At 35.5% G+C, this 118,566-nt stretch overlaps 1 protein-coding gene across 1 annotated transcript; it reads left to right on the top strand.

Moving 5' to 3' along the window:
• Nucleotides 1–25,217: 25,217 nt before the first annotated feature.
• Nucleotides 25,218–117,079, top strand: LOC123562366 (serine/threonine-protein kinase SMG1-like). The gene is made up of 67 exons (XM_053537206.1): nucleotides 25,218–25,273; nucleotides 33,542–33,619; nucleotides 35,893–35,974; nucleotides 36,853–36,900; nucleotides 37,437–37,562; nucleotides 39,012–39,182; nucleotides 40,487–40,657; nucleotides 40,974–41,046; nucleotides 42,476–42,627; nucleotides 42,950–43,051; nucleotides 43,826–43,902; nucleotides 44,340–44,532; nucleotides 44,943–45,073; nucleotides 45,667–45,828; nucleotides 46,344–46,550; nucleotides 46,893–46,994; nucleotides 47,461–47,643; nucleotides 48,642–48,747; nucleotides 49,545–49,734; nucleotides 52,099–52,226; nucleotides 52,546–52,710; nucleotides 54,520–54,674; nucleotides 55,617–55,809; nucleotides 57,307–57,440; nucleotides 61,645–61,818; nucleotides 62,357–62,516; nucleotides 63,335–63,458; nucleotides 63,681–64,211; nucleotides 64,898–65,118; nucleotides 65,260–65,355; nucleotides 65,879–66,067; nucleotides 66,493–66,802; nucleotides 67,163–67,334; nucleotides 67,830–68,049; nucleotides 72,628–72,798; nucleotides 73,194–73,420; nucleotides 73,626–73,724; nucleotides 75,041–75,293; nucleotides 79,126–79,380; nucleotides 81,315–81,434; nucleotides 82,207–82,484; nucleotides 83,216–83,389; nucleotides 85,797–85,896; nucleotides 86,703–86,843; nucleotides 87,203–87,307; nucleotides 89,482–89,567; nucleotides 90,956–91,091; nucleotides 91,771–91,864; nucleotides 92,268–92,366; nucleotides 92,997–93,115; nucleotides 93,395–93,472; nucleotides 93,848–94,033; nucleotides 94,453–94,689; nucleotides 95,225–95,425; nucleotides 97,002–97,252; nucleotides 97,633–97,798; nucleotides 100,008–100,184; nucleotides 100,633–100,757; nucleotides 101,314–101,392; nucleotides 103,023–103,148; nucleotides 104,286–104,384; nucleotides 105,344–105,528; nucleotides 106,507–106,595; nucleotides 109,049–109,183; nucleotides 109,576–109,626; nucleotides 110,037–110,143; nucleotides 110,775–117,079. Exons 2-67 carry the CDS (start codon nucleotides 33,600–33,602, stop codon nucleotides 110,850–110,852), a joined length of 10,095 nt encoding a protein of 3,364 aa, XP_053393181.1. The 5' UTR covers nucleotides 25,218–25,273; nucleotides 33,542–33,599; the 3' UTR covers nucleotides 110,853–117,079.
• Nucleotides 117,080–118,566: the final 1,487 nt, after the last annotated feature.

Genomic DNA, 118,566 nt, shown 5'->3' with positions numbered 1-118,566 from the left:
ACAGTATCATGTAACCAATGACAAAATGAATCATTTTAGATCAGTTTTCGTCAGTTTTTTTTATTGTAATTCAGAAAAAGAACAGCTATTCTACTTTTTTTTCGTGTAAAAATCCGACCACTATGGAAATCTTGGTGACTAGGGAAAATTCGATTGGATCGTAGAACTTACTACTGCGGAGCCTGAAAATGAACATGTGCACGAGGAAATGGAACATCTGTAAGGCTGGGTTACATACAAAGTTCGTCTGCTTCGGGTAGAAAAATCTGCGCCGGGTCCATTAAGTCGTCTGGTATTGATATAACCTTTCCCACTTGAGCCATTAGTTTCAAAATCTTAGACAGTTGTTTATCTCTACAAACACGAGTTTCCATTAACATATCTTACATTCTAAAAACAAAAGGATCATCTCCTCGGCGACAGCCTTACGTGATTATCGGAGTTGTCGTCTGCTCGTCTAATTAGAGACAATTCTCTTCAGAAGTTTTTATCTTAAAGGACAGAATTATATTCTTCGTTATGTAAAGGCTAATATCGAGAGCTACTTAAGCCACTTACTTATGGAAGCCGTGGAGGGCCACTTTTGAGTTTCGACTTATATTTTTTTTTTAACTTTTGAGTTATGACTTTCGACTTTTGACTTTTGACTTATGACTTATTATTTTTGACTTATGAGTCGCGTATTTGTTCCACGTGCATGCCTCATGATGGTGGACAAGGAGATATCAGACTAAGTAAGTTCATTTTGTCTTAGTTTTTTTCCTGTATTATTAGCGAAATAATTGAAAGTGAATTTTTGAATGATAGAACAAGTTAAACGTAGAATAGAAAGGAGAAAGAGGGAAGAAATGGGAATGTCTCGGGGTTGCTAAAAGAATCTCTTACATTTGGATATGTATGTCTGTACATGAGTGAACATAACCATGTTACTCTGATCAGAAAGGGCTGGGTTTCAAAATAGAACAGTGTCCAAGTCAATTACGAAATTTCGCAAATTATTAAGAAGATCGTTTCGACAACGGTTAAAGATTCTGCATTCAAAAAAAGAAGTGGAAATTAGTTTCAGCCTGTCCACATTGGTACAATGGTGTGAGATAAATATCTTTTAGGTAAAGATGTTGATTCAGTTCACTGCATTTGGTTCGTAGTCGTGTATGGAGCACCTGGAATTTCCTGTTTCTTTGGTAGCTCCGGAGACAATGTGAGCACATTCATTTTGAATTTTGTCGAGTTGATCCATTACATACTTGGTACAATTGCCCTACACTACGTCTGCGTATTCGAGTATTGGTCTTATGAGAGAAATATATATGGTTTCAAGGGAACGACGGTCAAGTGAGAATTTCAATTTACGCATTATGTATACCCTCTTCTTTTCTACAATGAAGTTGATATGAGAATGACATCAATAGTCCTGTTCAATAAGGTTGTTACTTCCCTTGCGCGAGTTGTCGTTATTGATAAAAACGACTTCCGGGCAGCAAATAAAATCAGAAAATGGCGACGAACGAAGGAATTGATGAATCGATTGACTTTGACAAACATTCAGTGCGTGAATTGAGGGGTTATTGAAGAGATAAAGGTACACATTTGCCAGGAAATAGGCCATAATTAATAAAACATTCTAAAGGACTTGTTAAATTAGGTACGAGGCTACTTTATGAAATACATATCGGGGACGATCAACGCTACAAACAACGACAATTAGAACTTTTTAAATTTGTATTCCTCTAGGAGAGAAAATACCTGAACCCAAGACTTCTTCGTTTAGACTTTGAAAGGACATTCTGTCGAAAGGATCTAATTTGCCTTTGGAATGAAATGCTGCCAAAATTAATTTCATTCTACAAAGTAATTAAGAATCATTTAAGAGTTGTTTTCAGAGTGTGTATAACGAAGAAAATCTTTGTATTAAAATTGAAAAAGACTGAATAGTTGTCAACAACCACTGACATGGAAATGTTAAATTTCATTATGTCTTTCTGTAAACAATGTGTCAGTGACTTGCTACTAAATACTTAACTGTCTAACTTTTGAACTATTTCTATGTGAATAATTAAATGTCATAAAGTAGTGGGTATTTTTAGTTTATTTTATCAGCTTCTTCGTCCTAAAATGGAACTTGTCTACATACTAATCAAGAAGAGCTATTCCGTCCCTTAAATAGTTAGCATATTTCGCCGAACACAATATGACACATTATTTTCCTGATATTTTTTCACAACTAGCAGACTTTTTTCGTGAATTTGAGAAAATTCTTGAAATAGTTTATAACTTTTTAAAACAAAAGCAAACAATCGTCAAATGGAGTTATTTCAATATCACTGAGATAGCATAATGACTGGAGGGTTAGCTCATGATCAGTGTATTAGCTGTCAAAAAATGGCCTACATAGGACTATCTATAAATTCAGCGATTTTTTATCACTTTTGAAAAGGTCCGGTACTGACTGAATTTGGAAGAACTGCGGCATGTAAAGTGGGAAAACAATCGCTGAAATTAATATTTCACTACGAAATAAAACTTTGTTTTCCCTCCTGCTACCTACCACTTAAAATGCTACAGTCTAAAAATGTTTTGGCGAGCAGGATTAAATCCTTTTCTAAACTTACTAGATGTTCAAAGTTCAAAGGTAGTGACTGGTTTAAACTTTGAATATAATATATCTACGTTCGGATAAGTAACTTAAGGATAGTACGTCTTTCGGTCAAAGTGATAAATGTGGCTGTTCAAATGAGCTTCAAACTATCATGGAATTGAACAGTGGTAACTGACTGCTTTATCCAGGTTCACTGTAGGGAACAAAGGTCTTCCTGCATATTAACAATTCTTAATCCTGTTGAACAATTTCTTTAATGAAATGAACAGGTTGTGCGAAGGGGCATATTTTTCATTGTTCAAAAACTTTTATAACAAACATACTCTAATTCTTAAATTAAACGCCTAAAGCATTTATTCAGTGAATCAACAAAATATTTACACATATGTATATATATTAATGGATCGCGAAAATTTTATTTTAACAGTACTTGGTAAAATCCAAAAACAGGTAAAGCAGGTGTATTTTCCGATAAGTGTTGTTAATTTGTATATTCTAGTATATTCTTTACTGTAGACACGATGGGTCATAACAGATTTGTAGTCAAGTGGATAGTGTGTTGGATCTCTATATTCTTTTTATGTTTGTATGGTGTAGGTTCGAGTCCTTCTTTTTAAAAATGATTTTACTAATTCTATTTTTGCAGGTCTTTTTTATATCATCTTTTGTATTTATTTTTGCTTTCATTCTTGCAAGAGTTTTCTCTATTCATTTTGCAATGTTAATAGATTTAATATCGATTCTAATATGAGAACCTCTGAAAAATATTAATATGTACTTAGTATAAGTGCACAAGAAAATCATACATGAAAATGATACAAATAGTTTTACCTGCATTCTTCTCCAGGTAAAAACATGTTAGAAAATTTAAGAAAAGTAGCTCGTCCCGTATTCGAACCAGCACCATAAGCTTACAAATCATACGTGTTAACCACTAGACCACGCCGCTATTTACATCGGTTTTGCGATATAAGATATTTGTCATGTAAAGTTTCCACCTGATTCCCTATTTCATTGTTATGGGTTGATCCGGTATTAGTAAATAAAGGCCACAGTTATCACGTTTTGTTAATACACATGAAAGTTTTCGTACCTTTAATTATTTCTAATAACTGCATTTTGTCAAAGCGACTTATTCATACTTTTAGATGAAATTTTATTCACGTGTGGACACCAGAATTTATATGCTCTGTTGTGGCTGCACACTTGTAGAAATACTACATATGATGTTCCAATCTGTGAAATATATATTTCAATTTTAAACTGAAACAATCAAGTATCCGCTCTGTAAGTATGTAATACTTTTAAAATATTTAAGAGGAAATCCGCACTCGCTTCATTTTTTCACAATGTTAAAATGGCATTTATTTCAACTTCTTTTAAAATGGTACTTTTCTCAATATCACTTATATATGTATTTAATGAAATTTTGTTTCGAACAAAATCAGTAAGGCTTAGAATTTTGTTTCAGATCTGGTATAAAACTTGGATATCAGGACACTCATGATTTCAATTATTTAATAATGTAATCAAAGTAATAGAATTTCTCACATAATTGACAATGCAAGATAAGACCAGATGACATGCTGTTTATACTTTTATCAATTATTATATAAACATCACACAAATATTCAATTTCTGTGTCAACAGATTGTAATCAGCAATTTGTTACATATGCAAATTCGGCTAATAATCATGTTTGCTCCCCAATATTTTGAATGTATGCTGATCTTATCTTTTAGCACTGAAGAGTTCACAAGGGCAGTAATAAATCAGGGGAGATAACAACCCTTATTGAACAGGACTATAATCATTTGACAGGAATAGGCCTACGCCAAGGTGTTTATGTTCAAAGACCTCGGGAACAATCTGGTTAAACATTCAAAGAGGAGAATGAAGTTGAAAATTTTGTTTTCTTGAAATTACACGGGTTTCTGATTTGGAGGGATTGAATGTTACAAGCCATTTTTCTGCTCATGATGAAATTGTTTGGAGAAGATTTGCCGCAATGTCCGGTTGCTGAACTATGATATATAGTCTTGTATCATCAGCAAACAGGCTGATGCATGATCTAATTTGTCATTGATAAAGATAAGGAAAAGAAGAGGTCCGAGAATTGAACCCTGTGGAACTCAGCTTTGAGAAATGCCAGTTAGATTTGACTCCTGGCAGAACAACGCGTTTACGTCTATGTAAGAGAGAATCTTGAAACCACATGTGAAGAGAACCTGTGATTCCTGCCAATTTAGTTTACGTAGTAAACCTTTGTGCCAGACTTTGTCAAAGGCCTTGCTTATATCGAAAAAGACAGCACAAACTTCTAGACCGTTATCGAGCGCTTCACAGAGAGTATCGTATATGAAAACAAGTTGATTAAGCTGTACAGGAGTAAAAAGCAAGACTCATGAAGATGGTTAAAACATGCTTGAAATTGAGGTGTTCAAGAACGTTTTTAATAGTGTTTAAGAGATATGTTGGACGATATAGTTATTTAGAAAAGTGGCATCATCTTTCCTGAAGATTGCACTAACATTGGCTTCCTTTCACGTGGCTGGCACAGTAGAAAGTTGAAATGAAGCATTGAAAAGGTCACAAAGAGAAAAAGATGGTTCATGAGAAACCTCAAGTAGAATTCTGTTGCTTATACCATTATGAAGTACGGCCTTGTGAATTGTTAGGGACTTCAATACATCTTCAGTTTCTACTGGAGAAAGATTAATTTCATTTAAAATACTGGTAGTGGTAGACCGAGATTGGGTAACTCTGTATTTTCGCCATCAATGTATTCTTTCAAAAATCCCATGTTAGACGCTGTGTCTACGTGCAGGAAGACCAGGAAGACCACATTTTTTAATTCGATAGTATATCTCATTCGGTATACCGGTATATCGCATGCTACCGTGAAGGGATCCCGATTTTCGTCGCTTCGCGAATCGATTCCCTAATAATGAAACAATGGCAAATGCAAACGGAGAAGTTTCTGTAGGAAAACACATTTAAGCAATAAAATATGTAGGAACATGTAGACATCAAGTCATACAGCGCAGACTTATCTCTCTGTTACAAGATTGCGTGCCAAACTGGCTTCCCCGAATCTCTCTGCCACACTAAAAGGTTCCTATATACACGTACGTTTTTCTGTCATTTATATCTGAGCGGAATTAACTATCATGGAGTCTCAGCATCTTTTACACTTAATACATTTTTTTTTTTCAAAATACTTTATAAGAGGTTTAATCATATTAAATCACACTGTGAATGTATTTCTAGATGTCTAATGTATAAATACAGCATTCAAACCGATTTCTAAACAATAAAATAAAAACAGTCGCACCGATGCCTGATTTTATTTCTGAATTTTAAAAGTAAAAGCATTTTATATAAATGGAAATTCCCATTTGAAGGTCTGCTAACTTTTAAATGTATCCATTGAGTTGTTTTTCTTCCATTTTCAGGACAAAAATATTTGATACTTTGTGTCGTGTTTAGTGAAATGTTACAATACGGATAAAAGGAAGGCAAACTCGAAAAAGTTCGATCGGCATCCGAATTAACTTAAAAATCTAAAAATTAATTTCCATATTTACCCCTTTCGCTGCCATCGGAAGATTCAAAAGATTGCAAAGTGGCGTCTATGACGTCGAAAGCCATTACAAAATCCTGACGTCAGTAATTATGTTCATGCTTGTGGCACCATGAAATGTCTCAACACCACTAAATGTCGCAACCACTGTTTAAAGTCGCACTTCCCGTTTGACACTACGACTTATATAATAAAAACAATTCCTTGTGTATATTTTTTTTTATTTAAAACCGTCTTTCCTGGAAAGAACCAGTAAAGGCCTCTTAGTTAGGTGGGAGACACTCAAGAGCATCTCAGAAATTTCCAGTGCCTGGACCGGGATTTCAAACCCGGACCTCCGGATTGGCAGAAACTAACAGCAAAAAAAAAAAGAAGAAAAAAAAAAAGAAATGAAAATACCCTCTCGTACCTAAAATAAGGAAATCTTCGTTTTCTGCAGCTACACTGGTACAAAACAGTAACACTGTTTAGGTTAACTGGCTGTGAGTATATAATAAGTGACGCGAGCAGATTAGAGTCTCTCTTGTACATCCCTTTACATAAACTGGCTTAACAAGATCGGTGCAGTTCACATTATTCGTATGTGCATCGAATTGCGATTTAATGTCTTTCAACCTGTCGTGTTCGGTTCTTTGGTGGCAAGGCATTTTAATGTCGCATATATATCTTACATTTTCCCAATAACAAAAATATACTTTGCAGCAGCTTTTACTGAAATGAAATAGATTGGTCTGGACTGGGCTAGTTTAGTCTATATATTTGATAGAAACCACACGCTTTTTATACGCCCGAAGGAACGTATTATATTATGACAACGGTGTCCGTCTGTCCGTCCATTAGCAGTTTTGTGTCCAATCTAACTCTTGGTCCCCTTGAAGGATTTCGAAGAAACTTGACACAAAAGTTCACCACATCAAGACGACGTGCAGAGTGCATGTTTTGGATGGCTCGCTTCAATGTCAATATCACACTTAGGGGTCAAATGTCATATGACTTTGTTTCGAATCCACTCTGTAACTCTTGAACTGGATTTTAATGAAACTTGGCACAAATGTCCACCACATCAAGACGACGCGCACTGCGCATGTTTTGGATGGCTCGCTGTAATGTCAAGGTCACACTTAGGGGTAAATGGTCATATCTTTGGGCGTATATTGCCCCGCATTGCGGTGCTCTTGTAATCTATTGCTATCGTGAAGGAAAGTTCACGGTCGGCAACTGTCTAAAACAAATCTTCTATTTTAGTAAAGTACGGTGGTATGAATAGGACGCACACTTATGTTTTGTTGTTGTTTTTTTTTTCACTTATCACCAGCAACCACAATAAGATGTCTTGCGACTGAACCAGAGATTTTCAGCTTACTTCGACGCGTACTGCGGGTTTATTATAGCGGTTTTCTCAAACTATATAAGAAAGTTATGCATCATTTAACAGTGGCATATTTAACATCCGGTTCTAATGCCGTAATACTGTTTCTATTCAAAATATCCTTCTTAGAAGACAACGATGATGTCAATTTATAAAATTTATAAATATCCGTTTTATTGTACATGTATATGAATTACCAAATAATAGCGTGGGCGCATTTTTGTTAATTTTGCCCTTTTACCTTTACTTTTCATCGCTTTTTGTATCTATTCAAATCTTTTGACTACCTTATTTATGAACAAGAAGCTGGAGGTCGCAAACTTTTTCTTCTTTATTTGAAGTGCTGCAGTTTATTTATACGCTTGCTGTGAAATTCTAGCTAGTTTTCGCTAGCAGTAAAAACGGCTGTTGATTCAACGATCAAAATACCCTCTTATCCACGATTTGAACCAATAATCTCCTGGTGAGGAGACGGACACTCCGATGCAAGAAGTTCACCTATTTTACATCTGGCGATCCCTATGCGTAGGGGATCACGACAACATATCTTACAAGTTATTTCTTGATCAAAGAATGTATGTAGTTTTTATGGAAACATGGAGTCACTGTAGGTTCGTATTAATGCACTCGCGACACTAAAATGCTACTGTCCCACGCACATTTTTATATGCAACTCGCAAGATACGATACGATGCATAACATTTTTATGCACCGCGCTAAAAAATAACGCACGTGGTATTATATATTCTTAACCATTTCAAACCATACAAATTCAGTTTTATACTGTGCTGTAATTCATTCACTTTTTCCGTACAGTATGAATTTTCAAAGCAATTTAGACCTTGAGTTTTCACGAGTTATTATCTTTATCAAGTCCCCTAAAGCCGAGTATCTACACATACCATAAATGCATGTGTTCGAAAAGATATTTGACTAAAAAAGCTGGCTCAAAGAAGTATAAAATACAGCTCTTTGGCTGGATGTGACGAATGACAAAACGGAATTGCCCAAATGATATCATTGGAGATGACCAAGTCAAAAATATAATTAGTTGACATTTCTATGCATGAACTGCCCATAAAACTGGCTTATTATCGAAATTTTGACCTGGGAAACTTGGGTTTGAGATTGAAATTTTGAGAGCTAGTTTTACCAGAACTTGAAGATTAAATTAAAATTAAGACTGACCATCCATACTGATAGTCACTTAAAATAGTCATGAATTTAGAATTTAAATTTTAACATGCAATTTTGATATAAATCATGACAAATAAAGTTTCATTATCGAACTCACCTGAGACTCAAACTGTTTTTAAAACAGAAGTCTAGGTGTTCAATCTTGGCGTGACACCCATCCGAAAAACGAGCCTGTCTTGATCATTTTCAAACTCTGATAATACGAAGCGGCTAACCCTTTTTTATTTAAATACATGTAACTAACTGAGGATGATAATTTCGTAAAACTATGGTAATGTATCGGAGCTCGTTCCGACGGGGATGAAAGATACATGTATGAGAACTTATGTATGTTTAGAGAAAGTGTTGAACTAGATCATTCAAAATGTTTAATTAATAATGCATTCGACTTGACTTTTTCGAATGTCTCTCCGAATGTCTAAGGTCTCTCAGATATGAATTAGCCTTGAGCTTTTCGAATGTCTATCCGAATGTCTAATGTCTATCAGATAGGCATTCGACTTGTGTTTTTCGAATGTCTATCCGAATGTCTAATGTCTATCAGATAGGCATTAGACTTGTGTTTTTCGAATGTCTATCCGAAAGTCTAATGTCTATCAGATAGGCATTCCCCTACTTTTTTCGAATGTCTCTCCGAATGTCTAATGCCTCTCAGATAGGCATTCACCTATTACTTTCGAATGTCTGTCCGAATGTCTAATATCTCTCAGATAGGCATTCACCTTTTCTTTTCGAATGTATCTCCGAAAGTCTAATGCCTCTCAGAGAGGCACTCGACTATTTTTTTCGAATGTCTCTCCGAATGTCTAATGCCTCTCAGATAGGCATTCACCTATTCTTTTCGAATGTCTCTCCGAAAGGCTAATGCCTCTCAGATAGGCATTCGTCAATTTTTTCGAATGTCTCTCCGAATGTCTAATGACTCTCAGATAGGCACTCACCTATTCTTTTCGAATGTCTCTCCGAATGTCTAACGCCTCTCAGATAGGCATTCGTCTATTTTGTTTCGAATGTCTCTCCGAATGTCTAATGCCTCTCAGATAGGCATTCACCTATTATTTTCGAATGTCTCTCCGAATGTCTAATATCTCTCAGATAGGCATTCACCTATTCTTTTCGAATGTCTCTCCGAATGTCTAATGCCTCTCAGATAGGCATCCTCCTATGTTTTTTCGAATGTCACTTCGAATGTCTAATGCCTCTCAGATAGGCATTCGTCTATTCTTTTCGAATATCTCTCCGAATGTCTAAAGCCTCTCAGATAGGCATTCGCCTATTCTTTTCGAATGTCTCTCCGAATGTCTAATACCTGTAAGGTAGGCATTCACCTATTCTTTTCGAATGTCTATCCGTATGTCTAATGTCTATCAGATAGGCATTCCTCTACTTTTTTCGAATGTCTCTCCGAATGTCTAATGCCTCTCAGATAGGTATTCACCTATTCTTTTCAAATGTCACTCCGAATGTCTAATGTCTCTCGGGTAGGCATTCGTCTATTTTTTTCGAATGTCTCTCAGAATGTCTAATGCCTCTCAGAGAGGCATTCACCTATTATTTTCGAATGTCTCTCCGAATGTATAATATCTCTCAGATAGGCAAGCGACTATTCTTTTCGAATGTCTCTCCGAATGTCTAATGCCTCTCAGATAGGCATTTGTCTATTCTTTTCGAATGTCTCTCCGAATGTCTAATGTCTCTCAGATAGGCATTCACCTATTCTTTTCGAATGTCTCTCCGAATTTCTAATGTTTCTCCCATAGGCATTCACCTATTCTTTTCGAATGACTCTCCGAATGTCTAATGCCTCTCAGGTAGGCATTCGTCTATTTTTTTCGAATGTCTCTCAGAATGTCTAATGCCTCTCAGAGAGGCATTCACCTATTATTTTCGAATGTCTCTCCGAATGTCTAATATCTCTCAGATAGGCAAGCGTCTATTCTTTTCGAATGTCTCTTCAAATGTCTAATGCCTCTCAGATAGGCATTCACCTATTTTTTTCGAATGTCTCTCCGAATGTCTAATGCCTCTCAGATAGGCATTCGTCTGTTTTTTTCGAATGTCTCTCCGAGTGTCTAATGCCTCTCAGATAGGCATTCACCTATTCTGTTCGAATGACTCTCCGAATGTCTAATGCCTCTCAGATAGGCATTCGTCTATTCTTTTCGAATGTCTCTCCGAATTTCCAATGTCTCTCCGGTAGGCATTCACCTATTCTTTTCGAATGACTCTCTGAATGTCTAATGCCTCTCAGGTAGGCATTCGTCTATTTTTTTCGAATGTCTCTCAGAATGTCTAATTCCTCGCGGAGAGGCATTCACCTATTATTTTCGAATGTCTCTCCGAATGTCAAATATCTCTCAGATAGGCAAGCGTCTATTCTTTTCGAATGTCTCTTCAAATGTCTAATGCCTCTCAGATAGGCATTCACCTATTTTTTTCGAATGTCTCTCCGAATGTCTCATGTCTCCCAGATAGGCATTCGCCTTTTCTTTTCGAATGTCCCTCCGAATGTTTAATGCCTCTTAAATAGGCATTCGTCTATTCTTTTCGAATGTCTCTCCGAATGTCTAATGCCTATCAGATAGACTTTCGTCTGTTCTTTTTCGAATGTCTCTCCGAATGTCTAATGTCTCCCAGATAGGCATTTGCCTATTCTTTTCGAATGTCTCTCCGAATGTTTAATGCCTCTTAGACAGGCATTCGTCTATTCTTTTCGAATGTTTCTTCGAATGTCTAATGCCTCTCAGATAGGCATTTGTCTGTTCTTTTCGAATGTCTCTCCGAACGTCTAATGCCTCTCATATATGCATTCATCTATTCTTTTCGAATTTCTCTCCGAATTTCTAATGTCTCTCAGATAGGCATTCACCTATTCTTTTCGAATGACTCTCCGAATGTCTAATGTCTCTCGGGTAGGCATTCGTCTATTTTTTTCGAATGTCTCTCAGAATGTCTAATGCCTCTCAGAGAGGCATTCACCTATTATTTTCGAATGTCTCTCCGAATGTCTAATATCTCTCAGATAGGCAAGCGTCTATTCTTTTCGAATGTCTCTCCGAATGTCTAATGCCTCTCAGATAGGCATTCGTCTATTCTTTTCGAATGTGTCGCCGAATGTGTAATGCCTCTCAGATAGGCATTCACCTATTCTTATCGGATGTCTTTCCAAATGTCTAATGCCTCTCAGATAGGTATTTGCCTGGACATTTTTGAATGTCTCTCCGAATGTTTAATGCCTCTCTGGTAGGCATTCGCCTATTTTTTCGAATGTCTCTCCGAATGTCTAATGTCTCTCAGATAGGCATTCGGCTTGACTTTTTTGAATGTCTCTCCGAATGTATGATGCCTCTCAGGTAGGCATTCACCTGTTTTTCTCGAATGTCTCTCCGAATGTCTAAAGCCTCTCAGGTAGGCATTCGCATATCTTTTCGAATGTCTCTCCGAATGTCTAATGCCTCTCAGATAGGCATTCGTCTATTCTTTTTCGAATGTCTCTCCGAATGTCTAAAGTCTCTCAGATAGGCACTCACCTATTCTTTTCGAATGTCTCTCCGAATGTCTAATGCCTCTCAGATAGGCATTCGTCTATTTTTCGAATGTCTCTCCGAATGTCTAATACCTCTCAGATAGGCATTCGTCTATTCTCTCCGAATGTCTTTCCGAATGTCTAATGCCTCTTAGACAGGCATTCTCCTATTCTTTTCGAATGTCTCTCCGAATGTCTAATGCCTCTCAGATAGACATTCGTCTGTTTTTTTTTTCGAATGGCTCTCCGAAAGTCTAATGCCTGTCAGATAGGCATTCGACTATTCTTTTCGAATGTCTCTCCGAATGTCTAATGCCTCTTAGATAGGCATTCACCTTTTCTTTTCGGATGTCTCTCCAAATGTCTAATGCCTTTCAGATAGGTATTTGCCTTGACATTTTTGAATGTCTCTCCGAATGTTTAATGCCTCTCTGGTAGGCATTCGCCTATTTTTTCGAATGTCTCTCCGAATGTCTAATGTCTCTCAGATAGGCATTCGCCTTGACTTTTTTGAATGTCTCTCCGAATGTCTAATGCCTCTCAGGTAGGCATTCACCTGTTTTTCTCGAATGTCTCTCCGAATGTCTAAAGCCTCTCAGGTAGGCATTCACATATCTTTTCGAATGTCTCTCCGAATGTCTAATGCCTCTCAGATAGGCATTCGTCTATTCTTTTTCGAATGTCTCTCCAAATGTCTAATGTCTCTCAGATAGGCACTCACCTATTCTTTTCGAATGTCTCTCTGAATGTCTAATGCCTCTCAGATAGGCATTCGTCTATTTTTCGAATGTCTCTCCGAATGTCTAATACCTCTCAGATAGGCATTCGTCTATTCTCTCCGAATGTCTTTCCGAATGTCTAATGCCTCTTAGATAGGCATTCTCCTATTCTTTTCGAATGTCTCTCCGAATGTCTAATGCCTCTTAGATAGGCATTCACCTTTTCTTTTCGAATGTCTCTCCGAATGTCTAATGTCTCTCGGAGAGGCATTCGTTTCGAATGTCTATCTGAATGTCTAATGCCTAACCCACTGCCAACTTCACGGACCGTATCTTTAACGTTATTTAACAAAATTTTATAACCTCGTGAAGTAATCTTCATTTTTTGCCCTTTATTTCAGTATATTTTTTTTAGTGAAGTTGTCCGCTCGATTAAGATCGGTGCTTTATTTTCTTAAAATACTGAACTATGGTTAAAAGTTCCACGTAGTAACCTCTCATATAATTCTTCCGTAAAAGATTAAACGTGATGTGACGCGACAGAAAACCACTGTAAAAGTGTCGTTTACAGTGCGTTGAAAAAAAAAATTTTTGATTATTTTCTTTATATGTTGATGAAATATAGGGTTCAGGGATCAATCGCAGTCCCAAAGCACTGCATAATATACACCACACTGATAGGGCCCAAAACACATCACAGGAGATGTTTTTTTTATCTTATTTTTACGCCGAAAACTCGAGTGTAAGGCCAAATCTGAGTGACCTAATGTATGTCTAAAACTACGCAGCCATCAAATTTAAATCTTAAGGATAACATGGTGTAACAGGTCTCAATTTCACCAAAAGCATACATACAACTTGATAATTTAAGCTTTAAAAATGTCAAACAATAGAAATAAGGTGCATATTGACAAGTTATATAGTGACAGAAGTTCTCAGAAATTTCCTTTAGATTACCTCCCCTGATAATTTTGGTTTTTCATGAGTTATCTCCCTGAAAACTGGAAAATAATGATTTTCTCCTTTTCCCTATGGGGAATTTTAGATTTCTTTTTATTTGTATCAGAATCATATAATGCAACTTTCTACTGCAAAATTTTCTCAAAACTCAAGTTCAGATTCTCATAATCAAAGAAATTATATATATTTCCCATAGGCATCAATGTTAACGTCAATACCGATTATCTCCCCCAAAAATCATGAAATTTGAAAAATCTCTCGGTGAAAAGTTTTAAATTTTGAATGTCTTTAAAATGACCAAATTTCATTTAAATATTACCATCCAGTTACAAGATATGAAATATGGCTATTACACCATGTTATCCTTAATACGCCTACCAGGTGTTAACCTGTGACGAAATAATGCACTGAAGGTGAAACATTGAATATTATATACCTTCTCAAATGCGCTCATTTGATTGGTCAAAATGGGTGCACGCGCGGGTCCGCAAAAGTGATATTGACCCGCAGAAGTGATAATAACTTGTGATATCAATTTATCTAATGTGTATGACCTGTGGGCAAGTGAAATGCGTGTATTTGAAGACATATAATATAACAGTTATAGACTTATGTTTTGGTCAATATCATTTTTACAGGTCCTTACCAACACTTATTACATACTCGTTTCTATTCCCCGTTAAGTTACACTGGTACCGAAAACGTCAATATTTTTCCATATACTGACGCCTGAATTTCATATCGGGTGCGTGACGTAATTCAGTGTGTGTTGTTGCACTATCTTTTTTTCTATTTAGTCCAATGTTGTCAATCCTATTCAGGCTATTGAACATATTTATGATATTTACATGATATTTATACGTGTAGATGTGTATGTAATAAAAAGGTTATAATCTTTGCATCGGGAAATATGCACTTGTTCTTCAGAGGAAGAATATTGCGCTCCTAAAGTCGCGCAATATTTCCGCTGAAGAACTCGTGCATATTTCCCGAATAATATTGACCCAGTTGAAAAAAGACCAAACACGTCCTATTTCAAAGTTGAGAATTACCCCTTTCTGCACTTCAACATTACAATTTGATCAAAAGGTCCTTCTTCAACATTTGGAATTGACTCTGCCAACATTTCAACATTAAATTTTTATCAGAACAGAACAGAACAGAAGTTTATTTACAGAAAGACTTGAACATTAGATGTTCATCGTCATATATATATATATAGTAGAGAGAATTAATTAATACGAACTAAATCACCACCACAATATACCAGACCAATTACGGCAAAGCGCCTAGCAGTACAAACGAACACGCACATGCCACAGCAAGTCCACTAACCCAAATAAGATTAGTTTCGATACTGCTTTATATACGAGCCCGAATTGTACTACACATTCGTACTGGTTCAACATTTGCATATATATACTCAAATCTCTGTTTTCATGTCTCACAAATCAGTAGTGACTTTTTAGTCTTTATAACTGATTGGGACCAGAGAAGCTATATTTTCTCTCTCTAAAAGTTAACTGGATCTCGAGGATACATTGAATATATATAGATAGTTTGCGTTAAGGGATATAATTATACTCAGAACAGTTGACTTTCCCATACGTGAGATCCGCTAGGATACAAGTTCGCATTATAAATTATTATATAGTAGAGAGAATTAATTAATTCGAACTAAATCACCACCACAATATACCAGACCAATTACGGCAAAGCGCCTAGCAGTACAAACGAACACGCACATGCCACAGCAAGTCCACTATCCCAAATAAGATTAGTTTCGATACTGCTTTATATACGAGCCTGAATTGTACTACACATTCTTACTGGTTCAACATTTGCATATATATACTCAAATCTCTGTTTTCATGTCTCACAAATCAGTAGTGACTTTTTAGTCTTTATAACTGATTGGGACCAGAGAAGCTATATTTTCTCTCTCTGAAAGTTAACTGGATCTCGAGGATACATTGAATATATATAGATAGTTTGCGTTAAAGGATATAATTATATTCAGAACAGTTGACTTTCCCATACGTGAGATCCGCTAGGATACAAGTTCGCATTATAAATTATTATATAGTAGAGAGAATTAATTAATACGAACTAAATCACCACCACAATATACCAGACCAATTACGGCAAAGCGCCTAGCAGTACAAACGAACACGCACATGCCACAGCAAGTCCACTAACCCAAATAAGATTAGTTTCGATACTGCTTTATATACGAGCCCGAATTGTACTACACATTCGTACTGGTTCAACATTTGCATATATATACTCAAATCTCTGTTTTCATGTCTCACAAATCAGTAGTGACTTTTTAGTCTTTATAACTGATTGGGACCAGAGAAGCTATATTTTCTCTCTCTGAAAGTTGATACATTGAATATATATAGATAGTTTGCGTTAAGGGATATAATTATATTCAGAACAGTTGACTTTCCCATACGTGAGATCTGCTAGGATACAAGTTCGCATTATAAATTATTATATAGTAGAGAGAATTAATTAATTCGAACTAAATCACCACCACAATATACCAGACCAATTACGACAAAGCGCCTAACAGTACAAACGAACACGCACATGCCACAGCAAGTCCACTAACCCAAATAAGATTAGTTTCGATACTGCTTTATATACGAGCCCGAATTGTACTACACATTCGTACTGGTTCAACATTTGCATATATATACTCAAATCTCTGTTTTCATGTCTCACAAATCAGTAGTGACTTTTTAGTCTTATAAATATATATATATATATATATATATATATATATATATATATATATATATATATATATATATATATATATATTACAAACATGCATGATTGTAGCGGAAGGTTAAAATATATATTTTATGGAAATAATATGAACACAAATATACACATACAATAAATATGAATACTGATATGTTTTATGTAATTTATTCAAATACTACTATTTTGTTAATTAATTCTATTAATTAAGACGGTTTTTGCATAATTTCGTGTAACAGTTCATTCTTAAAAAAATACTTATAATTTAACTCGACATATAATAGGATCGGTTAATAAACCTGTCTAACGACAGCGCGCTCGACTATTCGAAGAATTGTTTGAAGAATGGTGACAAAATATTTCCATAGATTTTCAGACAAAAGAAAAAAATGGATTAAACAAAAAAATGTTCCTGTATTTGTGGATTTCGATTAGTCTTGCACTAAATGGCAATGTGTGACCATGATGGCAAATATGTTAATTTATATGTTAGGCGAAATATGGACATGTATAATTTTTTTAACTAATTTCTAAGTCCAAAAGGGCCATAATTCAGTAAAAATAGTTGACAGAGTTATGTACTCTTGCCTACAGATGGAAATCATGTTGATAAACTAGTGTTAAAAGTTTCAAAGCCACAGTTCAAATAGTTTTGACAAAACGCTGACTTGTAAGAAAAACTGAACAAATTTCAAAGTCCAAAAAGGGCCATAATTCAGTCAAAATAGTTGTCAGAGTTATGTACTCTTGCCCACAGATGGAAATCATAATGATAAATGTTTAAAGTTTAAAAGCCATAATTATGTCAAATAGTCTTGACAAAACATGGACATATACAAAACAGAACCAATTTCCAAGTTCAAAAAGGGCCATAATTCAGCCAGAGAAGATGACAGAGCTATGTACTCTTGCCTATTGATAGAGACTATTATACTGAACAAGTTATAAAAGTTCCAAAGCTATATGTCAAACACTTTACACAAAATATAAACTGGTATGAAAAACTTAACCAAGATTTCTAAGTCAAAAGGGGCCATAATTCAGTCAAAATAGTTGTCAGAGTTATGTACTCTTGCCTACAACTGGACATGGTGATGGTAAATAAGTGTTGAAAGTTTCAAAGCTTTACCTCAAAAGACTTTGTCAAAATGTAGACTGATATGAAAATCTTAACCAATATTTCTAAGTCAAAAAGGGGCCATAATTCAACCAAAATGCTTGATGGAGTTATGTACTCTTGCCTACAACTGGACATGGTGATGGTAAATAAGTGTTGAAAGTTTCAAAGCTTTATCTCAAAAGACTTTGTCAAAATATGAACTGGTACGAAAAACTTAACCAAGATTCTAAGTCAAAAGGGGCCATAATTCAGTCTATAATATTTTTTTTTGCACCAAATGAGTTTTTCTTTTTAACATGCCCAGAAAAGGTTCCATCAAAATTTTTTGGATTGTTGGGAGAATCATGTAGATGAGATGAGATATTATGATTGATATGTATTTAATGTTTTTGAGTCGGCAAATACACGAATATAATTAAAAAATTGTATCTTGTTAAAAAAAATCCCAGTTTGACTCTGTTCACTGAGCGGCTGGAAAAAGTATCCATCTTATATCATAATATCTGATTATACTGTAAGTTATATGTAGTTGTTTTTAGCTTTATTGCACCTATTGAGCTTACTCTTTTTTTTAACCGTCTGTCGCAAAACAGCGCTCCAAAATCATAATCTTAATTGATTTGATTTAATTATATTTTATTGCTCTTTGATATATTATTACAATTACAATTCAAACATACATAATCAAAGGGCAAAAGGGTCGGACAACAAGTTCTTAATTGATTCAGGATGTAGAGCTCATTTTAACAGCTATTTTTGTTTTATTTGCTAATTAGCACTGACAATGTAATTCTATAAAGTAATCCAATAAAATGGAGAGGAAACATTAAATAATACGGATCTTATAGTGCACGAAGCACTTTAAAGTTTTATAAATACATAAAATCTGTTCTTTTTGTTTATTCATGGTATTTACCATTCTTTGACCTAATAAGATGTATTGTTCAGAATTTGTACAGAAATAAATATCAATAATTAATTTGTCATAAATAATTCCCTTTCTAAGAAATGAATATATTTTGCAGATTTCTTGATTGCATCCATTCAAGCTGTCTGTTTGATAAAATCTTTCAATTATATTAAATTGTTGCTCTGTTGTATTGTAAAAACTGTTACAAACAACTATTCAGTGGAAAAAGATATTTAATTATTCCTTTGTAGGTATGCTTATGGTTTTTGTACCTGTTTTCTCCTTCTCAAAGTAGTTTAGTTTATTAGTTTATTCGAGTCTCTTCCATTTACATTTACATAAATATACATATAAAAACCAGTAAGTAATTGCAGTTGCAATTATTAGACTAATAAATTACTTAATCTATGATTGTGATTTAGTGTTAATCACACCTTGGATGTTTAAATTGTCTGTACAAGATATTTGCAGTTATACAGGTAGGTGACTTTACTCATTTGGCAAGATTTTGTAAATAATGATAAAATTCCCACCTAAATTTATCATCTTTTATGATATACATGTTCAAGCGTTACTACTGTTTAAAATCAGTCATTATGCGTAAATTATTTGATTTTATTAATAAGAATGTTATGCTGCTTAATGATGCAAAAATAATTTAATATAACAGAGTAAAACAGAATATTCTAGTATGTCCGTTGTATAAAGAATTACGAATTAAATATTAAAGTCTAAGTAAATTTAACAATCTGCTTGATAAGCAGTAAAGGATTATTGAATCTGTCACATATTTCCTTGACATGAAATTGAAATTTAGTTCATTTAATTTAAACCCATTATAGTTAACATACGATATTTCAAAATAATTTGAAACAATATGGACAAATTGAAAAGCTTCTCCCTTATTTGTATAAAATATTAATTATGAATTATTTGAACACAAAAGTTCTTCCCCACATGTCAGCTTTGATTAGGTTAGATGCATGTTTGCTACTGTATAATCAAGTATAGCACTGTCCTTTAATATCTTGTTTATCACACATTAATCAGGCTGATTAAGTGGGCACACTTTTTGATTATATAGATTTGTATGATAATGATAATCTTGTTTATCACACATTTATCAGGCTAAATAAGTGGGCATACTTTTGATGTTACATTATATAATGGTTTTACTTTTCTGTAAATATATATCTGATTTCTTGAAATGAAATATTATATATATATATATACCAATACCAAAGATTTTATACGCATAAAACATTATACAATGTTTATAGCAATATGGTATATGAATTTGTTAAAAGTACAAAATTAAGATAAGGTTGATTAAAATTTTCAATGACTTTAGTGATTAGTATGTTTGTATATAGAACTTTTGATAAGCAATGCAATTATGTGTTTAATATTCTATAAATATATATCTGATTTCTTGTTATGACATAATATATGAATTTGTTAAAGTGGCATTATGCGCATCTAATACTGCTTAATTATAGTGTGTTTTGGGTGAGTGTTTTATAAAAGCAATTTTTGGTTGAAAGATGTGTTAAATTAACGATAATGCCGCATTAGTATTTGAAGTTGATGCTTTAAAAATAAAGAAATCGGGCAGATAAAATAATAGATATTTTTTTTCAATCTTATGCGCAATGATCTCCCATACCTGAAATGGAAATTTCTGAAGTAGAAGGGAAGCAACTCCTGCTTGCAGTTTGACTTTTTTTAAAAAGACTGCCCCAGTCAAAATAAGAAAAGTCATATTGGAAACTTATTATTTTGTACTGGTAACAGGAAGAGTTTGGTATGTTGGTTAAAAGCTATAATTTCCTCCATCCTTTTTACATGCACATCTATTTAAGCTTGATAACTTGAAAAATGCAATAATTCCACTTTAAGGTACATAATATCAATAAATAAGGTTGATTAAAATTTTCAATGACTTTTTAAATTAGTGATTAGTATGTTTGTATATAGAACTTTTTATAAGTAATGCCATTGTGTGTTTTATTGTTCTGTAAAAATATATATAATGTATGTTTTATTGATATGACATATTATGATATAGTATGGATTTCTTAAGATAAATAAAATCAATAAATAAGGTTAATAAAATTTTTCGATGACTTAATTGATTAGTATGTCTGTATATAGAACTTTTGATAAGCATATAATTGTGTGCTTTATTATTAAGTAAATATTTATCTTATTTCTTGATATGACATATAGTATATGAATTTGTTAAGGTACATTATATCAATATATTATAATTATTATATCAATAAATAAGGTTAAATAAGATTTCATGATTTTAAATTGATGACAATAAAGTTACTAATGTTTGATTGTGTTGTTATGTGATACAGTCAAAATGCATATTTATTCATGAGACATTTATAAGCACTCCGTTAGCTAGCCGTGCTATCTTATAATTAAAATTTAAACTTGAAAATTAAAGTAATACAATCTATTGGCACTGCTTTTAATAATTATTATTGTAATTGCCCCTAATTTGTCCATAGTACATCTTTAAAAGTCCTTAGTGGCCTATACTGCCTCCTTAGCAGTCTTTGATAGGAAAAGTGCCTGAAATAATTTACTCATATCTTTTTTATTTTAACATTTATTTCTTAGATTTTTCTTAAGGGTCCTTAATGTACCATAAGTCACCTCTTAGTGGCCCTTAGTACTCACTTAGAGGTCCTTAGTGGTCCTTTGTGCCTTCTTAGTGGTCCTTAGCGGTCCTTAGTGGTCCTTAGTGGTATATTGCAGGACCCGTTCCGAGGTACTCCGAATGAAACTTCGGTTACTCCGAAATGGCGAAAGTGTAATCAAATGCTCAATTAAAACTTAAATTATGCATACTTGACCAAAAACTGGGAATGAATGAAGCATCCGATGGTTTAAAAGATAATTCCGCAGACAGACAAGATGGAGCTAAGGAGAAGACGGATGCGAAAATGGACGGTACTTCCGCCCAAAACTTGACTGAAAACGCAAGTAGGACAACAAAAATGGTTGAAAACTCTGGCCAGAAGTCGACTAATGCAGATTCAAAATCAGATAAAATAAAAAATGATAGATTTTCAAATGATAGAAGATATGACACACGGGAGAAACCACCTTACAGAGGTGTAAATGGGTACAGACCTAGTCCTGGTGGTGGCAGGGGTCGCAGAGAAGACTGTGATAGACGGCCAAGTCCAAACAAACAATTCCGCAGAGATGGACGGGGATCAATGAGCTCTGGTTCATATAGAAAGGAAACAGACATAAAGAAAAATTCAGGTTTGATAAGCACTGTTTTATAATGGTCCTTTTATAATACAGTATCAGAAGACTTGATTATTCAGACTAAAACAGTGTGTCCCATCTGTTTTGTAAGATCTGGTAAAAGTAGGAAGTAGATAAAATTGTGTCAATAGGGTAAAAAAATTTTTAAGTAGGGACTTAGCTGATCTTATATTGCATGTTAGTTTCATATTGGATTCTATCTATCTTTTTATACTGCTTAAACCCTTTTGGGTAAACTAGCATAATTTAATTTTAGATTGTCTTGTTAAGCTACACACATGTTGATTCTGCATTTCCTGATCATGATTTTTCTCCTGTGTTTGGGTGTGGGAAGAACGAAATGCAGTATCTTAAACACATGCATGAATGTCAGCAGTCATATACTAATAGTTCAAGTTTGTTAAAATCTTGTTTTCTTTGACAAGGCAAAATTTTCATATATAGTTGCAATTTTTGTGATATTTTTGTCGTTTTTAAACTAACATCTTCTTGTACAGTAAAAAAAGGCATTACACTGAATAATTACCATGTTATTTATCTCTTTCTATTTATAGGAACATTTCATTCTTGGTTTTCCAAGTCGTTGCTATTTTAGCGCTGATTATATGTTTTTTGGGTTTTTGGAAACCAGTTGCTAAAAGTATTTCCCAAAAAATGTTTTAACTCGTATTGCATCAAACGTTGTTGTAAATTATTTTGAGGATACTATTTTTGTCAAAGATGAAAGCAAACAGTATTTTGAAAAACCCCCTTTTATCGAAATGGAAAGGGGGTCCAGAGGGTTGATAGAGAGAGAAAAGTTTGGGGTCGCTAAACAATTGTAGATTTTTTCAAAACCCCGGGGGTTTGAAAAATAGGTGTTGCATCTTTTTCATTCTTTTTGCTTATAAATGTCTTGAAAAATAATTTTTTGGCTGTGTTTTTCACATATTAAACAAAAATATTCTAAAAAACACTCATAGCATTTAGTTTACGGGCACTCTTTTTGGGCCCATTTTGGGGGGCCCGAATATGGTACCATTCCCCTCGAAAAAAAATATGTTTTTTTCCCCTGAAAAAGGGTTGTTTGACACAAATAGATTGAACTTTTTCTTTTAATATTATATAGTCCCTCTAGGGAAGTTTAAACTGTTTTGCAATATAGTCACTCATTAGGAATATTAAAAAACAGTACAAAATATTTGTGAAAAGTGTTACTTACATGGCTTAAACTTCCCCCTTTTTGTCTTAAAATGTTTGAAAATTCCCCCTTCCTGGGGTTGGGTACCTATCCCCCAAAAGTTGTCTAGTGCCTGGAAAATAACATTTGTATGAAGTAAAAAAATTTAAAAACTCATGAGAAAAAGAGTGAAATTCATGAACTTGATTATTATTTCTTTGGGATTATATATAAGGTGGGTTTTTTCATTCATTTTCTGATCAGTCATAGAAACAGTTTGAATTTTGCTTGGGGCTCTTAGGTTAAAGTTTTGTTGGCCAACTTTTTAGCACGAGTTATATATGTTTTGTGTTTTTAGCTCACCTTCACAAGGACAAGGTGAGCTTTTTGTGATCGCGCTTTTTCCGTCCGTCCTAAACTTTTGTTGTGCCCCTTTAGAGGGCACATTTTTTGTGGGGTCTTTATGAAGTTGGTCAGAAGGTTCACTTGATGATTCAGGGCAAGTTGAAATGGGTAAATTTTCCTCAAAAACTAGGGCAGAGGTCAAAAATAGAAAAAAACCCTTTGACCTTTCTAGAGGGCCCCTAATTTTACAAGATCTTCTGAAAAAAGGGAGAACGTTTTACCCGATGATATTAGGTCAAGTTCAAAACTGGGTCTGTGTGTTAAAAACTAGGTCATAAAGGGCAAATAATAAAAAAACATTGTGACCTCTTGAAGGCCAATTTTTCATGGGATCTGTATGAAAAATTGGTTGAATGTTCATCTTGATGATATTTGGTCAATTCGAAACTGGGTCATGTCGGTCAAAAAATAGGTCAGAGGTCAAAAATGAAAACCTTGTGCCCTCTCTAGAGGCCATATATTTCAAGATCTTATAAAATTTTGGTCAAAAGTTCACCTTGTGATTCTAGGTCAATTTCGAAAGGGGGTCATCCCATAAAAAGTAGGTCAGTGGGTCAAAAATCCTTGTGACCTCCGGAGGCCATTTTTTTTATGGTTCTGTATGAAAGTTGGTCTGAAGTTCCCCTTGTTAATTACAATTCGAAAGGGGGTCACGTCCCTCAAAATAGGTCAGTAGGTAAATAATAAAAAACCTTTTTGCCCCTTCAAAAGGCCATACTTTTCAGGGGGATCTGTATAAAATTTGGGTCTGAATTTTTATCTTGATGATATCTAGGTCAAGTTAAAACAGGGTCATGTGGGCAAACTAGATCAGTAGGCAAAAAATAAAAAAACCCTTTGTGCCTCTCTAGGGGCCCCATATTTGTGAAGGACCCAAAAAAAGGGTTTTGAATGTTCATTTGATGTATCTGGGCAATTTCGAAATGGGTCAGTGCCGTAAAAAAAGTAGGTCGTAGGTAAAATAATGAAAAAAACTTTGTGACCCTCTAGAGGAATTTTTTTCATGGGATTGTTTTAAAGTTGGTTAAATTTTTATTTTTTGTTTAGTCTGGTCATTTTTCGAAACGGGGCCCGTGCGGTAAAAAACAGGCCAGTGGGTATAAAAAATAGAAAAACCTTGTGCCCTCTTTTGGGCCATATTTTTCATGAGATTTTATGACAATTTAGGAGAATTTCCCTTTATGATATCTAGATAAATTCAAAAGGGGGTCACAACCTTCGGAAACTGGGTCAAATTTCAAATAATAGAAAAACTTGTGACCCTCTTTAAGACCATTTTTTTCAATGGATCTTCATAAAATTTGGGTCAGATTTTATCTTATAATATTAAACAATTTTTAAAACTGGGTCCATGAGCTAAAAATGGGGCACTATGCAAATAATAAAAAAAAACGAAGTCATACTCAAAACGGGTCATGGGGGAAAGGGGTTGGGGAAATTCGGCCCATCGGCCTTTGTTTAAATAATGCTGCACAAAATGTAAGGGAGTTATTCAAATGCCAAATATGGGAAAGAACCTGAGTACAACAGAAGACATGTCAAACAACAATTATCAATACTTAGCACTAGCATTGAATAGTTTCAAAATTCTTTCTTTTAAGTATGCTTCGAGAAATGGTGAAGAAGTCTTGTCTCCATTGAAAGATGTTTTCTTTGAAAGGTAGGTATCTGATTACATATATTGCCATTGTTTTTAAAATTGTAAGTTTTATATTAGTACAGTGAAACGATGCTTGCTGGAGCATCAACTCAAGAATCTAGGTACACTCTATGAATTCATTATGTCCTCGGCAGTTTTCTTTGTTTATATCACTTGAGCCCCTGGATTACTCGTGCTCATACCTTGTGACCTCCAGGGATCATTGTTATACTGTAATGTATGTAAGTAGGTTTTAGTTTTTAGCTCGACTATTCGAAGAATACTCTAGCTATTCTACTCACCCTGGCGTCGGCGTCACACCTTGGTTAAGTTTTTGCATGCAAGTACATACAGCCATCAATTAAAGGCATATAGCTTTGAAACTTATTTTTTCTTTTTCTAGGTCAATTACCAACCTCTCTGGGTCATGTCCCATAACTCTGACATGTATTTTGAGCAAATTATGCCCCCTTTTGGACTTAGAAAATTCTGGTTAAAGTTTTGCGTGCAAGTACATACAGCTATTTCTAAAAGGCATATAGATTTGAAACTTACTTTTTCTTTTTCTAGATCAATTACCAACCTCACTGGGTCAAGACCCATAACTCTGACATGTATTTTGAGGAAATTATGCCCCCTTTTAGACTTAGAAAATTTTGGTTAAAGTTTTACATGCAAGTTATTATCTCCAAAACTAATGCAGATATTGATTTGAAACTTCACATGTGTCTACGGGGTTATAAAACTAGTTGATAGCAGCAAGTACCATAACTCTGACCTTCATTTTGGCCAAATTATGCCCCCTTTTGTACTTAGCAAATTCTGGTTAAAGTTTTGCGTGCAAGTACATACAGCTATTTCTAAAAGGCATATAGATTTGAAACTTATTTTTTCTTTTTCTAGATCAATTACTTACCTCACTGGATCAAGTCCCATAACTCTGGCATGTACTTTGGGCAGATTATGCCCCCTTTTGGACTTTGAAAATTCTGGTTAAAGTTTTACATGCAAGTTTCTATCACCAAAACTAATGCAGATATTGAATTGAAACTTCACATGTTTCTTCGAAGTTATAAAACTAGTTAAGAGCAGCAAGTCCCTCCCAAATGATTGGATTTTGGTAAATTATTCTCCCTTTTGAACTTAAAAAATCTTTTGATTTAACCTTTTTGATAATTTTTTTCTGCTTCGGGACGTATTTTTGATAGTCGGCTTGGGCTGTCTTTGGACAGCTTTGTTGTTGTAGAAATGGTGAGAAACTTGTTAAAATGAGGTAAATTTTTTATTTGTACATTTTTTGCTCACCTGGCATTAAAAGGGTCAGGGGGGGGGGGTATTGTGTGCTCCCCCGTCTGTCCGTCGTCCTCCACACTTTTTTTAAACAAAATCTCCCCTAAAAACCAACAGGCCAATTTTTATGAAAATTTCCCGGGATGTTCCTTGGATGGCCCCCCTTTAAAAAATTTTTTAAAAAATTGAATTCCCTGCGAACACTTTGCCATGGCAACGAAAAGGGAAAAACTTTAAAAATCTTTTTCCAAAAACAAAAAGCCCTGATTGATATTTGGTGTGAAGCATTGCCTAGTGAACCCCTACCAATTTTTTTCAAATCATAACCCCCGGGGTCAAATTGACCCCCCCCCAGGGGTCACTTGATTTTTAAAAAAGAAAATCTTAAAAAATCTTTTTCTCAAAAACCAGAGCCTTAGAGCTTTGATATTTGCATGTAGCATTGCCCTGGTGGGCCTCTACTAAAAATTTTTCAAAACATGACCCCGGGGGCAAAATTGACCCCGCCCAAAAGGGGTCCTTGATTTTACATAGGAAAATCTTTAAAAAATTTCTAAAAATAAAAACCAGAAGGCCCAGAGCTTTTGATATTTCCCCTGTAGCATTTTTAAAATGGACCTTCAAAAATTTTTAAATCATGGCCCCCGGGGTCAAAAAAACCCCGGCCCGGGGGGCACTTGATTTTACTAGGAAATATTTAGAATACTTTTCTCAAAAACCAGAAGCCCTAGAGCTTAGAATTTACATGTGCTTGCCTAGTGGACCCTTACTAAAGTTGTTCAAAATTTGACCGAGGATCAAAATTGACCCGCCGTAGGGGTACTTTACTTTACATAGGGAAAAACTTCAAAATTTTCTAAAATAAACCCGAAGGTAGAGTTAGATTTCACTGTAGCATTTCCTAGTGGGCCTCACAAAAATTTTTTCTATATGACCCCCTGGGTCAAAAAATTTGGCCCCGCCCCGGGGTCACTTGTTTCAAATAGGAAATCTTAAATTTTTTTTTAAAATAAATAGAAGGCCCAGAGAAAAATATTTGACATGTGGCTTGGGCCCAGGGACCTCTACAAAATTTGTTTTAAACCTTGTCCCCCAGGGTCAAAATTGCTCCCCCTAGGGGTCACTTGATTTTATAGGAAAATCTTAAAAAAAAATTCTAAAAATAAACCAGAAGGCCTAGAATCTTAGATATTTGACATGTAGCATTGCCTATTAGACTTTTACAAAATTTTATCTCAAATCATGACCCCTGGGGTCAAATTGACACTGCCCCATGGGTTTAGCTTGAATGTACATAGAAAAATCTTCAAAATTTTCTAAAAATAAACAGAAGAGTTAATATGGTACGAGAGCTCACGGAACTTTTATTGCAACAATTGAGGCCCAAAAGAAGTTTATACTTTTTTGATAACAATATTCTTGTCCTGCAGGAAAACCATTTTCTTATGTGTCAGAGCCGTGCCTTATTTGAGTTTGTATCATTATGTTGTGATAGGGGAGGTTATAAACTCACTTGTAATAATATTAGGTGGGTAGGGTTTAAAGTTTTCGCATAATAGTTTTTTCACTGTTTCTTTTATTACAGTAAACTATTTGATTGTTCAGTAAATGTATATATGTCCAACATGACAGCAATAAGAAATTCATCAAAAAAGGACTGAAGGGCAAACTGGATATTCAGGGTCAAAGTCAGATTTATGGTAAAAAATCACAAAAATTGGCATATTTTGAAAGTTACATTTTTATTCTTATTAAATAGTTTGTAATCATAAGTCACTCATCTTTATTTATGTAATTGAGTATATCAGCCAAAATTAGAATGCAAATTTTATTGCAAGAATTCAAGGTCAACCCTGATAATTGAAGGTTTTTCAAAGTTCATTTTAATGCAAAAATGTGAAAACTTATTTACTTAAATTTTTCTAATCTGTTTAATATGTTTTTCACTTTTGGGAGTCAGTGAAGTTAATTCGTCTTTAATGTCTGTTAGTCAGGCAAAGTCGCAGCAGTGCAAATGTAACCCTAAAAATGCCAAGAGTAAGCTAATCATCAAGGGTCCAAAGGGTCAAAATTTGTGTGGAAAAATCGCATTGAATAGCTTTACTGTTTGAACATAAACACCGATATGTATTAATCATTATAAGTAATTGCTCGTGATTTATTTTAAATGGATATATGTCTCACAATATCAGTATACAGATATCGTCTAAAATCAGACAAGTTCAACGTAATATTAAGGGTCAAAGGTCATTTTTAAGTAAAAGAATGAAAATAAATAGCTCTTTAACTTTTCTCTTTTTTAAACTATATCTTGGTCTGATTCAAGTCAATGATATCAGTTTCTTTTTAATGTCACTATAAATGTCTAGGCCATGTCTGCGTATGAACATCTTATAATTCAAAACATTCAAGTTCAATCATAATAATTAAAAGGTTCAAAGGTCAAAAAAGTGAGTAAAATGTTGGCAATAATATCGCCTATTTGTATATTATCCTTCCCCCCCCCCTTCACTCCCCCCCCCCCCCCCCCCCCCCCTTACCCCCGCCTAAAGTATTTGTTTTGTCCATTTCAGTAAACTGATCGTTGTTCATTTTACAGTATATATGTATCAGACGATGTCATAGAGGAGACAATAAGTCAAGCGTCAACTTGGTATTAAGGGCAGGGGTCATTTTTTGTGTAAAAGATCAAAATTTAGCATACTTACTCATTACTTTGTTAAAAAAATTAGCCTTGTTTTTATTATTTCACTGTTAGAAATTTATTTTAATGTCATACATGCCAAGCAGGGCAGCAATGTAGGTTTTATCCTAATAAGTCAAGCCAGCCTTTTTATCCATGGTCAAAGTTTCAAATTTGTGTGTGAAAATTCGCAAAAAAGTAGCATTTTTGCAAGGATTTTCTTTATTGTTTTCGTCAAACACTAGTAACTGATCATTATCATTTTCAAGTATATATAAAACAGGTGATATCATTCTTCCTTAATATGAAAATCAGTCATTGTCAAAACCTGACATTAAAGGTCAAAGGAGAGGGTCTTCAAGAAACTTGCCATTATGAAAAAAAATGGCTAGTAACAAGATGGAGAGCAAATGAAAAAATTCCTACGGCAAGTCTACCAAGGCACCGTTCGGCCCCATAGCAGAGTACGCATACACCTCATGGGTAACTTGCTTCCAAAACCAGTACAGATAAATGGTACGAGGTTCAAAAATTCAGGCCTGAAGTAATTCGCGAGAAATGAAAACAACTCCAATAAAGAATTGTAAATGTAAAAATCCACTTTGAGCCATTAGAGACTAGACGAGAGTACAAGCTCTTTGCAGGCAAGAGGCAAAGGCGACTTCCTTCACACCCACTCCTTTCAAAGCTCGAGAGCAGAACTGAAAAAACATACTGAAACGACAGATCCCAACGTATCGTCAAAGAACTGCAGAAATGAAAACAGAAGCATGGAACAGAGGCTGAGCCGCTCTTGTGCCGAATGATGGCGTTCCTAGCAATGTGCTCCAAAGATCAGTTTGGAGGTACCTGGAGTATGAAGAAAAGAGGAAAAACAAACATCAGGCCCACAAACAATCTTTTACGCTAGAGAAATGATCGATGACCGCTATTCAGGCCCCCATTTGGATCCAAGGCATTTATACCGATTGATCAGCGGAAAAAAAAGCAGAGTCAGAAGGTGGAAGTGGTGCATACATCAAATTTCTCCTCACTCTCTCTCCAGTCGGCAAAAGATTCTCGACTTTAGAGCCGAGGACGCAAGCCCCCACTTCGGCCACACCCCAACGTATGAGCGAGGAGAAGATGGACAAAATATTGTTTTCTGACAGACTCCAAGTGTGATCTTCAGACTCTCAGAGGTCCATCAGACATCTTAACGAGACAGCTGCTGGAAATGTAGGCATAGCCCGGAGATGAAGCTGCGGACAAACTTGCAAAGGAAGCAACCAAGGAAATACAGTTTCCAAACCTCCCACTTCAATACAGAGAAATCTTCAGATTTGCAGAGAAAAAAAGATTTTCGTTAAAGAATGGAAAGAACATAATGATGGAGGCTACCTGCCAAGCTTATCCGGCCCCCCCCGGCCCCAACAACTTTCCTCCGTCAGCGCACTTGACACTGTGGGCCTGTAGAAAACATATGAAGAAGCGGGGGGGTGATGCCCCCACGATACCCCAACCTGCACAGTGCGAATCAAAGGAACAAATACCATTCCACATCCTGCAGAGCGGATTTCTATCTGGTGATGTACGCCAGGCTGTTTAGCCATAGACATCCAAAATGAGGCCACAGCTGTGGGAGATGCCAGCGAATGCAGAAGCGGTGAAATACACTGCCGCATCTAAGTGGCCAAAGCAATGCCATATTCCATATTTGTTCTGGATAATTTGATGTAGGGCCCACTTGCAGCAATTATGAACTGCTTTATCACTGTTCCATTGGTATATGCTTGGATCCAAGAGTGTGTGGATATCGGTCATCGATATTTCTAGCGTAAAAAGATTGTTGGTGGGCCTGTTGTTGTTTTCCCTTTCTTCTACTCCTGGTACCTACAGTCTGATCTTTTGAGCGCATTGTCTAGGATCCATTCATCGGGTACAAGCCTCTGTGTTAGTGCTGCTGCTTTCCTTTCTGCAGTTTTTTGACGATATCGATTGAGACTCTGTCGTTCAGTATGTTCTTGTTCTGATCTGGAGTTTTGAGTGGAGTGGGCATGAATGGTAGTCTCTTTGCTTTCTTTTCCTGCCACAAGGGCTTTTGTTACTCTCGTTTTTCTCTAATGGCTCAAGGTTGGCTTGACTTTTCCATTTTTTCTATTGAGTTGTTTCCATTGCTTTTAGAATTATCCTCAGACCTGAATTTTGAACTTGGTCCAGTTTATCGTACTGGTTTTGGAAGAAGTGACTCATGTGGTGGATTCGTACTATGCTATGGGCCGTGCGTGTGCCTGAGTTAGACTTAAGTGGATCTATTCATTTTGCTCCCCAACTTGTTAAAACCTTTTTTTTTAATAATGGCGAGTTTCTTGAGTCCACCTCTTTTCCCTTTGACCTTTAGTGTCAGGTTTGGACCTTGACTATTGTTTTCATATCAAGGAAGAATGATATCATCTGTTATATTACTTGAAAATGAAATAGTGATCAGTTACTAGTGTTGACAAAAAATACCTAAAACGATAAGAAAAATATTGCAAAAATGCTGTTTTTTTTTGCGAAATTTCACACAAATTTGACCTTTGACCTTGGATAAAAGGGCTGGCTTTGACTTATTAGGTAAAATATACATTGCTGGACCTTGGTTTGACATGTTTATCATATAAAACAAATTGTTAAGTGAATAATAACAACAAGCTTATTTTTTAACAAAGTAATGAGTATAGTATGCTAAATTTTGATCTTTTACACAAAAATGACCCATCTGATCTTTTATACCAGAGTTTGACTTGACATATTTTCTCTTCCATGACATTGTCTGACATATATACCCAGTAAAATGAACAACGATCAGTTACTGAAATGACAAAATAAATACTTTTAACAATAAAAAATATTTACAAATAGGTGATATTATTTGGCAACATTTTACTCATTTTTGACCTATGACCTTTCATATTATGATTGAACTTGAATGTTTTGAAATTATATGTGCAAACCAGACCATGGCCTAAATTCATACATTAAAAATAAATGATACCATTGACTAATATCGAAAGATATTGTTAACAAAGAGAAAAAGTTAAAGAAGCTATTTTTTTTTATTCTTTATTGAAAATGACCTTTGACCCTTAATATACATTTGAACTTGTCTGCTTTTTAGACGATATCTTTATTACTGACATTGTGAGACTATATACATTTAAATATATCACGAGCATATTACTTATAATGATTATACATATCTGTTATTTTTCAAACAGGAAGCTATTCATGCGATTTTTCACACAAATTTGTCCTTTTGACCCTGATATTAGCTTTACTCTTGGCATTTTTAGGGTTACATTGCGCTGCTGTCTTTTGCCTGACATACAACCCCATCCCCCCACCACGACTTTAACTTTCAGTGACTAAATAATGTGAAAAACATACTAAACACAATAGCAAAAGTTAAGGTAATAATTTCACATTTTTTGCATTAAAGAACTTTGACTTCAATTATCTGGGTGGACCTTGACTTTTTGCAATAAATTTGCATTTAATTTTGGCTGTTATACACAAATTACATAAATAAAGATGAGTGACTTATGATAACAAAATGTTTTTCAAGAATAAAAAATGAATTCAAATATGCCAATTTTTGTGATTTTTACATAAATCTGACCTTTGACTTGATATCAGTTTGCCCTTCAGTCCTTTTTGAGAATTTCTATTGCTGTCATTGTTAGTGGACATTATACATTTACTGACAATCAAAGAGTTACTGAATTAATCAGTGAAAAAAATGGGTGACATAAACTTTCCCTACACCCTAATATTTTTACAAGTGAGAGTTTTACTCCCCTATCACAAACATAAGGAACCAAATATAGATAGGCAACGGCTTTGACACTATAAGAAAAGGAAAATTGGTTTTCATGTCAGGTTATGAATATTGTTTTCAAAATTGTATAAAATTCTTTTGGCCTCAATTGTTGCCAATAAAAGTCGTGAGCTCTCGGACAATATTTGACATGTACAATTGGCCTAGTGGACCTCTAACAAAAGTTTTCAAATCTTTTTTTTTAAGTACATAAAGAAATTTCAACTATATTTTCTCATAATTCTTTTGATTGATATCTGTTATAGATCTTTTGACCTTGAAGATTGTCCTTAAGTGCAGTGATAAACAGCGTGGACGCGATATAGGGCACCATCATGGCCCTCGTGTTTTATGCTACCAGAAACTAAAAGGGTCACAGGGACTGTAAATGAGAGGAGTTGCGTTCATTTGTTAAAGCTTACTAAAAGATTATATTGTTATGATGTTTGCTGGATGGGTGTGTTATTCTGTAATTCAGGGGATATAAAGATGTGAAAAGTGAAGTGGTCTACAGTATAGGCTTGATTGGAAGTCTTATGGGACAAGATTCACACAGGTAAACATTAACACTTCGTACATTTACAACACTAGAAAGTGTTTTTTACGTCACTTTCTTCGGGAAAAAATCATAGAAATTTACTTAATGTACAGTAAAACACAATTTTTTAACTGTAAATGTTTCATATCATTGTACCCCCAGACAACAAAGGGGGGGGGGGGGGGTATACTGGTTTCAGGTTGTCTGTCTGTCCGTAGACGCAATCTTGTACGGCTCCCATCTCTCTTTATCCCTTGACACAATTAATGAAAAACTTCATACAATGTGATCAGTACCAACAGTAGTGTGCATGGGGCATGTTAGGTCTTTTAGAAAAAAAAAATTTGCAGAGTTATGGGATTTGTTTTTTTTTGTTACTATTGACTACTATACATAGACACAGTTTTGTGCGCACCATTCTCTCCTCATCCCCTTGACACAATTTAATGAAACTTCACACAAATGATCAGTAACAACAGTAGTTGTCAAAAATTGCACAGTTATGGGGCTTTGTTTCTTGTTAACATACTATGTACATACAGTCTACATACAATCTTGTGCATGCCTAATCTAACCAACCCTTGCACACAATTTAATTGAAAACTTCACACAAGGTGATCAGTTACCAACCTGTTGTGCATGTGTGCATGTTACATTTTTTTAGATAAATATTCTGCATAGTTATGGGACTTTGTTTTTGTTTACTATACTGTATACATACAGTCTATATACATACAGTCCACATAATTATGCAATCTTGTGTGCGTTCAAATTGCAATGACTGATGTCAGTGCATGCAGGGGATACATTCATCACCTTTAGTGATAGCTCTAGTTTCATAAGGAAATGTTTTTTTCTTTAACCATCCAGTGTTGATTATTTGTTTCCGTTTCTTAAAGTATGTAACATAAATATAAAACAACTTATTTTGGTATGATTTTTACCTTGAAATATTTCAGTTGTTACTACACAATTTTCCTCTTGTAAATGACCTGTTCCCTCCTCCCTCAAATACCACCATCATACAGCCACCATCAAACAAAAACGCAAATAGTAACTCCTAGTCGAGTTTCATAAAAAATGTATTTCTTATTACTTTTTATTAGGGATGGGAACGAAAATCAAATTCGAATATCCGTAAATTAGTGTATATTAAGTATAGTTTATTTGGGGCAATGCTAATTTTTCAGAATAAAACCGTTTGTTCTTTCGTGTTTGTTTATCGTATATCAACTTGATCCAAAGATGTCAAATTAACAACAAAAATGCAATGCATTGGCAGGGGTTACCGTTGCGGTTTAACAGTTTGCAACAGGTGTTAGTGTGATGCATGTCAAAAATTGTCCAATTAACAAGAAAATTGCTATGCATAATTGACAGCGGTCATCGTTACGGATTTAACAGTTTGGCACAGCGGGTAAATGTGTTATTCTTTTGACCTTTGTTCATTTTTATTGGCACCTGTATTATGTAACAAATTTTAGAAATATTGTTTTTTTTTCGAAAACAATACCAAACTTGTAGATATTGGCGATCTCTTTTTGCAAAATTTTGTATGACATTCTATACCATCCGCAGAATCGGTTTTCATCGACAGCGCCCGGGCAATCAGCCATATTTGAAATAAATTTTGAAGTAGTTTATAATAAAATCAAGAAATAATATACGATAATGTTGAAGGGGTTTAAGTTGCTTTGTAGGTTGTCGGCTTTTTAAACGCCCAATTGAAAATTTTCAAATGGCGGCCGTAATACAAGAGCGCGACACATGCTTAAATGATACGGCCGGCTATTTTTAGATAAAATTGACGAACGGTCTATTAAAATTGTTTGGTGTTTTTCTACAAAATCTGAATAGTTAAGTATGTTCTAATTACACTGACCAGAATCGTGAATAAAAACACTAGGGTCGGCGGCAGGTCTAATTAGGTAGGTTGGATTACCCGAAAAACAAACCTTTTTTGGCATATTATGTACGACGATTCACGTTTTTAAAACAGCGAAATATATTGTTTATATGCCAATCATTTAATAAGAGTTTGAAAAATTCCATTAAACATGCCGAATATTCGAATATATTCGAATATGGCAAACCAAATATTCGAATATTGATTCTAGTATTCCTTCCCATCCCTACTTTTTTATGCAAAACTAAGAATGAAATACTATTTGGGTAATTTGATGAAGAAAAGTTGTCAGATGGGCTTTAGTTCTAACTCTGTAACAACACAGACTTTAAATGTTTGACATACTGATACCCATATACATTATTTGGGTTGTTTTTCAACATAGATATTTCAACTGGCTGTTTGGGCAAGTGAACAGTATGATAGAAGATGATGTTAGGGCACTGTTTCTTGAGGCCCTGTTAGAGGTAAGTTTACTGAAGGTTGCAAGGTTTTTTTGAGGCCAAGTCTGGGGTACAATAATGGAAGGACAAAGAATAATCATAATTTTGGCAAAATTATTCATTATAGGCATTTTGAAGGTCTCTGTGGGTATGTTAACAGTAGCACAGAAGCACTATTCATCTATCAATGTCTTTATATTGTGATTTAACAATTTGACCAACATTTTCTTAGGGGGTAAACTGGAAACTTAGTTTTCAACATGTGCTTTTTCTTGTCCGACTTTTTGAGGTAAGGAAAGTTTTTGTCACATAAAAATGTGTTTTGAGGCAAAGGTTTAGGTCCTCTGATTCATGAAAGTCATTGGATATGGCATTAAAGTTTTGTTGTCAGAAAGGCCATACTTTAATGGATGAAAAAGACCATTACATTTCCATTTGAAAGGTACTGCTTATGTTGAGAAGTCTGTGGCTTGTCTTGTTTTTCTTTTTATTTAAAAGTTCATAAATTTTAATTTATTAGGCTGAATATAGAGGGAAATGTCAGAAAGCTCAAACACCACGGAAAAACTCAATCTAGGAAAACAACTTTAGGGAGCTCAGTATGGGGAAAACAGTGTCAAAATAACTGAGTATACCAGTATGCAAGTGGTGTCAAAAAGGCTCAATGTGGAGAACAGTGTGAAAAAAGTTCAATACAGAAAAGCTCAGTATGAGGAACAGTGTCAAAAGGCACAGTATGGGGAGCAGTGTCAAAAAAATTAGATATATTAGGAACATTGTAAGAAAACTCTGTATAGGGAAGCATTGTAAACAAAGCTTTATAGGGAAACTTTGTCACTGTAAAAATGAATTCAAGGCAGGATATTATAAAAATCCTTACTTTGATATTATTATTATTTCAGACATTGAAATGTGATGAGAAGAAGCAGGTGACTGCAGAATTTACTCCTGTAAGTGTACACTATATAAATTAATGTTACAGTAATATAAATCTGTTGTCCTTGCTTTAGTATAGTCTTAGTGAAATAAATCTTACTTGTTAGGGAGTACAGCAGACAATTGAGAGGTGGCAGGTTCAGTGTTTGCATTTGACAGATGGTCTTTGTGACAAACAAGGCATCACCTCTGCACATGTTCCGTATGCGCAGAAGTTGTCAGTGACTTAGTGAGAACATGTTAGTATTGCTTATAACATCAGGAGTGAAACTGGAGAACAGTCTCTTAAAGAAACTTCGCCATTGGTCAGTTTCATTACATAACTCAGAAACAACCAATCTTAATAATTACGCTGGAATTTTGAGACTAGTTTCAATACTCGTTAAATGTTGGATCCATGTAGGTTAAGTGATAGTGTTACTTAGCTATGATACCAGTAGCAAAGATAATATTTTGTATCTACCAAGCAGTGTTCCCGTTACAAAAGTTGTGCTGTTTATGATAACTTTGTGACAGTTATATATATAATGACTGTGTGTTGTATCTACAGCTGGTGCTGAATCACCTACAGACGTTGCTAGAGAATGCTGATACCCCAGAGCTACTCATGTCAGTGGTCACTGTAATACTGCAGGTCACTAAAGTCTATCCACTCATCTTCCAGGACTACTTTAGGGTATGTGACTTACTTATCATGTTATTGCATTCATATATAGGCTTGGCTGAGAAGGGGTACTTTACAGCCTATTCTAATCTGACTAACAAGGCTTTAATCATCACAACGATATTATGTTGATGTCACGCCGATGTGATATTTAGCACCATGTATGCATCGTAGAAAGAATAGCGGCTTTCGAATTTGGTCCCCAAATTATTTTACTTAAAAACATGGTTTAAAATACAAAAATGGCACATAGCATAACTGTGTTAATGATTCACACACACACACACACACAGAGAATTTGTTATTTGTTGTTCAGAATAATTCGCCATCATTTGTGCTCTAATGGAACTATTCTGCAAGACTTATTTATATTACCACTTCAAGTCCTGGCGTATATACACAAAGGAGCGTGACGACCTACCATTTGGCGCCATACATGCACCAGTAAATAGTTCTATCATATCTTATCTAAATTTTACAATAAAAGGTGAATTAAAATAAAAATAATTTACAGCAAAACCACGTTTGAACACTATTATACACTCAGGCGATTATATGTCGTACGAAATTATTGCACCCAACGTATAACTGCCCATTGTGTATAAATAGTGTTAAAACACGGTTTTGCTACAAATTATTTCTTAAATATGTGTAGTATTTTACAAGCTCTGATATGTTATTAGTGTCAAAAAAAGAGTGTTAATATTGGCTACAAAGGTGTTTATTCATTGTCTGGAACATACTTTCTTTATACTGGCTTCAGTGTAAAATTATGCTCATAATACAGAATGAGTTGTGTTGTCATGACAATGAATAAATACCTTTGCAGTCAATATTAACACTCTTTTTTTTTGCTGACACCCTTAATTTGGGTAAGGCATATATGTGTTTTAAATGAACATGTTTTGAGAAAATAGATGTATAATTAATCCTGTCTTTTATATCATGCTTTGGAAAACACAGTCTAAGTACAACACCAATTTACATGCAGTAAAAATGTCTAGTTTCTCTTACAAGCTTGTGAAAGTACATTTTATTGCTTGTAAATGACTACCATGAGAATAGATGTTGTGCTGAATTATGGTAAAGATAGAGAGTTTTAAAAGTATATGTCTTAGTATTTTCTAAGTATTTGTAGTTTCATTTTTCCAAAATCACAATTTAAATTGGTTTTGAAAATTTTGTCTTAAATGCCCTTTTTTCAGCCTTCAGCACATATACAAGGTAATACTAAAGCTTAAGAAATTATCGAATCTTGTCCAGAAAAAATTGAATTGTATCCACAAATATCCAAGAGTGGACTACTGAACCTTGTAGACTGCTACCATATTCATGTCCCTTAAAGTAAGTGATGCATTCATTCAACAAAGACTGTTGGAGGTGATACAAATGTACAGAATCTTATCCACAAAAATTGAAAGTTTGGAGTCTGTAGCATGTTTTTGAACTTTTTTTCTGCAGGACACAGTTGACATTTTGGTTGGCTGGCACATTGACTCCACACAGCGTAATGGAGTGATTGATTTCACATCGAGGGCCCTCATTTCATTTAAACAGTTTTGGGTGTCAGATCAATCATTCACACAAGAACTTCTGGGACAGTTCTTAGAGGATATGGAGGCATATGCAGAGGTTAACTTAATATTTTACATGTCTAAAGACTATTTTATATTGATTTATGAAATATAGTAAGTTGACATAGTTTATAAATCAGTATATATGCAAAGATGCAATCAAGTATTTTAATTGCATTGATCAGGGCTTTCATTAGTGTTAAAAAACAACAACAACATTTCAACTTTCTACAAAACTTGTTGTTTTTGAAGGCTGATAGTTACTAATTTTGCTGATTTTAGTTGCCAGTGTTTCAGAAAATCATGACTTTTAAGAAACCCTCTCATTTTTGACAAAGTCTTACAGTTTAATAAATGTAATGTTTGATAAGCAGATGAATTATTATTGATCCATTCAGTTTAAAAATCTTGTAATGCGAGTAAATGTTGTTTTATGTAGATTTTCTTTATCATTCAGTTACTAGGAAAGTGGGTCATTACAGTATTAAAAGACAGTCATTATGATTTGATAAAATTAAATGGTTTTAGATAACAAACTGCCAGACTGGTCTATCTTGCTACAGGATAGATGTGTTTTATTACTAGGGGTGTCCAGACTCCAATTGAAATGTATGAATTATGTCTCCCCCATAGGTGGGGGAGACATATTGTTTTAGCCTCCGCTGTCTGTCTGTCCATCCACATTAAGCTTGTCTGGCTTTCACAGGTCAAACTGCTGTCCAGATTTTGACGAATCTTCTCAGCAGTGATCAGTACCAAGCCTAGTTTTGCATATCAGCGGCACGTTCCGCTTCACTGCACAAAATGGCAGCAAGAGCTAAAAATTGAAAAATCTTGTCCGGCTTTCACGGGTCAAACTGCTGGCTGGATTTCAATGAAACTTCACAGGAGTGATCAGTACCAAGCCTAGTTGTGCATATTGCCAAAACGTTCCGCTTCGCTGCACAAAATGGCTGACAGAGCTAAAGATGAAAATATCTTGTCCGGCTTTCACAGGTCAATACTGCTGGAAGGCGATTTCGACGAAACTTCACAGGAGTGATCTGTAACCAAGCCTACATTGTGCATATTATTGGCACGTTCTGCTTCATGCTCAAAGTGTGGCCACCAGAGCAAAAATAGAAAATTCTTGTCCGGCTTTTACTGTCAAACTGCTGGGACAGATTTCGATGAAAACTTCAAGGAGTGATTAGTACCAAGCCTAGTTATGTCATATCGCCAAAAACTCGTTTCCATTTACGCACAAAATGGCCAGAGCTAATAAAAGTCTATACATAGGGGGGAGACATATGTTTTTGTGACAAAACACCTTCTAGTTATTGTAATATATTTCTACTTATTCTTTACTTTGTACCTATACAGGATCTTAACATAGTGCTACAAGACAAGCATGCTAAGTTAAGAGTAGATATTCCGGATGAAGTGGTGAAGATTGGTTCCTTGTTGAAAGTTTTCTCTACTGTTATTAAAAGTCTTGGAGAAGAGTTTGATCCACACAAGTCCAGATTGATGTCCATGCACTACTTTTTGGAAGTAAGTTTCTAAAAAAGATGTAATCTTCCTTCATTTATTAGAACTTTGGTGAAATGGTACAAAATGTTGGATGTTATTGTATGTATTTCAACAAACTATTGAAGTATTAGCAAACTGTTAGAACAGTTTTTGGTAATTTTGTACTGAAAAATATCAAGTTTAACTTTATATCATGTGAATGCTATTTATTATGAAGAAATTAAACAGCATATAGGAAGAATATAAATGTCCAAAAGTTAGCTTTATTTGTTGAAATAGTGTGTATGTAATTTTTTGTATGTTTGTGTATCATAGCCAACATTTTATTTGTTAACAGGTATTTGAGAAGACAATTCAGGCAATAGATACATCCATGAAATGTTATTTTTCTGAGTATGTGGTTATCACTGGTAAGTCACAGGTTTTCCTTTGAACAGTTAACTTACATTGAAATATAACATTCAAAATCTAATTGTGTATAATTTACCATTGATAAAATTCCCACTAATTTATGCTTTTATATGCTTGAGAAATACATAAATTCATATCCCAAAAAAGGATTTAAGTCTTAACTGACTTGTGCATTGTAAACTTAGAAAGACTATTTCATTGACTATTCTGAACATTCTGCACATATTCAACATATGTAAAGGGAGGTAATCATTGCCATTTTATCATGCCATTTTAGGCTCATCTGATTTTTTGAAAAAAAAATGATGAGTTATTGTCATCACTTGAGCGTGTTGTCGGCGTCGGGTCGGCGTCTGCGATCGGCGTTGCCTGGTTAAGTTTTATGTTACCTAGGTGCTTTTTTCTCTTAAAACACCCACCAAAGCTATTGCTTTGAAACTTGGAAAATACTTGTTCACCATCATAGCTGACCCTATTATAGCATGAAAACATAACTCCCCTTCTTGTTTTTGCAAGATTTATGGCCCTCTTTTGTACTTAGAGAATATATCAGATTTTTCTTGTTAAAAGTTTTATTGTTTAGTTAACTTTTCTCCTTAAAACTAGCAAAGCTATTGCTTTGAAAACTTGGAATACTTGTTCACCATCATAAGTGACCCTGTATACATCAAGAAACCATAACTCCATCTTGATTTTTGCAAGTTTTATTGCCCCTTTTGGTCTTAGGAAAATTCAGTATATCTTGGTTAAGTTTTTTGTTTAGGTCAGCTTTAATCATAAACACTATCAAAGCTATTGCTTTAAAACTTCCTACACTTGTTCACCATCATAAGTTGACCCTGTACAGCAAGAAACATAACTCCGTCCTGCTTTTTGCAAGAATTTATGGCCCCTTTTGGACTTAGAAAATATCTGATTTCTTGGTTATGTTTTTATGTTTAGGTCAACTTTTTCTCTTAAACTATCAAAGCTATTGCTTTTTGAAACTTGCAACCACTTGTTCCCCATCATAAGCTGACCCTGTACAGCAAGCAACATAACTCCATCTGCTTTTTGCAATAATTATTGCCCCTTTTGACTTAGAAAATTCATTTATTCTTGGGTGAGTTATTATGTTTAAGTCAACTGTTCTCAGAACTATCAAAGCTATTGCTATAAAAACTGGCACAGTTTTTCACATCATAAGTGGACACTGTACATCAAGTAACATAACTCTATCCTGCTTTTTGCAAGAATGATGGCCTTTTTAAAACTTAGAAAATCATGGGTAGGGACAATATTTGCTATTACACTAAAAAAAATCAGATGAGCGTCAGCACCCGCAAAGGCGGTTGCTTTGTTTTATTGTGTTGTTAAGAAATGCAGTTCATTCCACAGTTACATGTTTTGAGAAAGATTGTTGTGTACATTTTCCTTTTTTGTTTTCAGCCAATGAGTGTTTGTTCTTGTTACTGAACTTGGTAAAGCAGGATGTTATATCATGCCAGGAGACTTTGTTCAGTTATGTTTCTACAGTTATGTTTCCTGCATATAGGGTTAGAAACAGATACATTGGCCTGGCTATGAAACTCATGAAAAAGGTATATATTCTGCAAGTGTTCTTTTGTTATGGACTTGTTTAATGTTATTAATTTGATACAGTTCGATAGTTTATTTTGATAGATTTATTGAGTGTTAGTTTAGGCTATCTACTGGGTATTATGTAGTAGCATAATGAAATGCCTTTTATTTATAATTATACCTTTAATACTTAGTTCCTTATTTTAGCTGAATATTCTGCTTTTTGTACAGCTTAAATGCAAAGTATCTGAAAATTAAATAAATAACTTTAAAAAATTGTGTCCATTACAGTACCATCCTGATGATTTTATTGACCTAACTTTCATGTTTCTGTTATTTCAGGTGATTGAGATATTTGGTACCCAGCTTCCAGTGCAGTGGTTGTCTAATATACTTAAGTCTGAGTCCCTGCTTCATACATGTAAAACTTCTATATCTCCCGAGGTAAGTTAGAATAGAAAACATTTTACAAAAACAGCAGTAGATCTGGCATCTATAGCCATCCAGTTTTATTTTCTTGAAGAAAAGATAATGTTCAAATAGTTTTGCAGTGGTAGAGTTATTTTTGGATCCTGAGGTGGCAGGTTCAAATTCTTGTGAGAGTGGAATTTGAAAGCTGACTCCACAATCCCTAACCAACGTGCTAGCTTGGTCACAAGACAAGACTCCGTCATCAGAGTATTTATCATCAGTGGTGATAACTAATCCTATAATAGATGTAATAGAAATAGATTTAAACAAAGATTCAGAATCCTTCATAAAATTACTTATGTCTGGAAATAGGTTTAAACAAAGAAATCAGAATCCTTCATAAAATTACTTATGATATGTCTGGGCAGATGTCAGAGATAACTGAATCCTGTTTACTAACTTATACATATGTATATGCAACTGTTACTTGTAATTGTGACACAGATAATAAAATATAATACAGAATAAGAAAGCTGGATTCTTTTCAATTAGTGATTTGGGCCAATCAGGTACTTCATACTGTTTAATCATTAATATTGATAAGGGACTAATTTTTGTAAATTTCTTGGTTGAGTCAATCCAGAAAATGTAATAGGAATGAACCAGTAGAATTCACAATTATTTTATAACCAAAGGTCAAAGTTCATGAATTTACATCCCAATGAAATAGCTGATTTGGCCAGAACAACGAAATTCTGTCACCACAAATTTGATAAGTTCAAAGTTCATCTTTTATGTCTTTTCCAGATATTGAAGGACCTGGCATCAGTGTACCAGAGTCTGCTTGGCTTGAAAAGCATTCCTTTGTTAGAAGAGACTTACAGGTAAGATACGGTTTCATGTGGTTTTCTGAGACACTGATGTGTTAATATAAAATCTATTATCTTTCATGCAAAAATTATTAAAATATGAAAGCTCTTTTGAAATATGTAAACACCAAAACAGAAAATTGATTTTTACCATAATTTGACAAAAAAATGGATATGTAGAAAAAAATACCAGGAAGAAATTTGTGTCAGTAAGTGCAGATAAGAGGTGACAGAGAAAATTTTACAATAATTTTAAATTCAATTGAGAAAATACTGTTCTGTATTTTGATTTAATCTGAATTTTCAAAATCATGAATGATAACTAAATAAAATTTTACTGTTGTTTGGAGTCCAATGACACAGTTAGATTTAATAAGTAATACACCCTTGAGAACTGGAATAACACACAAGAAAAAAACAGCTGTATCTTATTTTAAAATGTTTATATTTAGACATTTATTGGGAGATATACAATGTGGATTCAACACGCTACTTGAGAGCAGTGGAGATGAAAATCTGATAGACGTGATTCCGAATAACCCCTACAGCAGTGTTGTGTATACTAAACGTGAAGCTGAATCTACATGTGTATTCTGTCTGTGTGTGCTCGGAGAGATTGGCAACACAAAGAATAATCTCATTGGAGTAAGTACACTAGAATATCTTAATGGTGAAACTACACTAAAATTTATAAAAATTTGTTGCGTCTTGTAACAACAGGCCAATTTTATAAACTCTAATTGATATTTTAGCTCATCCAGTTATGAGATACTGCATAAAAATTTCAATCTTTACAATAGATTTAAATGCGAAAATTTGATTTGGATAAGTTTCCCAAACATAATATATTACTTACTAGATTACAGGGAAATGAGATCAGATTTCTCCCACTGTATGAGTATTATTGAAAAAACTATGTTACAATCACATCTTTAGTGCCACATTATTAAATTTACAAAGACAAGATATTACTGTAGATTTCTGAAGTCAGTTCAATTTGGTTGTCTCATGATAAAGTTCTTATCAGTTACATAAATGATATCTTTTCTTCCTAGATGTGGGCCTTATCACCAAGCCTGTTTGACTTGTACTGTAAGCATCTAGATGTGGTCCGAGCTTCAATAAGCATACAGTACCCAGCCTTGCAGTATGCCATCTTACAGTCTCTGTACTCCCATGCAACCAGGTATGAATGTTTAATAACTCTTTGAACAGTAAAGGTCAGATGTTGGTCTCAGCTGAAAAAAATAGTTGCTAATTGACTAAAAGCATCTAAATAAGTTGCAGCAAGCTGTTTATCCCCTTTGTAGAGCAACAAAATAATAGCTTTTAAACAAAAGACAAACCTGTGCTTAAGTCGTCTGTGAATAGAATCCACAAAGCTAAGAAGATGACTAGTTTTAATTCCAATTGAAACATTTGCATTGTACAGTCCAGCTATATTCACCTAAACTCACAAGGACCTTTGAAATTTGTTAAAACCATTGGTAGTTGAAGCCAACCTGAATTTGGCGACAATATCTTAACTAATACTGTTTTTATATACTGACAGTTTTGTCAGTGTTAACAGTTTATAAACATTGTTGAATGTGAAAATATGAATATGGCCTAACTTACTAAAATCATTGTAATGTCACCCAAATCAGCCGCTTACATAAACGAAAAGGATGTCATAAAGTTACTGCATGAAAACTGCTCATTTGTAGAGAGTTTTAGGTAATAAATGATAGACACAGATACATAACAACAGGGTGAAGTAAATGCACTTCTTGTTTTCAGACATGGAAATTTTATTTCCACAAGTGCCCTTTTTACCCAGAATACACCTCTGGAAGGAGCGCTACTAGCTAATGTTAATCCTACAACAAGCTCCAACTTTACAAGGCTTCTCAAGATGCTGGCAGACCTCTGTACACATTCTAATACTGCCTTTGACTGCAAGTAAGTCATATTGCTCATAGTAATAATCTTTCTGAATGTAAGAAGAATGTCATGCTTGTCTTGCATTGTCATTTAAAACATTAAAGACTAAGTTATAGATTTTTTTACTTCAGGCACCTGGCAAAATAGGTAATGGTTACCAATTTGAGGTAACAGACCTTTAATGCATGGTGATTTGAGCCCTGTCAGTGTCTGTTTCCTGTAAAAAATGTATTGCTAGGTAATTTCTTTGTCAGTGCTTGTAACCTGGTGCTCCCCAAACCCGTATGTCTTATGTAAAATTAGCCTGTGATACTGACCAAGTTTGAAAACTTAAAGACCAGTCTCCAAAATCCAGCATCTGATTGGCTGTATCTTAGCAAGAGTTTTGAATTGACGAATGGCATTGTTATATTCATAGAGTAGTCTTAAAACTTAGTTATATAATCTCAAACCGTATCATTATTTTACAGAAGTGCTTCCTCATAAAGAAGTGATTTATATATGATGTGATTATCATGTCTTATTTTTTTCAGACTACTTGCTTTGAAATGGATATCTGAGATAATATCTAGTCTTCACACCAGTCAGCATGTGTACACCACTCGACAGTTCCTGACCCTAGTTCAAGCCCTGTACCATCTGGGATATGACCAAGAAGAGGAAGTTGGCGCTGCTGTGCAGTCCTGTCTGGCCAGTCTTTTCAAAAATCCAAAAGCATACCCAAAGTACATTGTAAAGGGGTATGTTTATATTTTCTTCATACTGAACTGTATAGTTATTTATGTTAAGTTTAAAAGGGCAAAGTTTTAGCATTGCAAATATTTCCATGTTTATAATAAAATACAAACTCTGATTTAAATGTCTAAAGTGAACTTAGAAAATTAAATCAATTTGTTGTATAAAGGCTGTTTCCATGGAGAGTAGAGGTTCATTGTATAAGAATTTTTACTTCAAGTAAATTTTTACTTGAAACCAAGGGACTGGGAAACACAAACAAATGTGGTTTGAGCTTTCAGAATAATAGGTAGCTGCTAAATTTTTGATTTTGATTTTAAGGCAGTGTGTATTGTATTTGTTTACAGATGTGTGAAGCTGTGTATGTACAGACTGTCAGAGGGCAGCAGTAAACTAACAGAAGATTACTTCTCTTTGTTGTGTCTGTTGCCTATTAATGTATCTGCTAGGTAAGTCAAACATTTAGCCTATTCAAAACTTCCCTGTAGCACTTTTACTGACAATTTTAGCAGTCTGTAAATTTTTACATGATTTATATTCAAATAAGAAAAATGAAATGAGAGGATTCTACATGTGGTATCTTTCAGTGAACTGTGTGACATTAGAAAGTTAAGATTTCATACTTGCTGGATTTCATTCTTTATTTCAAAAAGCATCTGAGATTTTCGAGTTAAGAATATTGCTGTGTTCATAAAGTTTTGCCCTGCATATAAAATATACTTATGTATTTATTGTAATTCTTATGTACAGCAAGGATCTCATTTAAAAAAAAAAATTTCTGATGTTTATTAGTGGACGAAATTTTGTAATTATTTTGAAAACTTAACAAATTAATTAAGAAATGTGATGGGTTTTACCATGAGTTTTCTGTTAAGAGTACAAAAAAAATTAAGACTGTACGATTCTTGTTCACAGTAAAAACAATGGCCTGTACATGCTGGATGAAGATATGCAGTTAGTGTACAATGATTTGACTGTGGGATTGCCTGCTGTGTGGCAGGTGTGCCAGAACTACTCTACCAGGGTACCACTGGGCTCATTTCATTCTCACAACTTCAGACAGGTCCTAGGTTACCTCTTACATAACAATCACGTCAAGTAAGTACAAGAATGATAGATTTTGAAATACTTTTAACGTGGTGCTTGATTTGGAGGTCATATATTCCACCCCTCAACCTATTCTCTGTTCATTATGAGAAGCCGAGCCTCTCTGGTCCAGTGGTTAAGGCTGCTGGCTTCATGTCATTTTCCTCTCATTCTCTTGTGTCAGAGCCCTGTTCAAGGTATTATTTGAAGAAGCTAACTATTGGTGGTGGTGTGCTGAAAGATTATGGTTCTACCCAGGTGCGAGCTTGTTCCTGAAATATAATGTCTGCATGTGTACTTTGGGTCTTCCACTACCATTGAAAGCTGGCTACAGACTTCATTTTGAGGCACACTTGAGAACATAATCAGCTTTATACTTTACTTACATTTGATCTATGTTAAAATCAAATATGCAGAAACTAAATAGATTTAAAACCTGTACATTTATAAGAGAACTGCACTTTTTAGCTCGACTATTTGAAGAATAGGGGAGCTATCCTACTCGCCTCGGCGTGAGCGTCACACAGATGTTAAAAGTTTGCGTACCACCCCAAATATTTTCAAAGTCCATTGAGATATTGCTTTCATATTTTGCATACTTGTTTACCATCATGACCCCAGTCTGTAAAAAGGAGGAGGCAACTCTATCAAGCATTTTGATTGAATTATGGCCCCTTTTTGACTTAGAATAAATGTTAAAGTTTGCATACCACCCCAAATATTTTCAAAGTCCATTGAGATATTGCTTTCATATTTTGCATACTTGTTTACCATCATAACCCGAGTCTGTAAAAAGGAGGAGGCAACTCTGTCAAGTATTTTGACTGAATTATGGCCCCTTTTCGACTTAGAATATGCTTATTGTAATGTTAAAGTTTTACTCATTGCTTATATTATACTATCAAGCACTGAGAATAGTCGAGCGCACTGTCCACTGACAGCTCTTGTTTAACTCAGTTGTAAAGAATAATACTATTTGTTACTGTGACAGATTCTTCATTCTATTACAGACAGACTGGTTCTCTGGCATGGTTAGAATCTATGTATTATTCAGCGCAGAGGGTAAACAGTAAACCAGACTGGAAGATAGCTGATGGACTGTTCATGCAGAACTATGTAAGACTTTTTACAAATAGTTTAGATATATTAATACTATCTTCCCAGTATTTCATTGTAAGGCAGATCCTGTGACAGACCAGTAGGGTGGCACATATGTTTACCAACACTGGTATGGAGGTAGTATGTTCAAATCTGAGGCAAGGCTTGACTTTGTTAGTGTGAAACACGTGTAAACACATGCACATTCATTGCCACAACTATCAGTCAGTTGAAGTAGACCAAAGTATTTATGCGTGTGTGCCCAGGTAAAAGTGAGTCCAGAATATACATTTCCTAAGGACCTAGGGAAAAGACTCGATATATAATCAGTGATATAGTTTTCATTGGTTTTATTGTAGCATTTTACTTGGGGACAGAATGTCCCCACCTGGACTCATTTCCAGTCAAGCCCACATCAGACTTCATATACCTCCCCAACATTAAGTTAAGACCAGTACTGCCAGGAAACAGTACAGTTTATATAATCACCTAGCGCTGAACACTTGTCTTATAGGAAGTGGTCAGTAGCAAGCACTGTTAACTACAAAACTAATGACACGCTAATAATATGTCTGGCTTTGAAATAATGACTGTTGTACAATCATTTATTTTAATTGGAGACTAATTTTTCATGAATTTCATTGTTGAGCTAATCCACAAAATTTAATCCTAACAAAGCAGTAAAATTCCCATTCATTTTATGTTAAGAGGTCAAAATCCACAAATTTGTATCCACACGAAATAACCAATTTGGCCCAAACTACGAAATTTAGTGCCTGAGAAATTAAATTTTACAGTATGTGATTCCATTTTAGATATCAAGAAATACATGTGTTCAGTGGTTTTGGGCTACGTGGGAAGCCTCCCAGTTCTGTATTCTGACTAGACTGAAGACGCCCCTCGGGAAGCCACAGGAGACATTCATGTCTATAGAGGCTGTACTGAAATCACTTGCAATGGAAGTTGATAACCAACACACAGAGGAGGAGGGAGAAGCAAAGAGAAGTAAGTTTGTATTTTAGGTTGGAAGAATTTAGATTCATTTGATTAAAGGCTGTTGTTAAATTTTTGGTACATATATGTATCTGGTGGTTTTTAGCTCATCTGAGCACAAAGTGCTCATGGTGAGCTATTGTGATCATGCTGTATCCTTTGTCAGTTGTGCATGCTTCAGTCAGTCAAGTCATCTGTCCATTGTCAACAATTGAGTTTAAATGACATCTCCTCCAAAACCACCAAATGGATTTTGATGAAACTTGGCCTGGATGTTCCTTGGATGGTCCTCTACCAAAATTGTTCAAACAGTTCTGCTTGGTTGCTCATAGGAGCTGCCAGAGCTAAAAATAGAAAAATCTTCAAACAACATCTCCTCCTAAACTAATGGTCCGATTTTGAAATAATTTCACACAAATGGTCCGTATATCACCCTCTACCAAGATTGTTCAAATTAAACAGATTCATAAAAAAACATGGCCGCCAGGAGACTTGGTCACTTTTCCCTATTTGTATATAGTGGAAACTTTAAAAATCTTTGTGTGAAACTGCTGGCCCGATTTTTAAATACTTTTACACAAATTGTCCTTGTGTGACCAATCCTCAAACAATATTGTTCGAATTATTTTGATTTTCAGAAAACTTGGACGCCAGAGGGTCACTTTTCCCTATATGTATATAGTGGTTACTTTAAAAATCTTCTTTTATAAAACTGCTAGCCAGATTTGAAAATAATTTCACACCAATTGTCCTTATGTGACCTTCTACAAATATTGTTCAAATTTTTCTGATTCGCTTGTACACAGGTGAGCACTTTCAGGTCAGTGACCCTCTTGTTTTAAATAGAATTGTGAAGTTTGCTCTTGGTTGGTAGCAAGGACCAAGTATTAGAAATAGTCAAAGTGCTGCTCTACAACTTGATGATTACTACAAAGTCTGAAGTTTTAAATGTATGGTCCTTCAACCAAAAAGATTTTTTTTGTATTTTTAGCTCACCTGTCACAAAGTGTGATCGCGTGTCGTCCGTCCGTGTGACCATAAACTTTTGCTTGTGACCACTCTAGAGGTCACATTTTTCATGGGATCTTTATGAAAGTTGGTCAGAATGTTCATCTTGATGATATCTAGGTCAAATTCGAAACTGGGTCACATGAGATCCAAAACTAGGTCAGTAGGTCTAAAAATAGAGAAACCTTGTGACCTCTCTAGAGGCCATATTTTTCAATGGATCTTCATGAAAATTGGTCAGAATGTTCACCTTGATGATATCTAGGTCAAATTCAAAACTGGGTCACATGAGATCCAAAACTAGGTCAGTAGGTCTAAAAATAGAGAAACCTTGTGACCTCTCTAGAGGCCATATTTTTCAATGGATCTTCATGAAAATTGGTCAGAATGTTCACCTTGATGATATCTAGGTCAAGTTCAAAACTGGGTCAAGTGAGATCAAAAACTAGGTCAGTAGGTCTAAAAATAGAAAAACCTTGTGACCTCTCTAGAGGCCATATTTTTCATAAGACCTGTATGAAAATTGGTCTAAATGTTCATCTTGATGATATCTAGGTCAAGTTCAAAACTGGGTCAACTGCATTCAAAAACTAGGTCAGTAGGTCTAAAAATTGAAAAACCTTGTGACCTCCCTAGAGGCCATATTTTTCAATGGATCTTCATAAAAATTGGTCAGAATGTTCACCTTGATGATATCTAGTTCAAGTTCGAAAGTTTGTCACGTGCGATAAAAAACTAGGTCAGTAGGTCTAAAAATAGAAAAACCTTGTGACGTCTCTAGAGGCCATATTTTTCAATGGAACTTCATGAAAATTGGTCAGAGTGTTCACCTTGATGATATCTAGTTCAAGTTCGAAACTGGGTCACGTGCCTTCAAAAACTAGGTCAGTAGGTCAAATAATAGAAAAGCGTTGTGACCTCTCTAGAGGCCATATTTTTCATGGGATCTGTATGAAAATTGGTCTGAATTTTAATCTTGATGATATCTAGGTCAAGTTCGAAACTGGGTCATGTGCGGTCCAAAACTAGGTCAGTAGGTCTAAAAATAGAAAAACCTTGTGACTTCCCTAGAGGCCATATTTTTCAATGGATCTTCATGAAAATTGGTCAGAATTTTCACCTTGATGATATCTAGGTCAAGTTCGAAACTGGGTCAACTGCGGTTTTTTGTTATGGCATCTACTCTGAAACTACTTAGTGGTTACTTGGTGGAAACTTAGCCACAATGAACTGGGTTGCGTGTGGACAGGCGAGCGATTCAGGACCAACATGGTCCTCTTGTTAGTTGTTTGCATACGAGAATATCTAATTTTGTATCTAATGAAGGAAGATTTTTCTGAAATAGAGTAATTTCTATTGCATTTTCAGGCAAGAAATTTGAGGGTGAGGATAAAGCCCTTAGGGTGAAGTTGTTACTACAGTTCATGGAACATCTAGAGAAACAATTGTATAACGCATATGAAGGGGCTGCTGTCTCTATGCCTGTATTGCCAAAGGTAATATTGAACGTTGATATGAACATCAGTGAAGTCTTAGCATGCAGCCGCCTTTGTTAAGAAGATACAGTCTAACTTTGTTTGCTTGATCTCAGATCACTTAGATAACTTTGTTGAACTTCCGAGTAATAATTGCTCGACCTATAATGGCTTGAGCCAAGATGGTTTGAAATTTAGAACTTTAACTCTGATCCTGACAACAATATTATTGTATAAAACACCTTTTCACTAGAACAGCACAAGACCCAAAAGGTTGATTAGCCATTAAAAGTTAACGTTGCAATTTACGTAAAATTAATTTTTTTTATAAACTTTACAGGCTGTACGTACATTTTTCCGTACAAACAAGAACACTTGTCAAGAGTGGTTGACACGTATACGTATATTTCTGCTGAAGATATCACTGCACTCTGGTATGTACACATCAGTGGTGAGACATGCATCAGAAATACTACATGAGATGAAGGAGGCGGATAATACACAGGTCAGTGTTGAAAATTGACACCTTGAACTCATTTACAGTAAAATCATTTTATTTTTGTTGAGCAAATCATTCTGTTGGAATAGAAATTCTTTGTCTCTTTCTAAAGAACATTTATTCATTGATTTCAGATTTTGAAGAGAATGGGAATTTGTTTTTTTATTGGGATCTTTTTTATAGATTGATACAATTATGAAATTCATAAAACTCAGTCCCCTGTGAATATTGTAGATTTCACAGAATCATCAGATTCACTTGAAGTCTGAGTGCCATTGTAAAAGTAAGTGTGCTGTTGTTGCCAGAAGCTACACCCAAGTCATATACTGATCTTTTTATTACTGTGAAATCATTATTATTCATGGAGGATTAATTTTCGTGGATTTCACGGTTCAGCCCATTCACGAAATGAAGTCCCAACGAACAAAATTGTGCCCGAGATAATGTAAATTATACTCCATCATAGTCATTGTCGCAAAAAAAGACACCATAGCCATCCGATCTGGTCCATAGATATGTGCATGCTGCAGTACTGACCTGCAGCTTTTGTGTAGTGTTTGGAGGCTCCATCAGTGATTAATAATAAGTATGCGTAGGAACAAAACCAACTATTTTATTTAGACATTTACCTGTGGTTTGTTTACTACATGTTCGTCAGAGTAAAAGTTGATACTAAAAATAGAGGTTTGACTTAGCGTCACATGACAGACCACACTATACTGCGACTTATTTGCATTTATTCGGCCCTGCTATGAAATGTTTATACTCTAGCCTTTATTTTAACTGACATGTAGTAAACTACTAGTACTTTGGAAATTATCAAATATTATAAATTAATTGCTAGATTTGCGTCAGATGCATTATTACCCAATTCAGATTTACAAGTTTCCCGGCAAGAAATGTGCGTATTTAATTTGTTACAATTTGTTCTATGAATTGGTGAAATTGGAATGGCGAAATTGATATTTTGCAGGGCCTCCACTGGGCCTCAGAAAGTTGTAGCCACTTTTTGAGAGAAACTGCCAAATTGAAGCTGAATTGCTAAAATTTGGCCAGATTTTGATAAAATTCTTGTAGCCACTTCCAAAAATCTGTAGCCAGTTCTTTGAATTTGTAGCATTTGGCTACATTGGGGAATGGCAGAGGAGGCCCTGATTTTGTAAGAATTTTTAAAAGAAAAACAGCTAGAGAATGGCCATGTAAAACATTTTCTCATTTAATTTTATTTTATGAAAAACAAAAAAAAACAAACAACTGAACAGTCAACACATTGAAAGTGACACACACACATTGATATTAACAACTTTAACGAAAACACAATTATAAATGCTAATTGTGCAAGACTATTTCCCAGGTGCTACTGTTTTGACACTTTTTCATTGGTGCCGACTTTTCTTATAGTTGAATATCTCATAGTTTTACTAATTAAGGGTCATATAAGATAACGCAGTTGTTAATTGGCACATGATCACGCGCTAATCTCCTGCGTAGATTGCAGATTCGGTAACCGTGGTAGCACTGTTTGACACGTGTAGGTTTCACATGTAAAAACAAAATGATATACTAGACCTAGTCCTGTGGAAAAAAAAAAAATAATAGAAATCAGCGAATTTAGGTCCCCATGAAACAGATGTTTTGGCCAAAACCACAAAATTCGTACCAGCGAAATTAAATGATTTCACAGTATATATGTTGCTATATGATGTCAGCATTAGAATCCACAGACATTCTGGTTAACCTATGCATTACGGTTATTTTAGGTAAATTTTTGCAGTTTTATTAACATTATATTCACATATGGTATGTTTTATACAGGGTTCTGAGTTTGAGACTGTAATACAGTATATGGTAGAGGCACTGTGCCAGCTAGGAGAGGCTGATACAGTACAGGGACTGTATACCTGGTGTAAGGACGTCATTGGGAGAAAAATCACATGGATTAAAGCTGCTATCGAGAAGGCATATGGAAGGTAAGTTAAGTTCCAGTAAAATGTCTGTGAACAATTAACATACTCATAGTACATGGAATGTGTTCGTATGCAAGTTTATAAACTTGGAAGTCAGTAAACTGCGTAGGGACCAAAATCTTGTGTATTTGTTTTAGTGAATAAATAGCATAGAAGCAACAGAAAAAAAAGGATTTTAGTCATATTTAGCAAAATATTACAGGAACTGTGATGTAATTCATGTTCCTGACCATATACAAAATTTGCTAGTCAGTATTATATTATATTGCCATTTGACTGTTGACCATTCAGTGAGTGGTTTTATTTCATGATGTAAGAAATATATTTTTGTTCCTGGACATTTAGATTTAAACACAGCAAAATTAGTTTTAAACTATAGATTGATCAATTATTGGGTGGCAATTTGCAATAAAGTGTTTTGTATAACCTCTCAATAGATTCTAGATATTTCATTGGTTAAAAGATGGTCACATGGTGACCTATACTTCTGTCCAGGTTACATGGTTACCCGCTAAATTTTATGTGCAGATTCAGTAGATTTTCATGTCTGGTTAGGCTAAAAAAATGGGGTTGATAAACCAGCAAGTCAGTTATTTGGTTTGTTAGTGACCCTTGATGGAAACATGTTGGGTCAGTATGAGAAATATGGGCGTCTAATGTCTCAAACCCCGCACCCCCCACCCCCCACCCCACCCCACCCCCTCTCACATTTAACTATCAGTGACCCCACAATTATTTCTGTGGAGGGACACAATCATACCAATTAAAAACTATGAGACAGCTGACGACACATTGAATTAAGAGAAAAAATATGTAAATGAGGTATATTATTCAAACAACATTTTGACTTAATTTCCATTCATGAAATGTAATAGTCTTTAAATAGTATTATATTTACTTCTCAAGTCATGAAAAGTTAATATTATGACATATGATATTGTACAGGTATGAAGTAGCAGCGAAGGAGTACAGATCTGTAGTGAAGGTGTTGTTACAGTCAGAGGAAGAGGAGATGCACCATGATGGAGAGACAAAATCGGGAAAGATCACCAGCATCCTCAGTAAACCTGGAGGAAGTGACCCTACTTCAGGGCCTTCACTGGCACTATCAACCAAGATCAACATGTTTGTGAATGAGGTTAGTTTGTTTTACAGAAATTAGTTTAAAATTGTAAGAAAATTGGTTAAATTGAAAATGGGCTAAATTAGTGTTTATTGTTGAAAAATGTTGCAAAGTTCAGTAGAAGTGAAGAAGTGGTCAGATCATTTAAAGAATTTTCTTACTGTTCACTAGAATTACTTTCGTGTCTCGACTGAACCAGACTCATTCTTAAAATGAACTGACACTTTTGCAGTTTTAACTAGCATAATAAATGTCATATACTATATTTTAGGAACCTTTTTTCAGAGCTTCCTTATTGTACCCCCCGACAACAAAGTTGTAAGGGGATGTATACTTGTTTCAGGTTGTCTGTCTGTCTGTCTGTCTGTCTGTCTGTCCGTAGACACAATCTTGTGCGCACCATCTCTCCTCATCCCCTTGACACAATTTAATGAAACTTCACACAAGTGATCAGGAACAACAGTAGTTGTGCATGGGGCATGTTAGGTTCTTTCAGAAAAAGAATTTGCAGAGTTACGGGACTTTGTTTTTTGTTACTAAACTATATACATAGACACAATCTTGTGCGCACCATCTCTCCTCATCCCCTTGACACAATTTAATGAAACTTCACACAAGTGATCAGTAACAACAGTAGTTGTGCATGGGGCATGTTAGGTTCTTTCAACGACAAAAATTGCAGAGTTATGGGCCTTTGTTTCTTGTTAACACACTATGTACATACAGTCTGCATATGCAATCTTGTGCGTGCCTAATCTTCCAAACCCTTGCACACAATTTAATGAAACTTCACACAAGTGATCAGTACCAACCCTAGTTGTGCATGGTGCATATTACGTTCTTTTAGATAAATATTCTGCATAGTTATGGGACTTTGTTTTTTGTTACTAAACTGTATACATACAGTCTATATACATAGAGTCAACATAATTATGCAATCTTGTGTGCGTCAAATTGCAATGTACTGTGTCAGTGCATGCAGGGGGTACATTCATCACCTTTAGTGATAGCTCTAGTTGTTTTAGAATTGATTATTTAGACTTTTAGTCCCTACTAATACTTTGTATTAGAAAAGGTTACAGAAAAGTCTTCCTGCTTTTAGAGTTGACTAGCGTGGCAGTATGGCTTTCTGATGTCATTCAGATACATGTATTGTAATTTTGTAAAATCATTAATATTCATCATCATGGGGTACTAATAATTTATTTGTGATGGTTAGGTTGTGGACAATTCACAAGATTAAAGACAGGCAAAATTAGCAGTTCTTCCAGTTGTTTTATCTTTAGGCTTTGCAGTCTGTGGATTTATGCCAGTCGAATAGGTACTCTTTCCAAAATGATGAATCGGCAATATTTGACCTTTTTGTGTTGGTTCGCCGTAAAACCCAACACACTCACTCAAAACGATGAAATTTATGCTAATGAAACTGATTCACAATATCTTGCAAATTAAAGGTGAATTGAATTTTGTAGTAGACTGTTATCATTTACTTAAAATATGTTTGTCTTCCAGATAATGGATTGTTACATTCAGCTGAATGACTGGGAGTCAGCCCTGGAATGGCAGGAAGCATATAGTAAATTACGATCAGAGAGCACACATAATCTCTCACAGCCATCATACAGAGTGGACATGTGTTTGATCAAGTAGGTTTTTTTAGCTCACCTGTCACATAGTGACAAGGTGAGCTTTTGTGATCAGCCTTCGTCCGTCGTCAGTCCGTGCGTGCGTCTGTCCGAGCCCACGAATGAACATTTGTTGGGTATAGAGAACAATAGGTAACGGTAAATTCTATTCATTCCGTAGTGTTTATTGGATACTATTTGTAGCATATTGGGTACTTTTTAACAAAAGAAATACCCAATAAAAGTCCATCTGTAGGAACGTCCGACCGTCAACAATTTCTTGTCTGCACGATAGTGGTTTCATTTATGATTTTATTTTAACCAAACTTGCACACAACTTGCATCACCATAAGATCTCGGTTCCTTTCTTGAACTGGCCAGATCCCATTATGGGTTCCAGAGTTATGGCCCCTGAAAGGGCCAAAATTAGCTATTTTGAGCTTGTCTGCACAATAACAGCTTTATTTATAATTTGATTTTTACCAAACTTGCACACAACTTGTATCACCATAAGATCTTGGTTCCTTTCTTGAACTGGCCAGATTCCATAATGGGTTCCAGAGTTATGGCCCCTGACAGGCCCAAAATTAGCTATTTTGACCTTGTCTGCACAATAGCAGCTTTATGATTTGATTTTTACCAAACTTCCACAAAACTTGTGTCACGATAAGATCTTGGTTCCTTTCTGGAACTGGCAAGATTCCATTATGGGTTCCAGAGTTATGGCCCCTGATAGGGCCGGAATTAGCTATTTTTACCTTGTCTGCACAATAGCAGCTTAATTTATGATTTGAATTTAATCAAACTTGCACAAAACTTGTGTCACCAAAAGATCTTGGTTCCATTCTTGAACCGGCCAGATCCCAGAATAGGTTCCAGAGTTATGGCCCCTGAAAGGAAAGGGCCAAAATTGGCTATTTTGACCTTGTCTGCACAATAGCTGCTTCATTTATGATTTCATTTTAACCAAACTTGCACACAACTTATCACCATAAGATCTCGATTCTTTTTTATACGCCCGCAGGGACGTATTATGTTATTGCCTCGGTGTCCGTCCGTCTGTCTGTGTGTTGGTTAGCAATTTTCCTTCCGCTCTGTAACTCTTGAACCCCTTGATGGATTTCAGAGAAACCTGACACAAATGTTCACTCATTGAAAGGATGTGCAGAGTGCATGTTTTGGATGGCTAAATTCAATGTCAAGGTCACACTTAGGAGTCAAAGGTCATATGACCTTGTTTTATGTGAATATTGCTCTTGTTTTTATTTGGCAGATCCTTCTTTTGTTCACTTACAATATTTATGTCTCCCACCACACAGTGGTGTGGGAGACATATTGATTTACTCCAGTCTGTGCGTGTGTGTGTGTGTCTGTCTGTCTGTGTGTGTGTCTGTCTGTCACAAAGCTTGTCCGCACTCTAAGTCAAATATTTCTGATCCGATTTTTACCAAACTTAAACAAAATGTGTTTGACCATAAGACCTCGGCCAAGTTCGATAACTAGCCAAATCGGTCCAGGCGTATTGGAGTTATGACCCTTGAATTACCAAAAATCGGCCTTTTTACTCGTCTGCACCCTTAAGTCGAACATTTCTCATCCGATCTTACCAAACTTGAAAAAAATGTGTTTGGCCATAAGACCTTAGCCAAGTTCGATAACTAGCCAAATCCGCCCAGGCACTTCTGATTTATGGCCCTTGAATTACAGATTTGATCCACTCGTCCAGACCATCTAATTGGATCCACTTGTCTAAACGATAAAGAGAAACTAGACATTTTTCATAGGGGCAGTTGTGGGAGACATGCGCTTTTCTCAAAAGCAACTCTCGTTTTTTTTTAATACTTTCCTTTATGTTACTATAAATAGCTTATTTAGTAACTTTTTTATTATTGGCTGTAGGGAAAAACTGAGACCACTTTTCTGTGGTACAACATGGATGGTACCTCCAATTTTAAGGTGTATTTTGACATATCTGTACCTTGTAAGAATTTTTGCTTTTTGTTTTTGGTTAAAGCAATGGTACTCAGGTGAGCGATATAGGGCCATCATGGCCCTCATGTTTGTGTGTTTTCACTGTATGTGTTGAGAATAGAGCATTTGAACGTTCTTTAAGGTAGTACTGCATGTATGATAAACTGGAAGCAGGCATGATATATATGAATAACATAGAATAAAGCCTAGACTACACATGGACACAAAAATCATTTTGTAAATTAATGGCAATCCTTGAGTAAATTGATTAAAATGGCAATATTGCTAGCACTCTATATTAAATAGTTTACAACAAATAATTCCAAATGGCTTAAAATGAGCTTGCAATGTACAGATCACTTAATCATGGGCAAATAAAAATCAAGCTCATTGATCTATACTTTTTATTTCACCACACCCTAGACAATAAGTTTATATATGACTGTGAGGGATTTGATTAAAATCTAAATTGTAGAAACGTCCGGAGTCCCACAGGGCTCTGTCCTAGGCCCCCTTCTATTCTTACTCTACATAAATGACCTGTCTGAAAATCTTATTTCACAGGTCCGTTTATTCGCCGATGACACTGCTGTCTATCTAACTGTAAATAGTCCTGCCCAAGAAAACGTCCTCCAGCAAGACTTGAATAGGTTACAGTTATGGGAAAGTAAGTGGGACATGGAGTTTAACTCCTTAAAATGCACAGTTATGAACATAACAAGGTCAAAAAAACCTTTCAAATCAAAGTATACACTCCATGGCCAAATCTTGGAAACAGTTCCTGATGCAAAGTATCTTGGGATCACTATATCCTCAGATCTTAAGTGGAATAAACACATCAATTTAGTCACGTCCTTAGCTACCCGAACACTTAACTTCATTAAGCGAAATATCCCATGCAAAAATACAAAAGTTTGGGAAGTAGCTTATAAAGCTCTAGTCAGGCCACAGCTGGAATATGCTAGCTGCGTCTTGAGCCCTTATACCCAACTTAACATCCACCAGATCGAAATGATTCAGCGGAGGGCAGCGCGATGGGTTAATCATGACTACTCCCCTTACAGCAGTGTCAAACATGCTAAGTCAGCTGAGATGGCGTACCCTTGAAAATAAGAGATCTGATTCACGCCTCCTTATGTTCTACAAGATAGTGAATAGTTTGGTTGCTGTACCACTTCCTCCCTATGTCAGCCCCCCATCCTGTCTAACAAGATATATGCATCCCCACTCCTATACCCAGATCCTCACTCCCTGTAATCACTATAAGTACTCTTTTTTTTTCCAGCCAACATAGTGCTTTGGAATTCCCTTCCAGTACAACTTGTGCAAGCCCCCACCCTGAACCAGTTTAAGCAGGGTGTGACCAAACTTGCACACAATGCTTAACATGATAGACCTGTTTTTGAACTGCTTTTATCTTTAAATCCTTCTCGTTTTTAACACTATCAACTGTTTTCATGCTTGCAATACACATCGTGTATTACTTTTATTCTCATGTCCATTCTGCTTGTAAATTTCTTGTACAGGCGCGCAGCACGTAATACTCGTAAAGAGGAGTGATGCAGTATAAATAGATAGAAACATTTTCATTCTTGAAAATTTCATCAAAATTGTGGTGATCGCATGGACTCGTATTATGAAAACTTTTATAAGGTTCAAATTTCTCAAATCAAGTCAAAAATCAAGCACATGACCCTATCTTTTATTTGACAAAATTTCTTAGTGAAATCTAAAGTTTTGAAATCAAATTATACTTTATTGAAAAAATAAGTTATCCAGACATGCAGAACTACCTTAAAAAAACAGAATAAAAACTGTCTAAAAACATGGAGGTACTGTCATTTTGATAAAAGTTGATTTATTAATATATCAAAATGTTTTCATGTTAGATAGGTCTGATTTATTGGAATCCAAAATGAATTGTATTATAACAGAATACAGTCAAACAATGTTTGTTCGAACTTGACAGAACAAGCAAAATTAGAATTATTGGTAGTTTGAGCATTGGAACAATATTCGTTCGCCAGGACCTGACAAATAGCTTGAGCGAAGGGTGTGGTGTGAGGTATCTGAGTTTTGAGCAAACAAAGTTTGACTGTACTTGTAATTTATGACATGACATTATCAGTTTGCTATTTCCTGTTTATAGAGCAATGTTAGCATGACATGACATTATCAGTTTGACCTCTTTCCTATTTATGAGCAATGTCAGCATGACATGACATTATCTGTTTGACCTCTTTTCTATTTATAGAGCAATGTCAGCATATGACCTTGAGTCAGTGAAGGAAGTTGGTGAACACCTAGATTTGATCCCCGGTATGGCAGACCTATCTCACTGGGGACTGCAGGAACGGGAACATAGAGCACAGAGCAAACTCATGCAAGCCGCAGCAACTGTCCAAGAACACAACATCAACAATCACAAGTAAGACCACCTGTGACTTTTAGGTGGCACAAACTTACTTTTTAACCAGGATTTCCAAAATTGGAAACCTGTTTATTTGAAGCTAAACGGGGTAATGTTGTTGAGCAGGTGGGTGAGCGCATGGGCAGTGTCAAACTGATTGTGTCTGCAATGACTTTGGTTTTGGTGGAGATCTTGTGTTCTTGAAATGAAACATGGCCTATAGGTAGCATATAGTAAGACCAAGATTTGGATTGGCATATGGAGACTGCAGTCTCTCAGTCTAGGTCACCTTTACTAACAACAGAAAAACTGTTCCTGCTCAATAACTAGTTTGGATTGGTATGTTGAAATGAAACTTAGCTTATAGGTAGATGAAGGAAAACTACCGGTAATATTTAGATTGCATATAAACTTATTGAGGGCTAAAGTAAGAGAAAAAAATGCTGTTGAAACTTCATGTAAAATGTTTGAAACTTCAAGTAAAATGTTTGATAAAATGAAAGTTATTTTATATTACATATGTTCTGGTGAAATGATTGATTTTTTTTCTCTGTAGGAGTGAGATTGTGAAACATTTACAAGATACTATGGATGTATGTAAGTCTGTACTGAAGATACAGGGTATGGACTGGCCTATACTGGCATCCTCGTGTGTCATTGAGCTCCTCACAGCAGCTTCTACAGTAAAAACACACATTGATCAGGGGACTGGAAAGGTTTGTTTTAATTTAATTGTTTATTGAGTATTTTGTTATGAAGTACTTTCCTTTATGGTGAATATGACCAATACTGGCATCCATATTTCTGATGAAACTGCTGACTGCCACATCCACATTGTGTAGTGAAATCTCACATAGAACAATAACGTTGAAAAGATCCTTTTTAAAAGTTCATTACACAATTTGAGTTTTTGGAAAAAATCTTATACATTGTGGCCAAGTGATTAAGGTTGCTGATGTGGAATCACTTGCCTGTAGCAGATGTGGATTTGAAACATTGCTTTGGATGTAGAACAAAAACAAAACAATGGACTTCAAAGGGAAAGTCACACTTTGATGACATTTTCACATACAGAAAAATATTCCTCAGTATGGATTTTAATGAAACTTTTCATTGTTGTGGATTCACATATTTTCAGTCATATAACCACATAAGATGTATAGGACTTTGTGCTTAACCCTTATCATGCTGGACACGACTGATTCTGCAATTGCGACCAGTGTAGATCATGATCAGTCAGCACATCCGTGCAGTCTGATCATGATCTGCACTGTTCGATATTCAGTCGGTATATTTTTGGTAATCACCCCTTTTAACAATTACTTTCATATTGAAAGATGGACAAGTTCATTATAGAAATTTAGCAGGGTAAGGGTTAATTTTATTTGCCGAATATCAGTTTGATTCCTTACATTGCTGTATACATTGTCACTTCCAGTTAATGAAATATATAGAGTGCCTGAAAAGGGAGCACATACAGAAAATCTGACTATACTACTGGTTACTTAGAAAATTTCTGTTTTATTTGTTTTAGGTTCCTGTTTTACCATTGAGTGAGAGATTGTCATTGGATGAGTCGGATCACAGTGTCTGTATGTTCTTGCAAGCCATCCGTGCTGTAAAACTACAGAACTTTGTTGCTGATTACAGTAATACAGGTATGCTTAGAAGTGCTTGATGAATGGGTCAGTTAGTATTAACAGTAGACAAATACCTATTCTGACATTAAGTTACTAAACCATGAAAAAAATAAAATAAAATGCACGGCCATGTAAGTATCATGTAAGTAAACAGTTTGCCTTGTGGCCTGCTTGTAACAGTTGCGTTACATTTGAAACAATCTTCCTTTTTGGTAACTATTTTTCTATTTTCAATTTTAGAGTTGAGTGACCAGTTGTGCAAGCTTCAGTTAGCAACAGCATCTCTGGCCAGGAAACAGCACAACTATAATCTAGCAGAGAGACTTCTGTTAGACCAAGCGGGTACCCTGCTCCACGGCCAGTCAGACGATGACTCAGAACTAGATACACTTCAGACAGCTCTCAAACAGCTTCATGGTGTTCCTTCATTGAAGAAATTGGACATTTTGAGAATTGAACGGGAGTCAGCAAAACTTTTACACAGTGTTGGAGATCACTGGGAATCTGTGAATATTTTGTCAAAGAGCGTTGTGAGTCATGTGTGTTCGGATAAAGCTCGTACGGCTCTGTGTAGCGAGCTGTGTTCTCGCTCGCTGCTCACACTTGTCAAGTGGTTGCAGGTTGATTATAAACTCTTGTCGAGTCTTGCTTCAAAGGTTGGTCAGGGTGATGGGAAGAACTCTGTCTCACAGAATATTGAGAATTTGCTGGATTTAGAGGAGAAAACTGCACAACGTAATCATAACACCATTATAAATGGTGCCATTTCAGGTAAGCTTTACATGATGTCTCATATTTATTGAACCACTGTTACTTTCTTGTACGTACAAAACAGAAAAAGAAGTTGCACAATGATGTCTCTGTAATCCCCAAAAGCATATGCAGGGTCATCACCAGCCCCTTTCAGAATTAACTCTATTGCCTTGTTAATTTGTATCCAGTGGTTTTCTAAATACAGACCCGCAAAATATGTACAAGTTATTTCTAGATGAAATGATTTGGATTTATACAGTCTTTGGTAGTTTTCATGTAAACTAGGAGTGGAAATAAGTTTCAAATGGCAGTCATAATTGGGATATCAGTTTGAAATTGAGAATTGTTTTGTTCATTCTGTTATCTTTATTGGACTCCAGTATTGGTTATTCATATACTTTGCCATTTATCTGTTTCAGTGACTGAAAAATAATTAATAAAACTTCTTTATAATCAAGACTGATATCTAGGCTAGTAAATACATTGAATAATCTGTGTAATAGACAAATAACTTGAGTAAAATATAATCTTGAAGTTGTTGCACATCCAGATACATTGTGTTTCCTTGTGAATAAATGTTTATTTCTTCTGAGAGTTTGATACATATTATATCTGTGTTTGCAAAATGTTATCAAAATTGTATTTTGCCTGTTTGTTTTCTTGGGGAAATATTTGATATTTCACACTATGGTGTATTATTACAGATTTGAAGATAGGAGACAACCCAATTCTCACTGATACAGATCGTATAATTGGGAGATTACTACATCTGAGTACTGTACAGTGTGAGACACTCCCGAAATCCTGGTACGCTCTGGCGGGATGGTGCTACAAGTGGGGACGTAAGGCAGTAGACAATGCCAGTCATGGTACAGTCCAGCTATTTGCTGATGAACAAGCTCAGATAGTTTCACTTCTTCCACAGGTAGGTCTCTTGTAAGAGAGACTTTTTTCTCTACACACATTTTTCTGTAGCAATTTCCACTTTAGCTTGTATTATGGTATTTGTTGTTTGTACCCACCAGGCTTCTCTTAATGCTTTATTGTCACCTTTATTTTGTTTCAGACTATAAGTGTAGAAGAGAGGGAAGCAGTGCTGAATATACTTGGTCAGATACACTCTGGTATGACAAGTGAAGAGGACATCAGTGATCAAGATCAGGTAACTCCAGTAGATATGATATACTGCTATATTCCTTAGAAGGGAGAGCACAGATCAAGAGGTTGAACGTTTGATTCCTGGCCAAGACCATTGTTTTCTATGCAGAATTGAAAAATAATATATTTGAAGTAATTCTGCTGGATTGCTGAAAGTCAGTGGCTTTACATAGTTTTCCCAGGGCCTGAAATAATGCCTAAAAGACAGCTTGGGTCATCAGGAAGTAAAGCTGGAAAAGTCTGTATTACCTCAGTTTTATATTGACTCAAATCCCAGTTCAAACGTACACTACTTAGGTGCATTGAAAAGATGAATAATGATGACAAATATTGATGTTGGATATGTGTAGAATGTTACACCAATGGAAAATATGGTGTATGACTAGTATGAGTGTTTGATAATTGCGTGTTTACTTAGTAGAGCTGTTGCAATCTCCATTAGAAGCAGTAACAGTAAAATTGGCAGTGTTATCGTCAGTTATACAGTTTTGGTAAGACAGTGTAAAAATCTAAATATGTCATTTTAGAGCCAGTATGATGATGGCACAGAGACAACACGTCGTCAGTTGTTGGCCTGCAGTACAACGCTGCAGATGGCAGGTGAGAACACTGTTGACAGTTTGTTAGAGGTATGGAGGGGAGTTGTGTACAGAATATATCACTACTACCAGCTGTCTGCCAGTGCTTACTTCAGATTTTTGAAGTTAAATGGAGGGGTAAGTAAATAACACTACAGTTTTATCATTGTATATGAAGTGATTGTTCTTCACATATTTTCTTTTTATACTTCAAAGGTTAAATATTGAATAACTTTCCATTTCTAATGATCAGTGCATTTTAATTATCTTAATCTTAAAGATTAAATTGTGTTAGTGCAGAGCACAATTTACATCTGTAATGTTGAATTAAATATAAATGTTCTGTCGTTTCTAATGTTGAATTTAGTATAAATGTTCTGTCAGTATGTGACAGTCAGTAGGTTGGAAAACTCACGTCTTATTATAGTAATTAACAGGTGGTGAGTGTTGCCTACATGAGTCTCGTTGTAATTTCAAATTATCTTTCATATGATATGTGAAAATAGATAATTGAATAAGTGATGCCATGTGCATATCTGAAGTTTTTACTTCATGTTTTACAGAATGATCCTTTGAAGGAAGACAATACTGAAGACTGTAATGTTATAAGTACGCTGCGTGTTCTCAGACTGCTGGTGAAACATGCCTGGGAGTTGCGCAGTGTCCTAGAAGATGGACTTGCAGCTACGCCCACAGCTCCTTGGAAGGGAATAATACCTCAGTTGTTCTCTAGGCTCAGTCACCCTGAGGCGTATGTGAGACAGAGTATTTCTGATCTGTTGTGTAGAGTAGCGGAAGATGCTCCACATCTGATTGTCTATCCGGCTGTAGTGGGAAGTTCCACTACTAAACTGGACACCAAGTCAGAAACTGGTTAGTTGCAATTTTTGACATACTCAATAAAACTGTGGAAATTTACCAATACAAATAATGTGCATGTATATAATTAATCAGTTTTTACATTCATGCGTTGATGACACTCGTTATTTCTAACCTGTAGTACATTTTAAAACAAAACAAAATAATAAAAATTTTCTCCAAAAGCTGTCTTGTTCGTTTGTCATGCAATCTTGACAAGTAGGGACACTGTTAACTAGAGGTAAAGATCTGGATAGAGTAAAGTCATATATAAAGAAACACTGTATGTTACTGTATCAATGTCTGGGGGTAACCTTTGTTTGGAAGAACTAATTTCAGTTGAATCTTATACTGTTGATAAAAACATTTTTGCAGGATTACTGAACAACTATCTGAATGAGGGAGGAGAGGGAGATGGAGAAATAGACAACACGGAAGATGTTGGATCACAGGACGATGATGATTTACCTGCAGAACTAGAGGCCGAGTCAATGTTGCACAACTGTATACTCTCCATGTTGAACACATTGGCTGCAAACTTTCCACAGTAAGTGTACTCAGAAACCCAAGGTCAGAGGTTATAAAACTGAGTTTGGAGACCAGTCTTGAAAGTCTAGAATCTGATTGGTTGTTACTGAGCACAATTTCGAAGTGACCAGTGGCAAGGCACCATTCTTAGACTGGTCTCAAAACTCGCTATATAATCTTCAAGCCAGTAATCTGTTATATTCATTGTAGTTTGGTGTTTATTGTGATTATCTAACAAAAGAAAACATGAAATGATGCTGATCAATTCACTTACATGTGATTTTGGGAAGTTGTAGTTAATTGTATGGGAAGACTATTGTAGGTTAGCATTCTAAAAAAAACTTTCTATTTATTGGCTACTGATGCTTTGCTAAAATGAAAGCAAAAGAATGATAAATATCATGCAAGTTTATAGAGCTTCAAAACATAAGATTTATATCAAATAATTGATAGTAGGTAAAGTTTGTTTTGTAAACATTTTCGTCATTTAACTGAATATTTCTTGCATCTTCAGAATGATATCAGATGTGAAGCAGCTGATAGAAGAGCTGCGACGTATCACGTTACTTTGGGATGAACTTTGGTTAGGCACGTTGAACCAGCAGCATCAGGACGTAGAGAGACGTATCTCACAACTGGAGAATGAAATCAAGAAAGTGGAGAAAAACTCCGCTCTCAGCAAGGAGGAGAAAACAGCCATTATCAGAGAGAAACATAAAACAGTCCTTAAACCAGTAAGTTAAGAAAGAAAACATTCAGCCAAAGTCTTAGATTATACTGTATGGCAATGGATTCCTTTAAAGACACATCTGACAGCTTCCTATATGTATATAGGCAAAAATTTTCCTATGTATTTGACGATCAGTCCTCGGCCAAGTTCGATAAGTAGCCAAATCTGCCCAGGCACTTCGGAATTATGGCCCTTGAATTACCGAAAATTGGCCTTTTTACTCTTGTCCACCCTCTAAGTCGAACATTTCTCATCCGATCTTCACCAAACTTGAACAAAATGTGTTTGCCAATAAGTCCTTGGCCAAGTTCGATAACTAGCCAAATCGGCCCAGGCACTTCGGAATTATGGCCCTTGAATACCCAAAATCGGCGTTTTTAGCTCGACTATTCGAAGAATAGTCTAGCTATTCTATTCACCCTGGCGTCGCCATTGCCATCGCCGTCACAACTTGGTTAAGTTTTTACATGCAAGTTCATACAGCTATCATTTAAAGGCATATAGCTTTGAAACTTTGAAGCTTTTTCTAGGTCAATTACCAACCTCACTGGGTCAAGTTCCATAACTCTGACATGTATTTTGAGCAAATTATGCCCCCTTTTGTACTTAGAAAATTCTGGTTAAAGTTTTACATGCAAGTTTATATCTCCAAAACTAATGCAGATATTTAATTGAAACTTCACATGTGTCTTCGGGGTTATAAAACTAGTTGAAAGCACCAAGTCCCATAACTCTGACCTTCATTTTGGCCAAATTATGCCCCCTTTTGGACTTAGAAAATTCTGGTTAAAGTTTTTCGTGCAAGTACATACAGCTATTATTAAAAGGCATATAGATTTGAAACTTATTTTTTTTTTTCTAGATAAATTACCAACCTCACTGGGTCAAGTTCCATAACTCTGACATGTATTTTGTGCAAATTATGCCCCCTTTTGGACTTAGAAAATCCTGGTTAAAGTTTTACATGCAAGTTACTATCTCCAAAACTAACGCAGATATTGAATTGAAACTTAATATCTGTCTTCGGGGTTATAAAACTAGTTGATAGCCTCAAGTCCCATAACTCTGATATGCATTTTAGCCAAATTATGCCCCCTTTTGGACTTAGAAAATCCTGGTTTAAGTTTTGCGTGCAAGTACATACAGCTATTACCAAAAGGCATATAGATTTGAAACTTAATTTTTCTTTTTCTAGATCAATTACCAACCTCACTGGGTCAAGTCCCATAACTCTGACATGTATTTTGGCCATATTATGCCCCTATTTGGACTTAGAAAATCCTGGTTAAAGTTTTACATGCAAGTTACTATCTCCAAAACTAACGCAGATATTGAATTGAAACTTCACATGTGCCATCGGGGTTATAAAACTAGTTGATAGCATCAAGTCCCATAACTCTGATATGCATTTTGGTTAAATTATGTCCCCTTTTGAACTTAAAACTCTTTTGATATTTAACATTTTGGGTAATACTTTCCTGCTTCTTGGACAGTATTTCGAATAGTCCAGCTTGGCTGTCTTACGGACAGCTCTTGTTACTCTTCAAAGGTATATTTGTAGTGAGTAAACAGTTGTAAAGACTGACTTACTATTTAGATGATTAGGCAGTTGTGGGAGACATGAGCTTTTCTCAAAAGCAGCTCAAGTTTTTTTATTGAATTACTTCCCTTTTATTTATTTTTATTTTTAGCTCACCTGTCACGTAGTGACAAGGTGAGCTTTTGTGATCGTCCGTCCGTCCACAATTTCTTGTGAACACGATAGAGACCACAGTTTGCAATCAATTTTAATCAAACTTGCAGACAACTTGTATTGGCATAATATCTCGGTTCCTTTCGAAAACTGGTCAGATCCCATCATGGGTTCCAGAGTTATGGCCCCTTAAAGGGCCAAAATTTACTATTTTTGGCTTGTGAACACGATAGAGACCACATTTTGCAATCAACTTTAATAAAACTTGCACACAACTTGTATTGGCACAATATCTCGGTTCCTTTCAAAAACTGGCCAGATCCCATCATGGGTTCCAGAGTTATGGCCCCTTAAAGGGCCAAAATTTATTATTTTTGGCTTGTGAATATAATAGAGACCACATTTTGCTATCAGCTTTAATCAAACTTGCACACAACTTGTATTGGTGTAATATCTCGGTTCCTTTCGAAAACTGGCCAGATCCCATCATGGGTTCCAGAGTTATGGCCCCTTAAAGGGCCAAAATTTGCTATTTTTGGCTTGTGAACATGATAGAGACACATTTTGCAATCAACTTTAATCAAACTTGCACACAACTTGTATTGGCATAATGTCTGGGTTCTTTTCGAAAACTGGCCAGATCCCATCATTGGTTCCTGAGTTATGGCCCCTTAAAGGTCCAATATTTGCTATTTTGGCTTTTGCAGCCAGATAGAGACTTCATTTATGGTTTGATTTGATACAAACTTGCAAAATATCTTCAACAACAATAAATCTTGGATTCCATGACAAATCTGTCAGATCCAATCATAGGTTCCTGAGTTATTTTATTTCTGATTACCTCCCCTGATTGTAATCAAAATGGATTTATATCAGTAAGTACTTCTAGGACTCATTTGAAATTTCATTATTGTCATTAGCTGAAATGAGACAATCAAGGTAGATAACTATGGACTGATTTTATTTCAAATTACCTCCCTTTATTTCAAATTAAAATGGTTATATCTCCGTAACTAATGAAGATACTGATCTGAAATTTCATTATGTCAACAGATGGAGATACATATTGACTGAATTTATGACAAATTACCTCCCTTTATTTTTTATTTAAATGAATACACCTTAGCAGCTTCTAATGAGATTGGTTTGAAATGTTATTTATGTCTTCCATGGTAAGAAATAGTCATGTTAGATAACTCTTGATTGAACATTTATGGATATGAATACTGTTTTAATATATTGTTGTATAGGCTTCTACTCTGTATCTTACGCATGCATATACAAATGCATGATTACCTCCCCTGATTTTAATAAAAACAGATTTATCTTGGTAAATATTTATAGAACTCATTTGAAATTTCATTATTGTCTTTAGTTGGACTGAGGCAATCAGGGTAGATAGCTATTGACTGATTTTATGTCAAATTACCTCCCTTTGTTTCAAATTAAAATGGGTGTATCTCAGTAACCAATGAAGATACTGATTTGAAATGTCATGCCATCAGATGGACTCGGACAATCAGGGTAGATAACTTTTGACTGAATTTATGACAATTACCTTCCTTTATTTTATGTAAATGAATATATCTCAGCAGCATCTAATGGGATTAGTTTTAAATGTTATTTAAGTCTTCCAGGGTAAGGAATAGTCATGTTAGTACAAAAATGCAGCATTTGAGCCTAGGACCCTCAAACTTGGTATGGAAATTGGCCCTGACTAGGTCAAAAGTTACTGTTGCAAGAAAATATTTATCCTGATGATATTTATTGTGTATGCCTATTTGCTCTATGTCAAAATTTGATCATATCATTTTGAGCAATGGTACTCAGGTGAGCGATATAGGGCCATCATGGCCCTCTTGTTTATTATTGACTGTATGGAAAAATCGAGACCACGTTTGCTGTGGTACAACATGGATGGTACCTCCAATTTTTAGGTGTATTTTGACATATCTATACCTGGTAAGGATTTTTTTGTGGACTTAGAATTTTTGTTTTGAATTTTTTCCCTTTGTTGTTCCTGTCCTGTGGGCTTGTTTTGAATTTCTTCCCTTTGTTGTTCCTGTCCTGTGGGCTTCAACAGTCAGTTAAATTTTGCTCCCATCCTCCTCTGATATAACCCTTTGGGTGTATATTGCCCTGCTTGGCGGAGCTCTTGTTTCCATATATAGTGAAACAAGAAAAAACATTTACTCTAATAAAACATGTACTTTTGGTATTGTGTGATTTTTATGCCCCCGAAGGGAGGCATATAGTTTTTGAACCATCTGTCAGTCTGTCGGTCTGTCAGTCTGTCCGCAATTTTTGTGTCCCGTCCATATCTTTGTCATCGATGGATGGATTTTCAAATAACTTGGCATGAATGTGTACCACAGTAAGACAACGTGTCGCGCGCAAGACCCAGGTTCGTAGCTCAAAGGTCAAGGTCACACTTAGACATTAAAGGATAGTGCATTGATGGGCGTGTCCGGTCCATATCTTTGTCATCGATGGATAGATTTTCAAATAACTTGGCATGAATGTGTACCACAGTAAGACGACATGTCGCACGCAAGACCCAGGTCCGTAGCTCAAAGGTCAAGGTCACACTTAGACGTTAAAGGTCATTTTTCATGATAGTGCATTGATGGGCGTGTCCGGTCCATATTTTTGTCATTCATGCATGGATTTTATAATAACTACGCATGAATGTGTGGCACAGTAAGCAAATGTTGCGCGCAAGACCCAGCTCCGTAGGTCAAAGGTCCTAAACTCTAACATCGGCCATAACTACTCATTCAAAGTGCCATCGGGGGCATATGTCATCCTATGGAGACAGCTCTTGTTTTTTATACAAAAACTTTCATTTGCAAAGTATTTTAATAGTCTGTGTCTCAATTATTTTAACAGACTGTGTACATGATGGAGAGGCTAAACGAGATCACATGCCAGTCAACAGCCACACCACATGAGAAATGGTTCCAGGAAACATATGGTGTACTGATCAGTAATGCGCTAGAGAAACTGAAGAATCCACCAAATCCTAGCCACCCACGGGCAAGCTGGCACCCATTTAAACAGGTATATGCATGCTTAACTTAAAATGATATAAGTGTATGTTCATTAAATATGTAATATCTTTTGCATGTACATACATTATGTAAATGTACATACAGTTAAAAAAAAAGGACTGTATTCATATACTTAAATGAGGATTCTTGTTTACATTGTATATTAATGCATTTAGTGAAAAAATTGTGATAGTATCTCATAAATGATCATTCTTTGTACCATGAAAAAAATATATGTTCTTCAGTCAGAAATAACATGTGAAAACTTAGTTGGCTTTTGTTGTAAATGTTTCTTTTAGTACCAATGTTCGTATGCTAACGATTGGGTCAAATTGGTCTGTATTTAAGTTGAAAAAAAAATGCATACATTCTTTACTGGATGACAGTATTGTTGTTCTTTTCAAGATTCATGTAAGCCTACAGAATAAAGCTCAGAAAAGAAGCAGCCTTGTGCTTACTATGGATGATATCAGTCCAAAACTCCACTCCTTACGTAATACCGTGATAGCTATGCCGGGGCTCGGTACTGCAGGACAGATTGTAACCATAGAGTCTGTGTCCAACACAGTCCAAATACTACCCACCAAAACAAAACCCAAGAAACTTGTTTTCAAGGGCTCTGATGGGAAAAGGTGAGACTTGTAGAATTATTTCTACTTTTGTGATTGCATATTTTCTTCATTCTAAGAATATTTGAATGAGACTTTCTTGTCCTTGTGTTAATAATTAAAAGTTTCATACTATAAGGCATATCATTTTGTTTGCATGAAATTGAGTGGTTTATGCAAAAATTAAAATACTAAGTAATTAATGATTTATAATTTTATTTTGTTCCAGATATCCCTATCTGTTCAAAGGACTTGAAGATTTACATCTAGATGAAAGGATAATGCAGTTTCTGAACATTGTCAACAATATGTTTGCTTCAGCTAACAAGTAGGTCTCTTGTACAATGTACGTGTCAGTATCAGCCAGTAACTTCTTATCTTTATTAAGCCGAAACCTTAAAGGAAGTCATTTTTGAGTCGGCTAAAGGCTGAAAGCCTTTTGACGAGTCCTTGCTATCCAACGATTCTCTAAATGGACCGAATAACATGTGAAGGGATGTAGTTCCATTAGATTTCTCAAATTTCAAACAGTTCACTGAATGAATGAGGTTAAGTTGTGTCAATTCCCTTTGCTATGACCAATATACGATGTAATCTGTCATATTTATGACTTGTAATTGTGCAATTCTCGAATGTAACTCATTAAGCATAAATGTGCATTTTAAGAATTGCGCAGGCTTACAAAGCTTGGGTAACATCCAGCGAAAGACAAAAAATAGTTCCAGCAGGGCTCCAGATAAGATGCCTATTAGCGTAAATTACGTATAGAAATAATGCAAATACGCATGTCTAATAATTTCTAAGCGTATAAAAACGTATATAAAATTACAGAAACGCACACAATGCTTTTTTAAAAACAAAATCTGAATCGTCTGGATGTGTTAGGTAACAGAGCCGATCAGCCTTAATTCTCCCACATTGAACGTAAACACGCATCGTATGATTGCTATAAACTTTGCGTGGGTTGAATTTTGCAGTCAGTAAACGGATAAATTATCGGAAGAAGAAGCTGTTACTGGTTTGTTTAGTTACTACTGATATTAAAAATGATTTTAATTCTTATTTTTCGAGAAATAAACAAATCGGCGAAACATTAAATTGTATTTTCTTGTAGTTTTTGAAATCGAAAGTAGATCGTCTATGTTTGGCGGAACGAAACAACTTTTTTATGAAAAGATTTAAATAAGAGGTAATTTAACCATAAACTTCAATGTCAGATACTGCCAATTGCTGCTAAATGTCTTCGTATCATCACAATTTGTAAAATATATTGTTCAAACTGGAGAAAAGTGTAATCGTATCCGGATATAATATTTTGGGTAAATATCGAGCTGTGTTATGAAATTTTAAGAAAAAAACTAAAAACAAACTGAAACTGGTAGACTATACTGTCAGTACATCAATCATTAGCCGACTCAGGCCATTCAGGCCTTTGATTATAAAACTGTAATGTGTCATTAGGTAAAATTGAACGATTTATTCATTGTATTCATGCATTGAACAGTAAGAGAGATTTCCTAAATCAGATGTTGAAACATCAGGTTTCACATTTAATTAGAATTTGGTAATTTGTTTCATAAGCCTGAGAGAAATATGAGTAAATATACATGTTAATATAATGTTGGTTATGTCATTTTATCACAGGGGTAGTCATGAACTGTACAGAGCTCGGCACTACTCGGTAACCCCTCTGGGTCCGAGATCAGGCTTAATTCAGTGGGTAGATGGGGTAACGCCTCTGTTTGCTTTGTACAAGCGATGGCAGCAGAGAGAAGCCTTGATGCAGATGTTGAAACAGCAGGCTGCCTCAGGTTCGAGCTCCACAGCACAACAACCATCAATACCTAGACCCAGTGAAGTCTACTACAATAAACTGACACCTCAGTTAAAGGAAAAGGTAGGTTGGTTGTTTAAGATTTTTCATGATTTTAGTTTGATTGTAACAAGCATTGAGTTTCCGAAGTCTGATGAAGTTCAGTTCCTGAGAAAAACCTGTCCTTGTGTCATCAGGAAGTTCTGTTGTGTCAGTATGATCCAACCTATAACCTATGGGATTGTTGGACATGTATAAGATAACTATTTTGAAGTGTTACCAATGAATTACTGTGAAATTATTTAATTTCATGGGTATAAAATTTTGTGGTTTTTGACGAAAATAACTATTTTTGGGGACGTAAATATATGGATTTCAAATTTTAAGATATAGGAATGTTTGTTGCAGTTAAATTTCTTGGATTGACACATCCTCAAAAATTACTCCCAGTATGACCTGTAATGTGTTTGTGTGATATAAATCCCAATAAAAACAAAAAACAAAGCCACAAATGATTATTAAAGGTGGATAATCAGATTTTGGCCATGTAACGGAGATGTTCGAAACTTTAGCATCTGATCATTTACACTCATTTATGTTCACTTAACACTTAATACAAATTAGATTTTCACTGGAGGTATTTTTAAAATTTCATTTTCCAATCCTGGTTGCCCAACCAAGATAGAGTTATTTTATCATAAGTATAAATTTGATAAACATACTTTGCCTAAGGAAATGTATAAATATTGTAAGACATATCGTAATATATTTGTAAAATATTTGCATTAAAAATTATGTATTTAGATGGAATTCATTAGAAACGCAAGTTTGAAAAATTATTATTACCTCTCTTTGCCTATCTTGGTTGCACAACCAAGATAGATTGGAAATAAATGAATTCAGAAGCTACACACAGCTTTTAAACTTGCATTTTGGTTCAGATTGTTCAATAGTTGATATGTCTATCAAATGCAAATGTAAAACTAGACATTGTATCGAAATAAAAAGAAATACCCAGCTTTTTATATACTTTCATATTAAAGGGGAGTAATTACAAAATTTTATAGAAATAATAAAATATACATTTCAAATAGGAATCTAACTCTATGTAATTGGTCTTATTGTTCCTTAAATAATTCTCTACGAGAATATACAAAAAGTAAAAAATGTCATTAAATGTTGTTTAAATGTGATTGACCACCTTTAATGATTTCCCAGTAATGTTAAAATAAAGTAATGATAGGATCAACTTGTAGCCTAAATTTTGCACCCTGCTTAGATATTTAGGGAACTAAAAACGTACGGAAGAAATTGTCATAGAATGTAGGGATAACGAGGGATTATGCAGATGTTATAACACGAAATGAACATGCGCTAATGCTATTCTAGCATAAAACGCGTAAAAACTAATAAATGGATACAATGTCACTCGTCATTAAATTTCCACAAAATGCGCGGGAATGTCCGAGTTGTTTTTTAGCTCACCTGTCACAAAGTGACAAGGTGATCTATTATGACCGCTTGATGTCCGTCGTGCATCAACAATCTGTAAAAAAATCTTGAAAACCACTGGGCAGAATTACACCAGACTTCACAGGAATGATCCTTGAGTGGCCCCCTTTCAAAATTGTTCAAAGAATTGAATTCCATGCAGAACTCTGGTTGCCATGCAGGGGTTTTTTTTTACTAAGAAAGTGACACCGATAGTCGGCGTCTCCCCCTTGGAAAATTTTTCCCCAAAAGATCAATTTTCCCCCAAAAAATCAATTTTCCCCAATCTGTCTCCAATTCTTATGTTTCAGGGATCGAATTTAGCGGTCACTAACTCATGAAATTCGAGTGAGAATCAAAAAATCCAAGTAGGAAATCATGGCACTGGAATATTTTCGCGATCAAGTTTGATAATCGACGAATTCGCTCAAACTGTCCTTTGCTCTTTGAAAGCTCCTTTGGGGTAGTTATTTTACTGATAAACACGTGACCACTTTTAGACGCTTGTCGCTATTATAGATGAAATTATCGGATATCTGAGTAAGCGTCTAGACGAAATTTACTTTTGTTTTGGTTTTGGTTGGTGATGCGAAAATGGAGAGGAAAATCAAAAGTTTCTTTAGGCGAAAAAGGACAAGGGATACTTAAAATTCTAGCGACACCATGGGCAGTGACCTGAAAGAACTTAAAACTTCCGCGTCCAGCCAAAAGTCCAAAGAATCATCGAGTACTTTGGTTTGTTCTGAAACTAGAAAGTACCGGCCTGTCCAAACCGTAAAAACATTGGAAACGGAGCTGAACATTTATTATGAAACCAAATAACCAAGTGGAACCAACCATGTTGCTAGTGGAAAAAATGGCACTGCATTATTAGTGGGGGGAATTAAATTTGAACCCTGAAATAGGATAACTTAAAATCTGAATTGCTGTAGAAAATCTAATGACTAATGTACATACACTGTAAAAGCAGTATCACATGGTATGATGGATATAATATTGTGATATTGGCCTCTTTCGCGTGATTTTTCCCCATTTGACCAGCGCCCAGCGTCTTCCCCAACTCCTTAAAAAAAGCCCTGCCATGGCAACCGAAAGGAAAAACTTTAAAAATCTTCTTCTCAAAAACCAGATGCCCTAGAGCTTAGATATTTGGTGTGAAGCATTGCCTAGTGGACCTCTACCAAGTTTGTTCAAAACATGATCCCGGGGTCAAAATTGACCCCCGCCTCACAGGTCACTTGATTTTACAAAGGAAAATCTTTAAAAATCTTCTTCTCAAAAACCAGGATCCCTAGAGCTTAGATATTTGACATGTAGCATTGCCTAGTGGACCTCTACTAAAATTGTTCAAATCATGACCCCGGGGTCAAAATTGACCCCGCCCCAAGGGTCACTTGATTTTACATAGGAAAATCTTCAAAATTTTTCTAAAAATAAACCAGAAGGCCTAGAGCTTAGATATTTGACATGTAGCATTGCCTAGTGGACCTCTACAAAATTTGTTCAAATCATGACCCCCGGGTCAAAATTGACCCCACCCCAGGGGTCGCTTGATTTTACATAGGAAAATCTTAAAAAATCTTCTTCTCAAAAACCAGAAGCCCTAGAGCTTAGATATTTGACATGTAGCATTGCCTAGTGGACCTCTACTAAAATTTTTCAAATCATGACCCCGGGATCAAAATTGACCCCGCCCTAGGGGTCACTTGATTTTACATAGGAAAATCTTCAAAAATTTTCAAAAAATAAACCAGAAGGCCTAGAGCTTAGATATTTTATATGTAGCATTGCATAGTTGACCTCTACAACATTTTTTCAAATCATGACCCCCGGGGGTCAAAATTGACCCCACCCCAGGGGTCACTTGATTTTACATAGGAAAATCTTTAAAAAAATTCTAAAAATAGCCAGAAAGCTTAGATCTTAGATATTTGACATGTAGCATTGCCTAGTAGACTTATACAAAATTTGTTCAAATCATGACCCCCGGGGTCAAATTGACCCCGCCCCCATGGGGTTACCTGATTGTACATAGAAAAATCTTCAAAATTTTCTAAAAATAAACCAGAAGGCCTAGAGCTTAGATATTTGACATGTAGCATTGCCTAGTGGACCTCTACAAAATTTGTTGAAATCATGACCCCGGGGTTAAATTGAATTATCCGTTTTGGGGCCGAATGACGTTACGCTTTGCCACAGAATGCGCATATATAAAAAGGTGTTAAAACAGCACGCGAGCGCGAGAATCTCTCTGTTAACACACGTTTTCTCTCCTGTTTAAACATCCCCGAAAAGTGCCAAGAACAGCAGTTTTATGCTAGAATTATTGAATATGTACATGTGGTAATAAAATTGAACAGTATTTGGCCAAATAGCTAGTATTTGGTCATCTTCCAATGGTTGACTTCCTGTGCATTTATTACAGGGAATAAAGGACCTGGATAACAGAAAAGACTGGCCCCTCTCAGTGCAGCGTAAGGTTCTCGAGGAACTCATGTCCGAGACTCCACGAGACCTATTGGCCAAGGAACTATGGTGTACCAGTACAGGACCCAATGAATGGTGGTATGTTACACAGACATATGCACGGTCCACTGCTGTGATGTCTATGATAGGATATATCATAGGTCTAGGAGATAGACATCTGGATAATGTGCTGGTAGATCTTGCCACTGGAGAGGTAGGTTTAAGAAAACTGTCACAGTCTGTCTACTAAGTGTAACAGAATTTAAGAAAAGAAAAATATGAGTAATTCTTTGTTAAACTTAAGAATCTGTACACATTTAGTGGTTTTAGAGCCAGGTTTCACTGTAATTTATTCTAACATGATTTCAGATAATTATATCAAGGCTGTATTTGTTTTTTATGCCCCCGAAGGGAGGCATATAGTTTTTGAACCGTCTGTCGGTCTGTCAATCTGTCGGTCTGTCAGTCTGTCCGCACTTTTCGTGTCCGGTCCATATCTTTGTCATCGATGGATGGATTTTCAAATAACTTGGCTTGAATGTGTACCACAGTAAGACAACGTGTCGCGCGCAAGACCCAGGTCCGTAGCTCAAAGGTCAAGGTCACACTTAGACGTTAAAGGATAGTGCATTGATGGGCGTGTCCGGTCCATATCTTTGTCATCGATGGATGGATTTTCAAATAACTTGGCATGAATGTGTACCACAGTAAGACGACGTGTCGCGCGCAAGACCCAGGTCCGTAGGTCAAAGGTCCTAAACTCTAACATCGGCCATAACTATTCATTCAAAGTGCCATCGGGGGCATGTGTCATCCTATGGAGACAGCTCTTGTTTCTGTAAATATTTTGAGTGTGTACAATTATTGAGGAGATAAAATTGCATTAGTTTTTTTCAAGTACTTGAGTCATCAGAAATTATCATTAGCTTGACTATTCGAAGAATAGGGGAGCTATCCTACTCGCCCCGGCGTGAGCATTAGCCTGAGTGTCACACAAATGTTAAAGTTTGCTTACCACCCCAAATATTTTCAAAGTCCATTGAGATATTGCTTTCATATTTTGCATACTTGTTTACCATCATGACCCCAGTCTGTAAAATGGAGGAGGCAACTCTATCAAGCATTTTGACTGAATCATGACCCTTTTTCGACTTAGAATAAATGTTAAAGCTTGCGTACCACCCCAAATATTTTCAAAGTCCATTGAGATATTGCTTTCGTATTTTGCATACTTGTTTACCATCATGACCCCAGTCTGTAAAAAGGAGGAGGTAACTCTATCGAGGATTTTGACTGAATTATGGCCCCTTTTCGACTTGCTTATTGTAATGTTAAAGTTATGGCCCCTTTTCAACTTAGAATAAATGTTAAAGTTTGCGTACCACCCCAGATATTTTCAAAGTCCATTGAGATATTGCTTTCATATTTTGCATACTTGCTTACCATTATGATCCCAGTCTGTAAAAAGGAGGAGGCAACTCTATCAAGCATTTTGGCTGAATTATGGCCCCTTTTCGACTTGCTTATTGTAATGTTAAAGTTTTACTCATTGCTTATATTATACTATCAAGCACTGAGAATAGTCGAGCATGCTGCCCACTGACAGCTCTTGTTTATATACCCAGTTATAAGTCAGTCTGATTTATAAGTCATTTTAATAACTTAGTTGATCTATACAATGTTTTGCAAATGCTGTTAATCTTATAGATTTATAGATCTGAGTTGAAGTTTGGGCCTCCATGACGAAGTGGTTAAGGTCTCTGACTTCAGATCATTCCCCCAACATACACCCCCACCCACTGACGTTGGTTTTAAACTGCTCTAGGTGTAGAATGTTTTTATCGGCGGAAGCTATCTAGCTGGCTTATGGAAGGTCAGTGGTTCTACCCAGGAACCAGGCCTTGCCTTAAACAGTGCTTGAAGGCGCTTTTTTTGTCTCCCCCTACCTTCAAAAGTTGGACAGGTTGCTGTATAACCAAAATTGTGTAGTGTGATAAACTTAGAAAGAATGTTGAAGTTACCATGTTTTATGGGTGGTCTTGTGCACAAGCATAAACTTGGAAGAAACATTTTTGAATGCCTTATAAAGTTTACTACCATTTTAATTATAGACAAAATGATGTACCATGTTATACATTTCTATTTCAGGTTGTCCATATTGACTACAATGTGTGCTTTGAGAAGGGTAAAGGTTTGAGGGTACCAGAGAGAGTTCCTTTCAGACTCACACAGAATATAGAAGCAGCCTTGGGTATCACCGGTATTGAGGTGAGTAGTACGACACCTAGTCTACTTCTCATTGCTAAATTAAATTTGACAAATATATATAGAAAGGTACATTTTCAGATTTTTGTGTGTTTAAAACAAAGCAGATTTTATAAATTTGAAAGTATCATATGAAGAAATTGCTCTTGGTTGCATAACCATGTTGTTAGGGGTCCCGCTTTTGTTAGGGTCAGTTATGCTTCTTCAGAGAATGGAATGCCAACACTGGTGTTTTTATGCCCCCACATTTATGTGGGGGCATATAGCCTTGCTGCTGTCAGCCTCCTGTATGTCTCAAAATTTTTGTGTACAACTTCTCCCACACTAGTAGCCTGATTTGCTTCAAATTTCACAGATGAACAAGCTTGATGCACTGATGACCATAAAGGAAGGAACTTTTGTTGTGAATATTTTTACTGCAGTTATGGCCCTTTGATAGTTTTGCTGTATAGAATATAGATAAAAATCTTGTGTTTCCAACTTCTCAAACACTACTAAAAGGATATGCTTGAAAGCTTCACAGATGAAGGACCTTGATGTCAAAATGACCATAGATAATTGATTTTTTTCTGTGGCTATTTATTCTAGAGTTATGGCCCTTTCTTATAAAACTTTGCTATTTAGAGGATGGCACAGTGTGTCCTATGGACACAATTCTAGTTTTCTTTGGAACTGTGACTTGAGATTCAGATAAGCTTTATATTTTCTCTAAAGCCCTACAAAAATGTTTTCTTGTTGAGGAAAGTTAATGGAAAAGGTGAATTGTGTTTTTCAGGGGACTTTCCGTTTGGCAAGTGAACATGTAATGAAGACCCTTCGTAAGGGTCGTGAGACCTTACTGACCCTTCTTGAGGCATTTGTGTATGATCCACTCGTTGATTGGACAACTGGTAATGAAGGGGGCTATACTGGGGCATTCTATGGCGGGGGCCTCGCTACAGGCACTAATGCGATGGAAAGTCGACAAGGAAAGTTAGACATGGAAAAGGAGATCACTACGAGTATGTTCTCCATCAGAGTAGCAGAAATGAAGGTGTCATGGCTAAAAAACAGGTGAATAGAAAAAGAATATCTGACGTTATGTTTTGCATCTTCCACTAAGAAGTAGTTTTTTGTAAACCTGCTGTTTACTTTTAGTTTGTTTTTGCTCGGGAATAACTATGTTTTATACTTATTGGTACTAATGAATTTTGAACAAGATAAATTGAACTCAAAACAATGAAATAGAAGAAATACTGAATTCCGGTTTGATTCATTGACAGTTCTAAAATCTTGACTTTGATATCAAGGGGTATTTGCCAGAAATGTTTTAAAATTACTGTCTATCCCCTGTATTGTTGATATAGTAAGTCTATGTTGTATTCAATCTGACTGAAGTACTTGATCTTCTAAACGAAGATCTGAGAACGACCCATTCACATACGTCTTCTGTATATTTTGGATTTCCAGTATTGCTATATTTATTTTAACCAATGAAACGACTTGTTAGAATGTCAAAGAGTAAGAAAAATGTGCAGTTATTCCAGGGCTCGAACTCGGGACCCCTCGATTATTAAGTAAGTGGCCTACCGACTGAGCTAACCGGCTATCTGACATATTCCGACATAAGAATTGTAAATATCAAAAGTCAAGGCTACAGGTAGATTTGCTAAATTTTGTAAGTTAAGCTCTGATTGGCTAGCGAAAGGGTCGTCAGAACGAGGCTATGAATAGGTCGTTCTCAGATCCTATGCGTAGCGTAATAGGAGATGTACTTTAGTCAGATTGATGTTGTATTGCATCAGAGATGAGATGGTGACAGTGTTACCAAGGATACAGACACACTTGGATGATCGTACACAGAGGATTACAGATTACACAGAGTGTATGCAGGAAGAGGAGAAATTACAAGGACTGAAGCAGGTTGTCATAGAAGCTCTGTCTAACAGCAACAGCCCAATCTTCACACTTCATGATAGGTAAGTTGATGCTTAATGAATTGCTATTGTATATTGAGATTCAACTTAAAAATGATAGTGTTTTTGTTTTTTTTTTTGCTAAATGTGTTGCTATATCCTCATATATGTACAGATAAACACAGCATACACATTTTATATACATTTTGCAAGAAAAAAAAATTGCACAGTTACTATACTTTATACATAGACATAATCTTGTGCGCACCATCTCTCCTCATCCCCATGACACAATTTAATGAAAAGTCACACAAGTGATCAGTAACAACAGTAGTTGTGCATGGGGCATGTTAGGTTCTTTCAGAAAAAAAAATTGCAGAGTTACGGGACTGTTTTTTGTTACTATACTATATACATAGACATAATCTTGTGTGCACCATCTCTCCTCATCCCCTTGACACAATTTAATGAAACTTCACACAAGTGATCAGTAACAAGAGTAATTGTGCATGGGGCATGTTAGGTTCTTTCAGAATTTTTTTTTGCAGAGTTACGGGACTTTGTTTTTTGTTACTATACTATATACATGGACACAATCTTGTGTGCACCATCTCTCCTCATCCCCTTGACACAATTTAATGAAACTTCATACAAGTGATCAGTAACAACAGTAGTTGTGCATGGGGCATGTTAGGTTCTTTCAAAAAAAAAAATTCCAGAGTTATGGGACTTTGTTTTTTGTTAACATACTATGTACATACAGTCTGTATATGCAAAATTGTGCGCGCCTAATCTTTCGAACCCTTGCACACAATTTAATGAAACTTCACACAAGTGATCAGTACCAACCCTAGTTGTGCATGGTGCATGTTATGTTCTTTTAGATAAATATTCTGCAGAGTTATGGGACTTTGTTTCTTGTTAACATACTATGTACATACAGTCTGCATATGCAATCTTGTGTGTGCCTAGTCTTCCGAACCCTTGCACACAATTTAATGAAACTTCACACAAGTGATCAGTACCAACCCTAGTTGTGCTGGTGCATGTTACGTTCTTTTAGATAAATATTCTGCATAGTTATGGGACTTTGTTTTTTGTTACTATACTGTATACATACAGTCTATATACATACAGTCCATATACATACAGTCCACATAATTATGCAATCTTATGTGCATCAAATTACAATGTACTGTGTCAGTGCATGCAGGGGTTACATTCATCACCTTTAGTGATAGCTCTAGTTATTATTATTATGCCCCCACGAAATGAAGTTTTGGGGGGGTGGGGGTATTTTGGAGTGAGCTTGTCGGCCAGTCCGTTGGTTTTCATGGTTTCCAGACAATAACTCGTGAAAGGCTTGACAGATTTAAATAATTTTTGGTACACAGGTGAAACATCATAAAATACAGGTCAAGTTTGACTTTTAGGTGAGTAGGTCAAAGGTCAAGGTCACAATGACCCGGAACAGTTTAACGGTTTCCAGGTGATAACTTGAGAAAACTTGGACCTAAGATCATAAATTTTGGTACACGGGTGTAACATCGTAAAATACAACTCAAGTTAGATTTGAAGCCAGTAGGTCAAAGGTCAAGGTCACAATGACCTGGAACAGTTAAACGGTTTCCGGATGATTACTTGCGAATGCTTGGGCCTAGGATCATAAATTTTGGTACGCAGGTGTAACATCATAAAATACCAAGTCAAGTTCAACTTTGAGGTCAGTAGGTCAAAGGTCAAGGTCACAAGGACCTGGAACAGTTAAACGGTTTCCGGATGATAACTTGAGAACGCTAGGACTTAGGATCATGAAAGTTGATAGGAGGTTGGTCATGACCAGCAGATGACCCTACTGATTGTGAGGTCAGTAGGTCAAAGGTCAAGATCTCAGTGACCCGGAACAGTTGAACCTTTTCCGGATGATAACTTGAGAATGCTTGGGCCTAGGATCATGAAAGTTGATAGGAAGGTTGGCCATGACCAGCAGATGACCCCTATTGATTTTAAGGCCAGCAGGTCAAAGGTCAAGGTCCGAATTGTGGGGGTATAATTTGTCTTTCCTGTGACAGCTCTAGTTATGCAACATCCAGCCTTTATTTAGGGAACAAATTTTTACTTTGACTCATTGAGATGTAAATTCATAGAAATTTGACTGACTAGCCTTCAGATTTACTTTGACACATTCTAAGTATCCAAATTTAATATTACTGGAGCGAAAATACATACCGTACATAGAGATGGGACTCGAATTTTTTTTCTAGGTAACCGGAATTTAAAGATGAGAGAGTTTGAGATACTGAATCATAGCTGTATTCTACACTGACATGATTTTTTTGGTAAAAGAAAATATTCCTTTAAAGCGTTTGAGAGAAGTTGAATGAAACAGTGACGGTTCAGTTATATGACTGTTTAGTTATGGTACAAAGAACTAGCAGACAGAAAATATGTTCAGAAATCTTTTTTTCAGGTACAAAGAGTATGTTGTTATCAAGAACACTCGGGATGCTGTCAGCAAACTTGTTGAGGAAAAAATAACTGACTGTCTTAATTGGCAACAAATGCACAAGGTATAGTAGTGTGAAGTCATAGATATTTGTTGAGGACTATTTAAATGGCTTTCTTGTTTGTGTTAACCACAAAATTTATTCCCAACAAACAAACAAAAATTCCCAGTCCTTAAAATTTAGAATCCACAAATTCATGTCCTGTAGAGATAGCCATGTTTGCTAAAACTACAAAATCTGATACCCACAAAACTAAAAGATTTCCCAGCTTTCACTTGTACAACTTGTGTTTTTATACTGAAATTGGCAGCAATTGTCGACTTAAAAAGAAAATAAAGAAAGCAGTGTCTTCAACTTCATTGTATTCACCATATGCACTTTCCTCTCTGTAACTCTAGTTCTCTTTACCTTGAAACATTTTTACTTCTTGGAACTGTTGAAACTTTGTATGAAGCCAAAAAAAAAATAAAAGCACTTCCGTCACCAAGTGTTTTGGTCCCCTTTTCCGAATCACTTGCTCTTCACCTGTGTGTGTTAGAGCCCTGCTTGGGTCATCTTTTGATGAACCCTTCCAGTTATCTTGCAGTATGTCAATGGTTCTAACCAAATACTCACCCAAACCTATAATAATTCTCAGAGGTGCATCTTGGGTCTTCCTTAAGCAGCTGAAGCTAAAAAGCCACCATGTGACCTTTGCTGTATTTATGTGACTTTAAAAGCAATAAAACAAAAATTAAATATTTACTGGAACTTTACAAGCTGCAGCATTTTAGAAATATTTCAGTTTAATAGCATAAAATGGTCAGATTTTTATTACTTACAGAATACAATTAAACATAGATATACTAATTATAACTTCAATATTTCAGCATGTGATGATGAAGATCCAGGGTTCATCTTTCCAGAAAATGTGTGCAGACATTGCTTCCTCCCTGAACCTTGGAACACCAAGCTTTGCTACAGCCAAAGAATTTCTGCAGGGAGCTGGACAAGGCTCCATTGTATCACAGGTAACTCTAGAAATGCTTGTATTGACTCTTCGACAAATTTTGTGAGGTTACATACAGATCTTGTTAGGACGCAGGGCATTCGCCGCTCAACATGAAGGTCTTGAGATTTGAAGTCCTCTAGGGTCATGACCACTCAGTACTCGTTGTTCAGCAGTTATCTTTGAATGTGACTCAAATAAGTATTTACTGTAATTTAAAAGTTTTATCTTTGTATTGTTGCTTTTATTGATTTAGACTTAACGTCTTTAGCTCTTAAAACGTAAAAAAGTGAATGAATAGTTCAGTTGGGTTTGAATTATTTAGTGCTGAAGAATGTGGTTACATGAACTGCCAGGATGACTTGCTTAAATTTATTTCAGTGTGAACAAGTGGAGAGTGAACTGACATCAAATCTTCAGATTCAGCGAAATAACCTGCACAGAGTTATTGATGTATTACACACATATGGAACAATTGTTTCTCAGGTAATAATTTAACAGTCATTGAAGAAATACACAAAAATTCCTGTTTTACTTAAGTATTAGGGTTCTGTTTTCTGTCTGATAAATTTCCTATGAAACAGACCTTAATTGAGTTCAGTGTAGTATAGTAACATGGATACAGGAGTAAGCAAGTTAAAAACCCTGGTTGTACATATACCTGTGAAATACATGTTTAATAATGTTTGAAATGGGGCTTCGGTGGCGAAAGGTTAAGGTCTCACTTGTTCCTCACCTCTGTGGGTTTAAAACCCAGTAAGGAAGGTAAAATTCTTTCATAATAAGTTGTCCAGCTGGCTAATGGAATGTCTACTGTGTTTCTATCTGACAGCCAGCCTTTATCAGTGATAAAACCCAGAGGGGCACCCAGTCTCCCATCACCATTAAAAGAGCCAGACATCATTTGTTTCAGTGCATCTTTGAAAATGCAATAGAAATGAAAGGTATGAAAATGTCCGAACAAATTTCTGTACTCCACTAGTTACTGTGAAATCTTTTAATTTCGTCGGCACGAAATTCTGTGGATTTGTCCAAAACGGCTGTTTCGTGGGGACGTAAATTCGTGGATTTTCAATTATCGGAAAAAAAAATTTTCCACAATTTCCACAGGAATAGATCTAGTATATCATTTTGTTCTTACATGTGAAACCTACACGTGTCAAACAGCACTACCATGGTTACCGAATTTGCAATCTACGCCGCGGGAAATTAGCGAGTGATCATGTGCCAATTAACGACCGCGTTATCTATAATTAAACTGTGAAATATTCAATATGAAAAATTCGGCACCAATTAAAAAGTCTCAAAATCGTAACACCTGGGATATAGTCTTGCAAAATAGCATTCATAATCGAAACAAATATAAAGTTCATCACATTGATCATTTGATCGTGTTTCAAACAAAAACTAGTTATTGTATTGCAAATTTAAAAAAAAAGCTATTATAGATTTACTGATTTTATGTTGCTAAAATGTGTTTGTGCACATGATTGATACAATATAAATGGTTTAGAATCGTGAAAAAAAAGTTCCATACATGACTGTTGTTTTTATTATGTAGTACTAGTACTTACATAAACTATTATAAACTGGTTGCTAAACTTTCATCCGAATGTTTTTTTTGCAAAATGAATGCGCGTCTGCATCTAAAATTACAAGCTGTTGAACTTGTGCAAGTGTTATTTCCTGCAGAGAAACGTGTAATGTGAATTGGGTAATGATGCATCGGACGCAAATCTAGCAATTAATTTTTAATATTTGATAGTCCCAAAGTAGTAGTAGTTAACTACATGTACATGTCAGTAAATATAAACATTGCAGAGCGGGGCCGAAAAAATCAAATAACAGCAGCATAGTGCGGTTGGCACGTGACGCTACGTCAAACTTCTTTTTTTAGTATCTATTTTACTTTGACGAGCATGTCGTAAACAAACCACGGGTAAATATCTGAATGAAATAGTCGGTTTTGTTCCGACGCATACCTATGTTTATTGTTGATGGAGCCTCCATAAACTACACGAAAGCTGCAGGTCAGTACTGCCGCATGCACACAACTACGGACAACATCTGATGGCTATGGTGTCTTTTTCGGCGACATTGCGTACAATTTACATTATCGTGGGCATAATTTGTTCGTTGGGACTTGATTTCATGGTTGAGCTGAACCGCAAAATCGACAAAAATTAATCCCCCACGAATAATAATGATTTCACAGTAGTAGAAAATAGAAGATAACTTTAATTTGACATGCTTTTGATGGCATTTTGGAGCTTGTAAAATTTTGTGCTATCTAGAGTCATTTAAGAACCATTATAACACAACTGATTATGTTGTTCCCATGCTCTGGATTTAACACTTTAATGAAGAAATTCCAGTACTCAGAGCAAACATTTACCTAGTGTAATTTTCGGCAGTGTCTCACTGCCTTCTTCAGCACTGACTGACCGGATATGGTGGGTCACGTGACGTAGGAAGGTCACGTGATTGGAGGATTCCTACGTCACGTGACCCACCATATCCGGTCAGTCAGTGCTGAAGAAGGCAGTGAGACACTGCCGAAAATTACACTAGGTAAATGTTTGCTCTGAGTACTGGAATTTCTTCATTAAAAACATTATAACACAGTACAGAGTTGTATTTTAGGGATATGTATATTTCAGTTTGGTGCCAGTTTTGCAGACAACACAAGAACAAGCAATTATCTACACTGGCTGAAGGAACTTTCTTTGGATTTTACTGACAATAAGTGAGTTGTCTTTCAAACATGAGATTTTAAACATTCTGTTTCAGAAATAATGTCAGACTATTCTTAGCATAAATGATATATATCACAGCAAGTTACGTACTTCAGTGGTTTCTTAGATTACATCTTGAACAGATTTGAACAGCTTTAAATGGTATACATTTCTTTTTTTTTTTTGCACTTGTCACAGTATACTTTGCTATATGTATATATGATATTACATGATTACAGTAAGTAGGCTATTACAATCCGATCAGCACTTGCTTCATTATACCAGTCTGCACATTATTTGACAGGTCTGTAATGCCAAGGGAATTGTATTGACCGATCCATATAATTTTTGTAGAGCGGCCAAAATGTCAGTAAGTGTGCTAGTACTGGGTACTTTTTCTCACTGAAAGCAATATTATCATATCAGCATATATTTGATTTAAAACATAGAAAAATGAACAGGTTATAAAATTGTCAGTAAACATGTTTCCACAATGGCTAGAAATAGATCCCCAATCTGTCCTATTAGCCCTCAGCTTGTGGCCTTGGGCAATGAATTATAACAAATTTCTGATCTGTTGTAGGGTTGATATGAACATTGTATTTTTATGCCCCTGAAGGGAGGCATATAAGTTTTGAACCGTCTATCTGTCGGTCTGTCAGGTCGGTCTGTCGGTCTGTCCGCATTTTTCGTGTCCGGTCCATATCTTTGTCATCGATGGATGGATTTTCAAATAACTTGGCATGAATGTGTACCACAGTAAGACGAGTGTCGCGCGCAAGACCCATGGTCCGTACCTCAAAGGTCAAGGTCACACTTAGACATTAAGGATTAGTGCATTGATGGGCGTGTCCGGTCCATATCTTTGTCATCGATGGATGGATTTTCAAATAACTTGGCATGAATGTGTACCACAGTAAGACGACGTGTCGCGCGCAAGACCCAGGTCCGTATCTCAAAGGTCAAGGTCACACTTAGACATTAAGGGATAGTGCATTGATGGGCGTGTCCGGTCCATATCTTTGTCATTGATGGATGGATTTTCAAATAACTTGGCATGAATGTGTACCACAGTAAGACGACATGTCATGGGCAAGACCCAGGTCCGTAGCTCAAAGGTCAAGGTCACACTTAGATGTTAAAGGTCATTTTTCATGATAGTGCATTGATGGGCGTGTCCGGTCCATATCTTTGTCATTCATGCATGGATTTTAAAATAACTACGCATAAATGTGTGACACAGTAAGACGTGTTGCGCGCAAGACCCAGCTCCGTAGGTCAAAGGTCCTAAACTCGAACATCAGCCATAACTATTCATTTAAAGTGCCATCGGGGGCATGTGTCATCCTATAGAGACAGCTCTTGTTGTTGATGTAATGTAAATGTTATGTTTTTACAGGTGTGCAGAAATTGTCCATCATTTCCATGACATGTATGGAGACTCAGTGGTGCCCCAGTCTAAGATACAGCTGGTGCTGGCCACAGAACTTAAGCTGCAGAATATAATACAGGATGCTAACACCAGGCTTATCAAGGTAAATCATGCCACATCATCCCTGAATGAACATTCTACTTACTTATTGCATAAATACAGCGTACTGTTTACATAGTTACTGCATACTTATTGCATAAGTTGTAAAACATATTACTTCATTACTGCTTGCTTACTTACTACATAAACACTGCATACTAATTACATAAATACTTCATGGTGATTACATAATTGCTGCATACTAACTACATAAATACTGCTTACTACATAAATGCTGTATACATACTACATAAGTGTTGCATACTAACTTTAGTTCTGCATAATTATTACATAAATACTACACACTGATTGTCATTATTATATACAAGTAATCCTAGGTGGCTTTCAAGCATTAATGAATTTTAGTTAAAGCTTACTTATTTAATGTGAGTCGACTTTTGGAATTTGATGGAACAACTTAATTACCTGTCAAAACTGCGACAGGTATCATATTTACCTCCCAGCACCCAGTGTAGGCTGATACTGCTTGAAACAGTAGTAATTCAAGAAATGAACCAGCACTGAATACTTTTCAGGATGTCAGTCATGACTCAAACTCTGACATGAATGTCTGGCACTGTAGTCAAACCACTATTAAAGTCCCAGACTCCCTCAGTATTCTTAGTTCCTCAAGCTTGATAGATTGTGTTGTATAGAATGTTATTGGCCATTATATGTTTCAGTTGTTGGAGCGTAGAAGTCTGGAGAAGGTAGAGGTGAGATTGTTAGATCTGCAAGTACAAGAAAGTAAAGCTGCCATTGATACATTTGTTAAAGGTAATAATCATTTTTCTCAGTCAGTCATGTCAGATTTACATTTTTATTTACTGAATTGAGAGTTATAGATAATTTATTTACATTCTGATGAAAATCAATTTTGTGGTTTGGAATCTTAGCAGGATGAACCCATAACTAACTGAATTAGGTCAATAATTGATACCTGACTTACAGTTTAAAGGCCACATCTCACTCTTGCCTAATCACTTAATAAAAAAGTGGATTAGTTTTTCAGCAGTTTAGAAATTGAAGGAAAATACATTGGTAACCACTGCTGGTCATTTGGACAGAAATGATGTTTGAACTTATATGTCCCCACAGAGAGTGGATTGCAGCAGTTTAGATATGTGAATTGTTGAAGGAAGTATGTTTGTGGATATAAATGTAAGTCTTTTTACTACAGAGAATGGAGAGTGTGGTGAAAGCAGTTTGACTGCAGTAATTGTGACAGCCCTGTGTGCCCTGAATAAACGTAACATACAGATGGAGGCGGCTGCTACAGGTAAATAATGACCAACTTTTATTTTTCTCTTCCTTTTTAACATGTGGCTGGCTAACAGAAGTTCAGTGGGTCTACCTAGGTGCCTGTCCATGCTGGAAATAATGTCCGGAGGTGAACCTGGGGTCTTCTACCTTTAAAACTGGAAAGTCAGCATACAACACTATTAAATTGTGTTTACATTACTTAAAATTGCTCAAAACCAATACACAAACTTCCTGTAAGCCAGTCATTTTTGCTATCCTGGATTGAAAATGTTTTATTGTCTGACTGTTTTATGAACAGATGCCTACAGAAATGTTTACATGATCGAATCAGTCCTTTTTAACAGATAAGTGTTAGACTAATTTGTTAGCACTACATGAACTGACCTTGCATACTCCAGTTAATAAAACGCATCAGAAACTTCCATAAGATAACCTCATATTCTTATGAGATTTTATTTAATGGTAAAGATGCTTTCATCACACTTTACTTAATAAGCTTCTATGCATTGATAAACTGATCATGGTTGTATATGATTTCAGTTAAATTCTGTTGATAAATATTTCTTTGCATTGCCAACCTTAAATGCACTTGAAAATGACATTTTACCTATGATAAATTAAATAGTAATTGTGATATATGCATTAGGTGTTGGAGATCGGTTGATGGATTTGACATCTCGAGATGGTGACTGGTTCCTGGAGGAATTGTGTAGTATGAGTGGAAATGTTTCACAGTTCCTTGACATGATCAAAACAAATCAACAGGTAATTATTTACCAACTTTCATTGTTTGGGTCAAAACTGCAATTTTATGGGGATATGAGTTCATAGATTTTGATCTTTGAACATAAAATGAATATGAATATTACTGGTTTGTTGGGATTTAACTTCAGTGAATAACACAAACATTGAATCAACAAAAAATGAGTCTACCCATGAATATGACTCTTAACCCAAGGGAAAAAATAGACTAGAATAATTGTTTCTGAAAACTTGTGATACAAACAGATAAACTAATTGTAGGTGACTATTTTATTTTGTCAGGTTGGTGAGGATGCTTTACAGTTCTCTGTGTTGTACAAGGGAATGCTGTCCACACACAATGTCTACACTGCACTCCAGGTGAGTTAGACTTCTTGCTTATTATGGAAATATTGTAAGTTTGGATATTGTTTTATCACTTTAATTTTGCAATTTTGACAGTAAACGGCCAATTTCTTTAGAATTAACACCTCATAAATAATGCTGTCTGAAATTGATCAGCTCACTCTGCACTTAGGTGCTGAAACCATTCAAAGTTGAATCCTTTGACTTGAAACTTGGCAGTTGCCTACTAAAAGAAATTTAACAATGTGTTTTAAAATGACTCAGATGATATTAGCAAGTATGTGTCCTGGTTAGCATAACTTTACCAGTAGAAAAAATATGATTAACAATGAAGATTGATTCCTATATATAGCTCACTGAAATCATTTGTTTCCACCCATTCTTAACCAGGACCTGAATGTGAATTTCCGGACAATCATTCTGCCAGAAGCCCTGAAGATAATTCAGAGCCAGGAACCGTCAGTGTTCAGTATTCTGTCTCAGCTGGAAACCATCCTGTCGGAGACCGGTTACCCTCTAGATACAATCATCTCTCAACTGGAAATGCTTCATAGAAATGCTGTTATGGGTATCAAGGTAAAATGTCTAGGTTTCTTGATTATTTCATGAAAATTAGACCTTGCAAAGAACTTTGAATTTAAATTGCTTATAAGTGAAATATTTACGGTTTGTGGAAAGATTTGACCTCTCGTATTGAGTGTTTCTAAATTTGGTGAAATTTCAATTATGTGAAAAGATCTGATATTACAGGAAGAGTTCCTTGTAAGAAGAATATACTGTTCATGCTAAATAGTATTAAGGAGTTGTAGTTAAAAGTAATTGATATTTACCCAAATATAGAGCACTTACAATGACTTTTAAAAACTTCTGATTTCTCCAATTCTTAACTTAATTGTAATTTAATTGTAATTTTCAAAACTTTGATGAGTTCTCAGCATCTTTTTCTGTAGAGTTCGGAATCCAGTTTTGCATAATTTTCTATATTGTATATACAGACTGAAAACAGTGAGTTGGTGACAAGTATACAGGGTATTAAACAGAACTTCCTTCAACTGTTAGAGGGTGGTGGCCCTGGGGACCTCACCCCAGGTCAGATGCTACTGATGGGGTTTAACGGTCTGTTTACACGCCTCGATGATGAGTTCACAACTCTGCTGGAATGTATGGATATGATTACAGTACCTGACATCTGGAAGAAGGTTGATGTTATTAGAGAGGCAAAATCTTTACAGGTATGGGAAGGCTTACCACCCATAAAATTTGAATATTATTGTGCTGTTACAGTTATATAAAGACACAAGAAAGAAGTGTGTTTGACTTTAGCCAGAATCAGCTGTCAGATGAAGAAGAAAAAAATGAAAAATTTAAAAAAGGCAAAACAAATAATATAAATATTAAATTTCAGCCTAAACATTTGTCTGTAAATGACGCACTTTAGCCATGCAGAGTTTTAAATGCCCTGAAAAATATTCTTAAAGTACCCTATTTATGATCAATTTACCTAATAAAGCAGGTAACAGTAAAAGATAATGTTAAAATCCATGAAACTTAATACTTTGAATGTGGTCTTAAATAAATTTGAATTAAAAAATGTTTAGCTACAGTTTTGACAAAAAGTTTCTCCTGTAGGAAAGATTCATTGAGAATTTTTGTATTTGTTACAGATTCATTCTTTAATATATAAGATTTTGTTGTGTAGATATTTTTTTGTCTAACGAAGCAGAAAGTAGTTGAAAGTTTTCTAAATATGACCTTTTATATTTTCAGCTGTCATCATTTACTGTGGACACAAGAAGTCTTTTGTCGAGCTTGTTTTTCATCCGTAGACTTCAGGTAATGCAGGAGTTTTTCCACATGTGTACACAGTTTGCTGCTGCGATACAAGGGCTAGAGGGAGGTAACTGCTACGATGATGAACAACTCACTAGACCTGTCAAACGATTCATTGCTGACTATGTCAGAAAGCAGGTATAAATTTTTTGTAATTATTAGCTCACCTGTCACATAGTGACAAGATGAGCTTTTGTGGTTACCCTTCGTCCGTCGTCTGTGCATGCGTGCGTGCGTCCGTCAACAATTTCTTGTCTGCGCGATAGTGGTTTCATTTATGATTTTATTTTAACCAAACTTGCACACAACTTGTATCACCATAAGATCTTGGTTCCTTTCTTGAACTGGCCAGATCCCATTATGGGTTCCAGAGTTATGGCCCCAGAAAGGGCCAAAATTAGCTATTTTGACCTTGTCTGCACAATAGCAGCTTTATTTATGATTTGATTTGAACCAAACTTGCACACAACTTGTATCCCCATAAGATCTTGGTTCCTTTCTTGAAATGGCCAGATTCTTTTATGGGTTCCAGGGTTATGGCACCTGAAAGGGCCAGAATTAGCTATTTTGACCTTGTCTGCACTATAGCAACTTCATTTATGATTTTATCCTAACCAAACTTGCACACAACTTGTGTCACGATAAGATCTTGGTTCCTTTCTTGAACTGGCGAGATTCCTTTATGGGTTCCAGAGTTATGGCCCCTAATATGGCCAGAATTAGCTATTTTGACCTTGTCTGCACAATAGCTGCTTCATTTATGATTTGAATTTTATCAAACTTGCACAAAACTTGTGTCACCATAAGATCCTGGTTCCTTTCTTGAACCAGCCAGATCCCATAATGGGTTCCAGAGTTATGGCCCCTGAAAGGTCCAAAATTGGCTATTTTGGCTTTTGCAGCCATATAGAGACTTCATTTATGGTTTTAATTTGATACAAACTTCCAAAATATCTTCAACAACAATAAATCTTGGATTGCATGACAAATCAGATCCAATCGTAGGTTCCAGAGTTATTTTATATCTGATTACCTCCCCAGATTGTAATCAAAATTGATTTATATCAGTAAGTACTTATAGGACTTATTTGAAATTTCATTATTGTTATTAGTTGGACTGAGACAATCAGGGTAGATAACTATGGACTGATATTATGTCAAATTACCTCCCTTTATTTCAAATTAAAATGGGTATATCTCCATAACTAATGAAGATACTGATCTGAAATTTCATTTATGTCAACAGATTTATTTGGCAGATCCTTCTTTTGTTCACTTACAATATTTTTTTTAATTACTTCCCTTTTATATTACTATAAATAGCCTGTTTTTAGTAACTTTTTTATTATTGGCCGTAGGAAAAACCGAGACCACTTTTCTGTGGTACAACATGGATGGTACCTCCAATTTGTAGGTGTATTTTGACATATTTATACCTTGTAAGAATTTTTTTTTCTTTTTGGTTAAATTTCTTCCCTTTGTTGTTACTGTCCTTTCGACTTAGATATTTTTTCTGAGGACCTTCTTGTCCTCAAGTGCAATGATAACAGGTGAGCGATATAGGGCCATCATGGCCCCCTTGTTTGTATTTTGTATATAATTTTTGTTGATTTTGTATTAGAAGGTTTTATAATGAACTTTCCAGTTAAATATTTTTTACATAATTCTTTTTAAATTGCAGTATTTAAAAAAATTGTTAGTATTGTTTTTCTAGATAATTGGTTTCCCGTCACAAGTTCTTGGATATATTCTGTGTATGACAATACACACGATGGGTCTGGACGTCACAGCAGAGGTGGAGCTTAAAGATATAGGGGCGGAGTCAAAGGCACCACTTGAGGAGATATGTAAGAAGGCAGTGGACTTGTGTTTGAGGAATGGTCAGTTCCAGCAGATGCATTTTACTCAGGCCAGCACACTGACTAGTGGTCAAGATGCTTCCTGGAGGAGACATGACCTCACAAGGTTAGTCTTGTAAAAATTTGGCTTTGTTAAGTACTGTGAAAGCATTTAATTTTCATCGGCTTAAATTTGTGTGGTTTTGCCCAAAACAGCTATTATACAATGGGGACTGAAATGTTTAAAGAAAAATAAAAAGGAATTTTCTTTGTTGGTATTTAGTTTTGTGGATTAATTTTACACCTTGACAAAATCCTTCAGGAATATTAAAACTTTGACAGTGTCTGTGAAACTGTGCTCTTCATCAGTTTATTTTACTGCAAGTGTGATGACTTTCCTGACAGCCAGTTTAGAATTTTTAAGTTGTAAAGTCTTCTCAGTATTTAAATATCTGTTATCCAGCTGTTTAATTTGAAACCAAAACTTTTCCTATGTTTGTTGAACAGGAGGTTGGATTCCAACATAGATCTATTGAAGGGCAGTTTACAGCGGGCCCAGCTTCATGTTACAAGGTTGCACTGGCTTCATGAGGATTTATTTATACAAGCTGGAGGACAGCCAAACCACATGATGGTAGCTAACAGGGCATCAATCATGTCGGAAATAAAGAAGGTTACTAGTTATGTTTACATTTCTGTTTTGAATGTGAACCACTCCTTGGGTTTTGAATTCTTTTATTGTAGGAGGCTATACAGCTTGTTTGGTAGAAGTTGTGTGGTTATACGCATGTGTCAAACTGAAACAATGCCAAGAGGGGTTTTTTTTCCCCCCCTAGAACTTTGTCAGATTTTTGTGGACTTTTTTAGCTCACATGTCACAAAGTGACAGTGTGAGCTTTTGTGATCGCGCAGCGTCCGTCGTCCGTCGTCCGTGCGTCCGTCCGTCCGTCCGTGCGTAAACTTTTGCTTGTGACCTCTCTAGAGGTCACATTTTTCATGGGATCTTTATGAAAGTTGGTCAGAATGTTTATCTTGATGATATCTAGGTCAAGTTCGAAACTGGGTCATGTGCGGTCAAAAACTAGGTCAGTAGGTCTAAAAATAGAAAAACCTTGTGACCTCTCTAGAGGCCATATTTTTCAAAAGATCTTCATGAAAATTGGTCAAAATGTTTACCTTGATGATATCTAGGTCAAGTTCGAAACTGGGTCACGTGCCTTCAAAAACTAGGTCAGTAGGTCAAATAATAGAAAAACCTTGTGACCTCTCTAGAGGCCATATTTTTCATGGGATCTGTATGAAAGTTGGTCTGAATGTTTATCTTGATGATATCTAGGTCAAGTTCGAAACTGGGTCAGCTGCGGTCAAAAACTAGGTCATTAGGTCTAAAAATAGAAAAACCTTGTGACCTCTCTAGAGGCCATACTTTTCAATGGATCTTCATGAAAATTGGTCAGAATGTTCACCTTGATGATATCTAGGTCAGTTTTGAAACTGGGTCACGTGCCATCAGTAACTAGGTCAGTAGGTCAAATAATAAAAAAACCTTGTGACCTCTCTAGAGGCCATATTTTTCATGGGATCTGTATGAAGATTGGTCTGAATGTTCATCTTGATGATATTTAGGCCAAGTTTGAAACTGGGTCAACTGTGGTTAAAAACTAGGTCAGTAGGTCTAAAAATAGAAAAACCTTGTGACCTCTCTAGAGGCCATATTTTTCACAAGATCTTCATGAAAATTGGTCAGAATGTTCACCTTGATGTTATCTAGGTCAAGTTTGAAACTGGGTCATGTACCTTCAAAAACTAGGTCAGTAGGTCAAATAATAGAAAAACTTTGTGACCTCTCTAGAGGCCATATTTTTCATGGGATCTGTATGAAAGTTGGTCTGAATGTTCATCTTGATGATATCTAGGGCAAGTTTGAAACTGGGTCAGCTGCGGTCAAAAACTAGGTCATTAGGTCTAAAAATAGAAAAACCTTGTGACCTCTCTAGAGGCCATACTTTTGAATGGATCTTCATGAAAATTGGTCAGAATGTTCACATTGATGATATCTAGGTCAAGTTCGAAACTGGGTCACGTGCCGTCAATAACTAGGTCAGTAGGTCAAATAATGAAAAAACCTTGTGACCTCTCTAGAGGCCATATTTTTCATGGGATCTGTATGAAAGTTGGTCTGAATGTTCATCTTTATGATAGCTAGGTCAGGTTCAAAACTGGGTCACATGAGCTCAAAAACTAGGTCACTATGTCAAATAATAGAAAAAAAACGACGTCATACTCAGTTCAAAACTGGGTCATGTTGGGACAGGTGAGCGATTCAGGACCATCATGGTCCTCTTGTATTAACTTAGAAAGATAAAACAAAACAAGAAAACTAGAAATATTTTGCTTGCAGATCAGTGCATGCCCGGAGGATTTTCCCAATTTTTGACTATGGAAAAAACTAGCAAAATTTTCATTGTGACCATAATATCCAAAACAAATGGAATTGTTTTTTTAAAACTATTTCCGGACTGTAACTTGAGAACGCTTGGGCCTAGGATCTCAAAACTTAATAGGGAGGGAAAAGGTAGGTAAAAAATCAAGGTCACATTGACCCAGAACAGAAGAACTCTTTTTTTTCCAAGTAATTAGAAAATGCTTTGGTCATTTGATACAAAGGTCATTTATGACTGGTAAATGACCCATGATTATTGATTTGAGGTCAGTACGTCAAATGTCCAGTGCACAGTGACCAAATAATTTCTGTTCCTTGTGCAGTTACTGGATACATCAAGGGGGGCTTTGTTCTACTTGTGTTATTCATGATTTGCCACATGCAGTACACATAATTTCAGAGTGATAAAATAAATTTTATTTTATTATTTTTTTTATAGTGTATGCAGGCACTAGTGAGCCAGGAGTCAAGCCTTGTATCATGTCAGAGCCAGTACACACAGCTAGAGTCCAGTATTACCCAGAGACTCAAGTGGGCAGCCGGGGCCAATCCATCTTTGAATCTTATACTGCAGCAATTTGAGGAGGCCGGTATGATCAGAAAACAACTGGCAGAGGTAAAAATTTCATAGGTGTTGTTAAAAATTAACACAATAAACATTAGTAACTCCAGTTATTCAATATGTTGATTTCCTTTAATTTTTTCTTGACAGTTTAGATTTTAAATGGAATTTGTAGTATTGAAAAAAAGAGTTATCTGCCCTTGAAAACAACATTTTTGGGGGGAATGTCGTTTTCAAGGGCAGATAACTCTTTTTCAATACTGGTGACCTATGTATTTTATTGCATATCTCTGTTTCTTAGATGATTGTCCTTCAATACCCAAACTTTGAAGAAATTCTATTTTTGGGAAAAATTTTGCCCATCTCATATACAGAGACTCTAGCGTACGCCTTTAAGAAGAGTATGGGCTGGCTCGAATAATTAGGTTATTTCTAAAATGCTTATTACAGCATCTCTGTAGTGATAGCTCTAGTTTAATATGCAATTAATTGTTTATGACAGGAGGAATCGAAGCATTCTCAAGAGGTGATCAACTTGTGTCAGGGAATACTCCACCTTGAAGCGCTACGTACACGCACACCAGAGGCAATGGCTTCAGATACTAACTTCCTCTCTCTTATCAATAAGTAAGTAAATACCTGCTCACGTATCTTACACAAAGTATAATATACAATGGAATGAGTGTTTATTTTCATATGCATTGCTAGTATTTCTTACATAAAATTATGTTGAAATATGTTGAATCAACATTTGGATGGTAAACTTGAGAAAAGGTTGGTTGGGATGAAGGACATAATTTGTTTACTTCTTAACTTGGATATACAGGATAGTACATAATATTTATATGAATTTCAATATTGTACTTTTTGTTTTCCTCCATTTGACATTACATTACCAATTAACATCAAGTTGGTTTATCTTTGTAAATATATGTGTTGCGGTTGAAATACATACAATAAATATGTTGTGTCCAAATATCTAGAGGGGCTGCAGTGGGTTAGCCTGTACTAGATTGTACATGTAGGTGCAATCTAAAGCAAGAACATACTTAATGAAGAATCATAAAGTCACTACATCATAATGAGATTAAATGAAATACATAATAAAGGTGATATTAATTTGAAAAATAATTAACAGTGAATTTATTTTTGATATTGAAAGATGAAAGAAACATTATTTCAGATGTAACGAGAGCTGTATGATAGTATCATCCTCTAGTTGTTCTGTCACTGAGGCCGAGGCCCAACTCATGGAAATAAAGGTAATATTCACATCAAAGCAATTTCAGAACTTTGGTTGATTGAACTTAATTGAAAGATTTTATGTTTTGTTATGAATTATTATACATATTTGTGTTCACAGGATTTTATGTTCTGTTATGAGTTATACCAAAATTAATTTTGAAATTTTTGTAGGTAACCAGAATATTCAAAGGCTGACTTCAAAATAATAGCAAAGTTCGTTTGTAGTTTCATTTTGAGGTTTTACCCTTTGAGAGAAATTTGTATACCCTTGTGATATATTCACTGTTCGAATTTATTCTTTGTGATAAATTGTTTTGGTCGTTGTGTGTTCATCATGCACCTTTGGGATCAGAAGGGAAGTTCCAGTCTTCTGATGTGGCATGAAACAGATACTTTGTTTGATTTACCTATTAGTTCTGATAATTGTTTAATATAAAGAGTTCTTTGTGACATTTCATATTCAAAGAATTAATTTGGGCTCGAAATAAGAATGAATGCTGGAATTCAAAGGATTAATTTAAAATCAAAGTAACGATAAATGTCAAAGGAGCAGTAAAAATTATTTTTACAGAAACTAAAGGGTTTTGGATTTGCCATTTGCCTTTATTGAATTGATTATAAAGATATGACATATGCAAACTGTAAATTCAAAAATATTTTCAGTGTATTAATTTTTGGTTAGTTTCATGATCACCCACAATTTATAAAAACGTCTCCTCTGAAACTACTGGTCAGAATTACACCAAACTTGATCTGTAGCACCTTTGCAATGTTCCAAATGGTTCCCCTTGGTCCCTTTTAATGGGCACTGGAGCTTAAAATGGAAAAAAAACAACAACATTTAAACAACTTCTCATGAACTGCTTGATGAATCTTTATAAAATTTAGTCTGTAGTATTGTTATAAAGTTTTCCCTAAAATTTGTTGAAATTAGGGCACTCAGCACTTTTAGGGACTGTTAGAACTAAGAACACAGATAAAAAGTCGGGATACTTAGTCCCTTTCAATGGATGCTAGAGCTGAATAAAGAGATATCTTAAACAACTTCTTCGCATGGACTTCTTAAATGATCTTCATTAAACATAGTCTGTAGCATTATTGTAAGGTCATCTCCCAATTTTATCCAAATGGGGGCGTTTGTCTCCTTTAAGGGGCTGCTAGAGCTATAATTGGAAATACTTTTAAACAACTTCTTCTCATGGATCATTTTGTAAGGTCCTGTAACAATTTTGTTTCAATGGGAAGGGGGGTGCACTTGGTCCCTTTTTAGGGGCTGCTGGAGCTATAACGAGACACCCTTTAACAACTTTATTTCATGATGGATCCTCATCAAGCTTGATATAAGGCATTTTTTGAAGCCCTCTGTTAAATTTCTTCAAATGGGGACACTTTATCTCCTTAAACATGGTCAGTAGCATCCTTGTAAGGTCCTCTCTGAAATCTGTTCAAATGGGGCCACTTGACCTGTTTTGTTTTTTTAACACAGATGATTCAGTGTGTCATACATACATTCAATGTCAAATAGTCAAGGTCATGTGAGTGGCTTAGGACCACCATGGCCGTTTTGTTAAATTTCGCAAAGTTCTGGATACAGGAAAATATTTGATTTTACGGTTACATGAAATGAATGTGGTATTATTTATTCAGCCTCTGGAAGAAGGTCAGAGAACAGACACAGCGTGGCTGAAATCTGCACAGAAGGAACTGAAAGTTCAGTTGCAAGACATGGATAAGAAAATCATGGCTCTGAAGACAAATATTGATGAAGCCAAGGTATCATTTGCTGCATGTGTATTGTTATAAAATTGCAAAATATTAAAGTTACTGTTGGTTGACAATTTCTTGAAAATTGAGTTGTGAATCATTTTGTCCATTCATAAATATAAGAATAAGGAACTGTAGAAAGAGCTATAAGATATGGAAACAATTTGTTTAAGTTATCTAGAAAAATCATAAAAAATTTGATAGTCTAAAGTACATTTGTGTTTTTTGAAAAAAAGACCTTACTGTTACTATTGTAGAAGGACAGTTTTCAATTAGTAAATGTCATTTTAAATTAGGTAGTTGTATTGTGGCTATTCTGTGCCATGAACAACCAACCTTCCTAGGAAGGTGTAGCTAGGAAGGTGTAGCTAGGAAGATGTAGCTAGGAAGGTGTAGTTCCAAAGATAGTTAGGCATCATTTTCCTGTTCAGTGTTGAATGACTTACAGCCTTTTCATGTTAAGGTGACAGCATCTCCTTTGAGGGGCAATTATGTGGTGCCTGTATGTTTTACAAATAGTTCTAATTTAATTTTTGTAGATTAGTTATGGTTGCATACAATTTCTTAATAAGAATCTTATTCAGTTTTTGTCATTTCCCTTTCTGTTTTTGAAAAAAACAACTTGTATCACAAAATGTATATCTATATGTGATATGGCTGGATATTGTATATCAATTGACCTTTCTGTTTAAATGAAGCAGTATGCTTTTACTAAAAGCAATGGTTGGTGCCATTCAGCTTAATGATTTTATTATTAATAAAATTACAGGCCTTTGCTGCTAAGTTGTAATAATCGTTAGCTTTGTCCCATATTTCTGTCATGCAATATTTCTGTCATGCAATAAAGGCAGCAGCAGGTTGAGGTTCTACCTGTTTGTGCCTGATAAAATGCCTGAAAGGGCACCTTGGCTCTTCCTGAGCCACTGAGAGCAGGAAGCTTGCCATATTACTTAAACTGTGTCCATGTGACATAAGATCCAACAAAACAAACAACCTTCAAAACATAGGTAATTGCATGATGGCATGTAAGCCTGGAATTTCAAATCCTTACTGAGATTTCATACTCTTGTGTTCTATTCATGTATAATAAGTCATTTTGATTTCTGGTTTTGCAGCAGTATAATGAAATTTCTTGAATTTATTTAGGATGGTATAAAAAGCGAAGTGAATAACATCAAGACATTGCTGACTACTCACCATAAACTGATGTCAGATATCCGCGCTATTCTAAAATCTCTAGCCAAGGTATGTGTATTTTAAACAGGCATTATATATGAGTCATCTTAAGTACTGTCAGGATAGGGCTGTTGCAAAAGATTTGTGGTGCTAACTGCACATGATCCACATGAAGTATAGATGTGTTTGACCTTTTTTCAAGGGTCAGTCTGATGATTGAAATGTATTACTGTATTATTGGTGTTAAAAAATTGTGGCTCGAACTACTTCTATGATTTAAAATGAATTTTAATGAAACTTTTTACACATGACCACTATGAAGAGCATAGGTGTGGGTGACATTTTTAGGTCTAGGTCAGTTGAGGCATTGCAGAGTTATGTACCCATGGATTTAGACACAGTGTCTTAAGTGGTGTTGCTGGAGTATTTATCACTTTTAGTGATAACTCTAGTTTACTCTGACAATAAACCGCTTACATTTCATTTGCAAACACTGACAAAGTATACATACATTGACAGGACAAAATTACTGCGATTGGAACATAAAGTAAACACTAAACTTTGATTTTACAAAAACTGATGGGAACAATTTTTGGTACACAGGTGTAACATCATAAAATTCAGGTCAAGTTCAACTTTTAGGTCAAAGGTCAAGGTCACAGTGACCGGGAACAGTTAAATGGTTTCCGGATGATAACTTGAGAATGCTTGGGCCTAGGATCATGAAAGTTGATGAACCAGCAAATGACCCCTATTGATTTTGAGGTCAGTTGGTCAAAGGTCAAGGTCACAGTGTCCCGGAACAGTTAAACCATTTCCGGACAATAACTTTAGAACACATGGGCCTAGGATCACGAAACTTGATAGGGAGGTTGATCATGACTAGCAGGTGACCCCTATTGATTTTTAGGTTTGACTGACATTGGCTTACTTATGTGACAAGGCCGTATTGTGGGGTATAATTCGTCACCCCTGTGACAGCTCTAGGTTTGGTAAATAAAAACTAAAGTTATTATTTGTTTTATCAGCAAGAAGAACAGGAATATGGAGAACATGTAAATGAGAATGGAATCCGAGATTATCTTAATCTTTACAAGAAGTTCTCAGAGAATCTCACCATGGCCCTCAAGATGATTGTCAGTGATGATTTTACAGACGAGAGTATGGAAGAAACAAAGTCTCTCATTGATGCTTTACAAATACAGATTCCTCAGTAAGTTGGTCTTGAATTGTGCTAAATGTAGTGTACTTTGTTAAACATGACGTTTTCTGTTATATTGAGTTTGTATTCACTATGTGAAACAGTTCACCTTTACCTACATATGAAAAAAATCAAAAACTGATGAAACTGTTGAAAGATAAAATTTTATTTCAGTGTTTGTGAATTTTAGGGTATAAAGGCATTAACTGATACAGAATTGTTTTACTTAAATGTCACCCTTTCTTACATTTCTCAAACTTATATTCAAGTTTCAGTAATATGGTGTTAAGTATGAAATAAGTCTGGAAAAAATGTTAATTTTGATAAAATATATAATTTTGTGCACCACAAGCTGAAGCATTGTTACATTATAGTTATGATCATTATTTTTTTAAGCAAACAGTTTAACTCACCCACCAAACCCTTCGTGAAATATAACATACTGTGAAATATTTTGGAGGAGAGGCTAATTTTTGTGGATTTCATGGTAAAATGGAATCATAAAATTAAATTTGAATGAACAAGCAAAATTTCTGTTCATTGTTGAAAATCATAAATTTATGCCTCCACAAAATTAAATAATTTAACAGTAAGTGTTTAACCATTTTGTGAAGAACTGTTGTGGAGAAGTGAGAAGGAGAGAATGAAAGACTACTTTCAGCTTGACTTAATCACAGGATATGGCTGGTCTAGTGGTGAAGGTGCCGGCTGCTCAGCACGGAAGTGGACGGTTCGAGCCCCATTTTGGTCACGACCATGCCTTTTCCTATGCCTTTAATACTGGTTTTTCCAGAAAGTGAATTCCAGAGTGATCCAGATAACCTTTGAGCTTTCACAAGCAACTAATCACAAAATATAAATTGAGTTATATTTTAAAAAAAAGATTAGACTTTCTTAACTGATTTGAAGTTTTTGCTTTTTGAGAAATGCTACTTTATGTTTGAAGGCATTAAGTTTTCTTGCATATTAAATTTGAAAATTTTATTTTAGAATCTATGAAGATCTAATAGCATTAGCACCACCTCTCATCAGTAACAGGGATGAATCCAGGAACACAAGTCCTCTCAGTTTTGCTACAGGTTTGTATGTCTGTAATTTCTTGATCATATTAGAAGCTAATTGAAGCATTCTTGTGTTCTTGCCTTGTTATCAGTTTGTTTGTTCCTTGTTCAGTCACACTGATTACATTGAGAGTGATATTATAAGAAATCACTGATGAGACATTATGGGAGATCTGCTAAAAGTCTAGAGAAAATCAAAGTACTGATAGTACAGTACTGATGGAAGGTGATTTATGTTAGTACGTGTATGAAAAGAATCCATTCCAAAAATGGCACAGTTTGATAGTTAGAAACCCAATACATACAGGATTTGATTTGTCTAACCATATCATCAATATGATAATGCGATTTAGTGATGTATACTGTTACGCATTTAAACCCCCTGTAAAGTAAAAAGATGTAATGGGTTGTGGTGGATGGATAGCTCAGTGGTTTGCACACTGGCCTTCCAATCCTGAGATCGGGGGTTTGATCCCCGGCAGCTACTCGGAAATTTTCAGAAACACTTTTCAGTGTTTCCCACCCAACTAGGTGTACTGGTCAGGAACCCAGGCAATACTTGCGTGTATCAGTGCTATACACTGGGAACGTTAAAGAACCAGGCTGTCTATTCGCAACGAGCTAGGCTAAGTTAGCCGGACAAGCCTGTATCTGATTTCTGATCTCTCTGTCGTGGGGGCTTTGTCTCACTCTGTCCCTCTGATCAGATCGCTCTGTGTCTGTACTAGTAGAGGATGAATTTTGCGCCCTATGTGGCTGCATTTGATCTATGTAAAGCGCCTTTGAACGTGAAATTGTTCATGAAAAGGGTGCTATATAAATCTGGTATAATAATAATAAATAATAATGTAAAGTAAAGGCATGCAGCCGATTGTTATTCGTAGTAAATTACTGCGCCATTGGTATATATTCGAAGTATGTTAAACTATTTTTACTGGGCATGAGTACTTGTAATTTTGTGATCAAGTCCACAGCTGCCTTAAAAGTGGTGATAGGGTAGGCCAAATTTTCCAGTCTGTAACGATAATGATGTCAGAGATTGTAATTATTCCGCATTGAACTACATTGTACAGCGGATAAATACGAAATAGTTGTGAGACAGTTTATTCTTGATTAAATTCTGCGTGGTTACATAGAGAAGGTAAATCACCTTCCAAAAATAAAACTAGACTGGATAAAACTGCTGAGATTTTACAACACATAAAGTAAGATGCTAAGATATACTTTAGAAACATTTCAGTATTGAATGTTGTTGTAACGGACTAGGAAGCTCTTAGAATCATTCTTAAACTTTCAAGGCAGAGGAAGTGTTTCTAAATTCTACTGTTTCATACTGTCAATAAACAGTATTATAGTAGTATAACGTTATTATAGCGAAAGTCATGGATAAAAGCCTGGTTTAAACTGCTGTCAGGAAAATTGCTTAGAGAAAAACACCTTGCAACATTTTAAAGTCATACTCAGAACTCTGCTTGTTTATTATCCCCCGCCGATGAAATCGGGAGGGGGGTATTGAAATGGCGTTGTCCGTCCGTCAGTCCGTCCGTCCGTCTGTCCGTCCGCAGCCATTTCTCAGTAACTACTTGGTAGAATTTCATGAAACTTGAAATAAACATGAACCAACATACTGCGATGATGCCTGTCAAGTTTTTTTTTTGATTGGTCAATTTCCCTCAGAGTTATTGCCCTTGATTTAATAAAAAATGTCCGTCTGCAGCCATTTCTCAGTAACTAACAGGTAGAATTTCATCAAATTTGAAATAGACATGAACCAAGATACTGTGCTGATGCCCGTCAAGTTTTTTTTTTTGATAGGTCAATTTCCGTCAGCGTTATTGCCCTTGATTTAATGAAAAATGTCCGTCTGTAGCCATTTCTCAGTAACTAGCAGGTAGAATTTCATCAAACTTGAAATAGACATGAACCAAGATACTTTGACGATGCCCTTCAAGTTTTTTTTTCGATTGGTCAATTTTCCATATAGTTATTGCCCTTTAATTGTTTAAAAATCCACAGATCTGTACATAACAAACCAACCAATTGGAAGAATTTCATTAAACTTCTTTCATTCTTTTCCATGAACATTTATTATAAACATGTGATGTTGTGTACCTACACCTGGTCACCACCTTACCTTGGTCACCCCCCCTCCCCCTCCCCCCCCCCCCCCCCCCTTTTTTTTTTTTTTTTTTTTTTTTCATTTTTCGTTTTCTATCAATATTTATAATCAACATGTAAACTGTTGTATCCTCACCCCAGCCCCCAGCCCCCACCCCCCATCCAAACAAACCATTCATTTTCTTTTAATTTGATTTTGACTAATGAAATTATTTGCTTCTTGGTAACATTCTTAACTTTTTCCTGGATATATTTTTTTGCCGTTCCTCAACTCTGACCCTTTCGGCGGGGGATTCCAATGCTTCGAATTTGCTTGTTATTTCAGCTTTTTCACTGCTTGTTTATTATTTCAGCTGTGAAAAAGCCAATGAGTGCTGAAGACACACAGGTACGCCGTCCATCTGTACTATGCAAAGAGCATGTATCTGGTACCCCACCCACCGGTAGTCCACAGATCACAGGGATAACTAACAAGTCGACTGTATCCAGTAAGATAATCCTGTCAAACTATTTTTTCTCACAACATACATTAATGATATTATTTACTCATTGGCCTATTGTTGTACTTCTCACAGTCATGTAGTTCAAGATAAATATTTTTATCCCCAAAACAAAAGATTTCAGCTTTGAAAATGGATCTATAGATCAAAATGAGTTAAACCTTAGTTTTTTTGCGTCAGCTGTTATACATTTGTGAGTGGAATTTCAAAAGTTCCCTATGAGAATTCACTGTAATTTAAATGCTTGATGTTTCGATTTTTGTTTATCAAGTTCAGTTGCTAATATAGTTTTAGTAAGTGTATAATGTTTGTTTTAGAAAATGCTTGCATAAATCAGTATTTCTGGAATTAACGTAGTGGTAATGTAATGTGTTTTACAGCTCCTGTGAGAAAATCTGAAAAGATAACACGAGATCCAAAAACAGGAAAAGGTAAGAAATATAAAAAAGGTTGTGGAAATTGTTTTATTTGTCATTTTAAATGAGCGAAATGACAACACAGATACTATACAGAAACTATTTCTTTTTATAATGACACCAGTACTGGCTTTTCCAGAAAAGCAGAATCAAGAGTGATTAAAATGAGCACCAAACTTTCTTCACAATCACATTACAGCTAGAACAGATAAGAATAAAGCAGACTACTTTGATATCATTACTGTTTGTTGAGAATGAACTTCCACATTTGTGTTAATGCTAGAAATTAATTCCCAATGAACTACCGGTAGTAAAAGTCACATTTATTTAAAACTTGGAATCTCTGCAAATTTCCCATTTTGATCAAAAAGCATTAGATATTAAATCATTTCACACAAATGCATGTTTTGATATTAACATTACAGCTATACAGGAGCGGAACAGTTACGCTGTTGGTGTGTGGAGGCGAGTCAAGATGAAGCTAGATGGTAGAGACCCAGATCAGAACAAGCGTCTGTCTGTTGCTGAACAGGTATATTTGAAAGATTGTTTAAACTGTGATATAAAAAAGTGAATCACTTTGACAGCTATATTGTTTAGGTCAGTGGCTGCAGTCAAACTGTTAATTAGGTTGTCTGTCCATCCAAAATACTTTGTAACTTTCAAATAATCCAAAGGGATCTTAGTGCCAAGTAGTTTAGGTCAAAGACTTTAAGGTGGAGCATATTTTCATGTGAGGAAGCTATCCTGCTTGCAATGGAAATTTGGTGGTTCTGCCCAGGTGTCCATCTGTGCCGGAAGTCAAGTCATAGTAGGTTTCTTTGGTCTTCTTCCACCATCAAAAGCTGGAAAGTTGCCATGTTTGCTATAATTGTGTCACTGTGATGTTAAACCCTACAAGACAAAACAAAAACACTACTCAAGGCATTCCAATGAACTGTACACAGTTGTTAAGCATGATAAGAGGGTGTGTCGTATGTAATAATGAAGTCCGTATCATCAAGGTCACGGACTAGGACCTAAACCCATATACACAGGCAAGGGCATTTCACTTCTTTTCTCATCATTTACTAGTGACATCCCTTGTTTTTAGCCAAGATGTATAGTGATGACAAAGCATTGTCTCTCCACATGTCTGTATCCGAGTTTTTCATCACTTTTAGGTTGACTACGTTATAAAAGATGCAACAAGCCTCGACAACCTAGCCGTGCTCTACGAGGGCTGGACACCATGGGTGTGAAGTCAGCATGCCGTAATAACATGGGCTTAAATCTATAACACACGGTACCCGTGAAGGGGTCACATGTCCTCTACGACGTGGTGCTGCAGTACACAAGGTCACTGTAGAACGAGGAAAAAAATACCATCATAGCTATGTAACTACTCTCGGGCCCGGCCAGAGGGCCTTTATATGGGAGTGTAGCTGATGGTTCGGAGAACATTTATAGAGAACAATCCACTGTGTTTTTGTACAGACGGATTTCAAGCGGCAAGTTCTCTGATTGGCATATTTGTTGTAGAATATATAAATTGCACATCTTGTGAATACAATTTCTGTTTCATAAGTTAAGCAACCTCTTTATATGTCTAAAACCCTGGCTTTGATTATGTAACTTTTGCATTAATTTTCCTTTTGTTATAAAAGAACTCCTCTGTAATTTCAAAACAGATTTACTTCCTCAAGTGTATTATATTCCCCATTGCATTTATAGCTTACTTGTTTTAAGAAACTTGTCTAAACTGGTACATTAGCAACTTTTGTAGTTTCCAAAACTTAAGCAAACCCTTTGTTTGACTAGAACTCTTCAGTTCAGTAACTCCTTTTGACAAAAGCATTTTTAAAGAGTTTTCCAAATGGGAGCTATTCCTTTTTAGCTCATCTGATTTTTTGAAAAAAAATGATGAGTTATTGTCATCACTTGAGCGGTTGTCGGCGTCGGCGTCGGCGTCTGCGTCGGCGTTGCCTGGTTAAGTTTTATGTTTAGGTCAGCTTTTCTCCTAAACTATCAAAGCTATTGCTTTGAAACTTGGAAGACTTGTTCACCATCATAAGATGACCCTGTATAGCAAGAAACATAACTCCATCTTACTTTTTGCAAGATTTATGGCCCCTTTTGTACTTAGAAAATATCAGATTTCTTGGTTAAGTTTTATGTTTAGGTCAACTTTTCTCCTAAACTATCAAAGCTATTGCTTTGAAACTTGGAATACTTGTTCACCATCATAAGCAGACCCTGTACAGAAAGAAACATAACTCCATCTTGCTTTTTGCAAGAATTATTGCCCCTTTTGGACTTAGAAAATCAGTTTTCTTGGTTAAGTTTTATGTTTAGGTCAGCTTTTATCCTAAACTATCAAAGCTATTGCTTTAAAACTTGCAACACTTGTCCACCATCATAAGCTGACCCTGTACAGCAAGAAACATAACTCCATCTTGCTTTTTGCAAGATTTATGGCCCCTTTTGGACTTAGAAAATATCAGATTTCTTGGTTAAGTTTTATGTTTAGGTCAACTTTTTCTCTTAAACTATCAAAGCTATTGCTTTGAAACTTGCAACACTTGTTCACCATCATAAGCTGACCCTGTACAGCAAGCAACATAACTCCATCCTGCTTTTTGCAATAATTATTGCCCCTTTTGGACTTAGAAAATCATTTTCTTGGTTGAGTATTATGTTTAAGGCAACTTTTCTCATAAACTATCAAAGCTATTGCTTTAAAACTTGCAACAGTTTTTCACAATCATAAGAGGACACTGTACATCAAGAAACATAACTCTATCCTGCTTTTTGCAAGAATGATGGCCCTTTTTAGACTTAGAAAATCATGGGTAGGACAATATTTCTATTATACAAAAAAAATCAGATGAGCGTCAGCACCCGCAAGGCGGTGCTCTTGTTTAGCTCACCTGTCACAAAGTGACAAGGTGAGCTTTTGTGATTGCGCGGTGTCCGTCGTCCGTCCATAAACTTTTGCTTGTGACCACTCTAGGGGTCACATTTTTTGTAGGATCTTTATGAAAGTTGGTCAGAATGTTCATCTTGGTGATATCTAGGTCAAGTTCGAAACTGGGTCACATGCCATCAAAAACTAGGTCAGTAGGTCTAAAATTAAAAAAACCTTGTGACCTCTCTAGAGGCCATATATTTCACAAGATCTTCATTAAAATTGGTCAGAATGTTCACCTTGATGATATCTAGGTCAAGTTTGAAACTGGGTCACGTGCCGTCAAAAACTAGGTCAGTAGGTCTAAAAATAGAAAAACCTTGTGACCTCTCTGGAGGCCATATATTTCACAAGATCTTCATGAAAATTGGTGAGAACGTTCATCTTGATGATATCTAGGTCAAGTTCGAAACTGGGTCACGTGCCCTCAAAAACTAGGTCAGTAGGTCAAATAATAGAAAAACCTTGTGACCTCTCTAAAGGCCATATTTTTCATGGGATCTGTATGAAAGTTGGTCTGAATGTTCATCTTGATGATATCTAGGTCAAGTTCGAAACTGGGTCACGTGCGGTCAAAAACTAGGTCAGTAGGTCATATAATTGAAAAACCTTGTGACCTCTCTAAAGGCCATTTTTTTCGTGGGATCTGTATGAAATTTGGTCAGAATGTTCATCTTGATGATATCTAGGTCATGTTCGAAACAGGGTCATGTGCAGTCAAAAACTAGGTCAGTAGGTCTAAAAATAGAAAAACCTTGTTACCTCTCTAGAGAACAGACTTGTGAATGGATCTCCATAAAATTTGGTCAGAATGTTCATCTTGATGATATCTAGGTCAAATTCGAAAGTGGGTCACATGCCTTCAAAAATTAGGTCAGTAGGTCAAATAATGAAAAAACGTTGTGACCTCTCTAGAGGCCATATTTTTCATGGGATCTGTATGAAAGTTGGTCTGAATGTTTATCTTGATGATATATAGGTCAAGTTTGAAACTGGGTAAACTGCGATCAAAAACTAGGTCAGTAGGTCTTGAAATAGAAAAACCTTGTGACCTCTCTAGAGGCCATACCCTTGAATGGATCTTCATGAAAATTGGTCAGAATGTTCACCTTGATGATATCTAGGTCAGTTTAGAAACTGGGTCTCGTGTAAAAAAAAACTAGGTCAGTAGGTCAAATAATAAAAAAACCTTGTGACCTCTCTAGAGGCCATATTTTTCATGAGGTCTTCATGAAAATTAGTGAGAATGTTCACCTTGATGATATCTAGGTAAATTTCAAAACAGGGTCACATACCTTCGAAAACTAGGTCAATAGGTCAAATAATAGAAAAACCTTGTGACCTCTCTAGAGACCATATTTTTCAATGGATCTTCATGAAAATTGGACAGAATTTTTATCTTGATAATATCTAGGTCAAGTTCAAAACTGGGTCACATGAGCTCAAAAACTAGGTCACTATGTCAAATAGTAGAAAAAACGATGTCATACTCAAAACTGGGTCATGTGGGAAGAGGTGAGCAATTCAGGACCATCATGGTCCTCTTGTTTAACTAGACCTCTTAATTAATTTCATAACTTCCGAGTAACTCATTTGTTTTACTAAAATTCTGTTGTAGATTTCAGAACTCAAGTAATGCTTTCTTTGAATAGAACTTTTAGAAATTCCCCAATTAAAGTAACTTGTTTATTTGTCTAGAACTCTTCTATGGTTTTCATAAATAAAGTAACTCCCTCTTTGTCTAGAACACTCCGTTAGTTTCATAAATGAACAAACTTCTTTATATGTCGAGTTATAGATCTTTGATGTTATATATTAATGTTCCCATTTACATGTAGAGGATAAACATTTTCAAATATTGAACAGAATACCATTTATATGAGGATGCTTTATTATAAATATTTACAAAATTCAAAAGATTTTTCGTTACCTTTTCTCGCATTGGATATTGAAATTTGTCATATTCTATGAATACATGTAATTTGATACCTGCTTTATTTTTATGAAACATTTCTGTTCCAAAACATGCCTTCCCATACATGAAATCATTTTAGTTACAATCCTTATCAGTACAATGTATTTTTTAAATCTGTAAAATTCTGTTAATGGGTATGGTAAGAGATGTATCAGATAAAAAAAAATCTTGTTATAATTTGCTGTATAAACACTGTAAAAATTTTAGTTTCTTCAGAATGGCAGGAATTAGCAATCTTATTGTCAAATGCTACATAAAATCTAAAGTTTTTCTCAGAAATAGATGAAAAGATGTTGCTTAGTTTGTGTGCTGTGCATTTTATCATGGTTTATAAAGCCTTATCCTACAACAGTTGTGCAAATCAGAGATGGTATGAAAGGAAAAAGTTTTACTCTTTGTTTGAATGTTTCGTTATTCAAACATTTTGAAGTTTGTCACTGTGGAAAAAAGTTCGGAAGTCTTTTTTTGACAATAAAACTACATGTGTAATACTTATGTGTAAGTACTTATGTGGACCAGCATATAGGCTGTGTTGAACATAGAATTGTGTGTACATAGTGTTTATTTTCTTTATTTCTTTATAATATTCATTTATGTTTTAGTATAGGGAAGAAAAAAAAAGAAAAAAAGTATGATTTTGTTTTATGATATATTGAATATGTATTTTGAGATGTGTCACCACATGTCGTGTATATGACATATGCATCAGAGTTGTCTGTTATATGTGTACACTTAACAATACATGTCATATTAGAAGAGTTGAAGTATAAATCACTGATGTACCATTTCATTGATAAAGAAATATAAACAATTAGTTGTAGGGTTTTTTCATGGTCATCTAGTGTTGTTTTTTTTTTTATGGTTTCGAAGGAAGAGGCATTTGGTCAGAGCTCTTTATTTTTTTTTAATGTAAGGTAAAATCTACCCACAGTTGGGAGTGTGTTAGTTTTTGAAAGAAAGTTATTCCTGTTTTGTATTGAAATAACACTTATATTTGACCATAAAATACCATATACAATTCTATTTTTTCTGAGACATTGGCTAACGTAAGAAGGAGAAGACAGAGTTGTGAAGAAGTTCTTTGTTGCCAATGTAGAAAAACCCCTTACTAAATTGTTCTGTGTATATTTACATGTGACACTGATAAAATATTCATACTCATCTTTGAAGGACATATAAACACTGTCATGGCTCCATTAATTATTGAAAGGGATAAAAGGGTTTGGAATTAAAATGTTCAGACCACTGACAGCTGTGTATTTTATACCCCCTATCTCTAATGTAAGAACTCATTTTCAGGTCATTAGATGTAGACATTGTCACTGTCATCTACATTTTGAAGTGATCCATTACTTACTCATTAGAAATCGTCATTTCATTTTGTTGGAAATTTTCAGAGATGTGTTGCAAAAATTGAACATTTTACAACTTACTGTTTTTCAATTTCTGAGTATTTTTGTCAGTGTGTGAAATGATATAAGAAATAATATTAAGTTTTATAAACATTTTAATAACTTGTGTGTGCACACTTTTGTCATGTCAAAGAAGGAATGTTATACATTGCATAGCCTGTCTTTTTATCAGCTAAAATTAAGAAATACATGTATTTGCATTAATACAGATTGTGTGAATTTCATGATTTATTATTCATATGTTAAATGCATTTGTCTCCTGGTTTTAATTGTTTTGCAGTGGCTGTATTTTTCAGATATTATTTTTGATAATTATTACTTAATATTATTTTGACTTTTTAAATCTAACTTTGAAATGTTGTAGATGAAACTAACCTTGAGATTTGGTCAATTATTTTCACATTTCATTTTAATGTTCTATGTTTTTTCAGTGATGCTATTTGTATATTTTTGAACTTTTTATTTCTTTCCTTATGAGAATGGTAATGTTCTGTTCAATAAACAATACACTTTATTTGAAATTAACAGGTCACAAAAGTTGAAACGTAGAGACGACAGTTTTCAGTTAACTGAAAGAGTAGTTTGTGTTCAAATATATTCCATGTAAAAAAAATTATATGAAAAAAAAAAAAAAAAAAAAAAAATACCTTATAATTTTAGGTGCTTGTTTAACACCCATCGTGAGCATAATGAGAAGGTTATTGGTGTTGGCACCATACATATATTTTAATGTGTTGACAAAACATATATATATCTTCAGTGAATTACACATGTTACCTTATACCATATGTTGGCTGCGGAATCTACAAATTTTGAGATTCTACATAATGTATATAAATTACTAATATTAGTGTTTGGCAAAATATGTATACATCTTGTATGAAGTTCACATATGTATTAATTGTGAATGGAATGCACACAGTTCAAGATACCAAACAGTGTATCATGTGTATTAATAATTGATACGATGGAGAATTCTGGACATTTATATTGTATGTTCAAAGTGAACACATGTTAATGCATTCTGGATATTTAGTGCAGCCAGCTATTCCTTTAGTTTTTGTTATTAAGGCAAATGTAAGTACATATATGTTGTATACAGTCTTGGTTTGAATAAAAAGGGTGTTAAGAAAACTGATGGGTTTACTTGTCATTCCTTCCCAGCAGTGCCCAAAATTGTTAGACAACACTGAAACCCCCAACCGTTTGTTTTCTGCATCACCCCCCTCCACATTATTAGTTTATACAAAGTAGTTTTAGTTCGACTGTGATGAAAGCTTGACACTCCCGATTCTGCTTCCTGGAAAAAGCAGTACTGGTGTCACAGGGCTCGAAGCCACAATCTTTGGTTGAGTGGCTGAAACTTTAACCTGCCTGCCCACTTCTAACCACTGTTATGTACCTATCTACCTACCTACCTACCTATCTATCTATCTATCTATCCATCCATCCATCCATCCATCCATCCTGCCAATCTCTCTCACAAGTGTTACAGGTAGGACTAAATGCACGTCAGAAATGTAAGTATAAAGACTGAATTTGGCAATGAATAGTGTGGTACAGTGAGAATTGAATGAAAGTATTGCAGTCAGTTAAAGGGGTAGGTTATAAGTGAGACAAGTACAAAGTAACAATTAAAAACATTAAACACGGAACAAATATTGAATCATTACCATAGCCTTCTTAGCCTGGTCAAAGTCAGATGTGGTTGCTAAGTTGTCTAAAGGGTGATACTAGTGTATGTGGGAAAACCGAGTACATGCGATAATCAGAGGTACCTTGTAGCTGTCTAAGTGGTGGTGGATGCATTTGCCTGCTTAGCCTGATAGGTGTGTAAGTATGTAAGATGCTACAATTCTAGGGTAAATATTGAATATGAGCTTCGATGTTCTCGAGACAGGAAAAGGGGAATAATCGTGCTTCACCCCACTGCGGTGTTAACATTTGTCCTTGTGTAGGGGCTTTAGAAGGTAGAAGCATATTCCAGCTGGGGTCGGACTAGGCCATGTATGCCAGTAATGTAAGAAGTTTATTTAGCATTTGTTGTGAACCTTTAGGTCTCTGCTTGTGTTTAGGTCCGAAGAAAGATCTAGCCCAAAATATTTTGCGTGAGACTCCAGGAGACAATAAGTATTTTCAAACGATTAAGTTAAGTATCGAAAGAAATAAGTCGTGACTGGATTTCATTTCGTATTTTCAGTCGCTATGTGTAGTTGGGGAATATGAGTGTGGACAAGGTATTTTCTTGCAGTGACGTTCAAGCATAAACGATTGTGGACTGCCTTCGTGATTCAAATTATCTAGCTATTTCTTTTAATTACAACTTCCCTTCACACAGAACAACAGCTCACGAGGGGTGGCTAGAGGTCAGTGTTCTCATGTTATCTATTTCTGGTCCTGATTAGATCAATAAAGACTGAGAACAAAACTTTCTATGGTGTCCACCACTGCCACTTGCCACATTTTCGTCACACGTTGGAGTGGGGACATTGCTTCAGTACCTGAAATGCAAGTCCACTGTCAAAAAATGGTTCATTATCAAGAGAATAAATACATAAATAACATAGTTGCTTTACGATCCCGTTTAGTATGTTTCGAGCGTTAATTCCGTTTACTTTTAT

Source organism: Mercenaria mercenaria, chromosome 2 (genome assembly GCF_021730395.1).
Source record: "Mercenaria mercenaria strain notata chromosome 2, MADL_Memer_1, whole genome shotgun sequence".
NCBI lineage: Eukaryota > Metazoa > Mollusca > Bivalvia > Venerida > Veneridae > Mercenaria > Mercenaria mercenaria.
This window is presented reverse-complemented; position numbering and strand designations above follow the sequence as displayed.

Coding starts and splice junctions, on each gene's coding strand:
- LOC123562366 (XM_053537206.1), top strand. CDS start 33,600: ATGGGACAAGATTCACACAG. Junction 67,335..67,829: donor TTGGCTGCAAACTTTCCACA/GTAAGTGTACTC, acceptor TTGCATCTTCAG/AATGATATCAGATGTGAAGC. Junction 93,473..93,847: donor ATGTCTACACTGCACTCCAG/GTGAGTTAGACT, acceptor ATTCTTAACCAG/GACCTGAATGTGAATTTCCG.